At 43.5% G+C, this 132,180-nt stretch overlaps 1 protein-coding gene and 1 pseudogene across 1 annotated transcript; both read right to left on the reverse strand.

Moving 5' to 3' along the window:
• Positions 1-19,656: 19,656 nt before the first annotated feature.
• LOC142368725 (uncharacterized) lies at positions 19,657-72,805 on the reverse strand (annotated as a pseudogene).
• A 15,897-nt stretch (positions 72,806-88,702) lies between these two features.
• LOC142369427 (uncharacterized) lies at positions 88,703-89,895 on the reverse strand. Its single transcript, XM_075451789.1, has 2 exons — positions 89,371-89,895; positions 88,703-89,098 (listed from the first exon to the last, which is right to left on the reverse strand). The coding sequence occupies exons 1-2, from the start codon at positions 89,893-89,895 to the stop codon at positions 88,703-88,705; spliced, it is 921 nt and encodes a 306-aa protein (XP_075307904.1).
• Between the last annotated feature and the right edge of the window lie 42,285 nt (positions 89,896-132,180).

Below are 132,180 nucleotides of genomic sequence, written 5' to 3' on the forward strand. Positions count from 1 at the left end.
GACAGATATTCGACAGATATTCACAATAAGGAAATAAGGTGTCTTTTTTCCCCAATACCTCCCAAGCCTTGTGACTCCAAACCAATGCAGAATAGTTCTCCTAGTACCAACCACACACACCTTTTTTAAAGCTAATTGTATGAACACGCTATTTTATAGAGACCATTCCCTATAGGAAATAATGGCCTTTCCTTTAAAAAATCATATAAAATAGAATGTGAATACAATTGATGTAAAAAAAAAAAGGTGTGTGTGGTTGGTACTACATAGGAGAACTATTCTGCATTGGTTTGGAGTCACTAGGTCACAAGGCTTGGGAGGTATTGGGGAAAAAATATGTTTATTTAACAGTGTATTTTTTAATTCCAACATGTCTTTATAGGAAATTCCTGCAGTAAAGCAAAATTAAAAGCTATGTCAGAAGTAGCCGTCAACCTTGTGTTTGAAATCTCAATATTTAGCAATATGCAGCAGTAAAGCAACATGAAAGCCAGGAGCCATAGGAGTATCTGGAGATGTGTTGTAGATTACATGCTGCATATATATTTGTCACATCCACTGTTGCTCTGAGCTTTGGAATTGCCAGTCCATGGTGCTAAGGCTCCACAACAATATTTTAATATGCCCATATACGTCATGCATTTCAACATCAAATTATTAAAAGATGATGCAGTGAAACAACTTGAACATCACCGAAGAGGTAGCTGTGGACATATAGAACAAGAATCTGGTGGAGTTTACAGAAAACAATCCTTTTTTTATTTTTTTATGAATATTTTAATATGGCCATATACATCATGCATTGGGTAAGATTTCAACATCAAATTATTAAACAATGATGCAGTGAAACGACTTGAACATCACCGAAGAGGTAGCTGTGGACATATAGAACAAGAATCTGGTGGAGTTTGCGGAAAACAATCCTTTTTTTTATTTTTTATGAATATTTTAATATGGCCATATACATCATGCATTGGGTAAGATTTCAGAATCAAATTATTAAACAATGATGCAGTGAAACGACTTGAAAATCACCACAGAGGTAGCTGTGGACATATAGAACAAGAATCTGGTGGAGTTTGCGGAAAACAATCCTTTTTTTTATTTTTTATGAATATTTTAATATGGCCATATACATCATGCATTGGGTAAGATTTCAACATCATATTATTAAACAATGATGCAGTGAAACGACTTGAAAATCACCACAGAGGTAGCTGGGGACATGTAGAACAGGAATCTGGTGGAGTTTGCGGAAAACAATCCTTTTTTTTATTTTTTATGAATATTTTAATATAGCCATATACGTCATGCATTGGGTAAGATTTCAGAATCAAATTATTAAACAATGATGCAGTGAAACGACTTGAAAATCACCACAGAGGTAGCTGTGGACATATAGAACAAGAATCTGGTGGAGTTTGCGGAAAACAATCCTTTTTTTATTTTTTATGAATATTTTAATCTGGCCATATACATCATGCATTGGGCTCAAACTTCTTTACCGTAAGACGCAATGTAGACTCGCACTCGATTTTCAAGTGTAGATCGCGCGACCGTGCCTCTCTGAAGCGCAGATGGCGTGACCGCTGTGTGATGCCGCTCACGCAGCTGGCCAAGAAGATCGTTCTGTCAAACGTGCCCCCGTCTCCAGGCATGGGAAGGTGGTTTCCCCACTGAGAAAGGTGCTGTCGGGCTGTAAGTCCCCACTGCTAACGCATGTGGTGTCTCACCGCAGACAGCTACACATGATACTGAACGATAAATCAGGGGAATTAAATCTGAGATTTATTGTGCGTGTGGAGGGGTTCGATTATACTTTGTTCGCCACCTCCTCCACAATGAAGTGCTTTGGCTGTGGCACGGAGGGCCACCTGATTAAAGCCTGTCCCAGCCGCGCCGCTCTGGCTCCGGCGGGCTCCAGCGGAACCGCGGCTGCCGACCAGCCCGCTCCTGGTGCCGCGGGGCGGGGGGCTGATGCTCCCGCCGCCGGCTCTGGTGGAGTCGCGGCGGCCGGCCGGCCCGCTCCTGGTGCCGCGGGGCGGGAGCGTCCCGCCCCCGGCTCTGATGGAGCCGCGGCTGGGCGTCCGGGGGGGCAGGTACAGAGCCAGCGGGGGGTGGGCCGCGAGGGGGAAAGGGAGGAGGGTGAAGTTAGAGGCAAGGTAAGTGAAACGGGTAAGGTGTGTGAGACAGGTAAGGTAAGTGCAACAGGTGAGATAAGTGAGACAGGTACAATAAGTGAACCAGGTGAGGTAAGTGAGACAGGTAAGGTGTGTGAGACGGGTAAGGTAAGTGAGACAGGTAAGGTGTGTGAGACAGGTAAGGTGTGTGAGACAGGTAAGGTATGTGCAGCAGGTGAGATAAGTGAGACGGGTACAATAAGTGAAACAGGTACAATAAGTGAAACAGGTAAGGTGTGTGAGGCAGGTAAGGTGTGTGCAGCAGGTGAGATAAGTGAGACGGGTACAATAAGTGAAACAGGTACAATAAGTGAAACAGGTAAGGTGTGTGAGGCAGGTAAGGTGTGTGAGACAGGTAAGGTAAGTGAGGCAGGTAAGGTGTGTGAGACGGGTAAGGTGTGTGAGACGGGTAAGGTGTGTGAGACAGGTAAGGTGTGTGAGACGGGTGAGGTTGCAGGTGAGGTGAGTGTCCTCCCTGCAGCGTGTCCAGGTGCTTTAGCTGCTGAAGCTGGACTCATGGAGACCTGTGAGTCTGGGGAGAACTTTGTTTCTGTAAAACGTCGCAGCAAGCGCAAAAATGTGGTGAAGGTTGTGGGGGGCTGTAAAACCGGCCGGCTGGAGGCTGGAGTGAGCGATGCAGGCAGCAGCGACAGCGAGGGCGGTGTGTCTCTCAGTCAGACAACCATCAGTCGGGAGGGTGACCTGTATCCCGCTGAGGTGTTCCAGACCTTCCTGCAGCAGACTAAAGGGCATGAAGGGCCTGCGGCTAGAGCAGCGTTTTCCAGATCTGCTAAAGTTTTACGTCTCAGCAAGACACCTTATTCAGCACAAAGCTTCCTCAGGTCTCACTGATCGGGAAATTTACAGACTAAGGAAACACATGATCAAAGTGAGAAGTCAAATCGGACTTTAATGATGAGGGTTTTAGAACTGGTTTTACTTCTCCATTTTACTGTCTTTGGTCTTAACATCTCCTTTACCATGAACATTTTAAAAATGGGGACGTTAAACGTCAACGGAGCCAGGGAGGCCAGAAAAAGGGCTCTGGTTTTTGACACAGCACGGAGAAAAAAGATAGATGTGATGTTTTTACAGGAAATCCACAGCGATGGCAGCAACGAGGCAGACTGGAACAGGGAGTGGGAAGGTGAAGTGTTTTTAAGCCATCACAGCAGCCAACACGTCACAGAGTGCAGGAGTAGGCTTCATCTTCTCCAGAACATTCACTCCGTTGTCTCTGGAGGTCGAGCACATTGTACCGGGGAGGTGCCTTTTAATCAAAGCAAAGTTTGAACACCACACACTGTTCTTTGTAAATATATATGCTCCGACCAATGGTCCGGGGAGGGAGAGCTTTTTTAATCAGGTCAACGACGGACTGAACTGCTGTGGCTCGGAGGATTTTTTATTCTTGGGGGGGATTTTAACTGTACTGGAGACGTGGTTTTAGACCGTAACCATGCAGTGCCTCATCCAGCCTCCCAGCTCGCTCTGAGGCGGCTGGTCTGCTCCCACGGCCCGGTAGATGTGTGGAGAAGGACGCACACAGACTGCAGGCAGTACACATGGTCCCACCTGACAGACAATAGGATCTCCTCGGCCAGGCTTGATCGCTTTTATTGTTTTAAACATCATTTTAATGTTTTTAAGGGCTGTACGATCATGCCAGTTGGTTTTACTGACCACTCTTTGGTTTTATGTCATGTTGTTCTAAAGAATGTTTTTACCCAGGAGTGTGTACTGGCATTTTAATTCAGCGCTGACGTTTGATAAAGGTTTTAAAGAAGCTTTAAGTTATTTTTGGGCCATTTTTAGACTTAGGAAGAGTGATTTTACGTGTCTCAGGCAGTGGTGGGACCATGGTAAGACTGAAATAAAACTCTTGTGCCAGCAGTACACTCTCAATGTTACACGGGATGCCTGTCGATCTATACAGGACCTGGAGACTGCGATCGTGGAACTGCAGAAAGTTGCCACTTCCACAGGAAATCGAGGATGTATTGAAGTCCTCAAATCTAAAAAGATGGCTCTGGCCAACCTGCTGGACACAAAGGTGCAGGGTGCACTGGTCCGATCCCGGTTCCTAAACATCTCCGAGATGGATGCTCCCTCTAGCTACTTCTTCGGCCTGGAGAAGAAGCGAGGTCAGGCCAAGGTAATCCACTCTCTGCTCTCCGACACAGGGCAGGAACTCACTGACACTGCAGATATCAGACAGCGAGCTGTGGATTTTTACGCATCCCTCTATGCGAGTGCATATGAGGAGACTGATGCACTGTTTGAGGAGTTCTGTGGTGAGCTGCCTCAGGTCTCTGAGGAGACCAGCGCACAGCTGAAGCAGCCCTTACAGCTGGTGGAGCTGCAGGCTGCTCTGCAGGGCATGCAGGGACGGAGGGCTCCCGGCATCGACGGTCTGACTGTCGAGTTTTATAAGGCCTTCTGGCACATTTTAGCACCCGACGTTTTAGCTGTTTTTAACGAGAGCTTGGCTTCGGGTTCCCTGCCACTGTCCTGTCGCAGGGCTGCTGTCACCCTCCTGCCAAAGAAAGGCAACCTTCAGGAGATAAAGAACTGGCGTCCTGTGTCGCTCCTGTGCACGGATTATAAAATCCTGTCCAAGGCCTTGGCGAACAGGCTGAGGAATGCTATGGAGCAGGTCATCCACCGGGATCAGACCTATTGTGTACCTGGCAGGTCTATGGTAGACAATGTCTACCTGATTCGGGATGTTTTGGAGGTCTCCAGCTCATTGGGCTTTGATACTGGTCTCATTTCGTTAGACCAGGAAAAGGCTTTTGACCGCGTTGAGCACAACTTCCTCTGGAAAACCATGGAGAGGTTTGGGTTCAGCGCTGGTTTTATAGCCAAGATCCGGATGTTATACTGTAACATTGAGAGTATGCTGAAGTTCAACGGCAGTCTGTGAGCTCCTTTCAGGGTGCATAGAGGCATCCGGCAGGGCTGTGCTCTGTCTGGGATGCTCTATGCACTCTCCCTGGAGCCCCTACTCTGTAAGATTCGCACACGCATAGATGGCCTGCTTTTACCTGGTTTTAAACAGAGCATTGTGTTGTCTGCCTACGCAGATGACGTCATTGTTCTGATCGGATCCCAGAGAGAAGTAGATATTGTAGTTGAACTAGCCGCCTCCTTTAACACTCTGTCCGCAGCGAGGGTGAACTGGAGGAAGAGTGAAGCCCTTGCTGTGGGCAGATGGTGTGATGGCCTCCCAGTTCTCCCTCAGCACCTGCAATGGAGCAGAGAGGGGCTGAAATACCTTGGTGTCTTCCTCGGGTATGAGGAGATGACCAGGAGGAACTGGGAGGGCGTCACAGAAAAGGTTGTAGGCAAACTACAAAAATGGACATGGCTGCTCCCCCAGATGTCTTACAGGGAGTGCTGGTGCTGAACAACCTGATAGCATCTCTGCTTTGCCACCGCCTGGCCTGCGTGGACCCCCCCATCAGGTCTACTGGCTCAGGTCCAAGCAAAGATTGTCGACTTTTTTTGGAATGGTCGGCATTGGGTGCCACAGGGGGTGCTGTTTTTAACAAGAGAGGAGGGGGGCCAGGGCCTCATCCACCTGGCCAGCAGGACCTCCACTTTCAGGCTTCAGTTTGTCCAAAGGTTTTTAACAGGTCCGGCGGACTTGGTGTGGAGAGAAGTGGCCGGCTGCATTTTTAAACGTGCGGGTGACCTGGGACTGGATGCTGCTCTGTTTTTATCACAGTGTTTTTAAGTCATGGGTCCTTTTAAAACTTGACTCACGACAAAGCTCTGCCTCCCTGTTCTGGCTGCTGCAGTAGCCACTGGTGCATGGGGCCCGTCTGGACGTGTCCAGCGGAGCTACGCCTGGACTGGGAACAGCACTGTGCAGGAGAAAGGTTCTGGTGGTCCAGCAGCTGGTGGACACTGCGGGGCCGGCGCTGACGGACTCGCAGGCCGTGGGCTCTCTCCTCGGCATCAGGTCCGCCAGGGTGGCAGAGCGGGTACTGGAGCTCTGGAGGCGGAGGCTCTCTGGCAAGGAGAAAGGCCTCCTCCTGGACTACGGCAGAGGGGTGGAGCCGGACCCTGGGGACCCTTTTCCTGGGGTCAACGTGAGTCCCCAGCTTGGGGAACTCAGTGGGCCTCTACTCGGGGACCCCGGGAGCATCAACTTCTGCACGGCTGGAAGGAGGACTCTCTACCACCTCTGTGTGACAGTGCTCAACAGGAGGGGGCTCTGCGACAGGGAGCCCACCGTGTGGACCGGCAGGTTGGGAGCCGATGGAGCTGGTCCACAGTGGCGAGTTCTCTACAAGCCTCCCATAAAGAAACGGACTGCCGACCTCCAGTGGAGGATTTTACATGGTGCCATCGCCTCCAATGCTTTTATCTCTGTTTTAAACCCGGCTGTGTCTAACCAGTGCCCTTTCTGTCTCCTTCGGGAGACAGTTTATCACGTTTTTAGCGAGTGTCAGAGACTCACAGTGCTCTTCACTCTTTTAACCACAGTGTTTAACCTATTTAATGAGTCTTTTAGCATCTCACGTTTTATCTATGGCGCAGGATATAAAAAAACAGACCAACAGAAGTTTCAGCTTTTGAATTTTATCTTGGGTGAAGCTAAGTTGGCTATTTATGTTTCCAGGAAAAATAAAGAGACAGACAAAGCGGGTCAGGAGGCGGCCTCTGTGTGGTGCTGCAACCTCAGGTGCAGACTGAGGCTGGAGTTTTACTTTTACAAACTCACAGACGATCTCCAACGTTTTAAAAGCATCTGGTGTTTTAACGATATTCTTTGTTCCATTGATGTTAATAATGAACTGCAGTTTGCACCTTTTCTTGACCACTAATTTATCCTGTTTTACAGATTGACACAGTGTGATGTATTATGTTAAAATGTGAATAAATGTTTTTGTAAAAATTAAAAAAAAATCTTCTTCTTCCTCTTCTTCTTCTGCCCCGACGGCTACACAACTTACCCAGAACACCTGGTGGCAGAGTGTGCACACGACACCCTTATACTTTATTGGATTGTATCTACAAACTGAAACGCTGATCATTTAAACCTGCTTCAGTGTGCCGCTCACAGTGCGAGAATCTCACTGACAAATCCCACTTTGGCCTAAAGATGTGATCAGCGGTGACTTTTGTGTGTTAGCAACTGGCGCTACGGTCCTGGCTGAACAGGAAGTAGCCACCAGAAATGCAAGACAGTCGCTGTAGCCACTGAATGTTACGCAGGACTGTCTTCCTGTATGCAGATGGTCATCAGTGAAGTCACCTCCCCCGAATGAACCCCGTCATTTTGTTTATATGTGGCAAAACATGGCGAGCCAGCCGGGGGGGGGGGCTGTTAGCGTGACAGAAACAGTCCCTCAGTCAGAGACCAACCTCAGAAGTTAAACCCAGTTTGTAACTGAGCTGACTCGCAGTGGAAGTCACACATTAGATCTGGTACTCAGGGAGTGTTTCCTGTTGAGATCCAGCCGTGTCTGATCAGTGCTGCAGTTTCTTGTTTTGCATTATTCTCTCCTCTTACTCAGACTACACCTGAAACTAATCAAAATCAGGAAGCAGCATGAAGAATTGTCACATCAGCCAACTCAAAGAAGTAATAACAAGTGCTTGAAAAAGGCAAATGAATGAAGGGACGTAAAAATGAGGAAAATACCCTCAGTCCCCAGAAGTCTTTCTGGGGTTCCTGCTCCCAAAGCACACTGAGCGCTGCTTCTGTGCTTCAGTGTTTTTCAGTAGTTTGTGTTTACTTTTTCCACCCCCGTAATGATCTGTAAAACTGAAGGTTGTTGAAGAACACAGTGCTGGATCCAAACAATAGTGTAATTTTCCAATCTGACCTCCTGGTGGCAGTGTCGTCTCACTGGGGATTTCTCATTGATTCTTTTAAAAGCAGGAATCACCATCAGATATTCATGATCTGAAGGGGATGAACTCCTGTGCTTCTGCAGAATACCTGAGTTTCCTCCAGTGCCACCATGAAGCTAGTGTTTTTCGCCATATATATTTATATTTACACTAACTTATAGATTTAATCTGCTGTAACTCCTGGTTAAATGGAGGTTTTCCTCTTTCTTTAACTGCAGAATTCCACCGTAATATAATTCTAGTTAAAAAAATAAAATTTTAAACTCATGTGTCAGCTTTAGTTATTTAGAAATGTAGATTGATGATACATATTGGATGGAAGCTTTTGGCTCCGGATGAAATGTTTTGGGTTCAGGTGGAACCGAACCAGGTCAGCACCATTATTCCAGAATTCTTTGCATCTTCTTCAGATTTTCTCTGTGAAAACAGAGACTTCTGAAACATGTTTCTGAGCTGGTGTGGATGCTGCTGGAAGGACCTCTGCTGGTTACTCTGGTAGTTTTTCACATCTGTCATGATGTGTAACCGTAGCAACGGAAAAGTTTTTCTCCTGTTGGTGCAGCTAACTGTGCTTCACAAAAGCCCAAGAAATGGCTGGAAAAATACCCCAAATCTGGATGAGCTGAAGAGGAGACGTCTAGGATGCAGAGCAGGAACAAACTGGAGGAAAATCAAATCAAATTTATTTATGTAGCACATTTCATGTACAAACAGTTCAAAGTGCTTTACATAAAATAAAAGCATTGCAGCAGGGAGTGCAGGAAGCATTAAAAATACATAAAAGAATATAAAGAGAAACAAATAAAATAATTTGAATGAATTTAAAAACAGGCAACAGTCTAGATAAGTTAAAAGATAGCGTGCAGATTTCATGCATAGACACATGAGAAAAGAAATGTCTTTAACCTGGATTTAAAAATGTCTCCATTTGGTGAAAGTTTAATCTCCACTGGCAGTTTGTTCCATTTGTTGGCAGCATAACAGCTAAATGCTGCTTCTCCATGTTTAGTCTGGACTCTGGACTGGACCAGCTGACCTGAGTCCTTGGATCTAAGAGCTCTGCTGGCATTATATTCTCTGAACATATCACAGATGTATTTTGGGCCTAAACCGTTCTGGGATTTGTAAACCATCAGCAGGCTTTTAAAATCTATTCTGTGACTGACTGGAAGCCAGAGTAAAGATTTTAAAACTGGCGTGATGTGTTCAGATCTCTTAGGAGGAAGTTTAAAGCATTTCTTCCCTCGATCATCAGGGGAAATGTGAGGTCACTGGTGGATAAAACAACTACATTGATCAACTACACACTGAAAGGTTGAATCCTAAACTTTCTCTTTTCATTTTCTTTTCATAGGGACTGAGTTCAAGCCTTTTCCAGGTTCCACTCAATTTTTCTCAGTCTTCAAAGTTTGAAACCAACAAGTCTGAGACTTTATTGAGCATGAGACAGAACACCAAGCAGCTGAACAAACCAGAGACAGTTGATGAGCAAAGCTGCTTCACAGGAAACATGTTGGAAGACTAAGGCTACGTGCCCACGACAACAGTAACGACAGATAAATGCAGAACATTTCGACAGATGTGCCTATCTTGCACACGACGACGGCGTTTTTAGGAGTTCAAAACAGAGAAAACGCAAACACCCTCCAGAGTGGAGATCTTGAAAACGATCCAACCTCTCGTCGCCGTAGGAACAGTTCAAAACGCAGAAGTGCGTTTTTTGCACACGTTAAGTGGGTAGTTCTCCATTAACGACTCACATATCTCACTATATTTATTTTGGACACTCTCCCAATCCACATTATCCACTGCCTTCCTGGCTTTGTAGTTCAGTGTCGTGTTCAGGAGCAACTGGACCTCATCATCTGTCCAAACAAAGTTTGAAGGCGTACTGTTGTTGCTGCCGCGCTTCGCCATTTTCTTCCAACTGACGCGGAGGAAGTAGCCACAAAACAGGCATTTCTCATATTTATTAATATATAACAATATAATTCATATAACAATACCAAAGGTATTGTTGCTACTGCCACCTACGTCCGGGGCGTGCTTACTACATCGGCAAACTACGAGTTTTATACGTTTTCCCTGTTCCCATGGGTAGACAGATATCCACCCCAAGACGCTCGTGAGAACGCAGATAAATTGTGGAGGAAAAAAACGGACATCTGCGTTTATGCTTCAGAGCGTTGTCGTGGGCACGTAGCCTAAAAGATAGTGTCTGTGGTCATCAGTCTCAGGTAAAAAGTGCCAAGAAAGCAGCACAAAGCAGCAGAGGCATCGCTCAGAGGGTCAATAAACTGCTTTGGGACTCGGCAGGGGCGGATCTAGAAAAATATTTATGGGGTGGCGAGGGGGGGCATGAATTTTTGAGGGTTGGCAACAAATGGCAGATGTATATATATTGAATTTAATCAGTGTGATCTCCAACCATGTTATCCAGAACCGGATAGTACACAGAAACACAAAACGTGTGTTTGCTATCTGGAACTACATGCTGTCCCAAGGTGTGGTGGACGACAGTATCCTGAAGCGCCTTCGTTGTCTGTCTCGGCCTCGTTGGTTTTCGCTGAGTCGTGTCAATGTTACTTTGTTGACATAAATCAAGTGTTTCACTCCACATTTCCCCAAAAGAGGCTTGACTACGGTACTGGACTGGTATCTGCAGGTTATCTGCAGGTTATCTGCTGGTTATCTGCTGGTTATCAGGCTTAACTAACCCGAACACTGGAGATGTCAGTGTTCAGATATTCAGATGTCAGACTGTGTTCATGTGTAAATCAATAGCCCCTTTCACACTGCGACCCGCTACCTTAGCGGGTCCAAATTGCACCTTCGACCCGCGTCGAGCAATGTGAACGCTTGGCATGTTAGGTGACCCGTGTCGCCTGAAGCCGAGTTCAGGGGGCGTTGCCTAGTGGCAGAGCGTCACACTAAACACGAAACACATAAAATGCTGGGCGTGTACAATGACGTAGGCACAAGCCATGCGTCGGAGGTAGGGTTAAATACACCTTGAGGACTCGTTGAACATGGAGATGTTATTTTACGGGGTGTGGATGGTTACAATGTGGGATGCCGCCGAAGAACATATGCGGAGAATACAAGAGCACTAATAGTCCCCGAAATTTGGTGGTAAATAACGTCCTCTGCTCAGAGGCTGAGGTGCTTGCGGACCTCCTTGTCTCCCCAGTTGGCCATATTAAAAAATGTCTCTAACTTGAAGTAAAACAGAGTGAAACTTGCCTTCACCTGTCGCTGTTGTTCTGAATCAGCTGTCCATTCTGTCTTTTAAACTCCTCACACCACGCCCCCGTCCGACCCGCCTCGATTGCATTCACACCAAACTCGGCTCGGCAAAAAGACTAGGGTTCGACGCGGGTCGAAAGGCGAGTCGAGTTGACGCGGCAGCCCGGGTCGGCAGTGTGAACGCAACAGCGGACACGCTAAATTCGCGGATTAAATGCGGGTTATTCGTCAGTGTGAAAGGGGCTAATAAGAGGATGGACATCAGTGATGGATTATTGAAACACGAGGAGATCTGATCAGTTTTAATTTTATGTTTTAGGCTTTTATTCATATGCAGCTGCTGGTTTATTCTGCTGAGAAAGTTTAATTTGCTCGGTTCCATGGATGGAAGAACAAGGACCTGACAAAGAGGGAAACAGCAGCTGGACACAGATCTTTGTCCTCTCCGATGTCTCAGGTGTCAGGGAAATGTGTGGGCTCACTTCACCCCCTGGTGGCAGAAATAAACATCACAAAAACAAAGACTTCTAAAGGATTGTTTCCCTCAGTTATAGCATGTTCCCCCTTGTGTTCTCTCCGGGTCCTCCCAGCATCCTTAACCTGCAGATTAGGTCAGCCCATATCCAGGGTGCACCTCACCTCCTGCCCAGAGGCAGCTGGGACAGACTCCAGGCCACCTTCAATGGATAAAGGAGGCAAAGAAGATGAATAAATGAATCATTTAGGTCAGTGGTCCCCAAACTACGGCCCGCGGGCCACATCCGGCCCGCCTAAACAATTGGAGTGACCCGCTTAACAATCCCTCTCAACATGGCCTATTTTTTATTCATTTATTTATTTTTTGGCCTTTTTTTTTAAATTGTATTTTCCTATTATAAAATATCAGCACTCAATTATTAAGGTTGGCATTTCAATTCTGATTTACCTTATTTACAAATTATTTACAGTTGTAGCTCATTTTACCCCCCCCCCCACCCCCCCCCCCCCCCCACACACACACACGCACAAAATGGTATATTCCAACTTGACTTTGCTTGTGATCAATGGTCAAGAGCGCACGGGAGAGGCGAGCTAACGAAAGAAAAGCAGAAAACAAAATGTCGAAACGTAAAATAGATTCGTTTTTAGACGGCAGTGGACGAATGAATATTTTTTTGTCCAGTGCAAGGAAAAAGCAGTTTGTCTAATCTGCAAGGAGACAGTGGCGGTGTTTAAAGAATTCAACATTCGCCGGCACTATGAAACTCGCCACAGAGGGCAGTATGCTAGCTTGCAGGGTCAAGTGAGGAGAGGCAAGGTGGCTAAGCTAAAAAGTGGAAAAAAAGAGTATAAGCTAAAAGCTCAACATGTCAAAAGTAAAAGCTGCCCAGCAGAGTACAATGCTACGCCAAACACAGACGAACCTGTCATCCGTTCGGGCCAGCTTCAAGGTAGCTAAACTGATAGCAAGCTGTGGAAAGTCGTTCAGTGATGGGGAGTTCATTAAGAAGTGATTGAATGCTGTCCGGACAAGAAAGATGCCCTGAACGCGGTTAGTCTGTCGGCATCTACAGTAACCAGGCGAATAGAGGAAATGGGACATAATGTACATGTCCAGCTAAAAGAAAAAGCTAAAGATTTTGAAGTCTCACGGATACTACGACAGGAGAGGATATCTTTTGTAAAGTACGCCAAACAATGGAAGAGTTGGGTTTAGACTGGTCTACGCTGGCTACCATCACAACGGACGGTGCTCCGAGTATGATTGGTATGTCGAGGGGGCTAGTGGGGCGCATAAAAAGCGAAATGCACCCTCATTACAAGTCCACTGTCTGATTCACCAGCAAGCACTGTGCTGTAAAGTCCTGAAGTGGGAATCTGTCATGAAGGTATTTGTGTCCTGCATAAACTTCACCAGAGCAAACCGACTTAAACACAGGCAGTTCCAGGCTTTTCTCTCCGAGCTGGAGTCTGCCCATGGAGACGTGCTTTGCCACACTGAAGTCCGATGGTTAAGCTGGGGCAGAGTTTTGAAGCGTTTTTACGACTTACTGCCCAAAATCAACGCCTTTCTCCTGACAAAGGGAAAAAGTGTCCCAGAGCTGATCGATGCAGGATGGAAATGGGACCTCGCCTTTTTAACAGATGTGACAGAAAATTTAAACGGCCTCAATATACAGCTGCAGGGCAAGGGGAAATTAATCTGTGACCTGTACTCCCACATCAAAGCATTTGAGGTTAAACTGGCCCTGCTTGTTGGACAAGTGCAAAAACAAGACTTCACCAATCTCCCTGCTACTCGAAGCCTCTCAGCTGAGAAACCAGCGGTCCCATTCCCAACCGAGAAGTGCAAACTTTTTCTATCATGAAGCTGATAAATAATTAGATGAGATCAAGATCCAATCAAATTTATTTGTAGCACATTTCATGTACAAAACAATTCAAAGTGCTTCACATAAAATAAAAGCATTGCAGCAGGGAGTGTAAGAAGCATTAAAATACATAAAAGAATATAAAGAGAAACAAATAAAATGATTAAAATGAATTTAAAAACAAGCAACAGTCTAGATAAGTTAAAAGATAGCGTGCAGACTTCATGCATAGACACATGAGAAAAGAAATGTCTTTAACCTGGATTTAAAAATGTCTCCATTTGGTGAAAGTTTAATCTCCACTGGCAGTTTGTTCCACTTGTTTGCAGCATAACAGCTAAATGCTGCTTCTCCATGTTTAGTCTGGACTCTGGACTGGACCAGCTGACCTGAGTCCTTGGATCTAAGAGCTCTGCTGGCTTCATATCCTCTGAACAGATCACAGATTGTAAACCATCAACAGGCTTTTAAAATCTATTCTAAGACTCTCAGACCAACACCTGCATCAGTTTCTGAGGCTGGCTGTAACTGGAATAGAACCTGCCAAGCAGCCGCGGCTATTCAGAGACAACAGGGGAAGCGGGGCAGCCTCTCCCATTCTCTGGCGAAATTGCTACATCTTCAATGTTAAATTGACGATAAAACAGTTATTCACAAAACACAAGATATGCCCAATACTGCATTTTTAAACTCTTCTTAAAACGCACCTCTTTTCCTTGGCTTTTAGGCGGGAGAGTCAAGTTTTTTTCTACAATTCTCGGTCATCATTGGCTAAATCGACAAAAACTCATCACTTCTGAGGCTGCTCGGCGTCTCTGGGGGTAGATTAGACGTGGGCGTGTCAATATGAGGGGCTGTGTCGTGATGATTGGAGTTAGTGTTTGTCCATCATGAGAGATGTTGTGGCAGCCGAATGTTTAAGCGGGGAGAAGCACGCTGGAACTTCAGTCCCAAAGCGGATACGAAAGAGACTGGTTGTCTGTGAAAGTGCTGTCGGAGTTTCACTCATTTCCCATCGTTTCCATTTCCATCCTCACACACATACAGTTTTGTAAATATTACACTGTAAATAAGAAACACATCCTTGTTGTTTAGAAGTTTTGTCAATCATATTCCTGTTGTGCATTTGTTTGTCCCGGCGAGCCTGAAATACCGCTGGAAGCGGCCGTCATCCAGAAGCAACTCCTGGAGAAGGCGGTGAAATTATCCGAGCTGAATGCACCACCGGATGATGTCACTGATCCAGACACGACGGCGTGTGCGTTTCAGACGAATCTCGGACTGCCACAGCAGGTACAAGGACGCGATGGTACTTATATCAGCCATGGATAGTCCCTTGAGCTATTCACTCGTTTTTTTACTCGCGCTAAGGAGGCGAGGGATTTCAATTTACACCCGTGGCAACAATCGCGCGAGTAACGCACCGTAACTGTAAAGCTGTCACATGCACTAAACTGACTCTGGTTCAACACACTAGTCCTTTTTTTGATGCTGGGATCAACAGAAGAAATATTAAACGGGGGGCATCTCACGGCAGGGCTGTTTTTCCACCTGCCGGAATAAGCACCCCCTCTTAACTTTTACTAGGAATGCATGAAAACGACTCCCCTCATCAGTATCAGTCCTTTGACTATAATCTGAAAAGGTATTTTATGCTGGGAGAAACAGAAAAACAATCATCCCACTAGGATATTGTAATTTATACCTGGTGATTACACATATTCACCCCAACTCTTCTTTTGGGAAATGTGCACACAAAATCATTGGGAGCATATACATAATTTATTGTGATGAAAAAACACTTTGAACACTGAACACCTTCACAATAAACATATCACAATAGCTTTCTATGAAAACAAACCAAAATATCAATAATAAAAAACATTTTAACAATATAAAAACAAATATAAGAAATAACATGGGACAGCATTATTTACAAGCGGGACACAAGAACTCCTCATCCACTGGAGGCCAATCCACACAATTCTGGTGGTACCACCTCTGACACACGTCACAGCAAATCTGGGAAAATAGGCAGGTGTAGTGGTATGCACATTTTAGATTATAAAATGTCCTAACAATAACTCTAAATGAATTGACTTATAATATCTTTAATATTCCTTCTTCTCACCAACATAATTGTTTAGTTCTGGCTAAAAAACTATTTTCTACAGCACATGTACAATGGAAAGTAAGTAATCTTGCATGTCAACACAAAACGAGTACAACAAAAGTGATGCCTGTATTAGTAGTACCTGTAGATGCCGATGATGCAGAACAATGTAGTAATTAATTGTTGTAAATAACCAGGGCAACATTGATACAGTAAAAACTATTCCTTTTCATTTTTTGTGGCAAAACGTAGAAATTACCCTTTGGGTTCCATCCTGGTCCTCCGACCCACAAAAAGAACAACAGTTGCTCAGGTCATCTGTTAAGACAAACAATATTGAACAAATATGTTCAGATTAATACAATTTGCTTGGCACAGTATGAATTGACTGTCTTAGGGTTGCTTATTTGTGAGATAACATGCATAAAAAACAACAACATGAAGTGACTGACAATGTTGAGCGAAAAGGAAACACCTGATTCTCTAAGGAGGGACTTGGCTATGTCTAGCCTGAACTTGTCCACTGCCTTCTGAGATGTTTCAAGGTTCATTGCCTGCCCTTGCAAATTTTTCTCCGCAAACTGAAAAGAACTTTGATTAATAGAATGGAATAAGCATTGCATGGTGTATGACCCCCCCCCCCCCTAATTCCTTAAATACAAATCAAACAAATGAAAAGTATTACATATAATATAACCACATTTAATAAAATCTACATCAGGATGTCTGAAAGCAGGTCAAGATCTTCACTGCAATTGCTACTAAATTAGCTACTGTAGCTGTATTTCACACTCACTTTTAAGGCCAGGACACCACAGGATGTGCCATCTTGTTGACGGCTATGAGGGAGAGTGCTGCATGTCCACCTCGAAACAATGCAGCCCTTTTTCCTCATGAAGGCTCTAAAGTATGTATATAGCACATATGTTGTAAACTGTTGCACAATATTTATCAACTCATAGAAGAGCAACTACATTTAAGAGTCAAATTTACCTTGTTGACTCCAGGCACGTCTTAATTTTGCCTTTAGATTCCCCGAGGGGATCCATGAAAAGGCTTCTTTTCTCATGTGGGTAGATCACCTTTTACTATTCACATGGAAACAACATAAATTAGGCAAACCCTGGGCATTAGTTATATTAGTGAAATTCTATGATGTTGTGCAATGCTCCTCTTCTCACCACCAACATCCAATGATGGTTTTCGTTCACAATTCCCACAATCAAGTTGTGTGCCATTGGATCAATCTGAAAAAAGTAAATAAAAAAAAATACAGAAGCATATTTGTAACATTTACACTCCAGTACATACCCTGATTATTTTGGACTTCATTGCCCAGATTGAGGTCATTGCGAAAGTGTCAATGACGGCAGCTTGACCGGCATTGCACTGGTTGTGCTTGAGCATTAGCACAGTTAAATATGCATTTATCACCTATAAAACAAATGTTACAAAGATGTCATTAGGATTACACAGTGGCAGTTTCACTGCTACTACATTGTTGTAGTATTAGTGATTTTCCTTGCACGTTTTAAGGTAATTTTATTTCAACACAATATACTCTAAATGTCATAACTGAAATATTACCCATTAGGGAGTGGAAATTTATGATTTCATACAATAATGAAAAAGTGTTACCTGACTCTCCAGCTCCTTGTTAGGACCCATGTTTAATGGAAACCAATGGAAACTCACGGCTCCCGCAAACAAAGCCCAACACTGACACCTACTGGCAGGAAGCAGCAGAGGGTGCCCGAAATGAACTCAATTTGTTTTCACACTCAGGTGGCGGTAGGTGGCAGTGTTCTTACACCCCCCCCCCCCCAACCTTCCCCAGGGGCTGCCTTACACACAACTCTCTCGGCCGTGAAGTCGGTGGAGAGTGTAATGTGGCTATTGACCGCCGCCGGGTCACCTCGACCCAGAGGACAGCACAAGGGTTAAGATATAAGCGTTGCACCAAGGGGATAAGAACAACGCCTACCATTTTCCATCGCCTCCAACAATGACGTCGCTGTATCCAGGCCACTCTTTACGGGCAGTGGCCATAAATGCCGTCCATTTAGGCGAACCACTTCCATAACTTTCGGTTTGACCCACTCCGGCTGTTGTGGTCCTTTACCTGCCGGTAATCGCTCTTCAGCTTGTCTCGGCACTGCTGAGAATTCCGGTGATAGCCATGGTTAGCCATCAGCTTGGCTATATCCTGGAACACCTTCTCATTTCTTGTCGCTCCGTCCAGTTCCTTCTGTATGCGGTCCTCGGCCACCACACACAGAAAGGTCTGCACCTCGCTCATCGTCCATGGGTTGGCTTTCCTTCTCTGGTCTTCCATATTCGTGGTTCTGTTGCTCTCGCAGGTGTGTTTTCATACATGGCGGGTGATTATTTAAAGCTCCCCGAGCTTCGTCGCGTGTATGACGTAATTTCACTTGCCCAATCAGTGGATCACGTGACGTTTTAGTACCGACTAGACCCACCTCTGAAGCAGGTACTTGCCGGTGCTAAAAATCGTAACGGGTCCCACCTTCAACCCGCGGTGGAAAAGCTCCCAATCAGAGTAGAGTGGGACCGTGTAGAGCTGTATAGGTACAAAAATGTTCGGTGGAAAAGGGGCATTATCCACCAGTGATCTCACATTTCCCCTGATGATCGAGGGAAGAAATGCTTTAAACTTCCTCCTCCTTTTCCTCCATGTTGTTCCTGCTCTGCATCCTAGACGTCTCCTCTTCAGCTCATCCAGATTTGGGGTATTTTTCCAGCCATTTCTTGGGCTTTTGTGAAGCTCAGTTAGCTGCACCAACAGGTGAACAACTTTCCCGTTGCTACGGTTACGCATCATAACAGATGTGAAAAACTACCAGAGTGACCAGCAGAGGTCCTTCCAGCAGCATCCACACCAGCTCAGAAACATGTTTCAGAAGTCTCTGTTTTCACAGAGAAAATCTGAAGAAGATGCAAAGAATTCTGGAATAATGGTGCTGACCTGGTTCGGTTCCACCTGAACCCAAAACATTTCATCCGGAGCCAAAAGCTTCCATCCAATTTGTATCATCAATCTACATTAATAAATAACTAAAGTTGACATATGAGTTTATCATTTTATTTCTTTTAAACTAGAATTATATTACGGTGGAATTCTGCAGTTAAAGAAAGAGGAAAACCTCCATTTAACACGAGTTACAGCAGATTAAATCTATAAGTCAGCGTAAATATAAATATATATGGCGAAAAACACTAACTTCATGGTGGCACTGGAGGAAACTCAGGTATTCTGCAGAAGCACAGGAGTTCATCCCCTTCAGATTCAATTCAGATCATGAATATCTGACGTTGATTCCTGCTTTTAAAAGAATCAATGAGAAATCCCCAGTGAGACGACACTGCCACCAGGATGTCAAATTTGGAACATTACACTATGTTTGGATCCAGCACTGTGTTCTTCAACAACCTTCAGTTTTACAGATCATTACGGAGGTTGAAAAAGTAAGTTTCAACCCAAAGTTTGGACTAAAATCCGTTCACACATCTGATTCCAACACAACAGACATTTGAAAGAGTTTCACAGCTTGAAGTTGAGCCTCGTGTCCTTTTAGTGTTGGAACAGCCTTAACTTTCAGCTTCAGTCATGAGCATCATACAGCTGTCTGGGAAGTACAGGGAACAACCCCAAACCTTTTTCAGACTGCATTAAAGATTTCTGGGTCTTTGGGGAAGATGATAAGGGTCAACTTTCCCTCGTAACCAAACACACATTTTCTTCAAAAATATCTGTGTAGCAAGAAGATGAAAAGCAGGAGAGAAGTTAACATCTGACCTTTAATGAAATGCAGAACAATGAAATACAGACGAGTGTAAAGCTCGACTTCACATCAAACTGAAATGATATATTGCTTCTTCAGATGTTTACATAAATACCCACAGCTGGTGAAAAGCTACTTTGTGGATCTTAACTTTAAACAAAACAAATATGTTCAGTATAACAGAATAAACACGTTTCTACTTTCAAACAGACTGCATTTTGGTCTGTCCATCAACTCACAATTGATGCCATGTTTGTCTTGAATGTCGGGAGATCCGTCCCCAGTTAAAGCAATCCCAACAAATTATAAAGCACTTTCAATGGTTCTTCAAACATTTGCTCCCCACAGAACATTCAGAACTAAAGTCCTGATAAGAGAAGGTGGTAATCCACAAAGAAGATTTTTAATCTGAACAAAGGCAAGGCTTCCGATTGGTAGTTCCTGTTGCTGCTCCCAGGTGAATGTTTGCTTATTTGCCGTAAAAATTTATGTTGATTTAAGCCAATCATTTCTCTGCAGTGTGACTACGTTGGTGTCTCTTTAGATTACCTAATGTAGTGAAAGCTGCCCCACACTGACCACAGATGAAAGGTTTCTCTCCTGTGTGAATAGGTTGGTGTGTCTTTAGATTACCTAATGTAGTGAAAGCTGCCCCACACTGACAACAGATGAAAGGTTTCTCTCCTGTGTGAATACGTCGGTGCGTCTTTAGATGACCTAATACAGTGAAAGCTGCCCCACACTGACCACAGCTGTATGGCTTCTCTCCTGAGTGAATACGTTGGTGTCTCTTTAGACTAGATAATCCAGTGAAAGCTGCCCCACACTGACCACAGCTGTATGGCTTCTCTCCAGTATGAATTCTCTGATGATACCTCAGATTTGATTGTTTGATAACTTTCCCACAGTCCTTACAGCAGTGCCATCTGGATCCCTCTTGGGCTCCATGTTTCTGCAATGACAGAGAGGAAGAAGACTTAGATCCTTTTGAAGTTCACACAAAAGATTTCTCTAAGCTAACCTACGCTAACCAACATATTCTAACTGGAGCTGGACAGACCGAGCCACACAGGTCTCAATATCTCAGATCAAAGGGTGCCCATCAGCACTGTGCTCTGATGTGTTCTGCAAACGTTCAGCTTTTTAAGCAGTAAACTCTTGCTTTTTGCTCTTACTAATTCTTTTTGTCATGATGAAACTCTGAAAAGGAACTTGAGCTACAATATTTCTAAATCCATCCATCCATCCATCATCTTCCGCTGGTCCGGGGATCGGGTCGCGGGGGCAGCAGCTTGAGCAAAGAGACCCATACGTCCCTGTCCCCGGCCACTTCCTCCAGCTCTTCTGGGGGGACCCCGAGGCGTTCCCAGGCCAGCCGAGAGACATAGTCTCTCCAACGTGTCCTGGGTCTTCCCCGGGGCCTCCTCCCAGTGGGACGGGCCCGGAACACCTCACCGGGGAGGCGTCCAGGAGGCATTCTCACTAGATGCCCGAGCCACCTCATCTGACTCCTCTCGATGCGGAGGAGCAGCGGTTCTACTCCGAGCCCCTCCCGGATGACCGAGCTTCTCACCCTATCTCTAAGGGAGAGCCCAGACACCCTGCGGAGGAAACTTATTTCGGCCGCTTGTATTCGCAATCTCGTTCTTTCGGTCACTACCCACAGCTCGTGACCATAGATGAGGATAGGAACATAGATTGACTGGTAAATCGAGAGCTTCGCCTTCTGGCTCAGCTCCTTCTTCACCACGACGGGCCGGTGCAGAGCCCGCATCGCTGCAGACGCCGGACCGATCCGTCTGTCAATCTCCTGCTCCATTCGTCCCTCACTCGTGAACAAGACCCCGAGATACTTGAACTCCTCCACTTGGGGAAGGATCTCATTCCCGACCCGGAGAGGGCATTCCACCCTTTTCCGGCCGAGGACCATGGTCTAGGATTTGGAGGTGCTGATTCTCATCCCAGCCGCTTCACACTCGGCTGCGAACCGCTCCAGTGAGAGCTGAAGGTCACGGCCTGAGGACGCCAACAGAACCAAATCGTCCACAAAAAGCAGAGACCCGATTCTGAGGTCGCCAAACCGGACCCCCTCAACGTCCTGGCTGCGCCAAGAAATTCTGTCCATAAAAATTATGAACAGAATCGGTGACAAAGGGCAGCCCTGACGGAGTCCAACCCTCACAGGAAACATCTCCGACTTAATACCGGCAATGCGGACCAAACTCTGACACCGGTCATACAGGGACCGAACAGCCTGTATCAAGGAGTCCGGCACTCCATACTCCCGGAGCACCCCCCACAAGAGTCCCCGAGGGACACGGTCGAACGCCTTCTCCAAGTCCACAAAACACATGTAGACCGGTTGGGCGAACTCCCATGCACCCTCCAGGATCCTGCGGAGGGTATAGAGCTGGTCCACTGTTCCACGGCCAGGACGAAAACCATACTGCACCTCCTGAATCCGAGATTTGACTATCCGTCGGATCCTCCTCTCCAGTACCCCCGAATAGACATTACCAGGGAGGCTGAGGAGTGTGATCCCCCTATAGTTGGAACACACCCTCCGGTCCCCCTTTTTAAAGAGGGGGACCACCACCCCAATCTGCCAGTCCAGAGGCACTGCCCCCGATGTCCACGCGATGCTGCAGAGGCGTGTTAACCAAGACAGCCCCACAACATCCAGAGCCTTGAGGAACTCAGGACGGACCTCATCCACCCCCGGGGCCTTGCCACCGAGGAGTTTTTTGACCACCTCGGCGACCTCAGCCCCAGAGATGGGAGGTCCCACGTCCGAGCTCCCCAACTCTGCTTCCTCATCGGAAGGCGTGTCGGTAGGATTGAGGAGGCCCTCGAAGTATTCCCCCCACCGACTTACGACGTCCCTAGTAGAAGTCAGCAGAGCCCCGCCCTCACCATACACGGTGTTGACGGTGCACCGCTCCCCCCCCTGAGCCGCCGGATGGTGGACCAGAATCTCCTCGAGGCCGTCCAGAAGTCGTTCTCCATGGCCTCCCTTAACTCCTCCCAAGCCCAAGTTTTTGCCTCAGCAACCGCCGAGGCTGCGTTCCGCTTGGCCTGTCGGTACCCATCAGCTGCTTCCAGAGTCCCACTGGCCAAAAAGGCCCGATAGGACTCCTTCAGCTTGACGGCTTCCCTCACCACTGGTGTCCACCAGCGGGTTCGGGGATTGCCGCCACGACAGGCACCGACCACCTTACGGCCACAGCTCCGGTCGGCCGCCTCAACAATGGAGGCACGGAACATGGCCCATTCGGGCTCAATGTCCCCCACCTCCCTCGGGACATGGTTGAAGCTCTGCCGGAGGTGGGAGTTGAAACTTCTCCTTACAGGGGATTCCGCCAGCCGTTCCCAACAGACCCTCACAATACGTTTGGGCCTGCCAGGTCTGACCGGCTTCCTCCCCCACCAGCGGAGCCAACTCACCACCAGGTGGTAATCAGTTGACAGCTCCGCCCCTCTCTTCACCCGAGTGTCCAGGACATACGGCCGCAAGTCAGACGATACAACCACAAAGTCGATCATCGAGCTGCGGCCTAGGGTGTCCTGGTGCCAAGTGCACGTATGGACACCCTTATGCCTGAACATGGTGTTCGTTATGGACAGTCCGTGACGAGCACAGAAGTCCAACAACAAAACACCACTCTGATTCAGATCGAGGGGGCCGTTCCTCCCAATCACGCCCCTCCAGGTCTCACTGTCATTGCCCACGTGAGCATTGAAGTCTCCCAGCAGGACGAGGGAGTCTCCCGGAGGAGCACTCTCCAGTGCCTCCTCCAGGGACTCCAAAAAGGGTGGGTACTCTTAACTGCCGTTCGGTGCATAAGCACAAACAACAGTCAGGACCCGTCCCCCCACCCTAAGGCGGAGGGAGGCTACCCTCTCGTCTACCGGGGTGAACCCCAATGTACAGGCGCACAGCCCGGGGGCAATAAGTATGCCCACACCTGCTCTACGCCTCTCACCGCGGGCAACTCCAGAGTGGAAGAGAGTCCACCCCCTCTCGAGGAGGCTGGTTCCGGAGCCCAAGCCATGTGTCGAGGTGAGTCCGACTATATCTAGCCGGAATCGCTCAGCGTCGCGCACCAGCTCAGGCTCCTTCCCCAGCAGAGAGGTGACGTTCCACGTCCCAAGAGCCAGCTTCAGCAGCCGAGGATCAGACCGCCAAGGTCCCCGCCTTCGGCTGCCGCCCAGCTCACACTGCACCCAACCCCCATGGCCCCTCCCACGGGTGGTGAGCCCGTAGGAAGGGGGACCCGTGCCGTTTCTTCGGGCTGTGCCCGACCTAGCCATATTTCTAAATGATGGAAGGAACCAGAGTCTTGTCCAAGTTGTTCACTTAAACACCATGTAGAGGTTGGGCTGAAAAAGGTTGAAGACCGCTGGTTTAAAGGAATAAAAGTAACAGTGGTGGTAATACATGACATTCTTTACACTAACCCTCTGTTCCAGCTTACAACTCAGAGGTCTGCAGCCATTCAGCTCAACAGCCATCAGGGAAACACAGTCCGTTTTAACTCAACCTTTGTTTCTCTTTGTTAAAACAACTCTACAAACCTGTCATCTAACCATTAAAGAGCCAGAATATTACCACCACCAGGTTCAATTCATGTAACCCAGAGACTTTAAACACAAATCATGAAGATTAGCTCCTGAACCTCTCAAATCTGCAGACTGAGAGCCAGAAAACGTCCCACCACAACAATCTGCCCACTGATTTTCTTCCAGCAGATCATTCAGCCTGCAGCACATGTTGAGTCTAAGCACATCTGGATCTGCAGCTCAGGGAGAGGAGATGAAACCAGGAAACACTTTGCTGTTTTTAACCAGGAAAAACACAAACTGAGCAAATGGAACATTTATTAAGTGACTCTAATATTGATATACTTGGAATTTATGAAAGTTGGTTGACACAGTCATCATCATCTACAGCAGCTACCAGCATTCCAGGATATAATGTATTTAGAAAGGCTAGAGAAGCAGGGCGAGGTGGGGGAGTATTAATCTGTCAGAGAGAAGTTTCAACATGAACTAATAAGGTGGCCTAAAGACATTAACGCTGAGTGTATTGGTCAAAATGCATCACTCTGCTCTGCAATGTCTTTTACTATGATTTGTGTGGATCCACCTCAGCAAAGCATGTGTTTTATGATCATCTTCAGACAATCTTAAATCACTGCAACTCAAAGAAGGAAATCATCCTACTCGCTGATTTTAACATCAACTGGGACATCAAGTCAGGAAAAAAATTAAGAGGAAGCATTTAATGGCATCCACCAGAGGTCACCAGTTCTACTTCATACCCAAAAGCCAGCAACAATTCCTGAATGAGGAAATCCAAAATCTAGAAGGTCTAATATTCTGGAAAATAACAACATTGAGTCTGGCTCAGATAACTTTATTAAAGAAGTCAATGATAATATAACGCACTTCCCAAAAAAAGGGTAAATCCAAGCAACATAGAAATAATTGCCATGGTTGAACAATGAAATTATAAAATGAATGAAAAATAGACATAAAGTCTTAAGGATGACCCATTAGGTGAAAGCAGATTCTATATTGAGGCCATAAATGGGGCAAATGGTGATTAAAAGCTAATATGGAACAATCTAAATGAGTTATCTCCCCCTCTTAGTGATCTACAGCTCCAGGTAAATGATGAGCTAACTGACAATCTGGAGATTACTGTGCGTTATCAATAGATTTTTCATTGGCTCAGTTGAGGAACTTGCGAAGCCCTTTAAATGTTCACATATTTCATCTCTAAAAAGGCCAAAAATTCATTTGGTCTTACTAGTGACCTTTTAAAGACCAATAAACAGGCTCTTGCTGACCCAGTTGCACATCTTATAGATCTATCCATAAAACAAGGAACGGTACCATCGACATGGAAGATTGCTCGGGTCACCCCCGTCTTTAAGGCCGACAAAATCTATCGACCCACAAGTATTTTACCTAGAATTTCCAAAGTAGCGGAGAAATGGGTTACCACAGAACTGACTGAACACTGAAATAATGGCCTTGCCACTCTTCATCCAATGCAGTTTGGATTTAGGAAATTCCATTCAGCAGAGACAGCTACCTGTTATTTCCTAGAAAACTTAAAGGGCTTGTTGGATCAGGGTGGCTTTGTTGCTGCTATATTTCTTGATTTAAAGTGTGCTTTTGACACCATTAATCATGATGTGCTTATTGCTAAATCTGCTCATTTCAACTTTTCAAATAGTGCCCTCTGCTGGATGAAATCATACCTGTCGCACAGGAAACAGGCAGTTCAAATTGGTTATTCGCCATCTTCATACCTCACTTCTTCTGCTGGAGTACCACAGAACTCAATATTGGGTCCTGTTTTATTCAGCCTAAATGTCCATAACTTACCAAATGTCTGTAGGAATATAAAGATGCAACCATATGCTGACGACACTGTATTATATTGTCATGCCAATTCAATTCAAGAAGCTGCTGCAAGTCTCTCAGGAGCCACGGTGCCAGTGTCCTATTGGCTCCAAAACTGTTGTTTACAGGTGAATAAGAAAATAAACAGTCTGTATGTTTTACTCCCGGCAGCCAACAGAGGGACAGCAACCATCAGTCATGGTGGATACAGAGACACTTGATGTGGTTCAACACTTTAAGGCCCAATCCCATTTCACCCCTTGGCCCTATGCCTCACACCTACCCCTCCGTTTTGCGCGTTCACGTGTAGGGGTAGGGGTGTCCCAAATCACGTTAAGGCCAAGGCGTAGGGGTAAGAGGTAGGGCTTTGTAACCCTTGAAACAGAGGGCTTCGGCCAGGCAGACTCCGTTCGAAGGGGTATGATATATTTCCCAGAGTACAACGCAATTAGTGGGAGAACGCGAGTCTTTTTAAAAATGGCGGAAGCAAAGAAAGCACCACACAAATGTAAGTAGCTCTATTTTTTGCCATAATTTCACTGTTTTAACCGTTTTAGGTTGTGATAACTGGTGTATTGTGTGAGTTTAACATGGTGGCAATGTGTAGTTGTTTTCTGCTATAAACGCACATGGGAAAAGTCGCTATTTACATGGAGTAATCGGTCAATGCATGTGAAGGTGCTGCGAAAGTCGTAAAACAAAGTTTTTGAAATTGTAACTCGGATATTTACAAGCAATGTAGTTGGTTAACCATAGAGAAATTCATTTTGAGCGTCATTTCGCTACCTATTATCACAAGTATTCATATACTGATTCACAGGGACTCAAGCACAAACAAAGAGCCTGATCAGGTTTAACGCCGAAAACGAAGATCGGTTTCTAAAGTCATTCCCATCCCCAAAAAGAAGTTGGAAGTCCAATCCCATAATGGATTACCTGATACAGGAGAGCCTGGAGGAGCAGAAGCGCCACGAGAAGACGGAGCAGAAAACTGAGTGCTTTTTAGCTCTGTTTGAGCGCATGATAGACAAACTTTAAGGTGAGTTGATGCGCCATGCACCTATTGTACACACAGCCACCACTACCGCATTCTGAAACACCTTTTTTAAATTTTTTACAATGGATGAAAGTGCATGCTATAATGTCATGTCGTGTCTTGTTCCCCCAGAACATCACTGAGCCCATGCAGCACCTCCGATGTGCCATGCACCTTCGCTGTTCCTGCTCTGGTCATCTCGTTCTTGATGATTGCACTGTTGCCCGTTTATGTTCATATTGTTTATATTCATATTGTTTATTGTCCATATTTGCACCACACACTTTACAGCAGACACTTTAAGCTTTTATTTGCACTATTTCTGAAAATAAGCTGCCTTACCAGTCTGTTATGTGAGTAGCCTAATGAAAAAAATTAAGGACAAAAGGTTTGTGAGCATGATTATCACATCAACATCATATGAACGACTGGAACGGATATTGTTATTAAGAGATTTATTATACAAGGGATAACAAAAAAAATTGGGGTACATGTTGTGGTCCAATTGGCAATAATTTGTAGGATGACCCGTCTGCTGGAAAGAAAAACATGGAAAGATCAGGCTTTCATCCTCCCAAACCAACACATTGATAGCACACACAATGCAGTGCATTTATTTATGTCATCAAATCTGAACCTGGTACAAAGAAAACCACTTCAAAAACGCATGAGCTGCATGTTTATCCCAAACGGAACGAGGCGAGTAACAAAGGCTAAATGTTAGCTTATGCTTTCAGCTAGGTTAGCCAGGTTAGGATACTACTCCAATCAATAAATCAGCAAATCCAACGAGACAAGCAAATTGTTTCTATATTACACAATATCACAAATGTACAGTTAGAAGCACTTTCAAACGCACACACACATTATCATATTCACACGCCGGCTCTGGAAGCCACCAGCTGCTCACTCACACGCGTTATTTGCATTCATTTCTCATTCTACATACCGTAACAAGATCCAGCAATGCTCCCAGATGTCGAAGACGCCTTCGCCTGATGGCACTCCGTCGATTCGACGCAGATATTTCTAAAAATATACAAATAGCCCAGGAGACCGCGAACACCACAGCAGCAGGCATGTTTGTTTATTTCTGGCTAAAGCTGTCGCTTTTGATTACGTAACAACTGACAGCGCGGACTTATGACGTACGTGGGTGTGAAGGGCTGTCCCAATTCATAGGGGTTACGTTTCAAGCCCTACGCCTTAGCCCTACGATTGAAGGGGCGAGGGGTAGGGCTAAGGGGTAGGGGTAGAAAAATAGAGATGGGATTGGGCCTTTAAGTACCTCGGGGTAATCTTTGATTCTAATCATAATGTTCACTCCTCCCGGAAGGTTGTATATTTTGTTTAGATCGCATCGATTTGAGTCTTGACGAAAACCAGAAGTGATGTAGTTAAGAAAATAAAAACGGGATAAAACGGGAACTTCTTTGCCGTCATTAAAAGAAGCATACCAACGACATGAAACACAATACTTTGACTTACATTCTGATACATTGCCCAACGCGGCAAGTTAATTTTGAACGTTGTAAACAATCAGGAACTGTGTTTTTTCTGCATGGGCTATTACGCAGATTAGCATTAAGCTATTGAAATATACTAGTGGTTTCTAAGGGCGTATTCACACCTACCTCATTTGGTCCGGACCAAACGACCAAACGGACCAGATTTTCGTTGGTTCGGACCTTTTGGGATGGTCTGAATACAAACCACCGAACACTGGTCCAGATCAAACGAACCCTGGTGCGGATCTTTTGGAGGTATGAAAGCAGACCGGACCTAATCCCAGACTTTTTGCTTTTTTGTACCTCGGGAGCATCCGTCGTTTGTCTGCTGCTTGGTAACAGAACAGAGCGTCGTTCTTCTAGCCTGATAAACCAGCCTAAATGGATTGGATGTCTAATTTTGTCTGGCTCCGATGAATGGATACAACGGAACATTGTTGATGAGCACAACCTGTTGTCTTTCAAACCGTGTCTGTGCCTATAGGCCAACGCTCTGACCCTCTGCCCCACCCGCGTTGATTCAAAAGACATCTCTGCATTGTGATTGGTTTAGTTGCCATCTGCCAGATTCAGGGCAGTATTTTCAAAATGAAGTGGTTCGAAGCCAGACCCAACCGCAGGCAAAACATTTTGCCGTCCAGCAGTTGGCGCTGGTTTTCCAGGCTATCGTTCTTCTAGACCGGCTGTGGTAAAGCTAACGAAAGACCGAAAATAATATTTCTAGACCGAAAATGAGTAGGGGACAAACGTGGGCCGAAGAGGAGACAGTTGTGGACTTTTGGGCAGATGCCCACATATCATATATGTTGAAGCGCAGCTGCCTTGCCCTTTGTCGTCGTTGTTGATAAATTACTTGTACAGCAGCATAGTAATTACACAGTTGTGAAAATAGCAAAACGTTGAAAAAACATATAGTTTTGATTATATTAAAAGCAATAACGGCACGGAAAGCGTCCATGACTACATTCACTTTTGAACTTAGCACTTTGTGTTGCACATGTCAATTCTGACCAATAGCCGAACGACTTCAGGGCGCGTGGCTTTGTTGACATATTTTGGTCCGTTTACTGAAATGTACAGTCTGAAAGCGAACTGCACCAAAATGAAAAAAAACAAAGGTTCGGACCAAAGCAAGTGAACTATCGGACTTTCCTGGTCTGAATACGCCCTAAGGGTTTTGTACGTTCGCGGCTAGTTAGCAAAATGCTAGCACTTGTTTAGTTAACCAAACAGATTGAGGATGATGTGTTCAAAGGGAAATTATATGTGGCTTATAATGTTGTAAAATGTGAGTTAAAGCCAGCTCAACTTTGGCTGTGATATGTTCTTATGTTTTACTGTGAAGCTTCAAAATGTATGGTTTAAAATTTGTGTGTATTTGAATGCTTAACAATGCTAAATATTGCAAATTTATTTGTTTACAGTTTAACCGGTTTGACCGTGTAATTCACAAGGCAATAAACAACAACAACGACTTCTGGTTAAGCATGCGAGCGTGCTAGGCAGCCTCTGCGCAGCTCCCGCTAAAAATATATTTTATTGGTGCTTTTGCAAACTTTTACCAAGTTATCCTTATTCCGGCGGTGTAAGAGACTGGAGAGACTGGAGAGACTGGCGATATGCCAGAAACGAGACAGAAGACTAAAGATATGAACTCCTCCACGTTTGACTCCGATTCCATGGCTAAGCTAGCTAACCAACCTAGCTAAAGAGTGTGGTGTGGCTATTTCAGCCCTGCAGCGGACGGTTGATGAACACGGGAAAAAGATTCAGGACGTGGAGGAGTCCCTGACCGACACTTGCGAACCACTTACGGGGCTCGGTGCGACTGGAGCGCGGCTTACGAAGAAAAACGAGGCCATGATGAAACAACTCGACTACCTGAGCAACTACACACGGAGAGAGAACATTCGCATTATTGGTCTGCCCGAATCAATGGAGTTGCCTAAACCGGCTGATTTTGTGTGTAACCTCCTTCGTGAAGTTTTTGGCCACAACGCCTTTGAAATGCCCATCATCATTGACCGCGTCCACCGGACCTCCGCTCAAAAACCACCACCTGAGGGCAAGCCAAGACCACTTCTGGTTCGGATGCACAGCTACAGAGTACGCGAGTTGGTGCTGCGTCTCGCCAGCCGCCACGGGTCGGGCGATTCTGTACCGAGACAAGCGGATTCACTTCTTCCCTGATGTCAGCCCGGAGGTGGCCCGGCTCCGCTCTTCTTTCACCGCTGTGAAACGCAGGCTTCACCAGGCTAACGTTAGCTTTCGTCTCTACCATCCCGCCCGTCTGGTTTTCATGTGGGACAACCAGAAGGTGAGCTTCACTGAGCCATCGGAGGCTCTCGGCTTTATTGACCGACATATGCCAGCGACCTCCGGGGATTCCACTAGTACAGCTGACACTTGAGTTGTACTCCCAATAGCGGTGTGCTAACCAACTCCGTTTCCCACCCAGATGGCATTTTGTGACATATGACTGTCGGTATGTATGCTTAAAACATATATATAAGCTTCCCGTCGGACTTCCATCACACTCGGTCTGCACAAATAGCTGTCGTTGGGTTATTTCCCCTTAACGACTTGGGTGAGCCGTGTTTATTGTTTGTTAAAAAGTGACCCTGTTCAACTGTTTAAAAAAAAAAAGTGTTAGTGTACGTTGGATTGTACTGCGGCGCCACGTTCAACATTTTCCTACTGTTCCTCCTCCAATCTGCCACCTGCCTTCATATGCTGTTCTGTGCATATGTAAACTTTCAGTCTTATTCATTTTGATACTGGCTCACTTCTACTCCAATGAGCTTGAACTAGGTATTAAGTTTCCCCCTCAACCTTTTTTTTTTTTTTTTTTTTTTGCTTGGAGAGGAGGAAAGTGGTAAAATGGAGTGGGAAAGATGGAAAAAGAGTAAAGCTCAACTGAGATTGGCAGTTATAATATAAGTTAAATGCACTTTTCTTTTATTGTCTCATGCTGGGTGTAGTTGTCCAATGCCCACCCAATGTTTTTTATTTGTCTTTTGGTTACTTATTTTTGTTTATTTCACTTCATTTAATAACAGGCAGTATCTCAGTTCCTTCTGGATTGGCTTATTAAATTCCAATTCCCTTTGTAGAATTAATTTCCCAGCCATCATCGCTTTTCTGCCAAAAATGTTTTAAAATGTTATTATTATTACTATTATTTCTTTTTTTTTTTTTAGTTTGTTTTCTTTCTTACCCTCATCTGAACGACCTTGACTTTGTTTGCCTTCTAAAACGCTAGTTTAAATATTGAAATATAAAAAAGTTTGCTATTCTCTTGTTTGTTTTCTATTTAGCCAGGATGCTGCTGAATAGGCATCACAGTAAGTATGTATATACATACAGTTACAAAGGGTTCACAAAGTGTTCACCCAGTTCCTGGGGTGAAGTGTGCATTCTGCATTTCTTTCTTTTTCCTTTTGGTATGTTTCTTTTTTATTTTAAATATTTTTTTGGGCCTTTAATGATAGGACAGTTGGAGAGAGACAGGAATGCAAGGGGCAGAGAGAGGGGAAAGACACGCAGCACAGGGACGCTCGGTGTGGGATTCGAACCGGGGCCAGCTGCAGCGAGGACTGTAGCCTCTGTACATGGGGCGACTGCTTAACCCACTACGCCACCGACCGCCCCTTGGTATGTTTCTTGTTGTTGTGTCTTCGTCCACCCCTCCCCCTCCCCACCCGCCCCGCCCCGCCACCGCCCCACCCCACAGGTCCAATTGCTGCTGTTTCTTCACCTCAGTGAAAGGTAATTATGCCAGTAAACACTAGAAAATTACATACAGATCTGGTCAGCTGGAATGTAAACGGTCTAAACAATCCTGTGAAAAGAAAGCGGGTACTTGACCATCTTCAACATGGAAACAGGCATTGCCTTTTTGCAGGAAACGCATCTTACATTAGACCACTTTAGGATCAGAAAGGGGTGGGTGGGGCAGATGTTCCACTCTTATTTTCATTCTAAAAGCAGAGGTACTGCGATTCTCATCCATAAAGATGTTCCCTTTTCTGTATCCAGCTCCATTTCAGACCCTAATGGTTGCTATGTGATGGTCTTTGGTACCCTGTATAATACAGCCCTTGCTATGGTCCTAACTGGGATGATGTAAATTTTTTTAACAACCTATTTAGTTCTATACCAAATTTAGACACGCATCATCTAATCCTTGGTGGTGATTTCAATTTAGTTCTAGACCCTACTCGTGATCGTTCCTCCAATAAACCATATATTGCCTCTAAATCATCTCAGGTAGTTAAATCATTCTTGGAGACCTACAACTATGTGGACCCTTGGCGTTTTAGATTCCCTAACTCCAGATCCTACTCTTTCTTTTCTTCTGTGCTTAATTCGTTTTCAGATTGATTATTTCTTTACTGACGCATTCTGTTGCAGCCTATGATTACCAAGGTATTGTTGTTTCAGACCACTCACCACTCAAACTTGAGCTCGCTTTACAGGAAAGACCCCCGAATAGGTCATGGCGCTTTAGTCTTCTTCTCCTCTCCAATCCGGAGTTTGTCACGTACGGCTCTAACCAAATTGACACATTTCTTTTGACCAATGCTGTGGCTGATACCTCTTCATCTATTCGCTGGGAAGCTTTGAAGGCTTTTCTGTGGGGACAGATTATTTCTTACACAGCTCATGTAAATAAATGTCGCAAAAGCAGAATCTCTGACCTCACTTTCTCCATTCTCCGTCTAGATCAGCAATATGCGGTAAACCCTACTCCCGAGCTCCTTAAAGATAGGATCACTTTACAAACAGAGTTTGACCTAACAACTCAGCGTGCAGAAGAATCATTACTTAAATCTCGCCAAAAATTGTACGAAGACGGGGATAGACCTACTAGACTTTTAGCCCATCAGCTTTGCCAAAAAGCTGCCTCAGCTTTGACCCAGAACAATTTAATAATGTTTTCAGTAATCTGGATATTCCCAAAGTAAGCCCTGAGGATGTTTCGCTTCTTGAAGAAACTATCACCCCTGAATTTATAAAAAAATATATCGCTTCAATGCAAAGCGGGTAAGCGGCAGGGCCGGATGGCTTTCCAGCAAACTTTTATAAAAAAAATTCAGACAAACTAGTGCCCCTTTTGCATGCGATGTATACTGAATATTTTCAATCAAAAACTCTTCCGCCGACATGTATCATGCCACTATTTCACTCCTCTTGAAAAAGGACAAGGATCCCAGTGCTGCTCTTCTTTTCGTCCTATAAGCCTCCTTAATCAAGACATTAAGATTCTGGCTAAAGCCCTAGGTCTTCGACTGGAGATGATTCTTCCCTCCATCATTTCTAAGGATCAAACTGGCTTTATCCGCGGGAGACAGTCTTTCTTTAATGTACATCGACTGCTCAATATCTTGCATACTCCCTCTCAACATATGGGTGCAGAGGATGTGGTTTCACTCGACACGGAAAAGGCTTTTGACCGCGTTGAGTGGGATTACCTTTTCTTTGCTTTAGAGAGGTTCGGTTTCGGTCAAAATTTCATTTCTTGATGATACATTTTATATGCATCACCCATGGCTTCTATTCTTACTAACAATCAAGTGTCCGATCATTTCCATCTTGGTAGAGGCACCAGACAAGGGTGCCCCTTAAGTCCCTTCTTGTTTTTAAATCGCTATTGAGCCTCTTGCCATAGCTTTGAGACAGGATGATAGGATAGAGGGAATTATTCGGGGCGGTCAAACACATAAGGTTTCCCTTTACGCGGATGACCTCCTCCTCTTTATCTCCAATCCTGATACCACTCTCCCTCGCGTCTTATCTCTACTCGCTACTTTCGGGGCCATCTCAGGGTACAAACTTAATTGGCATAAGAGTGAATATTTTCCCATAACATTCCCCCCCTCTGAAAATTGACATACCATTTAAGATTGTGAAGGACTCCTTCAAATATCTTGGTGTGACTATCACTCGGACATACTCAAAACTATTTCAAGCCAACTTTGTTTCTCTTCTTGAGCGCTGCAAGGCAGACTTTGCACATTGGACAGTTCTTCCTCTTTCTTTGGTTGGCAAACTTAATTCAGTGAAGATGAACATTCTTCCTAAATTTATTTATTTCAGTGTCTCCCAATTTTTATTACTCGCTCATTCTTTAAATCCTTACAACGTCTAATTTCTGACTTCATCTGGGCGGGTAAACATGCACGCATACGTACAGAGTTCCTTGAGAAACCTAAGCAACTTGGGGGCCTTTCTGCCGCTAATTTCCAATTATACCACTGGGCATCGAACTTGACCAACATGTCTTTCTGGCTTTTATCTCCTGATAGTGCAAACTGCATGGGTTAATATTGAGGCCTCCCTTTGTCGCCCTCACTCCCTCTCTGCGCTCTTTGGGGCATCACTTCCACTCCCAGTTTCAATCCCCAAACATAATGTTGTTGTGTGGCATTCTTTAAGAATTTTGAAACAATTTAAACTTTCCTTTGGTCTGCAGAGCATCTCTCTCTTAGGGCTGTCGCGATAACCGCAAAATGCAATCACCGCGGTGCTGAGAGGACCTCCGCGGTGCGTGTCCAGGCCACCGCCACCACCGCCCACCGCACGCCCGCAGAACAACTCGAGAAACTAAACGAGTTTTTAAGACTGCACAGTAATAATTATACATTGTATATTCCCCACAAGGCAGGAGAAAACACATTACCACAGCTAGGTGCCGCGTTTCTGTTGTCATCTTTGTATATAGGCACCACACACGCACACACGTCTGCATGCTACTCGTTGTGGTCTCATTCTCCCTCAGCAGCTGATATTACAAGAAAATGCCTACTCAGTGTCGTAGCAATAGAAGTTAAAATAAAATGCAGTGGCCTACCTTTATCTCAGCTTTACTCCTCTGCCTAGTCTGGACACTTTATGGCTTTGAATCTTCCCTTATTATCCATGTTTAACGTTGTAAATGCGACCGTCTAATATCAACAATAAACTAGCTTCCACAGAACCACAGCTTGGTGTGCACATTTGCTGTTGGGAAATACCTGATCATTTCAACAAAACTGTGTAGGTGAAACGTATTCTCAGAGTAGTTTGTGAATTGTCTGTTCGCGGAAACAGTTAAAGTTCAGCTTGGGTTGGTTGGTCGGCGGCAGTCTGTTTAAAAAATACTGTATCCCGGACACGTGAGCTCAACTGTTGCACTGATCTGCTTCGTTCTTCTCCGTCATTAACGAAACGTGCGCAGGTCTGCAACAATGTTGATATTTGCCATGTGGCACTGGCAACAATGCAGAACTGGGGTATGCGCCGCTTGATCTCCGCTATGTTGGTCTGTGAGCGAGTAAATGACAGGCAAAGCAAAGTGAAATGTCAGATTCGCTGGGAAAAAAAGACGGATTATGCGCTCGATTTTCATCTAACATTGCATGTCGTGGAAAGTATAATGAACAAAAATGCAATATCACCGCATATCGCGCTGTTGAGCGGCTATGAGTCACCGCGGTGGGAATTCCCTCACCGCGACAGCTGTGTTGATCACAAAGGGTGATCAACACAGCCCAGCGGATCAGTGGCAGCCTGGAGGACATTGCCACTTCTCGCTACCAGAGCGGACAGTATCATAAAAGACACATCCCACCCCAGATATGACCTGTTTGACCTGCTACCGTCTGGACGACGTTACAGGTCACACAAGTTCAGGACAAATAGGCTCAGGGACAGCTTCTATCCAAGAGCCATTACTTTACTGAACAATAAAAATAAATAGATACTACATTTTTACAGTTCATTCATCACCGCATGCAATAATGAGAACTGTGCAATACACTTCATGTGCAACATATACCATGCAATATGTGTAAATCCGGAAAAATGTGCAATATTTTATTAGTTTAAATAACTCTGTTCCATTCACTGCCATATATTATTTTATATTTCATACTGTGCCTTCATTTTATTTAAATATATTTAAATTTATTTTTAACATAGTTTTGTTTTCATTTCTGATTGTTTTATAAGCACCTTTGGAGTTGCAACCAAATTTCATTGTAATGTAAATTATAATGACAATAAAGGTGATTCTGATTCTCGTCATTCTTCAGTCTTTAAAATTTGGCATGCCAAGGGCATCCAAAAACTGGAGCACTTGTACATAGATGGCGTCTTTGCCAGTTTCACATAACTAAAAGAAAAATATGATCTGCCACGGTCTCCTTTCTTCCAGTACTTGCAGCTGAGGGATTTTAATATTACAACACTGAAAAGGGGGCGAGGACAAGCTAAAGCAGCTGTAAACAAGATGATAATGGCTGTGAATGTAAAAATCCGAGAAAACAAACCTGAAGAGTTGAAAGCAGCATGGGAAAGCCTCGACCTAGCCCTCAAACAACTTCAAGAAGCACACAGATGTTATCATGAGAGACTCACTGATGACATTGACAAAGAAGAGTTTGATGCCTATGAGAAGCTTATCTTGATGAGCGTTCATGATGTGCGTCATGAGGCTCTAGCCTGGCTGCATGAAGTGAAAGATGGAGTTGACGATCATCCAGATGTTGATGAAGAGTTAGACGTTACAAACCAAAATGATTTAGTCAATGAACCTCAAGCCGACACAAATGATGAAAATTCTGTGTCAGGAGAGCTAGAGATGCTACAAGCTCTGCGAAAGAGGGAACAGGAAAACTTTGAAGTGCTGCTTCAACGCAACAAAGAGGAGTTTGAACTGGAACTCCTGCGAATGCATCACAAGGCCGAGCTCGATGCACAGATGGTACACAATGAACAAAAGAAGCAAGCCCTGACTGCAGATTTCTATTCTACACCGAGAGCTGGCAGGATCCCTGCAATGACAAAACCGTCACTTTCACCAATATCTAGGGATTCAATATCACAATTGCTAGAGTTTTCAAGGCAGCAGTATCAAGTCCAAGTAGACTCTCTTAGGCTCCCACCAAGGGATATGGTCAAGTTTGATGGAGACCCCCCTCCAGTATTGGAAGTTCATGAGGCTTTTCACCACAATGGTTAACTCGTCTACACCAGTACACCGAAGGAAAGGCTCGAGATGCATAAGTCACTGCTTATACATCCCCAATCCTAGTGCGGGTAGCAAGGAGGCACTTGAGCGACTAAGAACAAAATTCAGAAATCCTCATTCCATCTCACAAGCTTGGGTAGGAAAGGTTTTTAAATTTAAGGAGATAAGAGACAATGTGCAACTCAGAGACTTCGCAGACCAACTGAGAGGCTGTGAGGATACGCTTGCTGCCATGAAGTGTGAGGAAGAGCTCAGTGGTCGCCGCACATTGGTTGAGATCATTGGCAAGCTACCATCAGACCTCAGGGCCAAATGGTTAAATAAGAACTATGAAATTACAAAAGAAGAACATCTTCCGAAACTTGACGACGTTGTCAGCTTCGTAGAGACAGAGACAGATAACACATCTCATGAACAACAAGATTTTTGTCTTTTTCATTTTAAGTGGGCCAAATCGCTTATATTAAAAGTAAACTAATGGAAATTGCTGCTGTGATTTGATTCTTTTAATAAGCCGTGTAACTGGCTATGATCCAAGGTGTTGAACAGGTGTGATACAGGTGTGTGGCCACAGCGTGCACATCTGATGCTGCTCACAGTGCTCCTCAGTGTGCTCAGGGAGCTGGTGTGTTTGCCCAGACACATGAAAAATTAGAGGGAAGGCAGCTAAGTATGATGGAGTATCCCTCAATGACGTCCACTATTTCTGCCTCCCTTCATATCAATGCTAACAGCCACCTAGCGATAGCCGCAGCTGTTACTGGGTTTGCTGCTCGGAAGCAGGGAAGTGCTCGGGCTGCACTTCGGTCTGCGCGGGTTACACAGCAGGCAGTGAAGAGAGAGAAAATAGGGCCAAGAGATGTGAGCTCTGACTTTTTCTGGAGGGAGGATTTTGTGATGCAAATGTATTACTCTTTTGAACGCATATTGTTTTGAGAAGCAAAACGCTTTATTTTCGGGACCTTAGCAAACTAGCCGGACTACTTTCATCAACACCAAAACGAGGCTGGAACTCTGCTCACAGGACGCAGCAGGGGGTAAGAAGATGTTCATAAATGATGTTGCTGATATGGGATGTCATACAGCTTCATGTCAAAAGAGACAAACTATCCCTTTAACTTTGATGTGAATCTTTCTAAATATTTTCTGTTTGTTTGTTCTTTAGTTTTTTGTCACGGTGTATTGTCTGTATGTTTTTATGATACCTGCCTGAGGACAACGGATGAAATTTAGCAGCTGTGCTAACTCCGGCATATTTACATGGATGCTTTGCTGATATGTTGATTAATGTGCAGAGTCCTAACCAAATAAATAAGAAATAAAATAAAAACCTCCTCCACACTGACCTCTGGCCCGGTGGACCCAGAGGATGAGCCGGCTCTGTTACTGGTGGAGGGGTTCTGCTCCTGGTTCAGCTCCTGGTTCAGCTCCTGGTTCAGCTCCTGGTTCAGCGCCTGGTTCAGCGCCTGGTTCAGCGCCTGGTTCAGCGCCTGGTTCTGCTCCTGGTTCTGCTCCTGGTTCTGCTCCTGGTTCAGCTCCTGGTTCTGCTCCTGGTTCTGCTCCTGGTTCTGCTCCTGGTTCAGCTCCTGGTTCAGCTCCTGGTTCTGCTCGCGGTTCTGCTCGCGGTTCTGCTCGCGGTTCTGCTCGCGGTTCTGCTCCCGGTTCTGCTCCTGGTTCAGCTCCATTCTGGTCCGACTGATGGACTCTGCAACTGTCAGCACATGGCGAGCAGCGTGTTAAACCACACCCACTTTTCTTCTTACATACATACATACATTAAATATTGTATTTCAATGGGTAAAGGTAAAAAGCCTCAGGGTGCCTGTGCATCTTTGTTGGGTAATGCGTAGGATATTCAAGTCAAGCGAGGCGTAATTAGGGCCTGGAAATCGTATCTGCTACGCCAAAATCGTGTATGTTGGCAGCTATGCTTTTATTTTATGTGAAGCACTTTGAATTGTTTTTGTACATGGAATGTGCTACAAATAAATTTGATTTGATTTGATTTAGATAAACTGAAAACAGCTTTACAATGCAGAAATCGCAGTGATGAGATAAGAAACAATAAAATGTCCAAAATAAATCCAGGAAGAACACAGTGTTTGAAACAAGACATTCATACAAATTGTTGCTGAAATAAGATTTAACAGCTCTCTTAAAGCCTGGTTTATAGTCGGTAACGCAAGACGCAAAGCAAGACGCAAGGAGAAACGCAAGCCCTTGCGCGGTTGCAAGCCCCCCATTGCGAGCTTGCGTGTGTCACCTCATTTTTCTAAACTTTACGCAAGAAAAGACGCAAGCCTACTACTTGAAAACGGCATACTCATCGATCAGACAGTATGCAGAGCGTTTACACACAGTGCACTTCACTCCTGTCCGAGCCGAAATGAGCCGGCCTGAAAAGCTGATTTCCCTTAAGCTATAAACTGTGTAAATATATAACTTTAGCAACATTTGAAACATTTTCAGGCAAGAAAGTAGTCGTTTAGACCGCCAAGGTGTTGAAAATCTGACAAAATACCGGCTATTTACAAGAAGAAGAAGCATGAATCCACTGAAGAGGTCCTGGCGGTGAATTTGCTTTCATCGTAGTAGGCTTGTCATTGAAAAAACCCGCTACTCCACCTACTGTCCTGGCAGTGAATCGCCACGCAGCACACGCAAGTGCCGGCAAAGCTAAATGAAGTATAAACGTCTCGAGCCATTTACATAAACGCAAGAAGAAAGCGCAAGGGCAGTAAAAAGAAGTATAACTCAGCCTTAAAGAGCTAAAATCAAACAGACAAGCAGAGCGTTTAGGATATTTGCTCCTTTAATTGGAAAACCATCTGAAAAAATGTTCTACAAATTGAAACTTTATGATTTCCAGCTGAAGCAGGACTGAGATCAGACAGACCATATGACATAGGTTAAACTATCAGGATTGAATAGCACGGCCAGACAGTCAGACGTCAAACAATTTGTTACCATCTTAAAGTATTAAAGGTTAGCCTTTATTCTTATTAGGAGATATTAACTTGACTTTAAAAAAATGAGCTGCTCTAAATAATTCTCCTCTGCCTCTTTTCACCAATTCTGAGTTAATAGTTATCATCAATATTTAGATGTAAACTCATTAAACCATTTGACTATTTAACTCAATCATTTAACTATTTAACTGCAGCAGATCTATGAAACAATTAATATGCCCTCTTAATAAAGCAGCAAAGTGCTTTATAGAGGTTTAAATAAGTTCGGGTATTAGGAGATGAACAAAAGCGCAGCTGCAGTGAGGCTGAGTCATCACAAGACAAGTCAAGGTTTGTTTTTCTGGCGCATTTAAAAACAGTGAGCAGAGAGCAGCTTGGTGAGAGCCCAACAAAATCTATGCAGACACACAGTTAACTTGGGCTGAAGCTCTCCCTATGATGTTATTTAACCGGAGATTTACTCCAGATGCCACCATGAATGCTGTCAGGTTGTCCCACATGAAGCCTGGACAGGGAGAAGATGCCCTGTCCATACCCTGTTTTACCACAGCATGAACACTGGTGTGAATATGAGAAACAACTGAATAAAGCCAACCAACGTAACTAGTCCTCTCCTCTGTGGATGGGACAATACAAGGTAGCAGGAGCTCCATCAGATTGTTTAAAGAAAAAACTGAAAGAAAACTGGAGCTTTAAGATGCAGCTGCAGCCGGATGTGTCACACCGTCAGATGTCCGGCTGCTTGCTACTGCTGGACCAGAGATCCGTAAAATGAGCTGAGTTATGCGTGGAGACTGCATCCGTACAGAAAAGTGGAATAAAAACTTTGTTTTTCAATTAAATTTGTGAATAATCGCGATCTAAATGTTGATTTTTTTTTTAAAATGCTCGTGATTATCACGGCAGGCCTCGAGCGAAGGACGTAAAAGCCGTTCAGGCTAACAGAAAGTGGATTCAGGTTGACCACTGCGGTCAAGTGAGCCGCCACTCGTTCATCCGCCGTTAAGGCAGCCGCCACTTAACTTTCACATGCGCTCATATTCTCTACTACTACGGTTTTAAACGGCGCGACACACACAACGTTATTAGTTCTAACCTAAACGACGTGTGAAAGAGTGGCGGCTGGGAATGGCGGCTAGCTTGACCATCGTAAATGCACTGCCAGATGAGCGAGTTACAGCAGGCTTTAGCACAGTCTCTCTCTCTCTCTCTCTCTCTTTCTCTCTCTCTTTCTCTCTCTCTATATATAGGCTATATATAGCAAATATTAATTAACGTTTGGATCAGAATTTCACTTCAAACATCTTGCATAATAAGTTTTGTCAAACATCTTGCATATTCAAGTTTTTGTCGTTTAGAAATCATGATATGTGAGGTTTTTGAAGGACCCTAGCTCCAAAATTGTACAGTAAAATCTATTGGTTCTTTGTTCAGGAATGACTCAGTGGTACTATCAGTATGTCCATGTACTCCATTGCTAAGAATAATTGACATTTGGGTCAACATTTCACTTCAAAGTGCTTACATATGCAAGTTTTGCCCATCATAACGTGAGGTATTAGGACAATTACTCCAAATTTTTACAGTAAAATCTACTAAGTCCTCTTCCAGGCATGACTCAGTGGAGCTGTCAGTATGTCCATGTGATTCATTGTTAATAATAATGAACATCTGGATAAGCACTGTACTTCAAAATACTTGCATATGATTTTTTTGTCCGCGAAAATGCAATGTTGTGTTTTTGAAGGACCCTTGCTCCAAAATTGTACAGTAAAATCTATTGGTTCTTTGTTCAGGCATGACTCAGTGGCACCAAATATATGTCCATGTAATCCATTGCCAAGAATAATTGACATTTGGGTCAACATTTCACTTCAAACATCTTGCATATTCAAGTTTTGTCAATTAGATATCGTGATATGTGAGGTTTTTGAAAGACCTTAGCTCCAAAATTGTACAGTAAAATCTATTGGTTCCGTTTTCAGAAAGGACTCAGTGGTACCAAATATATGTCCATGTAATCCATTGCCAAGAATAATTCGCATTTGGGTCAACATTTCACTTCAAAGTACTTACATATGCAAGTTTTGCCCATCGTAACATTATGTGAGGTATTAGGACAATTACTCCACATTTTTACAGTAAAATCTACTAAGTCCTCTTCCAGGCACAACTCAGTGGAGCTGTCAGTATGTCCATGTGATTCATTGTTAACAATAATGAACATCTGGATAAGCACTGTACTTCAAAATACTTGCATATGCTTTTTGTGTCTGCTAAAATGCAATGTTGTGTTTCTGAAGAACCCTAGCTCCAAAATTGTACAGTAAAATCTACTGGTATCTTGGTCAAGCATAACTCAGTGGAACTGTTAGTACATCCATATATTTCACTGCCAATAATAATGAACGTTTGGATAAGCATTTCACTTCAAACTGCTTGCATATGGACGTTTTGTTTTTGATAAGACGTAATCAAAAACAGTAAATTCTATTGGTTGATTTTCCAACTCCAGGACCGACTGCAGCACGCCATCCAAGGAGGGGTTCGCCAAAAGGGTTCCTGTGATACCAATCCTCTCAGATTACCAAAGAAACTGAATATTGATCAATCTAATGTAGCAATCAGATTTAACATATTTACAACTCAACATATTTAAAAATTATTTAACAGAACTATATATGAGTGAAGATCACATAATGAGCACATTAGAGTTAAGACTAGTTTCACAACTCAAACTATAATTTCTTTTCCATCCTAATGCCTACACTGAACTGTCGATATAGTGTGGATATAGGTTTAAGGGTATAGGTGATCTATCTAGCTGTGTACAACATACAATTATTATCAAGAAATAGTTTATTTGCTGTGTAATATGAATGCAAACTTTTTCTAAAAAGCTGGAAAATTAAGTTTAACATGGAGATGTGAAACTTAAAAAAGGGAAATAAGTCAAAAAATGAAGGAGTACAGATAAATAATGGAGAGATATGGTATATCTAACCCCATAAAACCACATCTCGATAAAATACATGGTATTACACAGGAACATATGGGCAACAGCTGAAAAAAAGGACTAATTGTTTGTTTTGTTTATTTAACAGTGTATTTTTTAATTCCAAAATGTCTTTATAGGAAATTCCTGCAGTAACGCAAAATTAAAAGCTATGTCAGAAGTAGCCGTGAACCTTGTGTTTGAAATCTCAATATTTAGGAACATATAGCAGTAAAGCAACATGAAAGCCAGGATAGGAGTATCTGGAGATGTGTTGTAGATTACATGCTGCATATATATTTGTCACATCCACTGTTGCTCTGAAATTGCCAGTCCATGGTGCTAAAGCTCCACAACGTCCCATCACTTCAAGTCAAGAATCAGGTCATGCCTGGGCCTCCTTGATACACAGTTTTGAGTTAGCTTGCTTATTTTTTAAACTGCTCACTGTGAGGTGTTGTGGTGATAAATTAAGTTTGGTTCTGTCTCTTCCCTGTGTGGCAGTAGTGCACTGATGAGAGGTGCAGACAAGGTATAGATGACCAGTTGATTTGGGCTGGTGGAGGTAGGGCTGGATGTCCAATAAGGAATATGGTCACACACACACATACAAGGACATCAAGCAAGTAAAAGGCAAAAATGGTGAAATGAAATAACATTATGAAAAAGTAAAGAAGAAGAGTGATATAAAGAGATGGGGGGATGTCACCGATGAATTCAGCATCAAATAATCACAAAATGAAGCAGTGAAATAACTTGAAAATCACCACAGAGGTAGCTGGGGACATGTAGAACAGGAATCTGGTGGAGTTTGCAGAAAATAATCGTTTGTTTATTTTTTATGAATATTTTAATATAGCCATATACACCATGCATTGGGCAAGATTTCAACATCATATTATTAAAAGATGATGCAGTGAAATGACTTGAAAATCACCACAGAGGTAGCTGGGGACATGTAGAACAGGAATCAGGTGGAGTTTGCAGAAAATAATCCTTTTTTTTATTTTTTATGAATATTTTACTATAGCCATATACATCATGCATTGAGCAAGATTTCAACATCATATTATTAAACAATGATGCAGTGAAATGACTTGAAAATCACCACAGAGGTAGCTGGGGACATGTAGAACAGGAATCTGGTGGAGTTTGCAGAAAATAATCGTTTGTTTATTTTTTATGAATATTTTAATATAGCCATATACACCATGCATTGGGCAAGATTTCAACATCATATTATTAAACAATGATGCTGTGAAATGACTTGAAAATCACCACAAAGGTAGCTGGGGACATGTAGAACAAGAATCAGGTGGAGTTTGCAGAAAATAATCCTTTTTTTTATTTTTTATGAATATTTTAATATACTCATACTTCAACTCCCACCTCCGGCAGAGCTTCAACCATGTCCCGGGGGAGGTGGGGGACATTGAGCCCGAATGGGCCATGTTCCGTGCCTCCATTGTTGAGGCGGCCGACCGGAGCTGTGGCCGCAAGGTGGTCGGTGCCTGTCGTGGCGGCAATCCCCGAACCCGCTGGTGGACCCCAGTGGTGAGGGAGGCCGTCAAGCTGAAGAAGGAGTCCTATCGGGCCTTTTTGGCCAGTGGGACTCTGGAAGCAGCTGATGGGTACCGACAGGCCAAGCGGAACGCAGCCTCGGCGGTTGCTGAGGCAAAAACTCGGGCTTGGGAGGAGTTCGGGGAGGCCATGGAGAACGATTTCCGGACGGCCTCGAGGAGATTCTGGTCCACCATCCGGCGGCTCAGGGGGGGGAAGCGGTGCACCGTCAACACCGTGTATGGTGAGGGCGGGGCTCTGCTGACTTCAACTAGGGACGTCGTGAGTCGGTGGGGGGAATACTTCGAGGGCCTCCTCAATCCTACCGACATGCCTTCCGATGAGGAAGCAGAGTTGGGGAGCTCGGACGTGGGACCTCCCATTTCTGGGGCTGAGGTTGCCGAGGTGGTCAAAAAACTCCTCGGTGGCAAGTCCCCGGGAGTGGATGAGGTCCGTCCTGAGTTCCTCAGGGCTCTGGATGTTGTGGGGCTGTCTTGGTTGACACGTCTCTGCAGCATCGCGTGGACATCGGGGGCAGTGCCTCTGGACTGGCAGATCGGGGTGGTGGTCCCCCTCTTTAAAAAGGGGGACCGGAGGGTGTGTTCCAACTATAGGGGGATCACACTCCTCAGCCTCCCTGGTAAGGTCTTTTCGGGGGTACTGGAGAGGAGGATCCGCCGGATAGTCGAATCTCGGATCCAGGAGGTGCAGTGTGGTTTTCGTCCTGGCCGTGGAACAGTGGACCAGCTCTATACCCTCCGCAGGATCCTGGAGGGTGCATGGGAGTTCGCCCAACCGGTCTACATGTGTTTTGTGGACTTGGAGAAGGCGTTCGACCGTGTCCCTCGGGGACTCTTGTGGGGGGTGCTCCGGGAGTATGGAGTGCCGGACTCCTTGATATGGGCTGTTCGGTCCCTGTATGACCGGTGTCAGAGTTTGGTCCGCATTGCCGGCAGTAAGTCGGACATGTTTCCTGTGAGGGTTGGACTCCGTCAGGGCTGCCCTTTGTCACCGATTCTGTTCATAATTTTTATGGACAGAATTTCTAGGCGCAGCCAGGGCGTTGAGGGGGTCCGGTTTGGCGACCTCAGAGTCGGGTCTCTGCTTTTTGCGGACGATTTGGTTCTGTTGGCGTCGTCAGGCCGTGACCTTCAGCTCTCACTGGAGCGGTTCGCAGCCGAGTGTGAAGCGGCTGGGATGACCATCAGCACCTCCAAATCTGAGACCATGGTCTTCGGCCGGAAAAGGGTGGAATGCTCTCTCCGGGTCGGGAATGAGATCCTTCCCCAAGTGGAGGAGTTCAAGTATCTCGGGGTCTTGTTCACGAGTGAGGGACGAATGGAACAGGAGATTGACAGACGGATCGGTGCGGCGTCTGCAGTGATGCGGGCTCTGCATCGGCCCGTCGTGGTGAAGAAGGAGCTGAGCCAGAAGGCGAAGCTCTCGATTTACCGGTCAATCTATGTTCCTACCCTCACCTATGGTCACGAGCTGTGGGTAGTGACCGAAAGAACGAGATCGCGAATACAAGCGGCCGAAATGAGTTTCCTCCGCAGGGTGGCTGGGCTCTCCCTTAGAGATAGGGTGAGAAGCTCGGTCATCCGGGAGGGGCTCGGAGTAGAACCGCTGCTCCTCCGCATCGAGAGGAGTCAGATGAGGTGGCTCGGGCATCTGGTGAGAATGCCTCCTGGACGCCTCCCCGGTGAGGTGTTCCGGGCCCGTCCCACTGGGAGGAGGCCCCGGGGAAGACCCAGGACACGTTGGAGAGACTATGTCTCTCGGCTGGCCTGGGAACGCCTCGGGGTCCCCCCAGAAGAGCTGGAGGAAGTGGCCGGGGACAGGGACGTCTGGGTCTCTTTGCTCAAGCTGCTGCCCCCGCGACCCGATCCCCGGACCAGCGGAAGATAATGGATGGATGGATGGATTTTAATATAGCCATATACATCATGCATTGAGCAAGATTTCAACATCATATTATTAAACAATGATGCAGTGAAATGACTTGAAAATCACCACAAAGGTAGCTGGGGACATGTAGAACAAGAATCAGGTGGAGTTTGCAGAAAATAATCGTTTTATTTTATTTTTTATGAATATTTTAATATGGCCATATACATCATGCATTGGGCCAGATTTTGTGAAAACATCTCACAGTGGTGCCAGCTCAACAACTTTGCACTTAATGTCAGTAAGACTAAGGAAATGGTGGTGGACTTCACTCCACTTTCCATCTGCAAAGAACCTGTTGAGAGAGTAGAGAGCATTAAATACCTGGGGATACATATCAAAAAGGACTTAACATGGACAAACAACACTTAACACATTATAAAGAAATCCAGGCAGAGATTATACTTTGTTCGCCTGTTGAGAAAGTTCAAAGTTTCAACACCCATCCTAAAAGCGTTTTACTCCTCAGCAGTGGAGAGCACCTTGACAGGGTCCATCATCACCTGGTACGGAAATGCCACAGTGCGTGAACGCTGTATTTGTATAGTGTCCATCAAAAACCTATTTATGATAGAAAAACTTGCATATGTAAGCACTTTGAAGTGAAATGTTGACCCAAATGTCAATTATTCTTAGCAATGGAGTACATGGACATACTGATAGTACCACTGAGTCCTTCCTGAACAAAGAACCAATAGATTTTACTGTACAATTTTGGAGCTAAGGTCCTTCAAAACCTCACATATCATGATTTCGAAACGACAAAAACTTGAATATGCAAGATGTTTGACAAAACTTATTATGCAAGATGTTTGAAGTGAAATTCTGATCCAAACGTTAATTATTATTTGCTATAGCCTATATATATATAGAGGCAGAGAGAGAGAGAATTCCATCTATTTTTTTCTAGTCATTTCACTGCATCATCTTTTAATAATATGATGTTGAAATCTTGCCCAATGCATGGTGTATATGGCTATGTTAAAATATTCATAAAAAATAAAAAAAAACGATTATTTTCTGCAAACTCCACCAGATTCCTGTTCTACATGTCCCCAGCTACCTCTGTGGTGATTTTCAAGTCATTTCACTGCATCATCTTTTAATAATATGATGTTGAAATCTTGCCCAATGCATGGTGTATATGGCTATATTAAAATATTCATAAAAAATAAACAAACGATTATTTTCTGCAAACTCCACCAGATTCTTGTTCTACATGTCCCCAGCTACCTCTGTGGTGATTTACAAGTCATTTCACTGCATCATTGTTTAATAATCTGACGTTGAAATCTTGCTCAATGCATGGTGTATATGGCTATATTAAAATATTCATAAAAAATAAAAAAAAGGATTATTTTCTGCAAACTCCACCAGATTCCTGTTCTACATGTCCCCAGCTACCTCTGTGGTGATTTTCAAGTTATTTCACGGCATCATTGTTTAATAATATGATGTTGAAATCTTGCCCAATGCATGATGTATATGGCTATATTAAAATATTCATAAAAAATAAACAAACGATTATTTTCTGCAAACTCCACCAGATTCTTGTTCTACATGTCCCCAGCTACCTTTGTGGTGATTTACAAGTCATTTCACTGCATCATTGGGCCTCATGCAAGAAGCGTTCGTACGCACAGATTTGTTCTTAAATCGTCCGTACGAGTGATTTAAGAGAATTTGCGCATTCACCAATCTTTTCGTATTTTACGTTTTCTTTCAGGTACGAACAGAATTTACGAGTGATCCAGAGCTGTCGTAGGAGTTTCGTAAAATAGTCCGCTGTTATTCAAATCACGTTTGCTTGACTAATGGATTGTATATTTAATTACTTTGAAGAAAACATAAATAAATATATACATTATACCCAACAATGATGCTGACATTATTCTGTTTGACTTCAAATATGCACTAATCGAAGGTTAATTTGAATCTGTATATAACGGGAAGCGTAACCAGCGGCTGTCTTGCTACTTTTGGATGCCTTAGTGCGTCAGGCTCTTGGAAGAGACCGTGTGGAGACAGACGAATGGCTGAGATCGCGATTCAGATTGCCAAGGACTGTGCTGCTGCAAATATGCAGCTTAATTGCTAGAGCCACAACTCCAGAGAGAAACACGCCGATCAAACCCAATTCCACCACACGTCCAGGACCTCACCACCCTTGGATTTTTGGCCACGGGAACCTTTCAGAGGGAGATTGGAGACAGATCGGGTGTGTCCCAGTCCTCTGTGAGTCGTGCGCTCCCCTTGGTCATCAAAGCTCTCATCAGTTTATCAACCATGGTACATCAAATTCCCATACGCCGCTGTCCAACAAGTGCAAATTAAGAGGGACTTTCATGCCGTGGCTGGACTGCCAATCATAATTGGAGCACGAGACATATACGCATCAAAACACCCGTGCCGTTGTGGAGCGCACTGCTGAAGGCCAGGTGGGTGTGTCTCGATACAGCGGGGGGGCAAAATAGCCCAGAGGAGGCATGCCAGATTTGCGCAATATTGCCATGAACGAGGGTCTCCTACAACCTGAACCAGCCCAGGCAGACAAGAAGCTGTGGTGCCAGAAGACCCCCCTCATGGACCACCCCATCAAAGTGCCATCATGATGAGGCAACAACTGATTGCACGGCTTTAGTTGCAGTCATCGATCGCCTGCCCATGGCGAGACGTTTTTTTTTAAGCCATTTTCATATCAAACCATTTATTTTTTTATTTCGCTGACATGGTATTAACAGCACTCGTAATTGCTTCCCATTTCTTCACTTTAGCAGGTCCCGTCCACTGCTGACACTGCTAAAAATGACAGATTTTCCTTTTTGGATCTCTGAAAGCAGAACTTTAATCTCAGAGCCCGTAGTCTCAGCACTCAACACTTCCTGGCACAGGAGAGAGGAAGCACAGCCTTATATGGTATCATTTAGGGCGTGGAGTATGCAAATCTACTATCCTCGTGCACGTGAACTTAAGATACGCACAGGTGTGATTCATCATTTACGCAGGTCGTTTACACACTTTTTCCGAAGTTAAGAGCGCTTGTTGAATCTGACGTGGCATGTTCGTACGAGACCTTCTTACGAAAAAAGTAAGAGAAATTTAGAATAAAAATCCGAAAATGTTCTTGCATGAGGCCCATTGTTTAATAATCTGATGTTGAAATCTTGCTCAATGCATGATGTATATGGCTATATTAAAATATTCATAAAAAATAAACAAACGATTATTTTCCGCAAACTCTACCAGATTCCTGTTCTACATGTCCCCAGCTACCTCTGTGGTGATTTTCAAGTCATTTCACTGCATCATCTTTTAATAATATGATGTTGAAATCTTGCCCAATGCATGGTGTATATGGCTATATTAAAATATTCATAAAAAATAAACAAACGATTATTTTCTGCAAACTCCACCAGATTCCTGTTCTACATGTCCCCAGCTACCTCTGTGGTGATTTTCAAGTTATTTCACTGCTTCATTTTGTGATTATTTGATGCTGAATTCATCGGTGACATCCCCCCATCTCTTTATATCACTCTTCTTCTTTACTTTTTCATAATGTTATTTCATTTCACCATTTTTGCCTTTTACTTGCTTGATGTCCTTGTATGTGTGTGTGTGACCATATTCCTTATTGGACATCCAGCCCTACCTCCACCAGCCCAAATCAACTGGTCATCTATACCTTGTCTGCACCTCTCATCAGTGCACTACTGCCACACAGGGAAGAGACAGAACCAAACTTAATTTATCACCACAACACCTCACAGTGAGCAGTTTAAAAAATAAGCAAGCTAACTCAAAACTGTGTATCAAGGAGGCCCAGGCATGACCTGATTCTTGACTTGAAGTGATGGGACGTTGTGGAGCTTTAGCACCATGGACTGGCAATTTCAGAGCAACAGTGGATGTGACAAATATATATGCAGCATGTAATCTACAACACATCTCCAGATACTCCTATCCTGGCTTTCATGTTGCTTTACTGCTATATGTTCCTAAATATTGAGATTTCAAACACAAGGTTCACGGCTACTTCTGACATAGCTTTTAATTTTGCGTTACTGCAGGAATTTCCTATAAAGACATTTTGGAATTAAAAAATACACTGTTAAATAAACAAAACAAACAATTAGTCCTTTTTTTCAGCTGTTGCCCATATGTTCCTGTGTAATACCATGTATTTTATCGAGATGTGGTTTTATGGGGTTAGATATACCATATCTCTCCATTATTTATCTGTACTCCTTCATTTTTTGACTTATTTCCCTTTTTTAAGTTTCACATCTCCATGTTAAACTTAATTTTCCAGCTTTTTAGAAAAAGTTTGCATTCATATTACACAGCAAATAAACTATTTCTTGATAATAATTGTATGTTGTACACAGCTAGATAGATCACCTATACCCTTAAACCTATATCCACACTATATCGACAGTTCAGTGTAGGCATTAGGATGGAAAAGAAATTATAGTTTGAGTTGTGAAACTAGTCTTAACTCTAATGTGCTCATTATGTGATCTTCACTCATATATAGTTCTGTTAAATAATTTTTAAATATGTTGAGTTGTAAATATGTTAAATCTGATTGCTACATTAGATTGATCAATATTCAGTTTCTTTGGTAATCTGAGAGGATTGGTATCACAGGAACCCTTTTGGCGAACCCCTCCTTGGATGGCGTGCTGCAGTCGGTCCTGGAGTTGGAAAATCAACCAATAGAATTTACTGTTTTTGATTACGTCTTATCAAAAACAAAACGTCCATATGCAAGCAGTTTGAAGTGAAATGCTTATCCAAACGTTCATTATTATTGGCAGTGAAATATATGGATGTACTAACAGTTCCACTGAGTTATGCTTGACCAAGATACCAGTAGATTTTACTGTACAATTTTGGAGCTAGGGTTCTTCAGAAACACAACATTGCATTTTAGCAGACACAAAAAGCATATGCAAGTATTTTGAAGTACAGTGCTTATCCAGATGTTCATTATTGTTAACAATGAATCACATGGACATACTGACAGCTCCACTGAGTTGTGCCTGGAAGAGGACTTAGTAGATTTTACTGTAAAAATGTGGAGTAATTGTCCTAATACCTCACATAATGTTACGATGGGCAAAACTTGCATATGTAAGTACTTTGAAGTGAAATGTTGACCCAAATGCGAATTATTCTTGGCAATGGATTACATGGACATATATTTGGTACCACTGAGTCCTTTCTGAAAACGGAACCAATAGATTTTACTGTACAATTTTGGAGCTAAGGTCTTTCAAAAACCTCACATATCACGATATCTAATTGACAAAACTTGAATATGCAAGATGTTTGAAGTGAAATGTTGACCCAAATGTCAATTATTCTTGGCAATGGATTACATGGACATATATTTGGTGCCACTGAGTCATGCCTGAACAAAGAACCAATAGATTTTACTGTACAATTTTGGAGCAAGGGTCCTTCAAAAACACAACATTGCATTTTCGCGGACAAAAAAATCATATGCAAGTATTTTGAAGTACAGTGCTTATCCAGATGTTCATTATTATTAACAATGAATCACATGGACATACTGACAGCTCCACTGAGTCATGCCTGGAAGAGGACTTAGTAGATTTTACTGTAAAAATTTGGAGTAATTGTCCTAATACCTCACGTTATGATGGGCAAAACTTGCATATGTAAGCACTTTGAAGTGAAATGTTGACCCAAATGTCAATTATTCTTAGCAATGGAGTACATGGACATACTGATAGTACCACTGAATCATTCCTGAACAAAGAACCAATAGATTTTACTGTACAATTTTGGAGCTAGGGTCCTTCAAAAACCTCACATATCATGATTTCTAAACGACAAAAACTTGAATATGCAAGATGTTTGACAAAACTTATTATGCAAGATGTTTGAAGTGAAATTCTGATCCAAACGTTAATTAATATTTGCTATATATAGCCTATATATAGAGAGAGAGAAAGAGAGAGAAAGAGAGAGAGAGAGAGAGAGAGAGAGAGAGAGAGAGAGAGAGAGAGAGAGAGAGAGAGAGAGAGAGAGAGAGAGAGAGAGAGAGAGAGAGAGAGAGAGAGAGAGAGAGAGAGAGAGAGAGAGAGAGAGAGAGAGAGACTGAGCTAAAGCCTGCTGTAACTCGCTCATCTGGCAGTGCATTTACGATGGTCAAGCTAGCCGCCATTCCCAGCCGCCACTCTTTCACACGTCGTTTAGGTTAGAACTAATAACGTTGTGTGTGTCGCGCCGTTTAAAACCGTAGTAGTAGAGAATATGAGCGCATGTGAAAGTTAAGTGGCGGCTGCCTTAACGGCGGATGAACGAGTGGCGGCTCACTTGACCGCAGTCCGTTACTGGCCAACAGAACCGGAGCGGAGCTCAGAGCTGCAGCCCTTTTCCTCCACACAGCCTTACTTACCCACTCTGTGGAGCTTTATTTGCGGTTTCCAGCTGATATCCAGCAGTCTGCGCTGACGGCCGATCTCTTCCTCGTACTGGACGATGGTTTTCTCAACTCTGAGAATATTTCTTCGGCGGCAGCAGTTAGTCGCTGGCTGATAAACTCTCTCAGATGCTGAACTGAAGACATTGTTGCTGCTCACACTCAGATATTCAGCTCAGACACGCTAACACACCGTCCAGCAGCTGAGTCCCACACAGAGAAAACTGGCGGCCGGCTGCGGTGTTTGCTTCCGGGGTCACAGGGTGGAGTTCCGGCCCAGAGGTCCTGGCTGCAGACCTCCACCATCATAGACATCATGTAGAACAGAGGTCTTCAACAGGGGGTCCGCGGAGGTACTGCAGGGGGGGTCGCGAAATATTTGGTTGTTTAGACGATTTAAAAAAAAAAAAATTATTTAAAAAAAAATTTAATTTTAATTTTTTTTTTTTTAACTGTTTTTTCTCACAAATTGTGTGCAAACGTGTGCCATCCACACAGGGCCGGCCCAAGCATTTATGGGGCCTTAAGCAGAATTTCATTTGGGGCTGCCCTACCATCACCTCAGCTCCAGATGCCTCATTATTCCATAGGCTACACTGTTATGTGTGTAACGGACCCACAATCATTCGCATTATTTGTAATTATCTTACATTATACAGGTGTCAGCAAACTCATAAATATGGTTTAATTAACTTCTACATAAAGAGTGATGTATAAGTATGGCTCATTAATTTAACTATTTGAAAGTAACATCAGCAGGCTGGAGACTGCATTTATAGTAAACACGTTAAATAGTTTAATTTCTTTCAGATGTGCAATGGTGTGCAAAATGTTCAAAATCCAAATACAAAATAGAATCAAATGACATTCACATTACCTTACAGAAAAATAAAGTTGTAATCAAAATTAAATTCAAAATTGTTCTCGGGGCCCCCTGGTGGTGTGGGGGCCCTAAGCGACCGCATAGTTGGCATATGCATCCACAGATGGTTTCAGGATTAATTGTACCATCTACATTGATGTTTAAAGTTAAAATCTGTGGATTATTTGAATAGCTCATTGTCGTATGCAAGATGTTTGTTTATAAATGGCAGTGGCACGGCCACCTTGTACCTTGCACATGTTCAAAATAAAAACATGAATATATTAACCTGTGTATTATTTGAATAGCTTAGTATTGAATGTACAATAACAGAGTAGCAATGTTTATACACGGCACTAGGCCCCGTTAAATAGAAAACACAATTGTATGCCATATAAAAAGTAGGGGGGTCCCTGCTCCAACTCTCCATCAGTTTGGGGGTCCCTGGCCTGAAAAAACGTCGAAGACCCCTGGATGAGAAGACATAGTTTATGTGTGTGAAAATAGCATTATGTTGGGGATAAAATAACTGCACAGTCAAATAGCCTCTTAATATTTACTTTACAGTGTAAAACATGATCAGAACGAGGTACCTCCATGCCGAGGTCTCACCTGTTTGAACAATGTTTTGCAGAGTGCGCTTCTCCCCCGCGGGATTGCACCTAAATGAAATAAATGAATGGGCTACCATTCAAGCACTTTTCCCTGTAATATTATTGTGATTGCAAAGGACTACATTTAAACTTACTTTTGCTGCTGCAGCGGTGTTGCACTTATTTCTAAAAACGTATTGAAACTTGTCGTATGAGCGCATTAAGATTTCCAATTCGAGGTTGGTGAAAAACGTAGCCCCTCCTCTTCCCCGTTGCCATGGTGACTCGTCGAATCGGGGCTCCATTGATGCTGGCTTTTTAAAGTTGTGGTGCACGCGCTAAACTCTCAGAGTTGATTAACCTCACTCAAATCAGCGTTTCTGGAAACGAAAACTCAGGGTTTTCTATCTCAGAGTAGATCAACTCAGAGATCAGGAATAGACTCAGAGTTGGTTGAACCTGCTTTGTGAAACGGACCCCAGAGCTCTAACCCTGAGGTCAGCATATTTTGAGTACAGGTAATTCACTTTTACAGGGTTATTATTACTTTGTACACTGGTGGATTAATTGAGTTAGTTCACTGGAAACTACACTATTGGGATAATAGGGTTCCATTGTTCACAGGGTCTCATAAATGTTCACCAAGTTTTTTTTTTACTTACGTTATGGTTGAAATACTTAATCTTACATTGAGGTATTTTTCTATATACCTTTCCCTTCCACTTGGCCCTTACACTCCTCTTCAATGCTATGCTGTGCTACTTTTTTATGCTATACTATCTGCCCTTCTTTGCTATGCTACGCTCCTCTTCAATGCTATGCTGTACTACTTTTTTATGCTATATGCCCTTTATGCTATGGTATGCTGCGCTGTTCTATGCTAACTGTTCTACGCTAATCTTCTCTGCCATCCCTCAGAGTTCACCTGGAGGTCATCAGCTCTGCTCCATCACCTTTTGTCTTTGTGCGCTCGTTGTTCCTGCTCCTTCTCACCCGGAGATCCTCCTACATTTTTATTAATGACTTTACAAATGCGCGTTTGTCACAGTTGATGAGGAATGCTGCTGTTGAAAGGAGTAATTAGCATTTGGGTCCCGAGCAACCTCCACCTATCCTTCAGAGACTTTAGGCATGTGTCCAGGATGGCGAGGGAAAGACTCTCACACTCAGGGGCGCCTCAGGGCTGCAGGCTGGGACCTCACACTGACAGAAGGGAAAACACTTCAGTTTCTGCCTCAGAAAGAAAGCTCAAAGCTGCACCTCAACCACACCTTACAGCATCTCGTTGGGACGGGGAGGCCATGAGACGGGAAACTTTATCATTAACTAGGTGAATGTGATTTTATGCTAAAGTTTTATCAACATTTCAATGAATCAAACAAAATAAGTTTTGTAAATGAGCTCAGTTGAAACTCAACAATACTCATTAATCCCTGAAGGTAAATTATATCCCTGCAGGATTAGTTACAATTAAAGATCAGGTGCTGTTACAGAGAACTAAATAAAATGTAATCAGCTGAAGTGTAGCAGAGAGGAAGGTGTGGTAGAAACCTTCAGAGGTCTCCATCAGTGGGCTGGGCTGTTGTTTCTGTAGCTTAGCAACAGCTCAGCTGATGATGTCACACACAGCGTCAGCAGGTAACTCAGGTGAACTCTGTCAGCAGACAACATGGACAGAAACTCACAGCCAGCTGTTCAACATCTGGGCTGCAGAGACGCTCCTTCTCAGTGACACGTCCAGGATTACAGCATCTATTGTTAACCAGCTCTGTGATCCTCCTGCTTTCCTGTTACCGCTCTGTCTGCAGTCTCTGTCTGACAGTCTTGCGTAACATTCAGTGGCTACAGCGACTGTCTTGCATTTCCGGTGGCTACTTCCTGTTCAGCCAGGACCATAGCGCCAGTCGCTAACACACAAAAGTCACCGCTGATCACATCTTTAGGCCAAAGTGGGATTTGTCAGTGAGATTCTCCCACTGTGAGCGGAAGAAAGCGCTTTCTAAGAAACTCTTAAGGACATAATAGCTATGGGGACGTAGTTACCACAAGAACACAATACAACTCCAAGTCTGTGCTGAACATTTTCCACTGACATGCTCAGGGTACGCCAAACACAGTCAGCTTAAAACTAAAGGGAACAGAAGCAGCCTGAAGCAGGTTTAAATGATCAGCGTTTCAGTTTGTAGATACAATCCAATAAAGTATAAGGGTGTCGTGTGACTCTGCCACCGGGTGTTCTGGGTAAGTTGTGTAGCCGTCGAAGAAGAAGAAGAAGAAGATTTTTTTTTGATTTTTAACAAAACATTTATTGACAATGATCCAACAATACAACTTTACAGAATCAGGTCACATATGCTAAATAAATAAATAAATAAATAAATATTTACATTAGTAGCTTGTTGTATATGAGTTCTTGATTCGAAACAGTGCACAGTACATTCTTAAAACTCCACACTTGTAAAAAACTATTTAAGTCCCCCGTGGCTCTGTGGAAGCAAAACTCCAACCTCAACCTGGCCTTGATGTTGTACTTCCACAGAGCCACGGCATCAAGATGAGGTCCAGTCTGCAATTTATCACGGCGACTTATATAAATGGACATTTTTGCCTCCGAGATTAAATAATTTAAAATGCGGGATTTAAAACTAGTGGCTCGACTGTAATGCACACCGTAGATAAAAACAGAATTGGTAAAAATCACGCCAAAAAGGCTAAAAACTCTTGTTAAAAATTGTAAAAAACTAGTCAACCGTACACAATCTATAAAAACATGAAAAACACTCTCAGACAACCTACAAAAAGGACACTCATTTAAAACCCCAGGACTGATGACCGATAAAAACGAGTTTGTGGCGATGGCGCCGTGAAGAATTCTCCACTGGAGGTCACCAGTCCGTTTCTTTATAGGAGGCTTGTACAAAGTCCTCCACTGTGGTTTTTGTCCTCCAAATTTGTCGTTCCAGACACAGCTAGGTCTTTTGTTGAGAGTTCTTTTGTTAAATATCTTTGTACAGTATGTGTACAGTACTTTTGGTCCAGTTTTACATAAATCCATCCCTGGCACGACACTCTGCAGCAGGGGACCATCGTCTTCTGCAAAACCTGGGTCCAGGACCACATCTGGGAACGGGTCGTTTGGGTCAGGCAGGCACTTTTTTGTTGCATGAAGCTCCAGGAGCCGCCTCAACCCAGCCGTCAGCCGCTCCTTCACCCGCTCCAGGAAGCGCTGTACCAGCCTGGTGGACCGGACTCCAAGCAGCGAGCCAACCTCCTGGACGTCAGAGAGGTCAGGTCCAGCAACTCACACGAGACGCCGCAGGGTCACCGTCCCGGACCTGGACAACACCTCAGACAGACCCGGCACACTGCTGTCGCTGACGTCCAGCCTGGCTCCACACACCAGTGGTTCTTTTAAAAGCCAATACAGAGAATTATGCACTTTTGCTCTTTGCAGTTTAAAAAGAGCACAGGATTTAAAAACACCCTGATAAAATTGAGGCAACCCTTTTAACTTTAAAAAGCTAAAATTTGTTAAAAACAGAGCAGCATCCAGCCCCAGAAAGTTAACCCGTCTGAGGATACAGCTGGCCACATCTTTCCATACAGGAGATCCTGTCAGGTATTTTTGTATGAACTGTAAACGAAATGTAGCTGTTCTACTGGCCAGGTGGACAAGGCCCTGGCCCCCCTCCTCTCGTGGTAAAAACAAGACAGATTGTGGCACCCAGTGTAGACCATTCCAAAAAAAGTCGACCATCTCTGACTGTATTTTGACTAATGATCCAGATGGTGGGTCTAACACAGACAGTTTGTGCCACAACTGTGAGGCAACAAGGTTGTTTAAAACCAGCACTCTGCCTCTATACGACATTTGTGAGTGCAGCCATTTCCACTTTGCCAGTTTGTTCTTTATTTTCTGCTCGACATTTTCCCAGTTTTTATTCACAATTTCTTTACTGCCTAAAAACACACCAAGATATTTGTAGTGTCCTCTTATAAGCACTTGCATCGTGACGCCAAAGGTGATTTCAATTGTTTACAAACGGTTTTATTCCATTGTTCCAAACTCAAGATTCTTCCAGTTTCAAAGTCCATCACTAAATCATAAATGTTTCCATTTTCCAAGTTTCCATAAACAAAAAAAAACCGTCCAGAAAACAACATAAATAAATATGCTACATTGAAAATCATTTGCCTGCTGGCGTCTTTGTTCCTTTCCAAAAACCTAATGCTCCCTGAGAGCTCCCTTTGTTCCAAAACTGTGGCCTGATTATTCACCTGGGCCAAATAAGCCAGGTGAATCACCAGCCAGGTTAAACAAATTCCAACATGCAGGTACAAATGTCCACCAGCAGGTGTCACAATTCCAAAACCCAAATGACAACAAACCACATGTCAAACCAAAAACAAATCCCAAATCAAATATCAAGAATGGCTCCTACACATCCCCCCCTTATTGCTACTGGCTAAGGACAGGTACAATAACAAACCAAATAAACTAAGGAGCCATATATACACAAGTCAATTCAATCAATCATAATTCACATCAATCATTCACAAATAAAGGCATCAGAAGGTGTACCTTTTTTTTTTTTCTTTTTTTTTTTCTTTTTTTTTCTTTTTTTTTTTTTTCCCAAAATCATTTCAGTGTTCAGTCCATAGAGTCCGTTTGCCATTGCAGGCATTGCTCACTCAAGAGTCCATAAAGTGGTGCATGTTGTGCATAGTGTCTGTGTATGGATACGACGCTCATGTGTGCACGGATAGATCTTCGGATGTCCATGGTCCATGTGTGCGCATGTGAAGACTGGAACCATCAGTGTATGTGAGATTCACACAAAACAGTAATTCAAAGTACCTGTTCATATATCACAGTGTCACTCATTGATTCATACGTCATTCTCCAACAACAAACAGACCTTTGTAATTGGTCTCTCTAAGACACTCGTCTTAGTTTTCAGTGTTACACTACGTACCACCCCCTTTGAATCCTTCTTTGTGTCAATAATCCTCCCCAACATCCAAGATGCCCTAGGGGCTGTAGGGTCGGCAATTAACACAACATCCCCACACATGTAATTGCGTTTTATTCTTAACCATTTTTGTCTTGCTTGTAAGGTTGGAAGATACTCCCTAACCCATCGTTTCCAGAATGTGTCAGCCAAGTATTGTACTTGTTTCCATCTGCGTCTACTGTATGTGTCTGATTTCTGAAACAACCCAGGTGATAATGTGGGCTGACCTTTAAGAAGTAAAAGGTGGTTGGGTGTTAAGGGTTCAAGGTCATCAGAACTATCTGAGATGGTGGTAAGTGGGCGACTATTAATGATCGCCTCTACTTCGCAAAGGAACGTATGAAGGGACTCGTCATCCAGTGTTTGTGCTTTGGTTAAGGCCACGAGTGCTAGTTTCACTTGTTTTATTAACCTTTCCCAGACTCCTCCATAATGTGAGGCGGCAGGTGGGTTGTAGACCCATTCAATGCCCTTCTGCTGTAGAGCAACGTGTAGTTTGTGGCTTTTGTTCCATTCTTTTATGGCGTTTCGAAGCTCACGGTCGGCGGAAATCAAATTTGTTCCGTTGTCTGATCTTATCTGCAGAACCTGACCTCTTCTGCTGACAAACCTACGAATTGCGTGTATGCACGAGTCAGTGTCAAGGGAATTTGCTATTTCTAAGTGCACTGCTCTAGTTGTGAGGCATGTGAATATAACGCCATACCTTTTAACTTCGCTTCGTCCCCTTTTTACCATCAGTGGGCCAAAGTAATCAGCTCCTACATAGGTGAAAGGTGGTAAGTCAGGTGTCACTCTCTCCTTTGGCAGGTCTGCCATCTTTTGCTCTCCTAAGCGTGCATGCTGTCTTCTACAGAACACGCACTCAGATCGGATTTTTCTGGCCAGAGCATTTGCTGCTGGTATCCAGTACTGCTGTCTTAATCTGGCCAGCATGTGATTCCGTCCACAGTGTCCTAGTTGTTCATGAATGTTTCTTAGTATCACTTTGGACACATGGTGGTCCTTTGGGAGGATGACTGGATGTTTCTGACGTTCCGGCATGGCCATTCTGCTCAGCCTTCCTCCTGTAAGCAGCAGTCCATTTTGCAGCATAGGATCGAGCATGCGAATGTGGCTCTTTCGGCTTAGGTGTGCATTTTTCCTTTGCAGGGCTTCCATTTCCTCAGGAAATGCTTCCAGTTGGGTGAAGTGGATGATTGCATTTTCTGCTCTTTTAAGGTCATTCAAGGTCACAGGTTGTGTGATCATGCATTTTTTCACTGTCTTCATTTTTCTTTCCAACAGGTCTTCCCTTTCAGGTGTGGGACTAATCCCGGTAAGTATTTCCTTTCTTTTCTGACTTAGACTCAACAGTAGGTCTTTTAGCTTCAGTAGCCATGCGACCGCTCTCTTGAGTTTGTTCCAATTTGAGTGGTGATGAATGAAATCATGGGTTGGATTCTGGTTGGTTGTGGTTGCCATGACTACAACATCTCTCTTCATCTCAACATCACCATCGTTACATGTCTGTGTGTCAATATCAGACTTTGGCCATTCAGAATTTTGTTTCCTAAGAAAGTGTGGGCCACTAAGCCATGTGGTGGACTGGGTAAGTGCAATGGCTTTACAACCACGAGATGAACTGTCTGCTGGGTTGAGTTTTGTCTCAATGTGTCTCCACTGTTTGACTTCGGTCATTTCTCTTATCGTGTGCACCCTATTGGCCACAAATGTTTTGTACCTTTTGTTGTCATTTCTTATGTATTTTAGCACTGCTGTGCTATCGGTCCAGAACACTGAACTTTCCAGTGTGAGCTGCAACTCTGTTCTAATTAGCTTGTCTATTCTAACTGCGAGCATTGCTGCAGTAAGCTCCAGTCTTGGTATGGTTATTTGCTTCAGGGGTGCTACACGTGACTTTCCCATGACAAAGGAGACGTGTACTTCCTGGTGTAATTGTGCAGAGGTTACCTGACCGAAGTGCGCAGGCTTCATGCACCGGGTGACTGCAAGCTCTCCAATGTGTCTCAGTCCAGTCAGCCACTCCTGCCACATCTGCACATGGTGCGCTGGTAGGTCTTTATCCCAGGCATGGTTTTGTTTGCAAAGGTCCTGCAGGATGTTTTTAGCTGTAAGGACGAATGGGCAGATGAAGCCAAGAGGATCATATACAGATGCTATTACAGACAGTATACCTCGTCTTGTGCATGGCTGATTCTTTAGGCTCACAGAAAAGGTCAGTTCATCCTTTTCCACATGCCACTGAATTCCAAGACTTCTCTCCACAGGCAATTCACTTTTTTCAAGGTCAAGATCTTTCACTTGTTGTGCTCTGTCTGCCTGTGGAATGGACATAAGAACATTTCGGTTATTGCTTATCCATGTGTGCAAGCGGAAACCTCCCATTGCACATGCAGCTTCCAGCTCCTTGCACAAGGATATTGCATCATTCTCGGTTGCCACTGATTTTAAGCAGTCGTCAACATAAAAATTGGACTTGATCGTTTCCATTGCTTCCACAGAGAAGAGATCTTTGAAGTCCTCTGCTATCTGTCTGAGTGCGAAACTGGCACAGCTTGGTGAAGATGTTGCACCAAATATGTGCACGGTCATTCTGTACTGTCTGAGTGGCTGACTTGTGTCACCATTTGGCCACCATAGAAAGCGCAAGAGGTTGATATGTCTCTCAGCTACCCTCACCTGGTGGAACATGCTTGCTATGTCCGCCATTAATGCAACAGGCTCTTGGCGGAAACGCATGAGAACACCCAACAGGTTGCTAGTGAGGTTTGGGCCTTGAATCAGTGCACTATTCAAAGATGTTCCTTGAAAGGATGCTGAGCAGTCGAAAACTACACGCAGAGTGCCATTTTTGGGATGATGTACAGCGTGGTGTGGAAGAAACCAGACTGTTCCGCTTTCCTTGTTCAGCTCATCATCTGGCACCATTTCTGCATAGCCACTTTCAATCACTCCCTGTAGGAAGGCTGTGTATTCAGAATGATGTTCTGCATTTTTCTCTAATTTTCTTTTCAGGGAAATAACACGTTGCTGAGCCTGCTGGTAATTTTTTGGCATGTTCACATTCTCCTCCTTCAAGGGTAAAGGTAAGTAGTAATGGCCATTTTTCCATTCTTTTGATTTTTCCATAATCGACATGAATTGTTTGTCTGCTATTGACATTTCGGTTTTCTCCTCAGATTCTTTCTCTGGGAAATCGTGATGGTATTGGTTTACTAACAACTCATTCAAGTTGGCCACTGAAATGCGATTTATTACCGCCGCACATGCATGGCTACCTTTGAGGTCACATGTGCTTTCTTGCATGAGTCCATTGAGGACCCAGCCTAGGGGGGTCTTAACAGCATACGGCCCACTACCTCTACTGTTAATGACTTTCCAGGGTTCCATGAGTTTGGCAGCATTTGTTCCAATTAACAATTCTATTTCAGCATCCAGTTGTGGCAGTTTGACTTCTTGTAAGTATGACCATTTCTGTACTGACTCCTGTTTGGGTATGTGCTGTTTTGACACTGGCAATTTTGGTTGTGTGTAAACGTCTGGGAGCTTGTGAAACTTGTGCTCCTCCATACTGCTGACCTCTAGGCCGGTGACTACACTACTGTTGACAGGCTTCTCCTGTCCCATGGTTCTCAGTAGAATTGTGCAGTTTTTTCCAATGGTGTTTAACTTTCTTTTCAGGGAATCAGTGCAGAACGTGGAGGAGCTACCGGGATCTAAAAAGGCGTAAGTATGTACTAATTGTTCTGAATTGACAACTTTAACCTTTACGGGGACTATGGCTAAGGTGCATTGTGACTCACTGTCCTGCAGGTGGTCTTTTCCCACAGACACCAGTGCACTTGTTGCAGTTAATGCATGATCCGCTTGTCTGTCATCCTTTGGCTTTTCTGTGTGGATATGCAGAACAGTTGGGTGAGATAGCGAACATTTGTCACAAGTCATTCTATTGGAGCACGTCTTACTCATGTGTCCTTTCTCCAAGCATCCAAAGCACATTCCATTTGTTTTTAAGAATTGAATTCTTTCATTGTTTTGTTTTCTTGCAAACAGCTGGCAGTTTTCAAATGTATGATTCTTTCCACAGAATAAACATGGCTTGTTGAATGCAGTCTTTTTTGTTTTTTGCTTATGTCCAGGTGGGTCATTGTTGTTGGCAGGTACATGATCGACGGTGGTTGCAAAGCTGGATCTGGCATTGGATTTGCTGGTCACAGTTTGTTTTGTTCTAGGGGCCCTTTTAGCATCCACTGTGCTACTTATGTCTCCAAAAACCGGGTCTAGCATTGCCCTGCACTGCTTGTCAACAAAGTCCACTAGGTCTTTAAATGACACTTGATGGTCTTTATCATGTAAGGCACTCACATGCCCACGCCATTTGTCTCTCATTCTGTAGGGGAGTTTAGACACTAATTGTCTGAGGTTGGTGGAGTTCTCCAATTCCTTTAGGCCATCTATGTCCTGCATGGTATGGTAGCAGCTGTTTAAAAACAGAGCATAAGACCTCAGCCCATTGCCATCTTCAGGTTTTATGTCTGGCCAATTTAATGCTTTGGACATGAAAGCAGATGCTATCTTGTGGCGGTTTCCAAACTGTTTTTCCAGTTGCCTTTTTGCTTCTTTGAAGCCTACATTTGGGTCCATGTGCAAGAAACTGCTTACAAGATCTCTAGGTTGGCCCTTGGTATATTGCTGTAGGTAGTAAAGACAGTCTGCCAAGCTGGCTGCATGCCTTTCTACACACTGTTCGAATGCCTTGATGAACGTTCTAAATTCAAGTGCATCGCCATCAAAAATTGGGACATTCCTATCCGGCAACAAAGACAGTGTTTGTTGTTTAACAAGTAATTCAGTTATTTCCGTCTGCCTTTTCAAAACATCAGCAATTTGTTTGTTGCCATCAGCAGCAGGAACAGACCTTTGTACATGAGTTGTTTGACTTTGGGGAGTTATTGGTGTCTGAGCTGGTGGTTTCACTGGCCTCTGCGCTGTTGTGGGAATTTTATATTCGGTCGGTGTATCGTATTGATAGGCGCCAATCAGTGAGCGTCTTTCCTCCGAATCACGCAATGTCTTTGCCTTTGCTTGTGCAGCAGCCAGCTCAGTTTCCATTTCAAGTTTTTCTTTGCGCGCCTTTAACCTGACCTCCTCAATGTCCAGTTGTAACTTTTCATTTAACGCTTTACTTTTTGCTTTCAATGCTGCGCAGTCTGCCTCTGCGCGCTGCCAGTCTGCCACTACTTGCGCGTTAGATGGATGTCTGGATGTAACACTCCCATATTCACTAGGGGCTTTGCTCACTGCCTTTCGGCCAGTTTGAGATACGCTGTCTTCTGGGACTACCAGATCTTCTCCCTCCTGTAGAACTACTTCTTCGCTGCTCATTGCCCATTTCGTAACCTCTTCCAGAAATGTGCTGAAACTGGTATATTTCGGGATAAACCAATCAGCTTGATCAGCCTCTCTCTCGTATTCATCCTTCATCAAACTTTGCACTGTGTCTTGTAACTCTTTAAACACATTAAAGCTTCTTTCAAGAATATCAATTTGCTTTAGCACATTTTCCTTGTCTTCTCCAGCCGTAACTAAAGCGTCAATTTCATTTCTTTTCTTTGTCAAGTATCCAAGTTTTCCCCTACGGCTGCCTATTAACTGTAAAAGTTTCCTTTCGGCTTCCATGTGCTGCCGCTCTACTAAGTTCTCTTCTTCTGTGTTCGGTTCCTCTTCTACTGTCTCTGCCATTTTCAATTCAAACTCAAAAAGGTTCTAAATCAGTTCAATGTTTCTGTAAGTCCCAAACTCAAATATGGCAATGTTCCAAACTTAAAGCGCAAAGTCTTTGCGAGCACGGCGGCCCGTTGTGTGCAATGCTTTTTTATACTCACTCCACCGTTGCAAGAGATGAGTGCAGTCTTTGTCTTTGAAGAGGATATCCAAATGAAAGTGAAATGTTTGCAGTCCAGTTCATGAATCCAGGTTCCAGTCCAAACGCAAGAGTATGTCCAAACTATGCTTCCAATGCAGAATGATTTTCAAACTATGTAGTGTCCTCTTATAAGCACTTGCATCGTGACGCCAAGGGTGATTTCAATTGTTTACAAACGGTTTTATTCCATTGTTCCAAACTCAAGATTCTTCCAGTTTCAAAGTCCATCACTAAATCATAAATGTTTCCATTTTCCAAGTTTCCATAAACAAAAAAAAACCGTCCAGAAAACAACATAAATAAATATGCTACATTGAAAATCCTTTCCAAAAACCTAATGCTCCCTGAGAGCTCCCTTTGTTCCAAAACTGTGGCCTGATTATTCACCTGGGCCAAATAAGCCAGGTGAATCACCAGCCAGGTTAAACAAATTCCAACATGCAGGTACAAATGTCCACCAGCAGGTGTCACAATTCCAAAACCCAAATGACAACAAACCACATGTCAAACCAAAAACAAATCCCAAATCAAATATCAAGAATGGCTCCTACAATATTTAAAACCATCTGTTTTCCAAATAAAACCGGGAGCCCTGCAGACCACTCGCCAACAGCCAGGGCTTCGCTTTTCTCCCAGTTCACCCTCGCAGCAGACAGGACAGAGAACTTTTCTGTGATTTCAGTTAAAACGTTGACATCCTGCTGTTCTTTTATAAAAACAACGAGATCGTCAGCGTAGGCAGATAAAACCATATTATTCCTAAAACCAGGTAAAACCAGACCACAAACACTCGAGCGTGTTTTCTGGAAGAGGGGTTCCAGGGAGAGTGCGTAGAGCATCCCAGAGAGCGCACAGCCCTGCCGGACGCCTCTACGCACCCTAAAAGGAGCACACAGGCTACCGTTGATCTTCAGCACACTCTCAATGCCACTGTACAATACCTGGATCTTGTCATCCCGGGATCATCCCGAATCAGGTAGATATTATCCACCATGGACCTGCTGGGGACGCAATAGGTCTGGTCCCTATGGATGACCTGCTCCATTACTCCTCTCATCCTGTTCGCCAGGGCCTTGGAGAGGATCTTATAGTGCGTACAGAGGAGGGACACGGGGCGCCAGTTCTTCAGATCTTGCAACTTGCCCTTCTTTGGGAGAAGGGCAACGACCGCTCTGCGGCAGGACAGCGGGAGCGAACCAGAGGTCAGACTCTCGTTGTAGACCTCTAGCAGATCTCCTGCTACAATCTCCCAGTATGCTTTGTAGAACTCGACGGTGAGCCCGTCGAGTCCAGGGGCCTTTTGGCCTTGCATGCTTTGGAGGGCTGTGTGGAGCTCTTGCAGCCCCAGAGGGTGCTCCAGCTGTGCTCTCGCACTATCAGAGAGTGTGGGAAGCTCATCGTGGAACTCCCTTGCCAACTCTTCTTTCTTCTTATATTCGCTCTTGAACAATGAGGAATAGAATTCCACAGCCCTCCTCCTGATCTGCCCCGGTTCGCTCAGCTGTTGCCCCGTGTCCGACACCACAGAGTGGATTATCTTCCTCTGGTTACACTTCCTCTCCAAGTTAAAGAAAAAGCTGGATAGTGCATCCATGTCCTTGATGTTAAGGAAACGGGACCTGACCAATGCGCCTTGCACTTTGGTTTCCAGCAGGTTTGCTGATACAAGCTTTTTAGATCTGAGAGCCTCTAAGTGCTCTCGTTCTCCTGTGGTTTCGCTCAGATGTTGTAGCTCCACAATATTCATCTCCAGATCTTTCATAGACCCGGCAATGTCACGAGTAGCATTAAGAGTGTGCTGCTGACACAGCAGTTTTATTTGAACCTTGCCGTAGTCCCCCCACTGCTGCAGACAAGTAAACTCGCCTTTCTGTTGTCTAAAACCAGTCCAAAAATAACTCAGTTTCCTTAAAACTACTGTCATAAGTTAAAACTGAGTAAAAATGCCAGTATGCGCTTTTAGGTCAAATGTTTTTAATAAAAATACTACCTAAAACTAATGAGTGATCTGTAAAACCCACAGGTAAAATCTGGCACGATTTAAACACGTTAAAATTGTGTTTAAAACAATAAAACAGGTCAAGACGAGCTAGTGAAATGCGACCTTCCTTCACGTGGGACCATGTGTACTGCCTGGAGCCTGCGTGCATCCTCCTCCATACATCCACCAGGCCATGAGACGAGACCAGCCGCCGCAGAGCACGCTGAGCTGCTGGATGCGGCTCTCTGTGATTGCGGTCTAAAACCTCATTTTCTGTGCAGTTAAAATCCCCTCCTATAAAAACATAATCCTCATCCCCACAATCTCCCACCTTCTCCCCAATCTGTTCTAAAAAACGCTCTTTCTCTGCATTGGCAACAGGTGCATAAATATTGATAAAAACCAGGCTAAAATGATCGAACTTTGCTCTGACCAGAAGACACCTCCCCTGAATGATGTGCAGGGTTTCTAAAGAGTTTGGGGTGAATGCTCTTGAAAAGAGAAACCCAACCCCTGCACTCTGGGAGGTGCCGTGGCTTAGCATAATTTCTCCATTCCATTCTTTCCTCCACTCTACTTCAGTCATCTGGTCACAGTGGGTTTCCTGCACATAAAGTACATCTATTCTTTTCCCATTCATCATTTCATAAATTAGTGCACGTTTTACAGCTTCTCTAGCCCCATTAATATTTAAAGATGCTATGTTAAAAGAATCCATAGTGGGTAAAAAGCTAAAAACAACACACCAATAAACTATATAACAGAATAAAGTGCTTGTGCATGTCATGTGACTCAGAATTGTTTTCTGACTTTGTCTGCTGCCGGAAGGAAAGAACAGCCTCTGCAGGGTATCTTGGTTCCACACTGGTCTCTTGGGAAACTGACATGTCGCTAAAATCTGAGAAGCAGCTCTCGCTGTCGCTGCTCTCAGGGCCCTCTCTGCGTCCTTTTCCCACTTGTATGCTAAGCTGAGCAGCAGCCACAGCATTTTTCCTTTTACTCCTCCTGGCTGAGGGACCTGAAGCCTCCTGCTCCATTTTTTCCTCAGTGTCAGCCCCCTTTTGTTCACCATCACCTCTAACCCGCCCTGTCCTACTTACCTCCTCTGTTTCACTCACCTTACCTGTTTCACTCACCTTACCTGGTTCACTTACCTTACCTGTTTCACTCACCTTACCTGGTTCACTTACCTTACCTGGCTCACTTACCTTGCCTATCCCACACACCTTATCTGTCCCACCTATTTCACTTATCCCACCCGTCTTACTTACCTCATCTGTCCCACCTGTTTCACTTATCTCACCCGTTTTACTCACCTCGCTCATTTCTCCCTTTTTATCCACTTCGCACAGGCCTTCAGCGACCTCGGACTCCTTGCAGAGCCCACCCGCCGCCTTACCTGCCTCTTCCACCTCAGCCGGTTCACCTCCCACCTCCTCTCTCTCACCGTTCACCTCACTGTTTTCCTCACCCTGGCCCTGCACCTCATCAGCCCGCAACTCCGCAGCAGCCCCCGTGTGTCTCTCCTTCTCCGCCGCAGCGACCGCCGCCCACGACACCGCAGAAGCAGCCGGCCCTGCGGCGGCCGCCACCCGCAGCTCCATGGCCACCTCCCGCGGCCGACCCAGCGCGGCCGGGACAGGTTTTAATTAAATGCCCCTCCATGCCACAGCCAAAACACTTGGCAGTGGTTGAGGAAACAAACAAAATATATTCAAAATCGTCCACACGGACACGGAAGCGATGGTCCAGCTCATCATTCTTGTTGTGAGGAATGAGGAACAGCTGTCTGCGGTGAGACACCACGTGTCGCAGCAGCGGGGATTTGCTGCCCGACAGCACTTTTCTAATGGGTGACACCACCTTACCATGTTTTGACAGCTCCTTGATGAGGAACTCGTCGCTTATGAAAGGAGGCACGTTTGACAGTGTGACCTTAACTGCCGGCTGTGTTAGCGGCATCACCGGCTCAAACTGCCCATTTACGGTGATGCCCGCCTCCACCATGCCGTGTACCTGCTCCACTTTCGCCAGGAACAATACAACCGCGCTGTTCATGCGGGCGGCGGATTTAACCGACCCGTGCCCTATAACCTGGCCCACAGCTAGCGCAACCTCCTCCACGCTGCACCTGGAGCAGGCACCAACTCAGATGCCGTGCTTCCTGGTCAGCGCGGAGAAGCCGCCTGACGCCATTGCGGCTTCTCAGCAGTGCTGAGAAGCACGCCCAAACAAACACGACAAAACACTAAATTAAACTGAGAACACACTAGACAAAGTACGCAAAAACAACACAACTAATGAAACATACAACTGAGAAAACAAGGATAGTGAAAAAAGTTAGAAAAACCACTTTCACACTTTGCCTTTCGCTCAGCTCTTCCTCTCACCCTCCTCTCACTCGAAGAAGAAGAAGAAGAAGAAGAAGAAGAAGAAGAGTTGTGGACTAAAACGACGTGAGCAGCGCGACTGAGAGCATCTGAGATTACAGCAGAATGTCTGTTTGGTAAATCTGCTCAGTAACTGATTGTGTGAGTAACTGAGCAGTTGTAGAAGCAACAAACAGATCAGTTCAGTTTTCTCGTGTTAAACGGTTCAATTCAAAGTACCGTTAGCCTGCTTAGCTGTCTTTTCCCTCAGTGCAGCCATGACGTTTGGACTAAAATCCGTTCACACATCTGATTCCAACACAACAGACATTTGAAAGAGTTTCACAGCTTGAAGTTGAGCCTCGTGCCCTTTTAGTGTTGGAACAGCCTTAACTTTCAGCTTCAGTCATCAGCATCATACAGCTGTCTGGGAAGTACAGGGAACAACTCCAAACCTTTTCAGACTGCGTTAAAGATTTCTGGGTCTTTGGGGAAGATGATAAGGGTCAACTTTCCCTCGTAACTAAACACACATTTTCTTCAGAAATATCTGTGTACCAAGAACATGAAAAGCATGAGAAAAGTTAACATCTGCCCTTTAATGAAATGCACAACAATGAAATACAGACGAGTGTAAAGCTCGACTTCACATCAAACTGAAATGATATATTGCTTCTTCAGATGTTTACAGAAATACCCACAGCTGGTGAAAAGCTACTTTGTGGATCTTAACTTTAAACAAAACAAATATGTTCAGTATAACAGAATAAACATGTTTCTACTTTCAAACAGACTGCATTTTGTTCTGTCCATCAACTCACAATTGATGCCATGTTTGTCTTGAACGTCGGGAGATCCGTCCCCAGTTAAAGCAATCCCAACAAATTATAAAGCACTTTCAATGGTTCTTCAAACATGTGCTCCCCACAGAACATTCAGAACTAAAGTCCTGACAAGAGAAGGTGGTAATCCACAAAGAAGATTTTTAATCTGAACAAAGGCCTGTGTGAATACGTTGGTGTCTCTTTAGATCAGATAATTGAGTGAAAGCTGCCCCACACTGACCGCATCTGAAAGGTTTCTCTCCTGAGTGAATACGTTGGTGTGTCTTTAGATAACCTAATCTAGTGAAAGCTGCCCCACACTGACCACAGCTGAAAGGCTTCTGTCCTGTGTGTATACGTTGGTGTCTCTTTAGATGAAATAATTGAGTGAAGGCTTCCCCACACTGACCACAGATGAAAGGTTTCTCTCCTGTGTGTATTCGTTGGTGTCTCTTTAGATTACCTAATCTAGTGAAAGCTGCCCCACACTGACCACAGATGAAAGGTTTCTCTCCTGTGTGTATATGTTGGTGTGTCTTTAGATGACCTAATTGAGTGAAAGCTGCCCCACACTGACCACAGATATAAGGCTTCTCTCCTGAGTGAATACGTTGGTGTGTCTTTAGATCAGATAAATGAGTGAAAGCTGCCCCACACTGACCACAGCTGAAAGGCTTCTCTCCTTTGTGTATACGTTGGTGTCTCTTTAGATCAGATAATCTAGTGAAAGCTGCCCCACACTGACCACAGCTGTATGGCTTCTCTCCTGTGTGTATACGTTGGTGTGTCTTTAGATGACCTAATTGAGTGAAAGCTGCCCCACACTGACCACAGCTGTATGGCTTCTCTCCTGTGTGAATACGTTGGTGTGTCTTTAGATCAGATAATTTAATGAAAGCTGCCCCACACTGACCACAGCTGTATGGCTTCTCTCCAGTATGAAGCCTCTGATGATACCTCAGATTTGATCGTTTGATAACTTTCCCACAGTCCTTACAGCAGTGCCATCTGGATCCCTCTTGGGCTCTACGTTTCTGCAATGACAGAGAGGAAGAAGACTTAGATCCTTCTGAAGTTCACACAAAAGATTTCTCTAAGCTAACCTATGCTAACCAACATATTCTAACTGGACCTGGACAGACCGAGCCACACAGGTCTCAATATCTCAGATCAAACGTGAACGCTGAGGGTGCGTTTATAAGTGCCCTCAGCTATCAGCACTGTGCTCTGATGTGTTCTGCACACGTTCAGCTTTTTAAGCAGTAAACTCTTGCTTTTTGCTCTTTTACTAATTCTTTTTGTCATGATGAAACTCTGAAAAGGAACTTGAGCTACAATATTTCTAAATGATAGAAGGAACCAGAGTCTTGTCCAAGTTGTTCACTTAAACACCATGTAGAGGTTGGGCTGAAAAAGGTTGATGACCGCTGGGTTAAAGAAATAAAAGTAACAGTGGTGGTAATACATGACATTCTTTACACTAACCCTCTGTTCCAGCTTACAACTCAGAGGTCTGCAGCCATTCAGCTCAACAGCCATCAGGGAAACACAGTTAACTCGACCTTTGTTTCTCTTTGTTAAAACAACTCAACAAACCTGTCATCTAACCATTAAAGACCGAGAATATTACCACCACCAGGTTCAATTCATGTAACCCAGAGACTTTAAACACAAATAATGAAGATTAGCTCCTGAACCTCTCAAATCTGCAGACTGAGAGCCAGAAAACATCCCACCACAACAATCTTCCCACTGATTCTCTTCCAGCAGATCATTCAGCCGGCAGCACAAGTTGAGTTTAAGCACATCTGGATCTGCAGCTCAGAGAGAAGAGATGAAACCAGGAAACACTTTGCTCTTTTTAACTAGGAAAAACACAAACTGAGCAAATGGAACATTTATTAACCCCTTAACGTTTTTATGTCCCGCCGGCGGGACGTTGCACACTTCAGCGGAAATCCGGGGTTTTCCTCAGCCCGCCTTTATATGTATCTACATATGTTATGTACCATTGGAAAGCTAAGGGTCTTGTGATTCCAATGGTGTATCCAGGATACAATCAGAACTGTGGACGCAGTTAACACTCATGTAAAACCAGTTGCAACAAAAAAAAGTCACAGTCTCCTATAAAGCCTCACAGTATGAAACAATTCCAATAAAAACGGTCCTGTCAAGTTGGCAAGGGTCCAATTAATGTACTCCAGTAAAATAGTTAGTCTATAAGAAGTATTTCACCCACAAAGACACAAAGTCTGCAGCGGCTAACTTTCAAAATTTCTGTCATAAGCATATTTTTTAGCCTACAGGGCAGTGGAAGGAAATGGTAAGGTTTGCTTACCTATTGTTCCTGTTGTGGTTCGAAGCAAGGCTAGCAGCATCAGTTCTGTAACGTACGCATTACTCAATCCAGGAGCCAACACCAGTTTAGTGTTGGAAGAACTCACCAAGAAACTCAAGGTTAAGGGCAAGCCTGCCAGGTTAGACCTTGATACAGTAGGAGGCAGTCGAGAAGGAATATTTACTGGAAGTGTGGACCTTGAGATAGACTCACTGCACGATGGCAGCATGTACACGCTTAATGGTGCAAGGCAAGGCAAGGCTACAGTGTTTCCCATACATTGAGGAAACTATGGCGGCCCGCCATAGTTTCCTTTTGGCCGCCATAGTTTCCGAATCCCAATCGTTTGAAACACAGCGATTTCCTCGAAAACCAACCAATATGACTATACAACAGGTGAATTAGTAATTAAACATGTCCTAAAGTGTGCAATGTCAGAGTTTTGAAGTTTAGTGGCAAAAAAAAGGTTTATGTGTTATTAGTCGCTGTCGGGGCGATTGACACACGTTATAGATCAGTGGGTGCGCGTGCATAAAGGTCAGCTGTAATCATCGTGATTTCGTTGACAAACATATTTTTTTACCTATTTATATTCTGAGAAATAATGTGAAATTTGAGCAATGACGAGTACACTAGTATGTTGTCCGGTATTTTGCTTAAAAAAATAGCAAGCTCAATAGTTTCTGTTTAAAAGAAGTTGTTTCAACCGTCCCGACTAGGCGGAGCGGGGTGAAGTTGGTTTTATATTCGACATTCGCCTATTTTCCAGCTTTGTAATTGTAATACATCATCCTTTTCTTCACTGCCATGTGCAGATATGACAGAGGACGACTACATAAACTTTACTCCAGCAGCACTTGACTCTCTTGTTGACAGCACTATAGTTTCAATGCGTACAGCACTGGACAATGTTGACCCTCTGAAAAGGAAGGTAATCAGTCAGAAGAGGTTGGCTCCTTGGTATAATTCACAGCTGCGTGCTTTAAAGCAGACTGCAAGAAAGCTGGAGAGACAGTGGCGTTCCTCTAATTTAGAAGAGTCTCAGTTAGTCTGGAAAGATAGTTTAACAATGTATAAGAAAGTCCTTCGTAAAGCTAGAACTGCTTATTATTCATCATTGATAGAAGAGAATAAGAACAATCCCAGGTTTCTTTTCAGCACTGTAGCCAGTCTGACTAAGAGTCCGAGCTCTGCTGAGCCAGTTATTCCTTTAACTCTCAGCAGTGATGATTTCATGAGCTTCTTTATTAATAAAATTGTTTCTATCAGAGAGAAGATTGATGGAGTCCTTCCCACTATTATTAGTGATGTATCATCAAGTACAGCAGCTTTAGAAGTATCTTTAGAACCTGATTTGTATTTAGACGGCTTCTGCCCAGTTGATCTCTCTGAACTAACAACAGCAATAGTCTCTTCTAAACCATCAACTTGTGTTTTAGACCCAATCCCAACCAGACTGTTCAAGGAGGGTTTCCCATTAATTGACACTTCCATATTGGATTTGATCAATCTGTCTTTGTTGACAGGATATGTACCTCAGACTTTTAAGGTTGCTGTAATTAAACCTTTACTTAAAAAACCTACTCTTGATTCAGAAGTGTTGGCTCATTATAGACCTATATCCAATCTCCCTTTTATGTCTAAAGTTCTTGAAAAAATAGTTGCAGCTCAGCTTTGTGATCATTTACACAGAAATAATTTGTTTGAAGAGTTTCAGTCAGGATTCAGAGTGCATCATAGCACAGAAACAGCACTGCTGAAAGTTACCAATGATCTCCTCTTAGCCTCTGATAGCGGACTTGTGTCTGTGCTTGTCCTGTTGGATCTCAGTGCTGCATTTGATACGGTCGATCACAGTATCTTATTACACAGACTTGAACATGTTATTGGGATTAAAGGAACTGCATTAGGCTGGTTTAAATCATATTTATCTGATAGATTTCAGTTTGTTCTTGTAAATGAAGAATCTTCCTCACACACCAGAGTAAGTCATGGAGTTCCCCAGAGTTCTGTGCTTGGACCGATTCTTTTCACTTTATACATGCTTCCATAAGGTAACATTATTAGACAGCATGGCATAAATTTCCATTGCTATGCTGATGATACTCAGCTGTACTTATCTATAAAACCAGATGAACCCAATAGGTTGGTCAGACTACAAGCATGTCTTAAAGACATAAAGACCTGGATGACTCAGAACTGTCTGCTGCTAAATTCAGACAAAACTGAAGTCGTTATCTTTGGACCTGAGCGTTTCAGGGAGAAATTGTCTAGCTATATAGTTACTCTAGATGGTATTTCCTTGGCTTCTAGTTCTACAGTGAGGAACCTTGGAGTTATTTTTGACCAGAACTTATCATTTGACTCGCATATAAAACAAGTTTCTAGGACTGCCTTCTTTCATCTTCGTAATATTGTTAAAATCAGGAACATCTTGTCTCAGAGTGATGCAGAAAAACTAGTCCATGCATTTGTTACTTCAAGATTGGACTACTGTAATTCTTTATTATTGGGCTGTCCCACATATTCTCTGAAAAGCCTTCAGCTGATCCAAAATGCTGCAGCCAGAGTTCTGATGAGAACTAACAGGAGAGATCATATTTCTCCAGTTTTAGCTTCTCTTCATTGGCTCCCTGTTAAATTCAGAATAGAATTTAAGATTCTTCTCCTTACATATAAAGCTCTTAATGACCGAGCTCCATCATATCTTAAAGATCTCATTGTAAGATATTTTCCTAACAGAGCACTTTGTTCCCAAACTGCAGGTTTACTTGAGGTTCCCAGAGTTTCTAAAAGTAGAATGGGAGGCAGAGCCTTCAGTTATCAGGCCCCTCTATTGTGGAATAAGCTGCCAGTAAATGTCCGGGAAGCAGACACCCTTTCCACTTTTAAGACCAGGCTTAAAACTTTCCTTTTTTACAAAGCTTATAGTTAGGTCTGTTGAATCTGATAGTGTGTCTGCTAGTGTGTCTTGTTCTGCCTCCACCTCTGGCACCCTCTATACTTTCATTACCCCCTATCCGAACCAGGGTTTGAATCCCATTCCCGCCTATCTTACCTCTTTTATTTCTCCCCCTACCCGAACCAGGGTTTGCATCCCCACCCCGCTGTGACTGGTGTGCAGTTGGTGAGAGGCTGAGGTAGCTTGTGGCTGTAAAAAGATGGTTGTTGTGGTGTGAGGAGCAGATCTATATAGGGAGTATAGGGAATTACTCACTGAGTCTGGTCCTTTACTTTATTTTATTATTTATTTTTTCGTTAGCACAAGTTTCTTGTGTTTACCTTGAATAGGGATGGCTCATGTGATCCTGAAACATCCCATAGTTAAGCTGCTATAGGCCTAGACTACTGGGGGGCCTCATCTGACACACCTTTCCTCACTTTACTCTCTTTATGTATATGTGATATTATTGTGGTCATTAACTCGTGTTTCCCTGTTCCAACAGATATCCTTTGAATGGTGTTACAGTGCCGCCGTCGCGGTGGCCCCCTGCCAATGACAAGATGAGGTTTCCTCATAAGCCCACAAGGGTTTCTGACATCTCCAGCACACATTCCTTTTTTTTTATTTGTTGTGTTTTATTGTGTATTTTTTGTTATATTTGAATGAATGTGTGCAAATCAATCAAATAAAATAAAATCTGAAGTCGCACAAATTTACGCAGCGTGAATTTACCCCCCCCCCCCCCCCCATAGTTTCCAAAAATTCTGTGGGAAACACTGGGCTATTTATATAGCGCATTTCATACCACAGGCAACTCAATGTGCTTTACATAAAGACAAGGCATTTAAAAGAACAGCATAAAGCAGCATAAAAACAAGCAATTTAAAGAAAAAAAATTGAATAGAATAAAAATTAAAGCAATCAAAGAAGAGGGGAAAAAGAAAAATATAAACTCAACCATAAGCACACCAAAAGAGAAATGTTTTTAACCTGGATTTAAAAGTGCTTACAGTTGGGGCTGATTTCAGTTCTGCTGGTAGTTTGTTCCAGTTGTGTGCAGCATAACAGCTAAAAGCTGCTTCACCGGGTCCAGTTTGAACTCTGGGCTCCACTATCTGACCTGAGTCAGCAGATCTCAGAGCTCTGCTGGGTTTATACTCTACCAGCATGTCATTCATGTATTCTGGACCTAAACCATTCTGTGATTTGTAGAAGAGTAGCAGAACTTTAAAATCTATTCTGTATCTGACCGTGAGCCGATGTAAAGACTTGAGAACTGGGGTGATGTGATGTGATCTCTTTGTTCTGGTTAAAACTCGGGCTGCAGCGTTCTGAATGAGCTGCAGCTGTTTGAGACTCTTTTGGGGGAGTCCAGTCAGAAGACCGTTACAGTAGTCAAGTCTGCTGGAGATGAAAGCATGAATCAGCTTCTCCTGATCTGTTTGGGACATGAAACCCTTAATTCTGGATATGTTCTTAAGTTGATAAAAGGCTGATTTGGTGACTGATTTGATATGATTGTTGAAGGTCAGGTCTGAGTATCAGCACGCCGAGGTTCCGGACTTGGTCTTTAGTTTCTAGAGACAGTGATTCAAGATGTTTACTGACAGCAAACCTCTTCTCTTTGTTGCCAAACACAATGACCTCATTTTTTTCTTGATTTAACTGAAGGATATTTAGGTTCATCCACTTTTTGACTTGCTCTAAGCAGTCACACAATGACTCTATAGGACTGCAGTCATCTGGAGACAGTGCGAGATATATCTGTGTGTCATCTGCATTGCTGTGGGAGTTGACTTTAGAGTTTTTCAAAATTTGACCCAAACGCGCCTGATTGAAGTGAGCAATTTATTATTTGCTGCAAATCTGTTTGGACAGAGCTTACAATAGTTTTAAAGAAGTCAGATGGCATTGTGTCAAGACAGGATGTCGATGGTTTAAGATGCTGGACTGTTTCTTCTATGGTTTTTTGGTCAACTATATTGAATTCTGACATCATAGTTAATTGAGTCCTAGGTGGTTTTAAGGTTTGCGTCATTTTAGTATTTTGCTGATTTATGTTGATATTTAGCCTTATAGATTTGATTTTTTCATTGAAAAAACAAGCAAATTCATTGCATTTTTCTGTGGAACAGAGTTCTGAAACTATCTGTTTTGGGGGGGTTTTCAGCTTATTAACCATAGCAAACAGAGCACGAGTGTTGTTGATGGTCTTATTTATCATTTCAGATCAGTGTTGCTGTCTAGCCCGGAGTAACCCGTGGTTAAAATTACAAAGACTTTGTTTGTAGACGTCATGGTGAATTTGAAGTTTAGTTTTTCGCCATTTACGCTCTGCTTTCCTGCATTCTGTTTTCAAGGCCTTTACCATAATAGTGTTCCTCCATGGTGTTCGCTTTCTGCTCAAGATCATCTTATTTTTAACAGGTGCAACAGTATCCATGACATTTGAGAGTTTCAAGTTAAAGTTATCTAAGAGTTCATCAACCGTCTGCACTCGCAGTTGATGACATAGCTATAACTTCCATAAACTTAGCACTGGTATTCTCATTTATGTACCTTTTTCTAACAGACACACGGGTTAACTGACTGTTTGGAGTTAACTGTAAGTCAGAGAACACACAGAAATGAGAGAGCGCTGAGTCCTTGATACCAACAGAAGAAATGTCAACACCTTTAGAGATAACCAGATCCAGTGTGTGGCCTCGAGTATGTGTGGGTCCGTTCACATGTTGAAGGAGGCCAAAAGTGTCAAGTAGAGAGCAGAGTTCTTTGGCATTAGTGTCCATGTTATTGTCCATGTGAATGTTAAAATCCCCTGTTATGATAAAAAAAGTTATAGTCAGTGCAGATAACTGACAGCAGTTCAGCAAACTCATCAAAGAAAGTTCCTGGGTATCTTGGTGGTCTATAAATGATTAGGAAGATAACTTTTGGATCCCCCTTTACTAAAAAACAGAGATATTCAAACGAGCTAAAATCACCAAGTAAAATTTCTTTGCACTGAAAGACTCATTTAAAAATGGCGGCAACTCCCCCGCCCTTCTTACCACTTCGACACTTATTGATAAAACTGAAATTTGTTGGTGCTGCCTCATTGAGAATGGTATCACAGCAACATTCAGTCAGCCATGTTTCACTAAGAAATAAAAAGTCTAGATTATAGGTCATGATCATGTCATTTACTAAGAGGGATTTGTTGGCTAGTGATCTGATATTGAGTAGGGCTAATCTCGTGAAGGCAACAGGTGATACTGGTGCGTTTCGGGGTTGACACACTATATTCAATAGATTGGTAGATTTAACTGAACCTTTTTTATTTCTCACCAGTTTGACCACTTTTCTGGTACCTGTCATCACAGGGATTGAAAAGGCTGTCTGAACTCCATAGGGCCCTGACTTTATCTGGGGAAGAGCATTCTTGATATCAGTATTACAGCCTGGACCCGGCACATATCAGTCAGACTCAGGGATATGATGATTCAGAGGATGTGGGGGGGTTGGTGACTTTGGTTTGATGGTTGTTTCCAACGTGATGGACGTGGTGGAATGGGAGGGGCTGGATGAGGTGAGATGTTAGGGGGGAAGAATATGGGATTTTGGCGTGGTGTCAATTGTATTCCAATATTGAGAAAGCTCTTCATCCTGTCCAGGAAATCCAGAAGTGAGGAGTCCAGACTGAGTGGAGAGAGCTGGGGGCTGGGTGGGGTCTGGGGGGGCGAAGGCTGGGGGTTTCCCACTGGGGCTGGGGGAGACTCCACCTGTTGGACTGCCGGGGCTGGTGAAGACTCCACTTGTTGGGCTGTTGGGGCTGGTGAAGACCCCTTATCTTGGGGTGAGGATGATGACATTGCAGGTTCTTTCTGGATCCGCTGTCCTTCATGGTCAGTCCTTGTCTCAGCGCCCTCACCAGAGCATTGTCCGATCTGTCGTTTTGGAACGTTTTGTCCTGTCTCGTCCTTGATAGGGGCTGCTGGTGTGTGACGCAGAGAGTAAAAAATGTTGGAGCTTAGCAACTGAACTCCTGACTTGTTAAGGTTAAAGAAATCCATCTGCCTTAAAGAGGTGCCTGCGTCCCCAAAAGATGTTGAAATTGTCAATAAAGTTCACTGAATGAGCAGCACACATGTCTTTGAGCCATCTGTTTAGCATCATCAGTCTGCTAAATCTCTCATCTCCTTTGCAAACTGTTGGTAGAGGTCCACTGAAAAAAACCTCTGTACTTGTGCATCGAACTTTGTTTACCAGGTCCATAAAGTCTTGTTTTAATACCTCCGATTGTTGCTTCACAACATCAAGGGCTCCTGTGTGTATGATGAGAGATTTCAGTGCCGGATGCTCAGCAACAATGTCCAGGATCTTCTTTGAGATATCAGACACCATGTCGTTACTAAAACAGAGTATTTTGGTCTTTTTCTTGCTGCAAAAACGTTTTATATCATTCACAGCTCCGTCACCCACTATCAGAGTTTGAGGCGCAGTGGTTAGCTCTTTCTGTGGCCTTGTAGCATATAATTTAGCCTCATACCTTTCTCCGGTCTTGGGAGATGAGCGTTCTTTTGGAGAGTCAGGATTTTGAGAAAGTGGAGCAAATCTGTTCTTTAGCCGAATTCCTGTGTCTTGTGGCAATTTGCTCCTGGTTTTGGTGGTGGTCTCGGTCCATCGTTGCTTTTTCTTTGGTATCGGGGTAGAGACATTCCTGTGTGATAGTGCAGGCCACTCGGAGTCATTGTGGGTCTCCAGGTGTTGGGTTCTGCCTTATAACCGTCTTCCCACATCTGTGCGAGAACACTAAATAAGTTAAACATAGGACTTATCCGTCTAGCTACACCTGATGAGACGGCCAGATGGGATCACTTAGCGGACATCCCTATTCCCAGTGTCAACTCCAAAGATGTGCACCTTGTTATTGGACAAGATGCACCACGTCTTCTCAGAGCTGAAGAATATCCTGTAGGAGGAGATAATGACCCATATGCTACCAGAACGGTGCTTGGCTGGGCCATAAATGGACCAATTGATTACAAGGAAAGAAGGAAGGCCAGGGCCTACTTCCTCAAGTCCGATAATAGCCTGCAAACTCAGGTGGAAAGGTTTCGGAAACTTGATGACCCCACACACAAGAACAATCTATCAATCAATGACCATAAAGTCATTAAACTGTGGGAAAATTCATTCTCCAAAGAAGGCTCACACTATAGCTTAGACATACCTTTCAAAAAGGAAACCGTGACATTACCAAACAACATCAACTTAGCAACACAGACTACGATTACTGGAACGCACGACTAAGAAAGAACGCAGACCTGAAAGAGAAGTATGTGGAGGCGATGAAGTCGACCATCGACAAAGGTTATGCAGAAGAGGTCTCAGCTTCGTCACTTGACCGCAGCGATAGCAAGATCTGGTACCTCTCACATCACCCAGTGACTCATCCCCGCAAGCCTGGAAAGGTACGTGTCGTCTTTGATTGTGCAGTTAAGCAACGTTCCCTCTGAGCTGCTCGCATATTCACAGCGCACAAGAAAATCTATGCAGCGCAAAAAAAAAAAATTCACCATAAATGTATTAATTCATATCTAATACTAGACCTAATCTAATCTAATTAATTAGACCAATACTGTGTTTTTCTGTACCATTTTTCAATATAACGCAGTGAGTGACAGGTGTTCAGCCAATGATACGGCTTACTTACGCTATGCAGCCAATCAGAGCATTGATGGTGCTTGCATATGTGCCCTGCCCATACGCACCGTGCAGGTTAGCTAGCTAACAGTGAGACGCAACCCCTTATCATGGCGAAACGAACGGGCAGCGCCAGCGACACATCCACTCACCGAGCCACAGTAAAAAAGAAATGTGGTTCTTTTAGGATGGAATGGCTGTCTGAGTGCAAACAGAAGAACAAGCGCTGAAACTGGGTCAGATTTTTTTCTTTTTCGAGTGAGAAAGGTCTACTCTGCAAAACAAGGCTGCAAGCATGACTCTCACATATAACAGATAACATACTACACATCTCATGAACAACAAGATTTTTGTCTTTTTCATTTTAAGAGGGCCAAATCGCTTATATTAAAAGTAAACTAATGAAAATTGCTGGTGTGATTTGATTCTTTTAATAAGCCATGTAACTGGCTATGATCCAAGGTGTTGAACAGGTGTGATACAGGTGTGTGGCCACAGCGTGCACATCTGATGCTGCTCACAGTGCTCCTCAGTGTGCTCAGGGAGCTGGTGTGTTTGCCCAGACACATGAAAAATTACAGGGAAGGCAGCTAAGTATGATAGAGTATCCCTCAATGACGTCCACTATTTTTGCCTCCCTTCATATCAATGCTAACAGCCACCTAGCGATAGCTGCAGCTGTTACGGTGTTTGCTGCTCGGAAGCAGGGGAGTGCTCGGGCTGCACTTCGGTCTGCACTTCGGTCTGCACTTCGGTCTGCACAGTTTACACAGCAGGCAGTGATACGAAGGGAGAGAAAATAGGGCCAAGCGATGTGAGCGCTGACTTTTTCTGGAGGGAGGATTCTGTGATGCAAATGTATTACTCTTTTGAACGCATATTGTTTTGAGAAGCAAAACGCTTTATTTTCGGGACCTTAGCAAACTAGCCGGACTACTTTCATCAACACCAAAACGAGGCTGGAACTCTGCTCACAGGACGCAGCAGGGGGTAAGAAGATGTTCAGAAATGATGTTGCTGATATGGGATGTTACACAGCTTCATGTCAGGAGAGGCGAACTATCCCTTTAACTTTGATGTGAATCTTTCTAAATATTTTCTGTTTGTTTGTTCTTTAGTTTTTTGTCATGGTGTATTGCCTGTATGTTTTTATGATACCTGCCTGAGGACAACGGATGAAATTTAGCAGCTGTGCTAACTCCGGCATATTTACATGGATGCTTTGCTGATATGTTGATTAATGTGCAGAGTCCTAACCAAATAAATAAGAAATAAAATAAAAACCTCCTCCACACTGACCTGTGGCCCGGTGGACCCAGAGGATGAGCCGGCTCTGTTACTGGTGGAGGGGTTCTGCTCCTGGTTCAGCGCCTGGTTCAGCTCCTGGTTCAGCTCCTGGTTCAGCTCCTGGTTCAGCTCCTGGTTCAGCTCCTGGTTCTGCTCCTGCTTCAGCTTCTGGTTCTGCTCCTGCTTCAGCTCCTGGTTCTGCTCCTGGTTCTGCTCCTGGTTCAGCTCCTGGTTCTGCTCCTGCTTCAACTCCTGCTTCAGCTCCTGCTCCTGCTTCAGCTCCTGGTTCAGCTCCTGGTTCAGCTCCTGGTTCTGCTCCTGCTTCAGCTCCTGGTTCTGCTCCTGCTTCAGCTCCTGGTTCAGCTCCTGGTTCTGCTCCTGCTTCAGCTCCTGGTTCAGCTCCTGGTTCAGCTCCTGGTTCTGCTCCTGCTTCAGCTCCTGGTTCTGCTCCTGGTTCTGCTCCTGGTTCAGCTCCTGGTTCTGCTCCTGCTTCAACTCCTGCTTCAGCTCCTGCTTCAGCTCCTGCTTCAGCTCCATTCTGGTCCGACTGATGGACTCTGCAACTGTCAGCACATACGATAAGATCCAGCTGTGGCGTGCAGCGTGTTAAACCACACCCACTTTTCTTCTTCTCTTGATAACCTTTCTGCACAGTTTTTAACCATCCAGTCACATTCCATTAAACTCATTACTGTGCTTTTTATTTAAATCCCTGTGAACTTTAAAATGCTTCTTTAAAGACCCACTAAGGTCACAGTTCAACATATTTGTAGCTTTTTGATCAAATTCAGAAAAAAAATGTAATAATAACTCTGTAGACCGACACCCACTGTGTGCAATATCCCATAAATCTCATCTGAGTCAGTGGAACACCATCAACTTAAATCATTTTACTACATTGAGGCTGCGGCTACACGAAAACGTTTTTCACTGTAAACGATACTTTTTCTTATCGTTTCGCTGTCGCGGCCACACGGAGCCGGCGTTCCCACTACCCCAAAACGATAGTTTTTGAGAACGGGTTCCAGAGTGGGAAGATTTGAAAACGAGGTTGTTTCGTTTCCATTGTTACAGCGAAACCGTTTTTGCGTCAGTCAGTCACATGGCTAACGCAGTGACGTATACACACAAGTCAGTGACCAGAAGAAAAAGCGGAAGAAGAAGACAACAACAAGGACAGACAGCAATCATCATGGACCCCGCAACATTAGCAGCACTGCTGCAGACACTGTTTACTACAGCGGCGTTGTTGAAGGAACATTCAAAGGTGATGTGCCAATTCAACGTGGAGCAAGAACGGAATAACAACTTTGTGTGCCAGATTATTTCACACTCACAACGGCGTGTAACCAGACGGGCCACAAGAAGGAGATTTTGGGTGAGACCTGGAAGAACCAGTAGCTGGTGGGACAACTTTGTGAATGGCGTTGTTCTGGAGGAAGAATGGAAAGAGAACTTTCGCATGTCTAGGCCTTCGCTTGTGGCCCTGAGTGAAGAACTTCGTCCTCACGTTGAAGGCCAAACAACCAACATGCGTGAAGCAATCACGCCGTTAAAGAAGGTTTGTAGTGCCCTCCACACTCGTGGCATAATTCACTTTCCTATACGTGTTCCATTATGTGTTGTGTTGTTTGTTCATCATCTTCGTGTTGTACCTAACGTAATGTTTGCAGTCTCTTTGCAACGTCTACAGGTTGCTGTTACGCTATATTACCTTAGCGACATAGGCACGCAAAGGAAGACGGCTAACTCCTTCGGGTTGTCCAAGCAGACTGTCTCCGTCGTCGTGAGGCAGACATGCGAAGCCATAGCTCTCCACCTCGGTCCGAAGTACATGAAGCTGCCCTTCACAGAACCCGAGGCTGAGGAGCTTGTGTCTGGCTTTCACCGTGTCCATGGCATGCCACAGTGTGTGGGAGCAGTAGACGGGACCCACATCGAAATTAAGCAGCCATCTTCCAACGCCATGACTACATCAACAGAAAGGGTAAACATACCATAAATGTACAAGCTGTGTGCGACTATAAACACCGATTTATGGATGTAGTTGTGAAGTGGCCGGGCAGTACCCACGATGCCCGAGTGTTTTCCAACTCAAAGATCAGCACGTACTTTAAAACTGGCAAGATTCCAGCACTGCAAAAGCAGATCGTGGATGACGAGGGACCCATCCCCATATTTCTCCTTGGTGACCCAGCCTACCCACTTATGCCTTTCCTGATGAAGGAATACTCGAGCGGTGGCTCCACGCCACAAGAACAGTACTTTGGGTTGAGTTTGTGTAGGGCACGCATGGTCATCGAGTGTGCTTTTGGTCGGCTAAAGGCCAGATTCAGATGTCTGAAAAGAGCAATGGACATTAACATGTGTGATTTGCCAGCTGTCATCTACGCCTGCTTTGTCCTGCACAACTACTGCGAAGAAAGAAGTGAGGCAGTGGACAAACTGTCTGTGGCGAGCGCTCTGCAAAGAGACCAGGAAGTACAGCCTCCCACACGAAACAACAGCTACCTGATTGACTGTAACGAGGCAGAGGGTAAAAGGGTTAGAAGGGTGCTTACAAAGTTCCTTGACCCTTGAACATTTTGTCTTGTATACACTGCCACTTTTTATTCTTTTAATTCACCAATCATTTTGTATAACATATGTCCTGCCCAGCCCAGGGATACCTTAAGGTGTGTGTGTGGAAGCTTTTCAAATTGTTTGTACATTGCATTCAGTGTTGTCTACATTGCATTCAGTGTTGTCTACAGCTTTACATTTACTGTACAGAATTTTTAATACAGAAGTAACTGCAGATTGTTTCCTGTCTTTTGTAACACATACACAGCTATACATTCACCTCTTATAAACAGCTGTGTAGTCATCTCTTATAAACAGCTGTGTAGAGTTTAAAAAAAAAATAGCTGTACAGTCATCTCATATAAACACTTGTGTGTTTCATGTGTGTGCCTGTCTTAAGTGTGGTGTTTTGCATGCAACACAAACAGGCATTCTTATAAACAGCCCTGAATATTAACACTTTCACTGGTGTCCATAGAAAAGGATGGCACATGACCACCATGCCACTATTTTCCCCCAAGAGCGGCTTTGTTCTTTCATGTTTTAAATCAGATGGCCAACAAAGTTTTTTTTTTTCCTTTTTCTGTTTCAGTTAGGCTTCAACCCAGCTGACTATAAATTTCAGATCTTTGGGTGCAGCTTGTCAGTTGCAATGATTTATTGATCAGAAAAGGGGAGGGTGGCACTGCATTTGGAACCCCTTCACTGTTGTTAGACAATGTACAGCTTTAAAGTGTACCCCTCGATGTAGGAGAATGTTAAATATTCATGAAAAAATATCAACATATGGATTATCATGCGTACTTTATGTTAGCAGTCTCATATAGAGAATAAATTGACTGTTTATCACCAAGTATCTTTGAAATAAAACGTGTTGTTGTCTTTTAGCCCTCTCACTTTGCCCATTGGTCACAGCTTGAAGTCTCCTCACTGCTATAAAGAAAAAAACAAGGACAATTAGAGAAATTTCTGTGTGTTTATGGGTCATCCTTTCCCATGAAGTTCACATGAAAGCAGTTTATTGATTTCTCAGAACAAATAAATGTGCTGTGAAGTTTTTTCTCTGCTCCTACTCCCTGAGATGCCTCTCATCTCTTGAACATTTTGTGTTGTATACACTGCCACTTGTCTTTTAATTCACCAATCATTTTGTATAACGTATGTCCTGCCCAGCCCAGGGATACCTTAAGGTGTGTGTGTGTGTGGAAGCTTCTCAAATTGTTTGTACATTGCATTCAGTGTTGTCTACAGCTTTACATTTACTGTACAGAATTTTTAATACAGAAGTAACTGCAGTTTGTTTCCTGTCTTTTGTAACACATACACAGTGTAGCACATACACAGCTATACATTCATCTCTTATAAACAGCTGTGTAGTCATTTCTTATAAACAGCTGTGTAGATTTAAAAAAAAAAAAATAGCTGTACAGTCATCTCATATAAACGCTTGTGTGTTTCATGTGTGTGCCTGTCTTAAGTGTGGTGTTTTGCATGCAACACAAACAGGCATTCTTATAAACAGCCCCTCATCATCACTTCTCTATTCATAGCTGATGGGCGCTCGGAAGGCAGGTGTCTTTCATGTAAATGGTTGCCATCCATGAGTATGTAGCACATTCACTGGTGTACATAGAAAAAGATGACACGTCACAATCAAGCCACCCCCCCCTTTATCACCTAGTACTTCTCTATTCATAGCTGAAATGGTTGGCATTCCTGTACATGCGCACAATGGCTTCACTGTTGCTCATAGGAAACAGGCATGCTGTTTTTTTATAGGCTACAGAATTTCACATTTTTTTGTGGAAAAGTGAGCTCATGTAAAAATTGTCTCACAGTACCCCGCTCCTGCTATACACTCATCCATGCATTTATCTCCAGCAGACTCCATCACTGTAACGCTCTTTTTACTGGACTTCCCAAAAAGAGCATTAAACATCTGCAGCTCATCCAGAACGCTGCTGCTGGAGTTTTAACCCGGACTAAAAGATCTGGACACATCACAGCAGCTTTAAAATCTTTGCACTGGCTTCCAGTCAGTTACAGAATAGATTTTAAAAGCCTGCTGATGGTTTACAAATCCCAGAACGGTTTAGGCCCAAAATACATCTGTGAGATGTTCAGAGAATATAAACCCAGCAGAGCTCTGAGATCCAAGGACTCAGGTCAGCTGGTCCAGTCCAGAGTCCAGACTAAACATGGAGAAGCAGCATTTAGCTGTTATGCTGCAAACAAGTGGAACAAGCTGCCAGTGGAGATTAAACTTTCACCAAATTCACCAGGTTAAAGACATTTTTGTTCTCACGTGTCTATGCATGAAATATCTTTTAACTTATCTAGACTGTTGCTTGTTTTTAAATTCATTTAAATGATTTTATTTGTTTCCCCTTATATTCTTTTATGTATTTTTAATGCTTCTTACACTCCCTGCTGCAATGCTTTTATTTTATGTAAAGCACTTTGAACTGTTTGTACATGAAATGTGCTATACAAATAAATTTGATTTGATTTGATTACACTCCACTGTAAGATGCACCTGCGATATTTATGGGCTTATTTTCGCCTTTGCTGTGGGCTTATGTTCGCCATTGCTCTGGTACTCACGATCACAAATCAACAGACTGACAACCATTGTCAATTGCTCTTTCTTTATTGCACAAAAGAAGCTTTAAAAAAAATTCACACACAATATATTACAGTAAAAGTACAAAATGTAAGTAAAAAATATATTCAAACTGTGCAAAAGTATTCGCCATTCTGCTAACAAAAACCAGATATCCACACATTTTGTGGCACAGTGCTTTGCCTACAAGTCCACATCATCCTCCTGCAGCAGTGCCCTCCGGAATGAAAACCCTAGAGCGGTGCGTGCACACGGGTTGATGTGAGATGTGGTGTGTGTAGGTGTGTAGCTGGCCATGTAGGTAGCAGCATGGGGTGCTGGTGTGATGAGGTGCGGTGCATGTGGTGCTGGTGTGGTGTGGTGCGGTGCGGTGCATGGGGTGCATAAGTATGTGGAGCAAGGACTTGCTGTTGCTGGAATAGGGTTTTCACCATGTCAAACCCAGCCTCGAGGGTGTGCGAGAGTCTCTCGATGTTGGCGTTCAGCCGCTCCTTGGTCTCACGGACATGCATCTCCGAGCTCTCCATCAACTCGAGCATTCGCCTCCTGATTCTGATGTCCTCCTCTGCTCTTTCTTCTGCTGGAGCCTTCCTCTTCAGTCGGTTGGTCCTGTGGTTGTTACGTTTGTCCTTAAAAACAAAGCAAATACATTTTAGAATGCATCACCACCTATCATGCACATCATTGCACAATATATTTAACATAGCACACACTTACATTTAGCCATAGGTAGCTAATTATAAATATTTCCAGTGCATGTTTCTACTAGTGATGTTGGCTATGATTATGTCCTCTATTGTAAGTCGCTTTGGTTAAAACGCGTCTGCCAAATGCGATGTAATGAAAGTGGTAGCTCACTTTAAAGCATGATACAATGGTCTATGGAACCATGAAACCTTACCTGAAGCAAATTTCTCCTACGCCCGATTTCTGCGTCTGAGTCTTGGGTGGGTGCAGGAGAGGCTGGTCGGTCTGTGGAGGACTGTGGGGACGCGGTGGAGGTCTCTTCCACCAGATCGCCGCTCTCGAAGCCGGACGGAATGGTGGGCGCTGCTGGCGATCCACCCCAGATCTCGTGGCAGAGGTCGTAAAATAGGAGGATCACACGTCCGTGGCCACTCCGGCGTCCGCTGTCGACAGCATGGCGGTATTTGTTCCTCACCGCCTTCAGCTTTGCGGTGATCGGTGTTTTGGTAATGTTGCTGGGCTCATGGGGAAAGTCCTTCCCTGCAGCCGCCGCGTCCCCAGTGTTGTATTGCTGCTGGAAAGCTACAGTAATATCTCTGTATTTATTTTGACAAGTCTCCCAGTCTATATTTTCCTGGTATCTTGCCGTTTTGTAGTCCAAGGATACCCGCAGGAGTAACTCCACCTCATCGTCGGTCCAGACGAGAGAGTCGTTTTTTCTAGACGTGGACGCAGACATCTTCCTTGTTGTTGTTGTCGTTTGAGCTTCGCGCAGGTATAAGTAGGGGCGTACACGAATGCGCATTGCTTCTTCTATTGTTCTGGTGTAACCGGTGGGGGTGGCTTACAGCGCACCTAGAGGTGTGGCGTGTGTACTGCATCGTTTCATCGTTTTCATCCGTTTTCATCTGGACCTGAGTCTTTACAGCAGCGTTGCCTTGTGGTCACAAGAATTTTCGTACCCATTTAAAAAAAAAAAACCTTGTTTCGTTTTCGTGTAGCCATAGCCTAAGACAATGATCCTGTTTGAGGAAAGGGTCCCAATATCATCCCAAAGACTGAGGTTCAGATTCTCTCCGTTTCTAAACCTGTTCTCATTTCCAGAACCTTTTTATCATGTGCTCAGTCCTGGTTGATTCGTGGATAACAGAAAATATTGGATATGTAAAGGAAAGTGAATAATGAAGCTTTCATGAGACACTTCTGAAGAGGACAGTCAGACTGTCTTTTAAAGGGGAACTCCGGGCCATTTGAAGCGCGTTTCCATTGCTAGAGGTTGTCAAATACTGATAGTAGGACACAGAGAGGTGCGTATCTGCGCTCCCTGTGTGGAGATCGCGCTGTTCGCACAGCGTGTCATGCGAGGCTAATACGTGGTGGCTAGGGGCAACTGCTAACCCTTCCACGTAAAACAACAAATTGCACACAGCAGAAACGTCACACCACTTTATAAACCATCCGACAATAAAGTCACAAGCCTTACCATCAAAACCAAATGCATGGTTCTCACATTACTGGCATGGGAACGTTACAAAACAACTTTATAAACAGCATGTCACTCACCGGCTGGTTGTAGGCTCGCGCATGTGAAAGCCCAAAAGAGTCGATGGAGAATAATCCCATATACAAAACAATTATATTCTCTAGAAAAACTGGATTCAAGTATTTAAAACATTACAATAAAACATGCCCAGTAATACTGTTTTAATGATTTAAATACTTGAACGCAGTTTTTCTAGAGAAGATAATTGTTTTGTATATGGGATTATCGTCCATCGACTCTTTTGGGCTTTCACATGCGCAAGCCTACAACCAGCCGGTGAGTGACATGCTGTTTATAAAGTTGTTTTGTAAATCTGAGAAATCACACACTGATACTGAGGAGAACTGGATTTCTACTGCTCCTGTGATACTTTCCTGGATCACCCACAAGTCTTTATAATAATGCTATGACTCCTCTTCACACAACTTAAACTCTTCATGTCATTAAAGGATTTATATTGAGCATAATTAAGTCCCATTTTAAGATCTAATCATGAAATATGGCATATTGTGTACGTTAAACACATCAAATCACATGTTTTGGCTGCACACTTCTATCAAAAAGCCAAATGATATTCAGATAAGTCTGGAAAGAACCATTCTACATTTGACATTGATCATCAAACTTTTTAAATCACAAAAGATTTCAGCAAAACTACAGAAAGAAGTTAAGAAAACTGCAGTTTTAGTGGGAAATGTGACAGGATGGTCAAAAAGTGCCCCAAAAGGTTAGAAAAGAGGAAGAAAAGGGTTTCACACACAGCTAAAAGGATAAAGCTCCATTTTATTTGGCCATCTGGCCGGCTTATTGGAATCTATAGCTGAGGTTGTGTTTCTGGGATGGTTTAACGCTTTAACGGTTAGCATTAGCATTAGCAGGCCGGGGTAACTCTGAATACCAGCCAGGTTATCTGAACTTTTTACTCTCTGCTGCATGTTCTGACTGACCGTGTCCAGCAGCAGGAATCAAACCAATGACACAGAGCACTTTAAAGACATTTCTGCTAACGTCTGACCGCTAAATTCATTCTTTTCTGGACTCACCTGCATGCAGCTTTCGGTTGCTATGCTACCAGATGTTCCGAGATGAGCCGAGATGAGCCGAGGTGAGCCGAGGCTTCGCAGTGTGTGTCGGGTAATGGGCCGTTTCTTAATGTGCGTATTTGTCTGTTGTGATGTTTCCAACAGGGTCTTGACTCTGAAGCGAGTGTCCAGTAACTTCGGATGTATTTTGTGAAGCTCGTACTGAGGCGCGTGTCGATGACTACGTGGTGACGTCAGAGGCCTTTCGAACCGGCCGTACCATGTGACCGGTTTAGGAGGGGTTTTTCAAAAAAATGTATTGTTCTATGTAAATGTACAAAAAGCATGGCATACAAAACATTGTACAGATATCTGTAGTGTTGAGCTGACTGTAGAAATATCAACATAATCAACATGTTATTCTTTGTATGATTAAGTCGAAAAATGAAGAAATAATACATTATACATTTAATATAAAACACAATAGACAGAAACTATTTATCAGAAAAAAATATATCTATATCTGCATATATCTCAGAAGAAATGAAAATCTATATGTTTATCGATATATATAAATATATATAGATAGATAGATAGATAGATAGATAGATAGATAATTATATAAATACTAATGGAGTTTATATTTAATTACTCTGAAGATATGATAAATAAATATATCCATGATACCCCATAGTGATGCTGACATGATTCTGTTGGACTTAAATGATGCACTAACTGAAGGTTAATCTGACTGATGAAAGTATCTTGGGAACAAAGAGGGAACAGGATGAGACCAAGAGGCTTCAGCTGAAGATGCATAAGTCTCCCACTAAGAATCTCTGGGGAAAACAGTGAGAACAATAAATATGTAGTTCCACCATCCTGTCCTCACACCACACTGCTAAGATTCCAATAAATGCCAGTCTGCTGTAGTTCCCCTACGATCCAAAAAATCCAACTTTGGCGAAATATTCGTGTCTAATGTCTATTGTGTCCGAAATCGTTATTGTTAATAAAAATTGTAATTTATTTATAGACGCATCTCTCTGTCGTCCTGTTTGTTCTGGACACTTACCTGCAGTATAGTGGCTTTGGAGGGTTGGACACATTTACATCAACACCCTTAGACACTTTCCCCCACGACACTTTAAAGCTTGGCAACAGCATGATATTAATGGTATAATCTGCCCTGCAACTTGCAACCATCTATTCTTTATCTGTAAGCGTGGGATGCGCCAGCCTAACTGTGTGAACGTCCTGTTGATTTAGGTTAAGCTACGTCATGCACCTCACGAGATCGCGCCTCGCGCGCCAGACAGGAAATAACTCCTTTCTGTGTAACTTGTTTGTACCACTGTATAAAAGCTTGTGTGACGCGCCGTAATGGCAGAGATCTCTTTTTGATAGAAGTGGGCAGCCAAAACATGTGATTTGATGTGTTTTTAGTACACAATATGCCATATTTCTTGATTAGATCTTAAAATGGGACTTAATTATGCTCAATATAAATCCTTTAATGACATGAAGAGTTTAAGTTGTGTGAAGAGGAGTCATAGCATTATTATAAAGACTTGTGGGTGATCCAGGAAAGTATCACAGGAGCAGTAGAAATCCAGTTCTCCTCAGTATCAGTGTGTGATTTCTCAGATTTACACTCGGAAGCCCATTAAAAGTAGCCTGGGAATTCCCATGCTGCTTTGCGCTCGATTTCATTCTCACTGCAAAGTCAGCCTGGAAACCACCGCCCTTATTTTTGCCAGAGTTTGGGAACCAATCACAGAACGGGGGGGGGGGGCCCCAGCAAGACGATGACGATGTCTATGCGCTACACCGAAGCTTGTAGAGTGTTAATCCAACATGACAGCGGACACAACGTTACCGTTCAATGCAGCCTTAGAAAGTGTTTCGGAGTAGATTCACCCTAGAGTCATTTGAACCGTGACATCCAGCCAAGTGGCCCACCCGAAGTTTTTCCGATATTGGCTGAACATCAGCTGAGTTATCCCGAATAGCTTAGTACAAGCGCTAACGGACCCTGGCAGTATCTCCAAAATGACCATACTAAAATCACATGTCATGACACCAAACTTCTACAGTAGTACAAATATGGTCTGTACTCACAAAATGATGCATTTGGAAGTTTGTACATAGTCCAGGAGTTTATTATTATCATCAACACAAGCCTGATAGCTTTTCTGCTGCTAAAGCCGCGTCGACGTCACTTCTGGGAGCTGGGAGCTTCAAAGTAAGATGAGGGTTGATCTACTACTGTAGACAACAAAGCAAGGCTGCTCAATTTCTCCATTATTAAAATAAATTCACAACTCTACAACATAAAAATTCATGTAGAATATAGCATATAGGCCTACTTTGTTGTCAATTTAAGTAGCTTAGAGCGCAAGTTTACTTTTATTTTCCATTTTTTTCTTCTTCCTCGTCGAATTTCTGTCGTCATCTGGTATAAGTGATACAATTGGCTATGAATATTGCGCAAAGCAGCATGGGAAGAACCTGACGTCATTTGATAGACATTCGTAGCGCCCAATAAACGGCTCTAGGCATTCGTAAATCACGCCTCAAATACGAGAAAACGCACACCTAGTTCCCAGACCACCATCTCATCGAGATTGTGGACGCGTCAGCCAGGCTACATTAAAAGACAGTCTGACTGTCCTCTTCAGAAGTGTCTCATGAAAGCTTCATTATTCACTTTCCTTTACATATCCAATATTTTCTGTTATCCACAAATCAACAAGGACTGAGCACATGATAAAAAGGTTCTGGAAATGAGAACAGGTTTAGAAACGGAGAGAATCTGAACCTCAGTCTTTGGGATGATATTGGGACCCTTTCCTCAAACAGGATCATTGTCTTAATGTAGTAAAATGATTTAAGTTGATGGTGTTCCACTGACTCAGATGAGATTTATGGGATATTGCACACAGTGGGTGTCGGTCTACAGAGTTATTATTACATTTTTTTCTGAATTTGATCAAAAAGCTACAAATATTTTGAAATGTGACCTTAGTGGGTCTTTAAATAAGCATTTTAAAGTTTACAGGGATTTAAATAAAAAGCACAGTAATGAGTTTAATGGAATGTGCCTGTGCAGATAGATTATCAAGAGAAGAAGAAAAGTGGGTGTGGTTTAACACGCTGCACGCCACAGCTGGATCTTATCGAATGTGCTAACAGTTGTAGAGTCCATCAGTCGGACCAGAATGGAGCAGAACCAGGAGCTGAACCAGGAGCTGAACCAGGAGCTGAAGCAGGAGCTGAACCAGGAGCTGAACCAGGAGCTGAACCAGGAGCTGAACCAGGAGCTGAAGCAGGAGCTGAACCAGGAGCTGAACCAGGAGCTGAAGCAGGAGCAGAACCAGGAGCAGAACCCCTCCACCAGGAACAGAGCCGGCTCATCCTCTGGGTCCACCGGGCCACAGGTCAGTGTGGAGGAGGTTTTTATTTTATTTCTTATTTATTTGGTTAGGATTCTGCACATTAATCAACATATCAGCAAAGCATCCATGTAAATATGCCGGAGTTAGCACAGTTGCTAAATTTCATCCGTTGTCCTCAGGCAGGAATCATAAAAACATACAGACAATATGTTAGATTCACACTACAGCTTATAATAGCAAAACACCAGAATAAACAGACAGCAACCAGAAGTTGGTATTAATATGCTTTTGCAAAAGGGAGAAAGCAGAGTGATGCTCTGTTACAGCTTCACACACGAACTCTCTCTCAGCCTCTCCTAAAGCAGGAGCTTTAGCCTTTTTATTAGAAATTTGACACATGATCATTCAGCGGTTATGCGACCAATAAGGAGTAAATATGCATTTGTTAGGCAGGGAAGACAGGTTATACATTCTGGAAAGTCCCCAAAGAACAAGATGTTCTTTGTTATCAGGGATAACAAAGTTATCGGGCTTTGTTGCTGGAATGCATAACTGATAACTGTCATGGGTTCATTTTAGTTCTCATGCACAGCTTCATTTCCTACTCAAACTAGTAAAGCAGAGCTAGCAATCAAACAGAATAATTAAGCTTGTTTTATAACCACACAATAATAATTATCCTCACATTTCCCTCCTGTTGTGCCTAAGAAAACATCAATATACATTCCTCCAGCAGGCTTTAAATGCATACATCATAGGGAGGCTACGACAGGGAAAAAAACAGCAACATTTTGTCGAGGAGAAGGCGAAAACCAAAGCATTTGGTCACAGGGGTGCCAAGACAAAAGGGAGAAAAGTTACAAAGGAAGTGTATTTATCAGGATCTTGTCTGTTCAGCTGTTGGTGCTGGACGTGTGCATAGTTTGTAAGGGCCTTTTCCATGGTATTTTGTACCATGCTCTGAAGGCATGGGATACAACAACCTAGGACAAAAACAATAAACAGGAATGTAACAATAATGGGAGTCATAAGTTTGAGCAGTATCTGAAACCAAGTGCCACTAGTAAACCAAGAGAAAACGTCAGGGTTGAAGTGTGAGTCTCGGGCCATGGTCTTCTTAAGGTTCTGAACAGTGACCAAGGCATCTGAAATGTTAGTGGAGACCTCATCAAGGATGAAAGTGCAGCAAGCGTCTCCCACCATCGCACAGACGCCGCCTCTCTCTAAAGTAATCAAATCTAGCACCATTCTATTTTGCAGAACCATTTGCCTCAAAGCGGAAATCTTGCGGTTCTGACCTAATTCAATATCTATGGAGGCGTTAACAAAAGCCTGGAACCTGTAATCAACAGTTTCCAGTCTCAAAACATTTTTAGCCTGGCCCAGCCAGGGGAACAGGGCTAACATTGCTTTGTTGAAGGCGTTATGGTGTTTATACTCTGCAGGGACGTCGGAGCCGAAAACAGGGTCATGAGGCTGGAACTGGAGGCTTCTACGTCTCCTGTGGCTACGCGGGCTAGGGGCAGAGAGTATGTAGGTGTGATCTGACATCTGGGCAGGAGCGCACAATCCTGAGGCGTTGGTTGGGATCTGCGGGTAGACCTTCCACTCACAGAGTCACCAAATGCTGTCCAGGACTGCTGGAGGGGGTGATGTAGAAAGTGGCACTATTGTCTTACACTTAACCGGGTTGAGGCAACCCAAATCCATACCTGAACCTGAAACATTCACACACAAGGGGTAACACAATGTGGAATTACATTGGACTAAATTATGGGTGGTTGTAGATGCATGGAGACCAATGGCAGACTTCCACAATGCTGGGAACTTAGTGGAATTCAGCAGACCTTGTGTAGCATTAAGTGCGAGTACAGAGTCTGAGAGGGTCAAAGGCGCAGCAAAGACACGGAGCTGGCCTACTGAGTGTGGCATGTAGGAGCAAACAAAACAGTTAGAAACACTCTCACGTTGGCCCACCAACTTAGCATACCTGTACCATACATTGCTCATGAAGGGGTGGGAGTATTCTTCATCTGCTTTCATCCACTGTCCGTACAAGTCATCAGGATGATCTGTAGGGCTTGGAACATAAATTTCAACCTTTTGTGCCAATATAACGTCCGATCTCTGAGAAAGAAAAGGGTCACGAGCATCTGCAACTGGAGCTATAGATGGGGAGGTAAAACAAACAGTTATAGCAAACCAAGGGTCTTCTGAAAAAACGTCAGGTCTGATAAACAAATGAAGGCAGCCAGGTTGGTCAGATTTAACAGTCAGTTTCAGTGTGGAAGAGGAGATGTCCCTTTTGACTCCAGTGATGATGTGTCTGACAGTCTTCGCCGAGGAGGAGAGAGACCAGTGTGGGGTAGTGGCAGAGTGGGACGGGTAACTGGTATGGAGAACCACCTGCTCCCAACCATTGGGCCAGTGATTCTGGTTGTTATGCGCCCTGCATGTGCCAGCCCTTTCCCGCAAAGGATGCCCCATTAGCACTGCGGTGTCTGTCATGGAGGGCGGCAAAAGGCACATGGAGAGTGGATGTTACATTGACATGAGTACAATATATAGGGCATTTACCCGCTCTGGGACATTCACCGGAGGTGGGAGTGAACATGGGAGCGGTGGGTGCCGGCTGGGCACCCCGGATACCCGCCCATGTTAGCAAAAGGAGCCACAGCCAACTCATAGCTGGTGAGTAGGTATCAGTAGAGATCTTCGACGGACAAAGGTTTTGATACCTTCCGACTTCCAACCTACTCAGAGTTTAAGAACTGTGTCACCTGTTTGCAGTGGGATTGGTGGATCCAAGTGGTTCTCTCCGCGATCTTTACGGCAGTGGGTGTGGTCAGCTGCACGGTGTATCGACCATCCCACTTTGGCGACGCCCAGTGTTTCTTCTTGATGACTTTAACGAGGATCTGGTCACCTGGTTTCAGCTGTGCCTGTGTGGGATGAGACAGAGGGGACAACGGCAGATCACAAGCATTTTGCACCGACTTTTCATTAAACACTTTACACATCCATGCAGTAAGAGGATCAACTCCGTCTTCTGCCTTTTCTGACCATGGTTCCCCCTCCCACAACGGGAGGAGGAAGGGTCTTCCGTGGACTACTTCAAAGGGGGTTAAGCCCGTACTGTTTGGTGTAATCCGCATGAACAGTTTGACCAAATGCAGGCACTCAGGCCATGTTTTTTTGTTTCCATCATGGTTTTCTTTAGTCTGTTTTTTACTGTGCCATTGGTTCTTTCAACCAGTCCTGCACTCTGGGGGTGGTAGGTACAGTGGTTTTTTAGGTTGATTCCTAAATGTTTTGCCATGTTTTGCACTATGGCATTCACAAAATGTGCTCCATTGTCACTCCATATTACCCTTGGAATCCCATGATTGGGGACAATGTTTTTGCATATGGCCTTTGCCACAGACAGTGCGTCAGCTGTTTTGGTTGGTACTATCTCCACCCATTTAGAGAAGGAGTCCACTAGTACCAAGCAAAATTGGTGGGGGTCGCTTCTGGACAGTTCAATGAAATCCATGTGTATTATTTCAAATGGGTATGTCCCTTTTGGACATTGGCCCCTCTGGGGTCTCATGTTTCCTTGGGCGTTGTGCTTGCAGCATGTTAGGCAGCTTCTACAAAAAATTTTAAAGTAGAGATTTAGTCCTTTGGGTATATGGAATACTTGTTGGGCTATGGTCATCATCCCTCCTGTTGAGACATGGGTTTTCCCATGACTCAATTTAGCGACCATTTGGAACAAGTTTCTGGGTAGGCATGGTAGGCCGTTAACAGTGTAAAGGCCGTCTTCTCTCTGTTCGGCATTGTCCTTGATCCAGTGCTCTTTTTCAGAGGGGTGTGCTAGTCTTTGCATGTCAATGAGTACTGAGGTTTGGTAGGGCAAGTACTCCTGAGCCGGACACGGTTTCTTTCAGAGCGACGAATGCTTTCTCTGCCTCGGGGTTCCACTTGATGGGGTTTTTCAGGGCCATGTCCCTCTCATAGATAAGTGTCAGCAGGGGTTGACTCATTTCTGCATAATTGGCAACCCAGGCCCTGCAGTAGTACTTGAATGTTGGTAACCCACACCAGCAAAGCTCGCCAAACATTTACTTTGAGTTTTGTTCATTTGTTTCCCATACAATGCAGCTTGTTGAGCTGAGTGAGGCATAACTGAACACACATAACAATTACTTCTGTTGTAAGTGCGAGTTAACATTCGAGCATAAGAGTACCACATGTTAGTGTCTATTGGGTGTTTAGGGTCCTCAGGAATCCAGTCATGGTTGGTATGGTATGTCCATCGTCGTGATCGCTGCAGCCCTCCTGCTCCTGACCATGTCCACAGCCTTAGGAATACACCTAAAAACAGTCCTGTAACCACCAGACAGAGTTTTCCCGCCATTCTAAATGAGTGTGGATCAGTTGTTTTCTTCACTGGTTTGAGACCTAGTGTGAGCTATGTATCACACTGCCCTTTGTAGCCAGACTTCCACCACTACTCGTTGTCAGCTGGGAAATGTGTTACCGTCTTGCAGTGGCTTAGATGTATCCATGTTGACCTTTCAGCGATTTTCACTGCTGTGGGGGTCGACAGCAGGACCTGGAACAGGCCTTCCCAGCGTGGACGAAAGAAGTCAATGGCGCAGATGCCTTCATCGTTATGTTCGACGAAAGCCTTAAAGGAAAACGCCGGAAAGTTTCAAATTTACTATTTTCCCTGGTACATGTTCCCCAAAATCGATTTCTCACACTGTTTACATCAGCCCGAGAGAGTAACATTCGCGAATGTTTGAAATTCAAGTTATACCGCTCTGGCTCTCCCTCCCTAGCGCCGCCATGTTCACTCAACATGACGTCAGAAATGCAAACATTTTTTCTACAGCAATGGAAGACACTTACGAACTGTCTTGGTCTGATTTGGACCCGGAGATAGAATGCGAAGTTTCGCCTGACTCCGAGTCAGATCATGATCAGCCTCTCGATCCAAGTTATGTTAGCTTATAGCCATCAGCCGAGATGGTCGGATAAGGCTAAAAATAAGGATGGACAAGTGGCTCTCGCAGTAGCCGCGACACCGCTGCCAAATGCTAACGACTCACCGGTTGTATCCACGAGCCGTGGATACAACCGGTGAGGCGTTTCCGGACCCCATACCCAACCTTGTGTACTGTTTCCAGGCCTACCGGCAGGTGACCTACTTTCTCCATGGGAGACTTGGGAAGCGCTTCCGAAGAGTGATTCCCTCCTGTGCCGTGTGGGCGACCAGGGATAAATATGAGTCGCAGGACGGGACCTACAAGGGTTTCCTTCACGCCGACGAGGCAGTTGTAGACTATCACTACAGATATATGTAATACCCTGTAAAATATGTGTGTAGTACCCTGTGTACCTGGTGGAGATACTGTGTCAGAGACCCTATGGAGCCCCGGGAACTACAATTCCCAGAATGCTTTGCCCCTGAACTGCAGTTCCCAGACTGCTTTGCCGCCCTGCTGGCCAATCACAGCCCGGCAATGAGTGAGTGACAGCTTATATTGGGGGGCGGGCCCTTCTGCTGAAGAGAAATGTTTGTTGATGCTGCAGCCAAGCACGCCGAGAGACAGAGACCGGGATTTCTTTTGTTCTGCTGCTGGTACCGACTGTGCTGGTTGCCTGAGACTGAGCGTTTGGGGAGTTGTTTCACTCGTCTCTGCTGGTTCTACGGAGGACTCTGGTCGTGGTGTCTCCGGTGCGGGACCCCAAGGGAGCTTCTTCTTCACCAGAGCTAGGCGATTAGCTCGTGGCTACATCCAGCATCAGCCGACGCATCTCAGCTGTTTCCGGGAGGTTCAGGACGCTATCGCGCTAGTGTTGGGCTCTAAAGACGGCGTCTCCTCTTCTGCAGAAGGCATTTCCTCCTCTCCAGAGCGGGGGCCAGGCTCGTGTCTGCAGCGGACGGGGAACCAGTGCATCCAGCCCGCATCTCAGCTGTTGCGGGGGAATACTCCGGTGCCATCCCTCCCTCCAAGCGCTCGTATTGGCGGGTGGCTGACGTCACTGCTGGGGATCCCCTCCAGAGCGACAAGTCGACTCTCTACCCCCCAACTGCTCCTCCCCGGGGACCTCAGGGTATGTTTTAAAGGTTATCTCCTCCTCCGGCTAGCAGTGGGTCACTGACTGGCCCAGAACTCTTTTTTCTTTTTCTCCTTTTTGGTACCAGGGCTACCACAGACTCTCTGATTAGAGATTATTGTTTTGTTTTGTTTTTTTGCTATTGGGGACCAGTTGTCCTGCCATGGGTATACTGTAACAGTTGTAAATACTCTCTGTTGTTTCCTCTCTTTCTTGTCTTTCTTTTCCTTTTCTACCTTTGTTGCACCACAGAAAAATAAATACGTTAAACGTATACAATGCTGGGTTGCTCATTCTATGCCCTAGGTAGGCATGGTTAAGAAAGGCTGGCTGGGACACTCACACACACACACACACACACACACACACACACACACATGTACGTTAGCCCTGCATGCACCCCCAACCTCATTGGATAATATATTTTGGATCTGAGGCGTACGCATGCATTAGCCCTAGGGAAGTGTAGTATGTCCCCAGTGGAGGCACTGCATCGTTTGTTGTAGAGTAGACTGGTTAATTGGGTGCATTATGCCAGGACTCTCAGCATTAAAGGCGCCACCTACTTGTTTCCACCGGAGGGTCAGCCAGCTCACCATCAACTGCTGAGGACTCAAGATCTGTTTGTTGCGCCAAAACTGTGTTTAAGTGTAAAACCTTTACTTAGTGATAGCCATTGGCGTCTTATTAAGCTAGGCCACTTGTAAGAAGGGGTTACATATCTGTGAACATACATGTTGAAATAAAAATAATTTCTAATTCTACTATATATAGGTAGTATTCAATCATTGTGTATTTACACTTTGTTAGAGCACACTCCCGCCACACAAGTAGAATGTTATTTCCGCTGCACAAGTAGAATTGCATTTCTGACGTAAAATATGCCCGGATGTGGCTGAACATGGCTGCGCCCATGGCCAGAAGTGAAAAAATCTGGGAGCGCAAGGTTATGGGTTGAATAATGTAAAACAGTGTGAGATATCGATTTTGGGGGACAGGTGTCAGGGAAAATAGGAAAATTTAAATTTTCCGACGTTTTCCTTTAACAAGACCACCAAGTCCAAACAGTTGGACTTGCATGTAAGGTACTGGATCGGCGATTTTATAATGCAACTTTAAATGTGTTTTTAATTGTATTTTCCATAAATGTACATTCTTTTGCCAAACAGAGACGTAATCTCTTAAGAGGTAAAATGGGTTAAATGTGATAAAACTTGTAAAAGGTGTTTTCTTTATTGAATGTCGTTCAATATTATTTAAATAATGGGTGCGATAGAAGTATTAAATTTTACTTGAAAAGGAATTAAAAAAGGTCTTAAAAGTATTAAATTTAGGTTTAACAATCCTGGGGGGACCCTGTCCTGGTTTGGCATGTCGTTCCTCCTGTGGAGAAATAACAGCATTCGGCAGATCATTTGCACTCACAATTTCTTTCTCTTGCAACATTTTGCACATCCATTCTGCCAGTGTGGTCTCTTCTACTGCTTTATTTTTCGTCCGCTGCAAACACAGGTAATCATAAGGTCTTCCTTGGACTATTTCAAATGGAGTTAAACCATTCCCTATGGGTGTGATTCACATGTACAATTTGACTAGGTCTAAACAGTCTGGCCATGCTTTCCCCGTTTGCTCCATTGTTTTCCTGAGTCTTAGTTTGATTGTCCCATTTGTTCTTTCCACCAGCCCAGCACTCTGTGGGTGGTAAGAACAATGATTTTTTTTTTAATGTCATTCCCAAATGTTGTGCCATCCTGGACACAACATCATTGACAAAGTGGGTGCCATTATCACTATACAGTTTCTCAGGAATGCCATATTGAGGTACTATGGAATACAGTGCCTTAGCTACTGTCAAAGCGTCCGCTTGTTTGCTTGGAACTATTTCAACCCATTTAGAAAAAGGCCATATCAGGACAAGGCAATACTTGTAGTTCTGGCATTTGTTTAATTCGATAAAGTCCATATGTAGACATTGAAATGGGTGTTGAGCTTGCGGGAACTGACCACGTTTAGGTCTTACATTGCCCTGAGCGCTGTGCTTACAACAAATAAGACATGCTCTGCAAAAAAATTTTGAGTACGAATTAAATCCAAATGCATTAGAAATGCTTCTGTATCATATTAATCATCCCTCCTGTTGAGACATGGCAAGGCCCATGGTTCAAAATTGCAGCTGTTTCATATAAATTGCGTGGAAGGATTGGTTTACTATTGTTGATATAGAGACCATTTGAAAGGATGTCATCATTTTGTCCTTAGTTTGATTTAACAGTGTGTGTGGGTCAGGCACACTAGGTGCTGTGCTTTCCACTGCTTGATTCACAGTTCTAAGATCTTGTATCATTCTCCAGTTCTCAGAATCTGCTTTTCTGACTGGAAAGATTTGTGTGTTGCAAGAGGCCTTTGGTGACTTTTCCATTACCCCTGTTTTGATTATTGCTTTAAAATACTGGTCTAAAGACATTTCTTTTCTCATGTGTCCATGCATGAAATCTGCACGATATCTTTGAACTTATCTGGACTGTTACTTGTTTTTAAATTCATTTAAATGATTTTATTTGTTTCTCTTTATGTATTTTTAAAGCTTCTTACACTCCCTTTTATTTTATGTAAAGCACTTTGAATTGTTTCGTACATGAAATGTGCTACAGATAAATTTGATTTGATTTGATAAATATGTCCCTCGTGCGGCCATACATCGCATCTCTCTGTTGCGTAAGTGCATTGTCAGTATGGGGCAGTAGGGCCTGGTCACCAGCAGCTAATGCTGTAAATTCGCCCCTGACCCGATCCCAGTCATATGTCAGACACCTCCTAAAGGTGACTTCCATTTCTGAGCCGTTCAGTCTGTATGAATTACAGAGCTGCCTGTGCTTGTTTATGAAATCTTCCACGTTAACCCTCGCATCGGGTGTTAAGATGATTTTAACTCTCTTTTTTAACTCTCTTTTACTTCTACATAAATATTGTAACTTTTGACATTTGCATAGCATGATGGGAATCTCAACCCTCGAATATTAAAAGTTCCAACCGTGTAGATCTGTTATCCCATCACCATGTCCATGACAAGTGGACATTACTAGAACTCATTTTCTGGTGAGACTGGACAGCAAATTCACAACAAAAGTACATTTTACAGGAAAAAATAAATAAGTTAAAATCAAGTCAAATTTAATAAAATTATAATCCAATTCCATCCAGTTTAATAATATTCATAAAAACTCTGTTGGTGCTGAGACTAAACACGTGGAAATAGGTCCCGAATACTTCTGGCTTTTGTTTTTGCACTTTTGACCGTGTTTTCATCAAACTTTCTGGCTTATTGAATACTAATTCTTCTTCTGCCCTTCGTATTCTATGTGCATCTGAAGTGGCTCCAGTTTCATCATCAGGTTTAATTTCCTTCTCTGAGCTTGCTGGAGCCACACTATTGCCATTTGAAGCTGCAATTTTTTTCTCTCTCTCTGCTTTCCTCTCTTACTTGCTACACTCACACGGAGTTTGTCCCCCAGCGCCTTACAATCGGCTTCTATCAATTTGCCCTTGAACCCATATTTCTTTTCCCATTTGTCCAAACACATGACACTTTTATTACAGTATTGTTCCATATATTTACAATCCCCTTCTAGGGCAGGTTTGCTTGTGCTGCCCCCCATTATGTCAACTTGTCGTCTCGTACAGGCAACGTGCCTTTTTAGAGACCTAAAACATTTAATCCACAACTTTGTGTACTTCAACAGACCACGGATTACGTTAACACCGTTAGGTTTCAGTCCGTGCTGCTGCTTCCACTCGTGGCATTCACACTCACTTGCTCATTCACTCTTTTTACTCTCCCTTATGGCAAACACGTGTTTTAACCTCCTTCTGGCGGAGTAGCCCTTTTTACTCTCCCTTACAATCTTGTGAGCAAGATGCAACAAATGTTTCACTGGGACATCTAGTTCCTCACGTGTTGAGTTGTTGCACATTCTCCGACATGGGAAGACCGGAGCACCCTGTTTCTCACAGTTCCCTTGAATTACTTTGTATCACACTAAGCAAAGCTCACACACAACATGTCTGTCTATAAAATGTTGTTGACTAAAAATGAAAATCTATATACAGTTTTCCAACAGTAACAATAAAGTATCTGTCTATCTATGAGTACAATAATATTAAATGAAATAACAATATAATGTAAATAATACTTACTTGTCAAGAGTAACGTTTCCGTCTTCAGAAAATGCTTCTTCTTCTTCAGTCAATGAACGACACATCAAATAATAAATAATAATAATAAATTTTATTTGTAGTGCCCTTTATATCAGAGATCTCAAAGGGCTTACAGGTTTAAAAATGATAAAAAGAAGGAGAAAAATAAATAAATAAAATAGAATAATAAGAGCAATGAAATAAACATCTAAGAGAGGGGACCATAACTCTTGCTAAAAAGAAATGTCTTTAGACCCCTTTTAAAACAATCGGTTGATTGTGGTGCTCTCAGGGTGTCGGGGAGGGCATTCCACAGGCGTGGGGCAGCAGCACAGAAGGCCCTATCTCCCATGGTCCCCAGTCTGGTTCTGGGTTGGTGGAGGAGGTTTAAGTGAGTGGAGCGGGAGGGACGTGAAGTTTTAAGAGGGTCCAGGAGTTCCTTCAGGTAGGGGGGGGGATGTCCATAAAGACATTGGTGTGTGAGGAGGGATATTTTGAATTCGATCCTGGTGGCGACGGGAAGCCAGTGGAGTGAGTGGAGGATGGGGGTAATGTGCTCATGTTTACGCACTCTCATCAGGATCCTAGCTGCAGAGTTCTGGATGTATTGGAGCCTCTGCAGGCTCTTGCTAGAGATCCCGATGAGAAGTGCGTTGCAGTAGTCCAGCCTTGATGACACAAAAGCATGTACCAGCTTTTCGGCATCTGACAGGGAAAGAATGGGGCGGAGTTTGGAAATGTTCCGGAGGTGGTAGAAGGAGGTTTTGCAGAGGAGGTTGATATGAGAATCAAAGTTGAGTTGGGGGTCCATTTTAACACCAAGGTTGGTCACAGTTAATGAGAGGGGGATGTTGGAGCCGGAAAAGGTGATGCTGGTTATGGGAGATGATTTGGTCTGGTGAGGAGTGCCGACTAGGATAGCTTCAGTTTTGGAGCTGTTTAATTGGAGGAAGTTGTGCTCCATCCATAGCTTTACCTCCTCCAGACAGGCGGTGAGTTGTGACGGTGATGAAGAGGGGGGGTTGCAGCAGTGGCATTTACATATAGTTGTGTGTCGTCGGCATAACAATGAAATGAACAGCCATGGCGGCTGATGACCTGACCAAGGGGAATGAGGTAGAGGATAAACAGGATGGGGCCAAGGACTGACCCCTGGGGGACACCGCAGGTGACTGTGTGTGGGTTCGATGTGGAGTGACCCATGGAAATGTACTCTGTCCGGTTTGTAAGGTATGACTGGAACCAAGTGAGGGCAGTGTTTGTGAGTCCAGTGGTGAGGTGGAGCCTGTTCAGGAGAATAGTGTGGTCAACTGTGTCAAAAGCAGCAGATAGGTCCAGGAGGATGAGGAGGGAGGGAGTGCCGGCATCGGATGACATAAGAAGGTCGTTTGTGACTCTTATTAGTGCAGTCTCTGTGCTGTGGGCGAGGCGGAAACCGGACTGAAATTTTTCATACAGATTATTTAGTTGTAGATGGTTCTGAAGGTGGGTGGCAACTGCTTTCTCAAGTACTTTTGAAATGAAGGGTAGATTGGAGATGGGCCTGTAGTTTGAGAGGACCTCTGGGTCAAGGTTGTGTTTTTTGAGAAGTGGTCTGATAATGGCTGTTTTTAGAACGAGGGGGACATGGCCGGTTTGGAGAGAGTGGTTTAATACAGAGGTGATCAGGGGACTTAGGACAGTAATATGGGATTTTACCAGGGAGGTTGGGAGGGGGTCAAGGGCACAAGTTGAGGGTTTCATCTTCCTGATGATGTTTCGCACCTCTTCTGGTGAGACCAAAGGAAAACAGGTCAGGGGTTGGGTGATGGCAGATGTTGGGGGATCAGCTTGAGTGGGGGGGTCAGAAAGAGCTGAGCGGATGTGAGCAATCTTTGAGGTGAAAAAATCCATAAAACGATTGCACTGCTCTGCTGTAGTGCCCATCAGTGGAGGGGATTGTGGTTTGAGGAGATAGCTGATGGTGGAGAAAAGTTTTTTGGAATTTCCTGGATTGTTTCTGATGGCATTGGAATAGAACTGTGACCTTGTCCCTTTAAGGGATTTTGAATATTGTTTTTGGTGCTCCCGGTAGATTTGTTTATGGACAGTGAGGCCAGAGGTTTTGTAGCGCCGCTCAAGGACCCGTCCCGCCGTCTTCATCCTCCGAAGCTCATCTGTGAACCAGGGCGCTGAGCGGGTGAAGGTGACTGCTCTGGTTTTGACAGGGGCATGAAGGTCCAGGAGGCTATTCAGATGGCTGTTGTAGTAGTCCACTGCTTCGTCGGCTGATGAGAAAAGAGTGGAAAGATGCTGGAAATCTGCTGCCAAGAGTTCTGGGTTTATGTTTTTGAGGTTTCTAAAAGAGATATTGCGTTTAGGCTTGGAGGGGTTGGATGAGGATAACAACTCCATAGAGACAACCTTGTGGTCAGAGACACCAAGGTCATACACCTGCAGGTTGGTGAGAGGGGCGGAGTTTGTGATGACCAGGTCCAAGGTGTGCCCCCTGATGTGTGTGGGGACATCAACAAGTTGCTTTAAATTAAAGCAGTCCAGTAATTGGAGGAAGTCATCAGCAAAGCGGCAGGAGGGGGTGTCGACGTGGATGTTGATATCGCCAAGGATGATAACATCAGCAAAGGAGGTGCAGAAGGCATTTAAGAGTATGCCATCACTGTCTTCCTCTGACACACACTCGTCAGAAGCATCACTGTCCCGCCGTAGACAAACCTCCAAAGTTTCCTCCATAGTGTATTTAGTTTTCCAAGTCCGTTTAGCCATTTTGTAGACACAAGAAGACGAATAACTGCAGAATTTCGAATTACGCACAGTGATGCATAATTTGCATATCCTGAAATCAGTAACTACTTGCACAGGAAATGTTTGCGCACACCTGTGGCTGTTTAAGGGAGAAATCCCACCCATCGCGCGTCATGCCATTTTTTTCAGAATGTCATTTGCTATTCAATGCGCCACTCCAAAGTAAACTGGTTCGAGCCGCACACGAAACAAGTAGTGCAGATACTTTTGACGCATCAGTGAGTAACTGACTATTGTGTCCCAGCAGACAGGGTAAACAGTCATCTATTGGAACAAGTAAGATGTCATTCAAAAGCTAAAAGACCAGAGCTGTTTCGGTATGACGTTGGGGCCAATACATGCATGCTAACTGAAGTTATGATCAAGAATGTGCGGAAAAATATGCTTCCGACAGAAATTCTGAAAGTTAGCCGCCGCAGACATTGTGTCTTTGTGGGCGAAATACTTGTTGTAGACTAACTATTTTACTGGAGTACATTAATTGGACCCTTGCCAACGTGACAGGACCGTTTTTATTGAAATTGTATCTTTTCTTAGAATACTGTGAGGCTTTATAGGTGACTTTGATACTTTTATGTTTTTGCGACTGCTTTTACATAAGTGTTAACTGTGTCCACACTTCTGATTGTATCCTGGATACATCATTGGAATCACAAGACCCTTAGCTTTCCAACGGTATATAACATATGTAGGTACATATAAAAGCGGGCTGAGGAAAACCCCGGATTTGCGCTGAAGTGTGCAACATCCCGCCGGCGGGACATAAAAATGTTAAGGGGTTAATAAATGTTTCATTTGCTCAGTTTGTGTTTTTCCTGGTTAAAAACAACAAAGTGTTTCCTGGTTTCATCTCCTCTCTCTGAGCTGCAGATCCAGATGTGCGTAGACTCAACATGTGCTGCAGGCTGAATGATCTGCTGGAAGAAAATCAGTGGGCAGACTGTTGTGGTGGGACGTTTTCTGGCTCTCAGTCTGCAGATTTGAGAGGTTCAGGAGCTAATCTTCATTATTTGTGTTTAAAGTCTCTGGGTTACATGAATTGAACCTAGTGGTGGTAATATTCTGGGTCTTTAATGGTTAGATGACAGGTTTGTAGAGTTGTTTTAACAAAGAGAAACAAAGGTTGAGTTAAAACGGACTGCGTTTCCCTGATGGCTGTTGTGCTGAATGACTGCAGACCTCTGAGTTGTAAGCTTGAACAGAGGGTTAGTGTAAAGAATGTCATGTATTACCACCACTGTTACTTTTATTCCTTTAAACCAGTGGTCATCAACCTTTTTCAGCCCAACCTCTACATGGTGTTTAAGTGAACAACTTGGACAAGACTCTGGTTCCTTCCATTATTTAGAAATATTGCAGCTCAAGTTCCTTTTCAGAGTTTCATCATGACAAAAAGAATTAGTAAAAGAGCAAAAAGCAAGAGTTTACTGCTTAAAAAGCTGAACGTGTGCAGAACACATCAGAGCACAGTGCTGATAGCTGAGGGCACTTATAAACGCACCCTCAGCGTTCGCGTTTGATCTGAGATATTGAGACCTGTGTGGCTCGGTCTGTCCAGCTCCAGTTAGAATATGTTGGTTAGCGTAGGTTAGCTTAGAGAAATCTTTTGTGTGATCTTCAAAAGGATCTAAGTCTTCTTCCTCTCTGTGATTGCAGAAACATAGAGCCCAAGAGGGATCCGGATGGCACTGCTGTAAGGATTGTGGGAAAGTTATCAAACTATCAAATCTGAGGTATCATCAGAGGCTTCATACTGGAGAGAAGCCATACAGCTGTGGTCAGTGTGGGGCAGCTTTCACTGCATTATCTAATTTAAAGAAACACCAACGTATTCACACAGGAGAGAAACCTTTCATCTGTGGCCAGTGTGGGGCAGTTTTCACTCAGTTAGATCATCTAAAGACACACCAACGTATTCACACAGGACAGAAACGTTTAATCTGTGGTCAGTGTGGGGCAGCTTTCACTCATATATCTAATCTAAAGAGACACCAATGTAGTCAAACTGCAGAGAAAAGATTGGCATAAATCAACAACAATTTTTACGGCAGATAAGCAAACATTCACCTGGGAGCAGCAGCAGGAGGAACTACCAATCAGAAGCCTTGCCTTTGTTCAGATTAAAAATCTTCTTTATGGATTACCACCTTCTCTTGTCAGGACTTTAGTTCTGACTGTTCTGTGGGGAGCACATGTTTGAAGAACCATTGAAAGTGCTTTATAATTTTTGGGATTGCTTTAACTGGGGACGGATCTCCCGACGTTCAAGACAAACATGGCATCAATTGTGAGTTGATGGACAGAACAAAATGCAGTCTGTTTGAAAGTAGAAACATGTTTATTCTGTTATACTGAACATATTTGTTTTGTTTAAAGTTAAGATCCACAAAGTAGCTTTGCACCAGCTGTGGGTATTTCTGTAAACATCTGAAGAAGCAATATATCAATTCAGTTTGATGTGAAGTCGAGCTTTACACTCGTCTGTATTTCATTGTTCTGCATTTCATTAAAGGTCAGATGTTAACTTTTCTCATGCTTTTCATGTTCTTGCTACACAGATATTTTTGAAGAAAATGTGTGTTTGGTTACGAGGGAAAGTTGACCCTTATCATCTTCCCCAAAGACCCAGAAATCTTTAACACAGTCTGAAAAAGGTTTGGAGTTGTTCCCTGTACTTCCCAGACAGCTGTATGATGCTCATGACTGAAGCTGAAAGTTAAGGCTGTTCCAACACTAAAAGGGCACGAGGCTCAACTTCAAGCTGTGAAACTCTTTCAAATGTCTGTTGTTTTGGAATCAGATGTTTGAACGCATTTTAGTCCAAACGTCATGGCTGCACTGAGGGAAAAGGCAGCTAAGCAGACTAACGGTACTTTGAATTGAACCGTTTAACACGAGAAAACTGAACTGATCTGTTTGTTGCTTCTACAACTGCTCAGTTACTCACACAATCAGGTACTGAGCAGATTTACCAAACAGACATTCTGCTGTAATCTCAGATGCTCTCAGTGGCGCTGCTCACGTTGTTTTAGTCCACAACTCTTCTTCTTCTTCTCCTTCTGCCCCGATGGCTGCACAACTTACCCAGAACACCTGGTTGCAGAGTGTGCACACGACACCCTTATACTTTCTTGGATTGTATCTACAAACTCAAACGCTGATCATTTAAACCTGCTTCAGGCTGTTTCTGTTCCCTTTAGTTTTAAGCTGACTGTGTTTGGCCCTACCCTGAGCATTTCAGTGGAAAATGTTCAGCACAGACTTGGAGTTGCATTGTGTTCTTGTGGTAACTACGTCCCTACAGCTATTATGTCCTTAAGAGTTTCTTAGAAAGCGCTTTCTGCCGCTCACAGTGGGAGAATCTCACTGACAAATCCCACTTTGGCCTAAAGATGTGATCAGCGGTGACCTTTGTGTGTTAGCGACTGGCGCTACGGTCCTGGCTGAACAGGAAGTAGCCACCAGAAATGCGAGACAGTCGCTGTAGCGACTGAATGTTACGCAGTCTTCCTGTATGCAGATGGTCATCAGTGAAGTCACCCCCCCCCCCCGAATGAACCCTGTCATGTTGTGTACATGTGGCAAAACATGGCGAGCCAGCCGGGGGGGCTGTTAGCGTGACAGAGGCAGTCCCTCAGTCAGAGACCAACCTCAGAAGTTAAACCCAGTTTGTAACTGAGCTGACTCACAGTGGAAGTCACACGTTAGATTTGGTTCTCAGGGAGTGTTTCCTGCTGAGATCCAGCCGTGTCTGATCAGTGCTGTAGTTTCTTGTTTTGCATTATTCTCTCCTCTTACTCAGACTACACCTGAAACTAATCAAAATCAGGAAGCAGCACGAAGAATTTTCACATCAACCAATTCAAGGAAGTAATAACAAGTGCTTGAAAAAGGCAAATGAATGACGGGACGTAAAAATGAGGAAAATACCCTCAGTCCCCAGAAGTCTTTCTGGGGTTCCTGCTCCCAAAGCACACTGAGCGCTGCTTCTGTGCTTCAGTGTTTTTCAGTAGTTTGTGTTTACTTTTTCCACCTCGTAATGATCTGTAAAACTGAAGGTTGTTGAAGAACACAGTGCTGGATCCAAACAATAGTGTAATGTTCCAATCTGACCTCCTGGTGGCAGTGTCGTCTCACTGGTGGGATTTCTCATTGATTCTTTTAAAAGCAGGAATCAACGTCAGATATTCATGATCTGAAGGGGATGAACTCCTGTGCTTCTGCAGAATACCTGAGTTTCCTCCAGTGCCACCATGAAGCTAGTGTTTTTCGCCATATAGATTTAATCTGCTGTAACTCCTAGTTAAATGGAGGTTTTACTCTTTCTTTAACTGCAGAATTCCACCGTAATATAATTCTATTTAAAAATATAAAATAATAAACTCGTATGTCAGCTTTAGTTATTTAGAAATGTAGATTGATGATACAAATTGGAAGCTTTTGGCTCCGAATGAAGGCAAGGCAAGGCAATTTTATTTATAGAGCACAATTCAGACACAGGGCAATTCAAAGTGCTTCACAGCTACATAAAATCACAAGAAGGGAACAAAATCATTAAAAAGAAATAAAAAAAAATAAAATAAAGAACTTAAAAACCCATTAAAATAATCATCAATTAATTAAAGGATAAGACCGTTTTTTTTACATTGGGCCCTTGATTTCACATTATAACATGATGTTCTACTCACCCCTGCTTGTTGTTGGTCATTTGGAGCTGTTCCGAAGATATTCGCGAGGCGTCTGGCTGCTCTCTTGAGATATTCGGCCATGAAACCGTTTCCTATGGGCAAGCTTATACAGGCACAAACTATGCTGTTTATAATTTATTAATTACTGTACACTAGCACTGATAACGTGGAGGTACGTCGCTTACTTAAAAAAATCCGGGTTACTAATTTTGAATTTTAGCCGAATGACCCGGATTTTTTTAAGTAAGCGACGCACCTCCACGTTATCAGTGCTAGAGAGAGAGAGAGAGAGAGAGAGAGAAAAAATTCAATATATACATTTGTTACAGTATTGCATACAGTATATTGCACACAGTATTGTATGCAAGTATAAATGTAAATAATGACGAACTGGTATAGTTGTGCTCCTTTATCATTGGTAACCATCATATTATCAAATGGGTAACTAAATGTAAATCACTCACATGGTGTTCGGGATGATCCCGTCTAAATCGACCTGCCACTCGACCCACATACACATCTCTGGCAGGCAGCAGTTTTTCTCCTTTCAGTTCAAGACCTGCCAGGGTCCTGGGGATGGGCGGTAGGTGTTCTGGCTTGACAAAGCATGCTAAAAAATTGGTGAATACCTGAAGTTGCTTGTCATGCAACTTGTGCACCAGGGTCTCATGACTCTAGAAGAGAAGTTATATTGTTCAAGTGAGAGGTGGATATGAATTTCCAACAGATTGTACAAGCAGAGTAAGACAAAGAAAGTTACACTGGTACTCCCCTGGAGTGGCATCCAAACATTTTAACAATCCAAAATTCATAATGAAACATAGTTGGGGAAAAAGTATGTGAATACCTGGAACACCATGGTATACTGCAGAATTGCCAGGACACTCATGTAAACGCTGAGATGGAGCTCTGTTTTGGTGCCTTCATGCCAGAGTTTCTTCACCATTCTCTGCTTTCGCTCTCTGCCCTGCTGCGTCATTCCTGGAAGAGTATCAAACGTTTGTTGACTTACAAATGCAAATGTCAGATAGTGAACATAGAGGTTAATGTTGCCACATTTTCACACATCCATTATTTACAACCCTTATGGATCAATTTACCTTTCCCGCAGAGGTCCTTCTGAAATCCCTGGATACATCTTTGCGCCTTTTCACTGACACCATGTGCAGCGTATATTTCTTGCAAAGGTTCCTTAGTAGAGTAGAATACTTTTATTAATCCAGAGGGAAATTAAGGAATCTAACAGCTGACATAGATACAAGACATAGACAAAAGACCTAATACATATTATAGCATATTGAAGTAAACATATAGCAAAAATCAGTTAACATACACACACACTCTCTCTCACTCTCTCTCTCTCACACACACACACACACACATACACACACATACACACACTTTGTACAGAGCCTTGTCTTCACTGCTCATGAAACCGAAGTACAGGGCCTTGTAGGCAGGAAGCATACTCTGTGTGCTAACACTGATATCATAGCTGGACAGCCAACGGTGTGTGATGTATCTCTTCGGCGTTGTTCCTGGAATGCCCATGTATGTGCAGATGTCCTGGAGGTAAGCCCGCTGACAAAGAAGACATGTGTCAAGTCCAGATTCCTACCCAAATTATATCCATGAATAAGAAGATAATTAGCCAATAATGAGGCATCAAATAACCAAAGTGTTTACAGTTCAAACCCTGTCCCCTGCCATTGAGTGTTGTGAAGTTGGAAAAAGGATATAAGCTATGTAAGTGCTCTACACTCCTATATGAAGTTACCTGATCAGAAGCCCACTTGTGATCAACATGAAGGTCATTGAAGAGTTGTTCTAGATGACCATTGAAAGCACTGGAGAATCTCTTTGAGGCGTTATGGATGTGATGGCATGAGTCCCCGTCAATATCAAGTAGCTCTGGGCAGTGGTTGTTCCGAACTCTAGTTTCCAGACCAGTCTTGCTCCCTCGCATAACTGCACAGGAATCCATCATCAGGCTCACCAAATTGGACCACGGGATATTCTCTTCTGTGAAAAGTTTGTCCAGTGGATTCTCCAGGGTTGTAGCAGTTACCTTAATTAGTTCGAATGACCCAAGGTGCTCCACATCAACAGCCTTCCTCTGTGGGTTATAATAACTCACCAAAATGGAAAGCACCTGTATAAAAGAGAAGAGCGTTAAGAATGTTGTCCTTCAAATTCTTTAGGTGTCCAGAATGTTGTCCTTCAAATTATTTAGGTGTCCAGGACAATGTACAAGTCAAGTCAAGTATACTTTGGGTCAAAAATCTATGCAACAGGGTCAAGTTTGAAATCGTCTTTGACCAGTCTTTAATGTGCAGTTAAACTAAAAACATATAAATAAGACATTGACAATAATCTCTCTCTCTCTCACACACACACAAAAACTAACATACTCATATATTTACATGTTTTCTCTTACACATTCACTCCACACACACACACACACATGCATTTTCAGAACACTAACATACTGATAAAGACATATGCAATACACACACACACACACACACACACGCGGTATAAATACCAGGAATTCACATCAATTGAATTCATATTAATAATTACCTTTTTGTCATTACTGGACGTGGCCTCATCCAGATTGACAGAGAATGGCAACTTCCTAGTGTTGCTGACTATGCGATCAGAGAATGTCTTCCCCAGGCCATGAAGCATCTTGTATTTTGCTGTAGTGCGTGACAACTTCATCCGACTGAGAGCCAATTTGTCCCGGGCCAGCGTCTGTGCTAGGTTTACAATGACAGGGGCCATTGTGAATGGCAAGGAGTGCTCTGCCAAAGTACCCAGAACCATTGCCTGAAAGCAAATTGAAGTCATTAAATACATTGCATAAAAACATTGCAAACTCTCTTCTTAGGTGTACTTTGATGAAAGAGTATGCCTATGTCTGTATTAGATTGCTGATGCAATATAGGCCTATATCAAAATACATTTCTGTCCAATTATTGTACTAATGCACCAATCTATACTTTGAATAAACATCTAGACGTTTTCAAAACATAATTCAACCAACAATTCATTCATTTTATTGTATAATGGTATTTGGTACCAAACCTCTGCATTCGCAACACGTTGGAACGTGGACACAGGCAGTTTCCCTCTCTCCCTCTCTCTTATTGCTTCTGGTCCCTGCGTCTCCGGAACAGCATTTTCAGGACGACTACAAATACTTCTTGTTGTCAATATGGTAAACACCTTTTCTTGGTGTTTGGCTGAGGCACAGTAGGAAGTTAGGGCATGCACCCCCTTCTTGGCATAATTTATTTCTTTGGTACATAAAGTACATCTGGCATGTCCTCCCTTATCTATTTTCTTGAAGTATAGTGACAATGGCCGTTTATGCACAACTCCCTGCACTACCTGCTGAACTTCAACCTTGAGCCATCCCCAGCTCCACTTGCACCTCCCTGCTGAATCTAGATCTGCTATGTATAAGGAGTCCTCCTCATTAAGCTCCCTCATTCTGAAATGGGAAATAACAATAAGTTAGCCCATCTCAGCAGACCAAGGACTGTTTGATGTTTTGAGATATAAGGCTACTCTAATTCTGGGCTGTCGTGGCGTCATTACGAGGTTGTCGCGAAAAATGCAATGAAATTATTTCAAACGACAGAACTTGACTGCAAAATGTAGCCTAGAATGTCTGGGAGATATTAATGCACGAATTGACACGACAACCTCCATAGTGAGGCGGATGCGTCATTTACATGGACCTGGGGATGTGTAAAAACACATAGCCTATTTAAGTACGTTTAAAACGGTCTCACAAATACCCAAATGAAGAGTAGCCATATCTCGGAACATCGGGACAGAACTAATGGTTAACGTTAGGGCTATAGCATAGGTCCTACGTAGGGTTGGCTACCGTCCTAGAAATACGGAATCGACCCGTAGCCCATTTTTATAAACAAAACTACGGTTCCGTATTGAACTGAAGCGGGACACAATTTGGTTAAAGTGTAGGAAATTGCACCAAAGACAGTGTTATAGTATAGACCCCACAACAATTAAGTGTCCTGTATTTCCCCCAGACAGTTAGCAACCCTACGTCTACCTGAAATAAGCTTACGCAGTTAGCCAAATGGTAAAATAACCTTAACTTTAGGTAAGGTGAACATGCCTTGGTTTCAACGCATTGGGCATACTGACGCCTGTACATTTTTTTTTGTTTACTGTGCTTGACACTCAAGACAATGCTTAAGACATTACAACTAGTTAATATTAGATGACAAGAAACTGCCATCTGCCTGAGTCTGACAGATAATGTAGCATTGACTCTGTGTGTATTTCTTAACTTATAATATTAGCCCTTTTGCTCTAGGCTTAACAAGCGGTAGATAACGTTACAGTGACTGACTGAGGTGTAAAAAAAAAAAAGAAATGAAAGAAAGAATAGGAAGAATAAGTCACTCCATATGCTACAGATTGACTTACCTCGGTTTTTCGAAGATTCTGCCTCACAATCCCATATCGTTGTCGTTAAACTTTCTCTGAATCAGACTCGCTCTCGACGGAAGGCAGGTAGTGTTGCCAGATCTTGAACAACAAATAAGCGCTTGGCGTCCAGAAACAAGCCCAAAAGATGCGACCAAAATCGCTTATAATAAGCGGATTTGGCAAGTTCAGCTGACCGAGTCTTTCAAGATTCTGAAGCCAGTGCGGACGGAGACTCCGATTGGTTCATACAATATGTCAGTTATAAGAATGATCCATAGTGCATTCACAAGCCTTCCATTTCGTTTGCGCGAGAAAAAGAAAACTTGTCTTCCACCCAGACCCCCCAACCCCCCCCCCCAAAAAAAAAACTCCTCGGATCTACACGATTCACGTAAGTGACCTAATTGGTCGGGAAAAAAGCGATTGTCGCTAAAAAGTGACGAGTTTGCAGGTCTGCATAGTAAAAGCCAAATGACTAACAAAATTAAAATCAGTGGGCGGGGCCTCAGTGGAAGGCATGCTACTGGATGTGTGTCTCTTTCTTAAGCTGGGGTGCAACACTACAATTGAAAAGCCACCACAAACACGCTAAAAGTGCCCCATTGTACTTGCATGCAAAAACGGAAGTGAGGTCCTCACCACAATGCCGAGCCTCCCACCTGATGACACCCAGGCCACACTGAAACTCAAAAAAAGGAAAGGTTAACAAACCTAATAATCAAATCAATAATCACACTAAAAGACAAAGAACTACACAAGCAAAACAAAAGTAGAACCAACCAAACACTGCACAGCAGAACAGTACAAACAAACTAATAAAGACAAAGCACAGCAGCAAGGGAACCACCTGAATGAGGTCGCAACACAAGCTCAGCAAGAGGCTGAAGGCAGCCATTTTGAGGCTTTATATACAGCATGGGGAGGAGCAGTGCCGTAACCAGCGTTGAGGACACACAGGTCATGACCTCGGTATTTTCGCCGGTGTTTTTTTAAATTTTTTAAATTTTTTATTTTTTTCATTCAGAGAAATGTCAAATTAATATAAGATGAAAATCGTTCTGACTTTGATTGGTGGAAAGATCAGCATGCATTCTCATTTGTTTTTCTGAAAATAAAGTCCACATAATCCCTTTATCATCACGTTATATTTTAAAACTGAGCGTAAAAACGCCACCCGACTTTTTTTTTTTTTTTTTTTTTAACGCCACCCTCCATTGGAAACATGTTTATCATATTACGCAGCGACGCGAAAGTCAGCTAGGAAATGGAAGCAAGATGAAGAAATCTACTAAACAAACTAAACTCAGCTTTGGAAAGCCAACTGGCCAGGGGAAAAGAAAGAGAGAAGGAGGTGAGTTCATTTCGCCAATCGCCAGTGAGAATGAGTGACAGTTCATAATGTTCATATGCGTTCAAAGCGCGGCTAGGAATAGGAGGATGCTAGATCATTGTCCTCAGCATTTCAAGCAACAGTCACAAAGCCCCTTGGTTCCGATTTCGTTTTCCAGTCGGCACAAACACACTGCACACAAATCTCTCTCTCAATTCGATTTTCCCCCCAAAAAAAGTAGCGACCTGTAATGAAATTATTGGGAATCGTGACACGGCTTGGGCTGTTAAGCTAACTTTTTTTTTTTTAAACAGGGCTTGACAGTTTTGTGCCAACTGTGGCTCATTCAGCCTCACTAGCTACAGTTTTGTTCAGTGCTATATGGCTTCCTACATGTAAATAAAGCAAACTAATAGAAACTGGGTCAGAAACTTATATTTTTCATTTTACTTAAAACAATTGATGATGCACACGGGGCAAAATAACAGAATGAAATACCCCGTGTACTCTCTCATATGACACAATCTTGAGGTTAGTTGTGCTGCTCATGGTGCATTAAGCCAAGTTTTACCAGCATTTAGCTAGTTGTCAGGCCCAGCATGATACCTCTGTCTTCTCTGTGTTGAGTGAATGGATTGAATTGAGACTATACATCTAAAATACAGCCAACATTTTGTGGTCTGTTTGGCACATTCTACGATGTTAATTTAGTGGGTGGATTCAACCAGTTACTTAGGTAAAATGATTGCATTTTTCCTAATGAACCATTTGGATTTTATTGCAAATGGTGTCTAAAATTTTGCACATCGGTTAGACCAATAACCCAACTCATTCATTTGACCTTTTAGTGGGTCATGCAAATGCATGGTGATGATGATGACAATAGTAATAATACTAATAATGTAATATTTATAATAACAATAATATTAATGGTGATGCTGATATTTTAAAACAGATGACACAGGAGAGGATGAGAATGAGGGAGTTGAAGAGAGAGAGTCAGTAGAGGAAGAAAGGGGAAGAACTGAGTCTCACTCACTCACTCAAATACTCTACTTTTGTGATCACATCGTTATAATAAACTTGTTCACCTACATATTCACCTCCTTGATGGGCTTGTGATTTACCTCTGTTTATTCACATTTCCAAACTGTATTTTAAAAAGTCAACATATTAGGATGGTTTTTTTGTCAAAAAAGATTTATCGCAATATTTGACCTCGGTATTTGAAAAATCCTGGTTACGGCCCTGGGGAGGAGCTCAAGAGGTGCTTACAGGTTGACTACCTGGGTTGTTTAAGACCTATAGGTCCACTACACTGACAAAGGCATTGTTCATTAGACAGGACTGTTAGGGCGGGCCTTTGTTCTCTGTGTTTCTTTATTTGTTTATTCGTTTTTAATACATTTGTATAGTGTGGGAGAGAAATGTCATGACATTTCTCTTGACAGGTCATAGTTACATCGTGTGAAGATTTGCTTCATTGTTATAATTTGCTTCATTGTTATAGTTGCCGCATTGATAGTTTATTGAAATAAGGGGTTGTTACAGTGATGAGCTGTGATTTTTAAACGCTGTGTGCTGATTTAATGAAAGTTTCGCAATTCCTAAGGGAGAGTTTCTGTCCCTAGGCCATTTGATTCATCACGTCATTCAACGTGAATGTGACATTCCTGATAAAGAAAGTTTTCGCTTATGCATTGTTTCTGTATCTTTTGGTCTGTATTTTTCCCTGTCCACAGCGTGTTAAATTGTATTTCTTTCTCTTTCTTAACAAACGCCATTTTGAGTTGAAGAATAGTGCAATTGTTATTTCTGTATTGTTTGGGTTGTATTTCTCCCTGTCCACGGCTGGACAGATTGTATTTCTTCCTCTTTCTTAACTTGTTACAAAAGTGTGACAAACGCCATTTTGAGTTGGGGTGTGTTTCAATTGTTGTGTCTTATTCGTAAGATTACAGATTGGGAGGAGTTAATAAGAGCCTGGGAGGCAGGCTTAGTGGTGTGTTCATATTTGATTGGTTAGAAGTTACGTCTCTCAGACGTGTTTCATTGGAGGTCGATTTGGAGGTGTGTTCAGATTTCATTGGTAGTATTGATTAGCAATAATTAGTATTGGTTAGCATTGATTAGCGATAATTAGCATTGAATAGCATAATTAGCAGTGGTTAGCATTGGTTAACAAGAAAGTTAGTATTGATTAGCAATAACTAGCATTGATTAGCAGTGATTAGCGATAATTAGCATTGAGTAGCATAAATTAGCATTGATTAGCATTGGTCAACAAGGAAGCTAGTATTGATTAGCAATAAGTAGCATTGATAAGCAATAGTTAGCATTGGTTAGCATTTGTTAGCATTTCGTTAGCCATAATTAGCATTGATCAGAAATACAATTAGCATTGATTAGCAATAAGGCAAATATTGGTTTAAATATTAATTAGCAATAAGTTAGCATTTATTAGCAACGACTAGGAAGCTAACATCAATTGGCAATGGTTAGCAAACATTAGCATTAGCAATAAGCTAATAGTAACTTAACTCCAAAGAAGTCAAAATAGCAACAAGCTAAATTAGCCTAACATTGAATTAACATTGGTTTAATTTTAAAAACCAACCTAGAGCAAGCTTTCAAAGCCAACATAGGCTAACATTAACATTGACAATATCCAAGCCAACAAGTAGCATAATTAGCAGCATCTAAGCTAAATTTAGCCGAGCATTAAATTAGCATTGATTAGAGTTAAATAATTAGTTAATTTAAATTGACTTTCAAGAGTTGTTAAAAAAAGGGGAACAAAGAAAAGAAACAGGGGATGATAATAATAATAACAATAATAATAATAAAATTAAATTAGGGAAAAATAAATAAGTAAATAAAAGTCAAAAGAAGGGAACTAACTATGTGAAACAATGGATGTAACACCAACAATAACCATCAGCGCCAAGCATCCTGAACATTCCAAAGATATTAGAAAGATATCTCAAAAGTGGGAAAAAACGAACAAAAAATAATTTCTCACCCTGGCCAAAAAGTGGCACTTTCAATGGAGCTGCCTGTAAGATTATGGAACAAAGGATTAAAGCTTACAAACCAAAAGGACAAAAGCAAAAAGAGACAGGAAAAGAGAGAGCTTGAATTAAAAGTTTTACATTTCTTTGAAAATGCAGAGCTATATCCAACACTGCCAGGAGCAGTAAACATACAAGGAGATTCTGAAATAAAAAAAATAAAACAAAAATCACAAAATATCTCATGAACGTCCAGAACCACAAATAGCTACATCAAGCAGTCATGGAGCTCCTGAGCCAGACGCCGTCTGTAATTCAGATCAGGCAAGGGGACAGCTCCCACGTAGAGGTGGGCGATATGGAAAAAATGTTGTATCACGATTTTTTTGCATAAAATCACGATTTCGATTTTTTAATCACGATCTTCCATCCAAAAAAAAAAAAAGACCAATTACAGTAGAGTTGAGTCGACATGCTGAACCACAGAAGAGCTAAGGAGTAAAAGAAAGAATTTGGCAATCAACACATTGTAATTCAACTGTAACCCAATTCAAGATGAAAAATAATGATCTAATTGATGACATCTAACATAGTGAGAGTGAAGCAACCGGAAATAGAAAAACAAACCACTGATGACGACTTGACTCCACCTGTTAGAAAGCCCATGTTGTTTGGTTATTTTCAGTTAAATACATTAATTTATATTGTGTTTTACGGTGAGTTTTCATACGTCCAATGTTCGCGAACGCACCATAGACGTTCCGATGTTCCTGAATGTACCGCACCTGTGCGAGACGATGTCGCTGTAAAGTTTCGTTTCTCCTCCCGATGGAGCAGTGAACAGCTTGTAATTTTCCCTTTGCTGTTTTCACCTAACATTAGCCTGTACATCCTGGGTTTATTGTGTGTAAATGCCAGAAGAACCACAGCCAAATAAATCCACCACAAACTGGACATCTGTATCCGTGTCTTTTAACACCATACACCAGCATTAAAAAAAAAAAAAATCATTGCGCTGATTGGCAAAGGCGATCTATACGGTTTCTCTAATTTGGTAGATCGCCTGCGATTCAACACTCTTCCTCGCCAGTCACGATTTTATATTGTCAGATCGCGCACCCCTACTCCCACGATATCAAAAATCACCAGAACTGGCACCACCAGTTCAAAAGGCATCTTCTGAAGAACATAAGAGTCCAACTGCGTCAGCACCGAGTTTGATAGAAATGACACAGGGACAGTATGTGCCGTGGCAGATGCTCGTCGTGAGGCTGGTTGCTCGATTGCCGGACATTCACACAGGTGCAAGCAAATGGATAAGAGCTTTTGAACAAGAGACTGTGCATAAACTGTTGACGGTGGGACACATTAAGGCAGTGTGGGCACTGTGTTTTGGAACTTCTACCATGGAGGGCATTTTGAGACACAGTGAGAATGGCTGGATGTTAAGCCACCGAGCTGATGGAACTGACTTTAATGCATATCGAGCTGCACTCTGGAGAGCGTTACGAGCTGAGTTTCCTGTGGGAGTGGACCTCGAAGCATTAAAGGGGGAGCCACTGTCAGAAACAGAGAGTCCGGTTGTGTACATTGGACAACAATTGAAGAAATGGAGACAAGAGTCTGAGGGAGAAATCGAGAAGAGCCCAGCTTGGGTGACATTGTTCAGAGTTTCCATCAAAGAGGCTCTGCCTGCCCCAGCTCAGGGGAGGCTGGAGGATGTGGTGGGTTTGAATTCAATGTCACATGGGCAATTCCGAGACCATGTGGTGCATGCAGTAAACAAATACAGAAAAGAACTGAAACGGAAGGAGCAGGAGGAGGATATGCAAACGGAACTTGCACGGTTGCAGTTAGAAGAACTGCAAGTGAGGCAAGAAGTACAAAATGAGGCCATGACAGCGGGGGCCGCTGAACAGCCATCACAGGGGCAAGTCCATCGTCGACCCTGTCGACGAAGAGGTGCACCTGGAGGACGAAGGTCCTCGGGGGCATGTTGGGCCTGTGGCGAGAGGGGAAACTTTGTTTACAGCTGTCCGAGTGCACCGAGAAGCATTGTTAGCTTAAGTTAGAGTATCTATTTATCCCATAGGGAATTACTGATATCTCTCCATCCCACTTGGAGGGAGTAAGAAAAGCGCCATGTCCAAAATAAATAAATAAATAACTAAATGAATAAATAAATAAAATTAAGAATAAAACAATTATGATCTTCTTTTGGGAGGATTATGCAATAAATTTGCTTCCTCTGAAAGGAATCATGGAAAATCCACAGTTCAAAGGATGAAAGTACAACTGGAGAGGACAAACTTTGAAAGTTTGAAACAAAATTAGCAAAAGTCATCCAAAACGGGCAACATTAGACTATGAGAAGCCATCGTTCTTATGTCTCCAATAGGCACCATAAGATTTCAGAACTAATAAATCAGAGAAGGTATGTTGTGACTCGGACAGGATGTTTGCAGGTTGTGCATCTTTTGACACGTCCAGATGTGAGAATACAGAAGTGTACTACATCGGATCCTGCAGATGTCAGTCCACGTGAGTTTGAAGGAGAACCACATGAGCGTGTGTCAGAAGCTGTGAGATACATTAAACTGAGACCTGACTTAGAAGCAACTCCACTTGTGCAGGCTGACGTCACTTATGTTGTGTATGGATCATGTGTTGAAATCATTTGGGTAATCATGCAGGTTTTGCAGTTGTGAAACAGGAAGGTGGAAAACTTTGGGACGGTGAAAGCTGAGAAGTGTGGACGGCCATGTTCTGCACAGTTGGCTGAACTGAAGGCACTAACGGAAGCATGTTGACTGGTGAAAGGTAAGGTTACGAGTGTGTACACAGATTCTGCATATGCTCATGATATTTGCTAGCTTAAATAATGGTTAAGTGTTTGTTTAGAAAAGTGCAAGAGGCATTCTGCAGGTGCGAATCAAGCAGCGCTGTGGGGCCGTTTATCACCCACAGAGTCAAGGGATGGGTAAGAGGATCAATGGAACCTGGAAAGTGAAATTGAATTAAATCTGTGCGTCAACTAAACTAAACTAGATGCTTTGCCGCTTGCACTAATGAGCTTTCGTATGCAGACTCATAGAGTCACGCACTAACACCGCATAAAATGCTAACGGACCGACCCATGCCGGCACCTCAGTTGAGAGGTCCCTTTAAAGGACCACCACTTGAGCAGGTGCAAACAGAGTGGACAGCTTACATGAAGCAATTAACTGCAATCCACAGAACAATCTATCTACAGGAGGAGTCCAGAGACTTGAGTCTCGAACAGCTGGTTGTGAGACCAGTGGTGCCAGGCGACCAGGTGCACATCGAAGTGTTCCGAAGGAAGTGGCTTGAGCCAAGATGAGAAGGAACCGTATACAATGGTGGGAGCAACGCCAACAGCAGTTCGAATGGAAGGTAGCAACACATGGTACCATTTGAATCACTGCACTAAGGTTCAGACTAAAGACACAGTGGGAGTTAAGTCAGAGGGAAGGATTAACGAAAGGAAGAGGTTAAGATTTCTGACACTTATGAGCATCCAGGTGTGGGTGTTGGCCGACAGCATGGGCTCAGGAGAACGAAGCCTGGAGATGTTGGACGGGCAGAAAACAGGAGAGGCTGGAAGGGTCCCGTGATGAAGCCACCCCGTAGGGGAAGTAGCCAGCCTGGGTCAGATGAGTATGATGCAACAATACACACCCACTCAGGCCATGCCACAAACTTTGCCAGCAATACACACTAGAGCTAGTCGTGAAAAGGCAGATGTTAAGCTTGAATTTAAGTACGTGGGAATAAAGGATGGTGAGGAAGTGTGGATCATGGGTCCGGAGGAGGAGACGACCAAATCACCGCCTCTGGATGCCACAACAAAGGGGCAATCTGGTAAGATCATGTTGTCCTCGGGTCAGAAAGAAGTTGTTCACAATGGTTGTAAGAATAGAAAGATTTCTCGTGGAAGACTAGGGGGATTTGATACCATTAGCACTACAGGACAGAATAATCATGTTAATCCAAGAACAGACGGAGTGTACATGCACAGGTAGAGTCAGGAAAACAGTGTAACTGTGGAAGATGGGTTAATGCAGCACAGGATATGGGGTATAGATGGGCATGGTACACTATGAGAGAACTGACAGCAACGGAGTGTCTCATATGTGCAGACGCTCCAGGACCATTGCCTGTTGTTGTTCCAGAGCCACACACCTTCAGGGACTGTGCGGTGGTCCGGCAACGGGAGTGCAGAGAAGGTGGGTTTACACCTGAAGAGGATAAATGGTTAGTGTTTCCTAGGTGTGGGATTAAGTGCAGATTGATGTTTGGGCCAAATAAATTACATAATTGTTTTCAAAGTAAGGAAGGGCCACGAATTGGAGTCTTTTTGTGCGGAATTTGATCTTAGTACATCACAGGATGGGCCTCCCACTGATTAGAGAGTAGATTACGATGGTGAGTTTGAAGGCTTTTGGAACTCACGTAGGTAATACTACTGTTAAATGAAACCAATATTTATTAGGATTTATTTATTTGGACCAATAATGTGAAAATATAGAAATGATCATTTTAACGCTATATCTTTTTGGGGATCAGACACACCCAATAGCTGAGAGTTACTGAATGTGTGGAAATGATGTTTTGTTAAATGTGTTACCCAACAGGTGGATAGGTCTTTGGGCACTGGTGAGGAGGAAGTCATCGGTTGTGTTAGTGTATGACAAGGTAAACGACCTACATCATGGATAAACACGTTTACTTGGATGCAATAGGGCAGCCGAGAGGGATTCCTTTCGAGTTCAAAGCACGCAGGGAGATTGCAGCTGGATTTGAGTCTATTTTGCCGTGGATCACAATTAACAAAATGGGGAGTGGATTAATTACATATACTACAATCAACAGAGAATTCTTAGCTACACGAGTGAATTGTTTGCAGGCTTTGGAGAACAACTACATGAGACGAGTATGATGGCTTGGTAGAACAGACAAGGTTTAGAATGGATATTAGAAGGGAAAAGTGGTGTTTGCCAGTTGTAATTGGTTGGGGAAAATGTTGTAGATTTATACCCGGGAACACTGCAGCTGGTGGGACCTTTACAACGGCTGTGAAGAAGTTCAGAGAACGGAGAGAGGAGCTGACGTGTGATGCTGGTGGCAGTGAAGGGTGGTGGACTGGTCTGTTTGGGATTTTGGGAGATGGGGGAGCGATGACAATTAAAGCGGGAATAGCTATATTGTTGATAGTGAGAATGGTTTCCCTATTGGTGTGTTGCATTATACCCATTCTGAGGAGGTGTTTGCTGTAAGTGATGTTCGAACGAACAGTGGAAGGACTCAGGAGGCAGAGGACCATGCGAGACCAGGTCTGAGGACCTCTGAGAGCGGGTCAACGAATGAAGGTTACCAACGGACGGTTCACAAGATTCTTTCCTCGGGTGTGGAACCAAGTATAGTCTGACAGGGAGAAGAGATGCTGAAGATCTCTTTGATTGGGAGTGACGTACTGGCGACCTCTCCTCCCAGAGTTAGCTTAGCAGTTCCAGACCCAGCCGGACGGATGTTCGGCCAGAAGCAGACGACACCAGAGTACAGGAGATGGGACGGGACTGGAGGAGCTGCATTACATTGCATTTTATTACTATTGTTGTGTGATAATCCATACTTTTATGTATTGTACTTGGTACAAAACTGTGATTAATTTATTTGATGGTGGTGTATTCATTCTATGTGTATTATCAATCAGAACTGATCACTAACATGTCCATTGCCAGTTGTGTTAGTCAACTGTTCGGAGTGCGACCTTCGGTAAAGTGGTCGGTCGCCAAGTGGGGTGGGGCCGTAGGTGAGTTTTCCCAAGATAAGAACATGAGTTACGAAAGTAGCAGCCGGTGGGTTTTTCGCTCCTATGCACTGAGAACAGTGGACAAGTGTGATGGCAATGTTAAAAGTTGTATTGTTGTTGAATTCATTTAATCATTGAATGTGATTTGGGTACATATATATATATATATATATATACATATATATATATATACATATATATATATATATACATATATACATATATATATATATATATATATATATATATATATTCCTTTTCATTTATTCAAAATGTTCCCTTTGAGTGAGGTTGTAGAATTATTAGAATAATTTAGTGTTGATTATGGTAATTAATTCTTCTTTAACTATGTGGGATGATTTTCTTTCATTTTAGATTATTTCTTTATTAAATCACTGATAAGTGATTTCAGGGGGGACTATGTGGGAGAGAAATGTCATGACATGGCCTAATTACATCGTGTGCTTTGTTCGGCTCATATGACTATTGTTGATAGTTAGAATGAGCTTGTCTACGATTACAGGCGAAAGCTAGGCGCCTCCAGAGAGGGCCACGTACGCTTGTTATGATAAGACAGTATAAAAGGGTGTCGCAGAATGAACTCGGTGGACATTTTGTGGACATTCTGTATGCATATTCGCTGTGACAGTTTGTTCAATAAATTCCCCATTGAAAGGCTGGCCGACGCGTATTCGACTCCTTTTCTCCACAACAATGCCTGCCTATTTTCTTTTCTTTATATTTACTACAATACCAACTTATCAACTGTACCATTGGGCCCCGGCTTATAAGCTTATATTTAGCTTCACTTGGGGACCCTTTTCTCCACACTGTTTTACTTTCCATGACCTGTAATTGAAGTCAAATGATGATGTGAAGAGAGAAAATAAATAAAATCATTAATCCTCCCACTGTGAGCAACAGAAAGCGCTTTCTAAGAAACTCTTAAGGACATAATAGCTGTGGGGACGTAGTTACCACAAGAACACAATACAACTCCAAGTCTGTGCTGAACATTTTCCACTGAAATGCTCAGGGTACGCCAAACACAGTCAGCTTAAAACTAAAGGGAACAGAAGCACCCTGAAGCAGGTTTAAATGATCAGCGTTTCAGTTTGTAGATACAATCCAATAAAGTATAAGGGTGTCGTGTGCACACTCTGCCACCGGGTGTTCTGGGTAAGATGTGTAGCCGTCGGGGCAGAAGAAGAAGAGTTGTGGACTACATGGATTAAAGTTCTCCGTCGCTGTGACGGATTTCCGTCAGCTGAACAGCCTGCATAGTTTGTCCAGACGGATTTTCCGTCAACTGAACTCAACTGGGAGATCGTCCTGATCAAGAAAGGGGAGGGTGGGTTGTGACGGGTGTTTGGTGCATGAATTTTATTATAATACTGATGTGATGTAACAGATTAAATTAACAGCAGTATTTGTTTCGATTTCTTTATGTTTGAGCCGCGCCCTCCCATGATAAGTAAGGTGCGGCAAAAAAAAAAAAAAAAAAAAAAAAAGGAACACGAGTTGTCAACGGCGGGAGCGGGGCGTGGGGGCTGGGGCTACAACTGCGTGGAAAAATGACTTACAGTAATTATTAGTCCTAGCTAGCTATAATTTACAAATACACGCCTTAAAATAGTATTTCGTTAGCGCAATATAGAAGCAATGCTGGACCGGTACCTGAGGCCTTTACATGTTGGAAACCCCCATTAGAAAAGGCGTTTTTCAAGTCTGTGAACTGATGTCCACATAAGGTTACTCCCGGTCGCATCTTTAATTCGCTGAAAATCATCAGCGTTCAATGACCCAAACGGTCCAAATTATATAGTTTCAGCGTGGACAATAGTGATGGGTCATGCGCACAAGCATCGGCTCTGAGAGCCGGCTCTTTGTAGTGAATCAGAAGAGCTGGCTCGCATCAAGTGAGAGCCGATTCCAAGTTTTTTTTCATCCGCTGCTTAGGTTTCACTTTCAATGCTCAGTCCCAGCTCCGGTTACGACAGAGCTTTGTTATGATTGGCCAGCATGGCGACCAGCATGCGGTATTCACCCTTGAGAATTAAGGAGTATGGTTCTGGTTTTGGTTCTGTTCTGTGGATTTGTTTGAAGTTTATTGTTAATTTGTGCAATAAAAAAGTTTAATTGAAATAAACAAATTTAAAAGTGGTTTTGTCACAGAACAAATGCAAAGAATTAGGCAATTATAAGGTCTCTGCACAAACTACAGGAGTTACAGTTCATTATAAACTAACCTACTTAGCCTTTTCACAAAGCTAACACTCTGTGGAATGCCATTAAATAGCCAGAATAGCTATCTAATGTGCTGCGACCAGAATGCATTGACTAAAACTTTCCCCCCTTCCAGGCGGTTAAAATGAATGTGTGTGTAATCCACTGTGAAAGTTTTTATCCCTTGGAAACAAAACTGAACACTTGCATTAGGTCATAGGAAGGTATGTGTAAAATTGGGCTAGGACAGCATAAAGGACACACTTTCACATGTTATAGAATCATACAGTCTGCTGAGGCATCTGATCAAGTATTTCCATTATCCCTCCATTCCTTGCATAGAACCACGTTCTGTATTGAGGGCAGAGGTATGGCTACATTGGTTTTCGAAAGGGTACAAGGGGGGGAACTCAATCTGATGTTTAATCGTTAAAAATTTCTGTCAGACGACTTTTTTTTGCTTTATTCCCTGGGACTAAAACAACGTGAGCAGCGCAACTGAGAGCATCTGAGATTACAGCAGAATGTCTGTTTGGTAAATCTGCTCAGTACCTGATTGTGTGAGTAACTGAGCAGTTGTAGAAGCAACAAACAGATCAGTTCAGTTTTCTCGTGTTAAACGGTTCAATTCAAAGTACCGTTAGCCTGCTTAGCTGCCTTTTCACTCAGTGCAGCCATGACGTTTGGACTAAAATAAGTTCACACATCTGATTCCAACACAACAGACATTTGAAAGAGTTTCACAGCTTGAAGTTGAGCCTCGTGCCCTTTTAGTGTTGGAACAGCCTTAACTTTCAGCTTCAGTAATGAGCATCATACAGCTGTGGGAAGTACAGGGAACAACTCCAAACCTTTTTCAGACTGCGTTAAAGATTTCTGGGTCTTTGGGGAAGATGATAAGGGTCAACTTTCCCTCGTAACCAAACACACATTTTCTTCTAAAATATCTGTGTAGCAAGAACATGAAAAGCATGAGAAAAGTTAACATCTGACCTTTAATGAAATGCAGAACAATGAAATGCAGACGAGTGTAAAGCTCGACTTCACATCAAACTGAAATGATATATTGCTTCTTCAGATGTTTACAGAAATACCCACAGCTGGTGCAAAGCTACTTTGTGGATCTTAACTTTAAACAAAACAAATATATTCAGTATAACAGAATAAACATGTTTCTACTTTCAAACAGACTGCATTTTGTTCTGTCCATCAACTCACAATTAATGCCATGTTTGTCTTGAATGGGAGATCCGTCCCCAGTTAAAGCAATCCCAACAAATTATAAAGCACTTTCAATGGTTCTTCAAACATGTGCTCCCCACAGAACATTCAGAGCTAAAGTCCTGACAAAAGAAGGTGGTAATCCACAAAGAAGATTTTTAATCTCAACAAAGGCAAGGCTTCTGATTGGAAGTTCCTGTTGCTGCTCCCAGGTGAATGTTTGCTTATCTGTTGTAAAAACTCTTGTTGATTTAAAGGAGCCATGGCATGAAATTTTCACTTTTTAAGGTTGTTTAACATTAATATGAGCTCTAGCCTGCCTGCGGTCCCCCAGTGGCTAAAAATGACGATAAACCTAAAACATGCACTGGAAATTATTCTCAGCCTTTGGTAATGTGACCATGCAGATGGCCTGATCGAGAAAGCTGCCGCTTATGACGTGGAGGTTGTTTCCTCCCAGAGCCAATAAACTGCCTTTCCCCGCCCACAGTTCTTTGGCCAGCTCATTGCGGCGAACATGGATGTAAAAAATCTGTTTAGAGCTCCTGCATCAGAACCTCTAAAGAGTGGACAGATTTAGTTTTTTCTGGGAAAGTGACGACAGGACCGAAGAGATTTGTGTATGTGTGCACCAAACATTTCACCGATGAATATTTCCAGAACTTGGGCTAATACCGAGCCCAATAAGGGAGAGCCCACACACCCTGCGGAGGAAACTCATTTAGCCGCTTGTATTGGCGATCTCATTCTCTCGGTCACTACCCACAGCTCGTGACCATAGGTGAGGGTAGGAACATAGATTGACCGGTAAATCGAGAGCTTCACCTTCTGGCTCAACTCGTTTTTCACCACGACGGGCCGGTGCAGAGCCCGCATCACTGCAGACGCCGCACCAATCCGCCTGTCAATCTCCATTCGTCCCTCACTCGGGGAAGGATCTCATTCCCGAGAGTAAGTAATTTAACGCTCTATTATTAGGGACCGAGCAGTTAAACTGCAAGGACCCTATTGTATCTGTAAGGTTTATTCTTTCTTCTTATTCTTTGCAAAAGGTACTCGAAAACTCATGAAATTTTGCAGGCGCCACGTGCCAGTCGACAACATGAAAGAATCTAAACTTTATATTTTTGTGAGTCGCTCATTGACTCTGTAGCGCCCCCTACGATGCTTAA

This window comes from Odontesthes bonariensis, chromosome 19 (assembly GCF_027942865.1).
Source record: "Odontesthes bonariensis isolate fOdoBon6 chromosome 19, fOdoBon6.hap1, whole genome shotgun sequence".
NCBI classification, from domain to species: Eukaryota; Metazoa; Chordata; class Actinopteri; order Atheriniformes; family Atherinopsidae; genus Odontesthes; species Odontesthes bonariensis.

Coding starts and splice junctions, on each gene's coding strand:
- LOC142369427 (XM_075451789.1), bottom strand. CDS start 89,895: ATGTCTGCGTCCACGTCTAGAAAAAACGACTCTCTCGTCTGGACCGAC. Junction 89,099..89,370: donor GTAGGAGAAATTTGCTTCAG/GTAAGGTTTCAT, acceptor TTTGTTTTTAAG/GACAAACGTAACAACCACAG.